The 144,179-nt window shown below is 41.8% G+C and overlaps 3 protein-coding genes and 1 long non-coding RNA gene across 10 annotated transcripts; 3 read left to right on the forward strand and 1 right to left on the reverse strand.

Annotated features, from left to right (window-relative positions):
• The first annotated feature begins 31,847 nt into the window (after positions 1-31,847).
• On the forward strand, positions 31,848-107,950 carry PHLDB2 (pleckstrin homology like domain family B member 2). Of its 7 annotated transcripts, XM_079974333.1 has the most exons (21): positions 31,848-31,930; positions 49,538-49,636; positions 53,597-54,933; positions 65,224-65,607; positions 68,281-68,424; positions 69,689-69,826; positions 81,367-81,495; positions 83,293-83,448; positions 84,141-84,251; positions 85,468-85,557; positions 87,075-87,209; positions 89,231-89,404; positions 91,656-91,790; positions 92,118-92,217; positions 96,928-96,963; positions 97,668-97,875; positions 98,591-98,681; positions 100,515-100,661; positions 101,681-101,900; positions 103,310-103,395; positions 104,664-107,950. In XM_079974333.1, the coding sequence occupies exons 2-21, from the start codon at positions 49,591-49,593 to the stop codon at positions 104,802-104,804; spliced, it is 4,008 nt and encodes a 1,335-aa protein (XP_079830459.1). In that variant the 5' UTR covers positions 31,848-31,930; positions 49,538-49,590; the 3' UTR covers positions 104,805-107,950. The 7 variants fall into 7 exon arrangements, with proteins under 7 accessions (XP_079830459.1, XP_079830460.1, XP_079830462.1 ...); XM_079974334.1 differs by lacking the exon at positions 96,928-96,963; XM_079974336.1 differs by lacking the exon at positions 89,231-89,404.
• A 2,287-nt stretch (positions 107,951-110,237) lies between these two features.
• On the forward strand, positions 110,238-117,460 carry ABHD10 (abhydrolase domain containing 10, depalmitoylase). Its single transcript, XM_079974444.1, has 5 exons — positions 110,238-110,475; positions 113,137-113,320; positions 113,540-113,651; positions 114,801-114,938; positions 116,149-117,460. Exons 1-5 carry the CDS (start codon positions 110,253-110,255, stop codon positions 116,482-116,484), a joined length of 993 nt encoding a protein of 330 aa, XP_079830570.1. The 5' UTR covers positions 110,238-110,252; the 3' UTR covers positions 116,485-117,460.
• A 5,958-nt stretch (positions 117,461-123,418) lies between these two features.
• LOC307215300 lies at positions 123,419-125,852 on the reverse strand. The gene is made up of 3 exons (XR_013838442.1): positions 125,707-125,852; positions 124,451-124,611; positions 123,419-123,582 (listed from the first exon to the last, which is right to left on the reverse strand). It is a non-coding gene; the product is annotated as an uncharacterized lncRNA (long non-coding RNA).
• Positions 125,853-126,328: 476 nt separating this feature from the next.
• Positions 126,329-137,128, forward strand: TAGLN3 (transgelin 3). The gene is made up of 5 exons (XM_079974456.1): positions 126,329-126,685; positions 127,025-127,206; positions 128,243-128,417; positions 134,673-134,775; positions 136,587-137,128. Exons 2-5 carry the CDS (start codon positions 127,027-127,029, stop codon positions 136,726-136,728), a joined length of 600 nt encoding a protein of 199 aa, XP_079830582.1. The 5' UTR covers positions 126,329-126,685; positions 127,025-127,026; the 3' UTR covers positions 136,729-137,128.
• The last annotated feature ends 7,051 nt before the right edge of the window (positions 137,129-144,179 follow it).

Consider the following 144,179-nt stretch of genomic DNA (forward strand, 5'->3'; position numbering starts at 1 on the left):
AGGTTAGATTAGACTAGTGTAGATGGAAGTGAGAGCTGAATCATAAAGAAGGCTGATCACCGAAGAATTGATGCTTTTGAATTATGGTGCTGGAGGAGACTCTTGAGAGTCCCATGGACTGCAAGAAGATCAAATCTCTCCATTCTTAAGGAAATCAGCCCTGAGTGCTCACTGGAAGGACAGATCCTGAAGCTGAGGCTCCAATACTTTGGCCACCTCATGAGAAGAGAAGACCCCCTGGAAAAGACCCTGATGTTGGGAAATATTGAGGGCACAAGGAGAAGGGGATGACAGAAGACGAGATGGTTGGACAGTGTTCTCGAAGCTACGAACATGAGTTTGACCAAACTGCGGAAGGCAGTGGAAGACAGGAGTGCCTGGCGTGCTCTGGTCTATGGGGTCACGAAGAGTCGGACACGACTAAACAACAAAGTGTAGATGGACCTTTCTTCAAATCAGTAATTCCTTCTGAGCTGGAGCACACAATTGTGCTGTGTGATCATTTGTCTGTGTGTTCCAAGAAATCAATATATGAAATACTGTAAGCAGGAAAGTCCTCTGTGCCCAAAACACCCACTGCTAGAGCTGTTTGCCAATCATATCTCCTAACAATAAACTGCTCAACCACACTTTTTTTTCCTGAGGTATCTCTACCTGAGGTGGGACTGCATAATCAGATCCCTACCGATTCAGAGAAGCAGCCGCATTGCCTGCCCTCAGAGGGAATTCCTAGTTGTACTCTGCATAAGTCACTGTGGTGACCTTGCTTCCTCCTACTCAGGATGCTTAGGCAGAGCAACGATTCCCACAGAATAATCCTTACTCTTGCACAATCTGACAGCAAATTTCTATGCTATCTTCTCAGAAGTAAATCCCAATGAGATTTGTGCACACTTGGCATTCCAACCTAAAAGTAAATATGGGTGGAATTCAATGTCTCACTATCGTGTACATCACATCAGCACAACCTCTACAGCTTGCCAGCAGAAATACCCCCCCCCCCACCATCCCCTGTGTGCTGTTCTGGGGGAATCTCCCAATACCCACAATTGGGTGGGGGGTGCAAGGAAAGGAGCTGGGGAAGCCCTGTTGTGCAAGCAGAAACCATCCCATAGGGCTTCCACAAATGGGACTAGTTAGATGAATCCTACCCCATGGATGGAAGCCAACACTAGTCCTACTCAGAGTAGACCCACAGAAATTAATGGACATGGTGAACTTTAGCCCATTAATTTCAATAGGTTGACTCTGAATAAAACTTAGTTGAATGCTAGTGTGTCCCCGTCCCCCACAACAAAACGTTGCAGGCTGAGGTGCTTCTGTTTATGGCATGGGTAGGCAAACAAAGGCCCGGGGGCCAGATCTGGCCCAATCACTTTCTAAATCCGGCCCAGGGACGGTCCTGGAATCAGCGTGTTTTTACATGAGTAGAATGTGTCCTTTTATTTAAAATGCATCTCTGGGTTATTTGTGGGGCCTGCCTGGTGTTTTTACATGAGTAGAATGTGTGCTTTGATTTAAAATGCATCTCTGGGTTATTTGAGGGGCATAGGAATTTGTTCATTATTTTTTTTCAAAATATAGTCCGGCCCCGCGCAAGGTCTGAGGGACAGTGGACCAGCCCCCTGCTGAAAAAAGTTTGCTGACTCCTGGTTTATGGTTCCGGCTACCCTAGCCCATTCCCCTTTAGCATTTGCAGTGCACCTTCCCTTCTGCAGCCGTTAGCACTGCATACCCAACAAGCATGGGCTGTTTCACAGGATGAAAGTGATGACCAGACACATTGAAATCTTGGATTTCCCCATTGATTTCTATGAGCTGCTCTCTCTTCCATCTCTGGGGACAAATCCTCATTTGCTCCATTCACTCCTCCACATCATTTTCCATAGCCACCCTCTTAGTCAACACTCCATGAGCACTGAGCATGCTCAGTCCCCACTGGGCCGTTGGATCTCCCCCACAAGGCTTCAAATCTTGGGGGCACCCCAGGTCTTCTGATACCTCCCATGTGCATGTGATGCCATTTTGACTGTCATATTTTCTTATCTCAATCCCCTCATTGCAGAACCAGGCAGAGAACAGTTGATTCCTCAGAGAGGCCAGGGTCAGAAGCAGACCTCTGCATGCTGCTGAGACAACTGCATGCTTTGGGTGACTTCCAGCCATCATCTGCCACAGTGATCTGTCCAGGGTCCTGACACACCCTGCCTTGCCTGTTGTGATCCCATGTATCGTATCTTGACTCTCCTGGACAGGACCCTGCCCTGCCAGTTAGTGCCAGTGCTGGAAATCAGTCTCTCCAGGGTCCCCCAGCTGATTTAGGGCAGGATGCAAAGTCTTGAACCTTTATTAGTATACAAAATAAAGAATGCAAAACACATTCATGTTATTAATTACACTGTAGACTTTTCAATCCAGGCATCTACTGCTTGAAAGGGCTTTCAAAAGAATTATAAGCATGCCATATGTTTATCTCCAAACACTGATATAAGTTAGTGAAACTTTTCTGGGGGCGGGGTCCCCCCATTTAGCATTTGGCCAAGGACAGTATAAATGGGCTAATTCTTTTTGAAAATTAAGGTAGCTGCAGCCAGCAAATCAGATATATCAATGAATAATGCACAGGTTTGGCACATAGCTGTTTATGAAGCTTTTGGGATTGTCAATGAATTACTCTTGATTATAGTGATCTATTCCTCACAAACAAACTGAAAAGAAGATTGAAACTGGCCTTGATGCTAATTTCAATAAAGCTTCAGATTTCAGAATTTCAGGGAACACTGTCTTTAAAAATCCCCTAGGAAGAGAAATCAGAAATGGTGGTGCTCCACATTTTAGGGACAAAGGAAGTTTCCTTATTTTATGCCAGACCATTGGTCCATCTAACTCGGTATTGTTTACACTGACTGGCAATGGCTCCAGGGTTTCAAGCAGGAGACGCTGCCAGTCCTATCTGGAGATGCCAGGGATCGAACCTGTGAACTTCTGCGAGGAAAGCAAATTGTCTGCCACTGAGCAATGGCCCTTCCCTGCATCCTTAAAATGGCAGAAACTGTCCAAGCTGTGATATTTGGCCTTCCTACACTGATCCAATGGTTTAGGCTGTGGTTCCTGTACTTAACAGACCTTCCGGAGCCATAAGAAATGCTCTGGAGTAGATTAGGAGAGTGGCTTAAACTTCGAGGGCCTGAGAAAGGGCATGTTATTCAGGGGAGCACACGCATTAGTCTCCTCTGTATAATCTTGTTTTACGTACCAAATGCTTGACTTGGAGCCAAGCTTCAGCCACCTAAATGCCTTCCATGTTTCACATGCAGTAGTTTTCTTTTAGCTGCACAGATCAATCCAAAGTAAAACTATTTTCCTCAAGGGAAAGTTAGATATGAATGGAAATAATTCTGAAGGCAGTAACATTGTCATTTATCACTGAAATAATTACTTTACTTTTTTTAAAAAAGGGCAAGAAGGAGTAGCTTAGTCAGTGAAAGTTTCTCACTGCATTGCTGGTAAAATTCCAGCAACAAAAGAAAATACATTGGCCTTAAATGTGCAGAATTTGGAATTTAAAAGAAAGAGCAAGTATAACTCATAGGAATGTACTATATTTAATTACAAGGATGTGCCATTTGTTAATCAGTATGTTCTGGGGATTTAAAAGTCAAGTTTAGCTTCTTTATTTTCTGCTTTCAAATCTAGGCTGTGAGTCAAGAAAAGCATACCTTATATAGGTCTCCTTTCCCCCTTTCCCCCCCTTGAAATGGAGCCTCTTGCATACCCACACGTTGCACATGGCTTTTGAAATGTGGCGGAATGATTTTCAAAGCAGCTTGCAATGCAGTGTGGAAGGGCAGCTTTCAGGGGGGAAATACGTCAGAAGCTGTAGCATGTGAACCCAAGTTTTTCCCTGCACACGAAGAGGCTCGCTGGAGTGGACACAAATCCTAAACTGCACCACTGCAGTTCCTCAGTTCACAGACAGGAAATAGGGAGAGGAAATAAAAAGAAAACAAAAGGGCAAAGTTCAAAATGTGGGAAATGGAGCACAAAATGCAACATGCCCAGTGCTTTTCAGCGTATCTTCTTTTTCAGGAGAAAATAGATTTTTCTTACACTTCTTTCATGCTCATTTTATTGTCTTCTAGTTCCAGTATTCAGCCTCATAGAAATTATATCTTAACTCCTTAGATACTTCAGCAGCCGAACTCCTCTCGTGTCTCCTGCCCCGCCTCTTCTCCAGTCTCTGATTCTGGACCGCTCTCTGTCATAGCCTCTTCCTGCTCACTAAACCCTGTTGCCTCTTCAGTTTCCAACACCTCCTACTCATTTTCTGCTCCCTCTTCTCCCTCTGACCATTTATCTGTCAGTTTGCATTTGTGCTGGTCCAGGGGGGAGGTTACCGTGGGGCGAGGTCCAGGACCTGAGTCGAGGGTCGGCAGACAGTCCTCCACGGGCGAAGCAGAGTCCACAGCGAGGAGCCGGGCAAGGACAGGAACTCTGGGGGAACCGGACTGGGTGCTGGCCGAAACAGCTCTTCAACGACGTTGCTCCCGCAACCTGGGACCGGGCTGACTGGCCTTTATCTTCTCTGAGGCCAGGGGCGGTCCCGGCCCCCAGGAGAACACTCCTCCTGGGAGAAACCAGTTCCCTTCGCCTCTCTGCCCTGAGCCTCTGCAGTTCAGGAGAGGGTGAAGGGTTACTGGGCCCAGGGGGAGACTTACCTGTAGGCACTGAGTCCTCAACCACCTCCGGAGCCAGAGTGGATTCACCTGCTGCCTGCTCCTGAGGATCCGGTGCAGGTGCAGGTGCTTCAGAATCAAGGCCCTGCCCCAGTTCAGCCGGCCCTGGAGGCGGGGACTCCTGTGCAGGCTGGGATTCCTCCGGTTCAGCCTCTGAATTGGATTCCCAGGCCATCACAGCATTTCTTAGTGCAAAAAGTATTGCTCTCATGTGTAGAGTTCCCCCCCTGTTCTGATTAGTTCAAGAAAGTGCTAGAAGCTTCTCTGTGTGAAAGAGACAAGCAAGAAGGTTCCTGATGTTTGGGTTATACCTTCTGGGAAGCTGTGTACAGCTGGTTTTAACTGGTTCTGTTATTATAGTCATGCTGACTATAATAGTGAGGCCAGAAGGAGCCTAGGTTTCACACACTTCGTTTCTGTTTCTCTTTTTGTTGTGGTGTGGTGTTCTGTACATGGTATGCTATAGTGTTAAAGTTTAGACTTATTATAATTAAGTGTAAGTTTGTTAAATCTGCTGCAACTGGATTTCTTATGGACAGTGCCAATCCTGATTGTATTGGATTTGTGACCATTATGCTCATTTGCCTTCAGTAGCAGTAAAGCTCTGCTGGATGAAATACAATTGCCTCTGGTCTATTTTGAGGGGAATCCTGCTAACTATACATTGGAATCTACTCTGGATCAATATTGAGTAGACTTCCAATGACATTATCATCGTCCCACCACCAATCCCCTGGCTCTGAGCCCTTTTCTCCTGGGGGTTCCTCAGCTGGTGCCACCCCTGCAGCCAGTCAGTTCATGACACCTGACTGGGGGAAAACTAGGGAATGCATCGTAATACCTCCTTCTATACCCGACTTTCGTTCAGCCCTAAGAATGATGATGATTGAGGAACTGTGAGATTTGTATTGCCACCCTTCAGTTTAGCATCTGTTGACATGTACTAGCTATCTGCATCATTGGCTGGGTGTACAGGGACTATAGTATTATATAACCCCTTGACACCTGAGTGGGGGAAAACTAGGGAATGCATCGTAATACCTCCTTCTATACCCGACTTTCGTTCAGCCCTAAGAATGATGATGAGTGCTCCTTTGCCAGTTCAAAACAGTCTATTTTATGAGTTGATCTGTGCAAATATTCAGTCTAACTTGACACCGACAACTCGAGAAGTTTCTGAGAAACAGGAAAACCCTTTCCAGTATTGGCAATGCAGAGAAGGCAAAGTAACTCCCTCTCTAACTTCTTGATCTGCTTATACCATGAAGTGTGAAATGTGATTACCATTCTCCAGGGCTGAAACTGAAAGGTTGATGTCAGCATTATAAGCTTGAGCTAAAATGTGAAGAGGAACAGACAGGAAAGAGACGTGACCACAGTGTGCCGTCTCACAAGGCGTGTTCACATCCTACATTCAACTGGTATACAATTGGCCTTCATTTTCTTCTAATGTTGATGAAGTACTAATCAGGCTTAAGCACTGAACCAAAGCCACAAGGAGACAACTAGACAACACTAGACAACAAGAAACTAAAAATAACCACCTTAAAATTTGCACGGAATTCTGGTTATAATTTATAAAAGTTTCCATTTTGAAGTCATTTATAGAAGTAACTGTATTCACTTTTGCCCTCTCATGGACATGGACATCCATTAAACCAGCTCTGGGAGCTCTGCAGCCTCAAATTCTTTCCTTTGAACCTTAATGTCCATATCACCGCTAGATCTGGGATAACAATACACCATAAAAGGCCAAACCATGCAAAATTGCACTTGCTACAGAAAGAAGAAAACAGACCCAGCTGCACTGCAGTTGGTTTTCTCTAGACTTTTAATTGGCAAAGTCAAACTGATGCTTTGTAATGGAGTCAGGCTTCAGTGCAGTTCACAGCCATCAGAGTTAATTGGTGGCTGCTTGAAGAACAAAATAATTGAGCCAAGCGAAATAAAAATAGCTAAACAGCAAAATAAATCCAGTGGAATCTACACGTTCTTCTTGGTTGCTCATATGGTGTGATGTGTTGATCATATTTGCCAAAATACAGCAACACATGCTCTTATCAGCATCTAAACACTATAGATAATACCAGAAATTTGGTCGTAAAGTGTGTGTTTTAGTTGCAGAAGGTTCTATATTTAATCCCTGGCATTTCCATTTTAAAAGGATCGGAAGAGCTCACCTGAGACCCTGAGGACAATACTAGCCTAACAAACAAACAAAAATATGACCTAATTAAAGGCAGCTTATGCAACTTTAAGACATCTGAAGGCAGCCCTTGAAATGGAGCCCTTGCAGCTTTTAATGTTCGATGCATTACTGTATTTTAATATTTTGTTGGAAGCTGCCCAGAGTGGCTGGGGAATAATAATAATAATAATAATAATAATAATAATTATTATTATTATTATTATTATTATTATTATTATTATTATATGCATTGTTCAAACATTCAGTGGGGAACTATCACCCTGCTGTAACTATTCCAGAACAAAAAATGAATGTCTGCATATCTTCTCAATCTTGCTCTTCTGCTTTCAGCAGACAAGCAATTGCCATTTCCCCCATAACTTCTCCCTGTACAACCTGTGACCATCCAAACCCGTGGCCTTCCAGGTTCTGTTGGACTCTAACTCCCATCAGCCTCAGTGAGCAGTGCCAATGGTCAGGGGTGATGGGAGATGGAGGATCACTGTTTCCCCATCTCTGTGCTAAACCAAGTGTAGGTCAACAGCCATGTGCTGTGACCTGCCATCTACTGTATGTGCACAGTAAGACTTCTGCTTGGCAATCCAGTGCAGGCACCTAAATCAGTATGGTTGGCAAGCACCAGGGAGGTTGTCCTGCATGGGTAGAGGGTTATATATTTGGTCAGGAGGGTTCCAAGATGCAGCACAGTACATTTTTAAGCATCATAAAATTGCAAGGTCTGGGTAGAAAATTGAAGCTCTGTGCAATTTCCTGGCCAGTGATGAGGTGTGCGGCTGAGTCTATCTGTTGTTGGTCATAAAGATGAATATACCATAGCTCTTATTTTCACCACTAAAATCACTTTGGTCATGGAAATATGGCCAACTCTTTTTGGTTGGTAGTTAGGAATGAGAATTTCAAATTGATTGCATTCGATAGGAATTCCTATGCCTTTAGAGAACAAACCAGCAATGAAAGGTTTGGCGTGTGTGGCTTCTGCCACTGTCTTGCTGGACAAAACTCTCCTAGCCAAATAGCGGTGAAAGTTGGATAAGCCCTCTTTGGGTCAAAGATTGACAAGATGGGTTAAAAACTCTCTAACACTGCATTCATGACCTTGGAACTGTTTCAGTAGCAAATCTTCTCTCTTTTAGGGCACCATCAAATTTGCTAAATGTTTGGCCCAAACGTCCCGGATGACAGCAGGCTTATTTATTTTATGGTTGTAAAAAAAATTGCTGTCTGTGTGACTTCAGATAATAAATCCCTTTGTAGGGGAAAAAATGTTCCTTTAGGGAAACTGGTTATTAACTTCAACCTTCCTAGAAGGTTTAATAATACACTGTGTACAACAGGACAGCTGTGGTTGGAACAGGAAGAGCCAATAGGAGAAATAGCATTCTGTGTTTGCATATTAACCAACATCCCCCAAAGAGCATATGAGGATGGTTTGAGCCCAGAGTTATTTGGCAAGCAAATGGGCCATGTAAATATGAGCTGCCTCTGGTAGGAACAAACATACAATATTCAATTGAATAAAGCTTGATTTTCATACGAATATCTACAAGTTTTTTGTAACAGAATATATAGGTAAAGGTAAAGGTACCCCTGCCCGTACGGGCCAGTCTTGACAGACTCTGGGGTTGTGCGCCCATCTCACTTAAGAGGCCAGGGGCCAGCGCTGTCCGGAGACACTTCCGGGTCACGTGGCCAGCGTGACATCGCTGCTCTGGCGAGCCAGAGCCGCACACGGAAACGCCGTTTACCTTCCCGCTGGTAAGCGGTCCCTATTTATCTACTTGCACCCGGAGGTGCTTTCGAACTGCTAGGTTGGCAGGCGCTGGGACCGAGCAGCGGGAGCGCACCCCGCCGCAGGGATTCGAACCGCCGACCTTTCGATCGGCAAGCCCTAGGCGCTGAGGCTTTAACCCACAGCGCCACCTGCGTCCCAACAGAATATATACATATACCTATAATATGTACCGTAACTGAGAGATTTGTCTCAGGACAGCCTCAAGGAATATCAGGGTGATATCAAATAGCCATATGTAGCATGGGAGATGCTTTAAAAGCTCCTTCATCAAGGCTCAAACACTGTATTCTTTCCTGAAATTCTTTAATATCAGATCGGTCCCCTCCATGCCTTCCAAAGGATGGAATCCGTATGTGTTAATGCATCTCTCCTTTTCAGCAAACACACACACACACACACACACACACACACAGAGAGAGAGAGAGAGAGAGAGAGAGAGAGAAGTAATTGTTTCCACTCTTAGACTGTGACAAATGACTCATGCTTTCCAGCAGAGCATGGGGGACATTTAAACATCCCTCCCAATGATGTTATGTGGGCTGAGTCCTAAACAGTTACAATTATAAAGCTTATCAGCTTGCAAGCTTATCAGCAAACATTTGTTTCTGAGCCTTGATAGCAGCAAGGGTGTGTAACCTGTGGTCCTCCAGATGGTGTTGGACTCTAATTCCCATCAGCCTCAGCCAGGATGGCCAGTGGTTCAGGTTGATGGAAACAGCAGTCCTCCAACAACTGGAAGGGAAATAAACAGAAAAACATGCACTATCAATTTTTAAGAGAAGTCATAAATAGTGGGTGATATCTCATGCAACCTACTCAGAGTGAACCTATTGAAGTGAATGGATGCAACTAACTTAGGTGCATTAATTTCTATTATTATTGAGTTTTATTCAGCTCCCAATCATCATCATCTTCTGCTGTTGTCAGTGTCCTCTCTTCTTATGTCTCACCAACTGTGGCTTCCCACAGATACATGGCAAAAACCATAATGTGTTTGTGCATGTATATATTTTGAAGATTTATACTATACCTTCCAATCAAATCATTCTCAATGTGACTTAGAAACAACAGGTTATTTTTACAACCTCCTCCCTGAAAAAAGGTCATACATATGCACTCCCAGCAGCTATCCCTGATGGATCGGGCCAGAACATCTTCTCTGTCTGTTTTGCAGGCTGAGGAAAATGGTTAGTTGGGAGCAGAGTGTCCTATCTGGCAGGGAGGGGGGAAGGAAGATCTCTGCAGCTGCTGCTTCTCTAACCAACACTTGGGCCAAGTTGATCTTCCCTTTGCCATGATGTTCTTCCTGGGAGGCAGGATGCACAGACTCCCAATGGTCCTTGGTCGCCTGACCAGTGGCAAACGTCAGTATCTCTACCCTGTGTCTCTTTGAATAACCTTACAATGCACACACATGTTTTATTTCAGTTTGACGCCATGCAGACTGAAACAGCTGGATTTCTCTAACATGCACTCCTCTTCCCAAGGGATGCTTACATTCAGTCAAGCAAACAATGGACCTTTTAGTTTTGATTTATATTTCCTTAATGGTTTGGCTTTGTTTTATTAAAAGCAGTGACTGAACATAGCCATTCTAAGTAGTGTGACTCTTATTTGGAAAGCACATTTAATATGTACATATCCCGAGTAGTGCACACTTAAGTAATGTAGCTGAATGTTTGAGGAACAACAGTGTAGTGTTTGTGGGAGAAGTGGGTGGAATCCCTAAGGAGAAGAGTCAAGCTTGTCTAACAGAGAAAGCCATTCTCCACCATGACATCCATCTCATTCAACCTGAAATGGAGAAATCAAACCATTATTGTAGCAAAATTCTCTGACTTAAATCCGCAGGCCCAGCAACCAGGGAGCAGTCAAACAAGAACCCAAATTGCTCGGAGCAAGGTTTCTGTGGCCTTAGGAGTGCAGGAAGCTGCCTCACACCAAATTAGACTATTGATCCATCTCAATATGGTTGACACAAACTAGCAGCTGCTCTCAGGGTGTCAGACAAGAGTGTTTCTTCCATGCTCTCTCTGGAGATGCCAGGTATTGGGTCCAGAACCTTTTGTATGAAAAGCACCAAACTGTGGGTAGAGCTGGTGTATTGGTGCAACAGACTCTTCACAACATAGAACCATGGAGGATGTTGACATTTTGAGCATTGTGTTTTGAAGTGTTTTTCCCCACAAACCAGCCTCTATCTACAACTTCTGTCCAGGTAATTTGTTCTATTTCTCCATGTGTCTGCCCTTTAAGGATGAGGTACAGGTGTGTGTGTGTGTGTGCGCGCGCGCAGTTTGGTAACATGACTTATTAGCTTTGAATTTACTCTAGTTCCTTTATTTCGAGCCAGTTGGGTTACAGAGGCAGAAAGCAAGACATGAGTATAGCCTGTGGCCAAACAACTTTAATAGGCTTAAGGTTTATGCCACAAATGAGAAAGCTGAGTTATTATTGTCTGGTGATTGGAATAAATTCAACCCGGAGTAGAAAAACAGTGAAAAGAAATAATGAGAAAAAGAGAGAGAGAGATTGGCAAGCAACAAGGTGTGTGTGCATGTAAGAAGCCCAAAGTTTTTTGTTTTGTTTTTAGTTAGGAATATTGTCTTAATCCAGTATTCAGGGAATATTAAACTTCTTAGATCAAAGACATATATCCTGCTAAATTGCAACATGATCAAAGTCTCTCCCTCTCCCTCTCTCCCCCTCCCCCACAGATATCTCGCCAGAAAAAACCTTTTAGAAATCCATGTTCTACATCCCTTCACTTTGTTCTGATAATTTTATAACTCTTGTGGTTACATCTGCAGAGTCTTGTGTGCCTCTTGTTAAGGAAAGACACATACGTCCATGAATAATCTATTTTTTAAAGTTACCCCCTCTAACTATGCAGCAAGAGGCCTTGAATTAACAGAGTAAAATAAGAAACATTTTGTGGCCCAGTGGGGCTCATTAACTCTGGAAGTAGTTATTTAAAACCGCAAGACATCTGTACACTTTATTGCTGTGTTTTGACCTTTTCTGCAAATGGTATCTGATACAAGAGAATGCTGGAAGTTGGAAGAGTGTTCCAATCTGATATGGATTAAGCATTCCTGTATAAAAGAGAAACTTGCTGTCTGGTTACTCTTACTCATATTATTCGTTCAGTTCTATACCGTTTTATATTTTAAAGGGAAAAATCTCAAAGCAGTTTACAACCTACATCAAATTAAAACCTCAAATAAAACAATCCAGTATGAAACATAAAACATAATCCAGTAGTCAAACATAAAAAGTATAACATTCAAAGAAACATTATGGTGTTCAAGCGATCTTAGGATCCAGGCCATTTAAAATGGTCTAATTGTTTCTTGTTTGCAACCCCCCCCCCCAAAAAAAAAGACCTCACCCACCCTCATTTGTGTGCATTTTGTAATGGTAGTAAATACAAAACGGCTGGAAGACTTCCTGTTTCTAGTATTGCATTTAGTAGTACATGTATAAAATGTACCTTATATGCTCATTGATTCCTTGCAGTGAAAGAGTGTTCTGATTGCCCTCTTGTACATTTGCTGTGGTTGCTGTTTAAACAGCAGTTATGATTGCAAATATAGATCTCAATGAAATTCTTTTTATTTTTTGCTTTCCTCACCTGTGTCTCGGAAATAGGTGACTGAGCACTCCGCAGGAAACAGAGCACCCAGTTTAAATAACCATGTGGATCAATATTCTTCCCATGTTAAAAATGTGTTTCCTGAAGGTGCTCCAAGCTTGCGGGTTTGTGAAATGTTAATTATAGAGGCACTGACCTCATGCCAGAAGTGAAGTTTCTCTTCACTGCGTGAACCGGATTTCCCTTCTCGATTTATAAACTTTATAAATAGCACCTTATTCCCCTGGGAAAGTACTGTCAATGAAACAGTTCAGTTCAGTCAGTTCAGATGTACTGTTTATGAGCAACCGTAAGCCATCACAATATAAAACAAATACTACTGAACTAAAAGTCCCAGTTTTTAAAAATCAAGCCAGATTTGGCAACCAGCTGCTTACTTTGCAACTCAGGATTTTTGCACACTTGGACTACGTGAGGCATAATCACAGATTAAGAGCCCTGCTGGATTGGACTATCTAGCCCAGCATCCTGTTTACTCAGAAGTAAGTTTCAAGACCTCATCACAGAGAAACGCATGCAGCTATACTCATTGTCTTCATGACCTCAGTTCAGGGCCTTATATATGTGACGCAGGTGGTGTTGTGGTCTAAACCACGGAGCCTCTTGGGCTTGCCGATCAGAAGGTTGGCAGTTCAAATCCGACCGACAGGGTGAGCTCCCGTTGCTCTGTCCCAGTTCCTGCCAACCTAGCAGTTTGAAAGCACACCAGTGCAAGTAGATAAATAGGTACCGCTGAGGTGGTAAGGTAAACAGTGTTTCTGTGTGCTCTGGTTTCTATCACGGTGTTCCGTTGCACCAGAAGCGGTTTAGTCCTGCTGGCCACATGACCCGGAAAGCTGTCTGTGGACAAACACCAGCTCCCTCGGCCTGAAAGCGAGATGAGCGCTGCAACCCCATAGTCACCTTTGACTGGATTTGACCGTCCAGGGGTCCTTCGCCTTTACCTTTTTACCTATATGTGACTATTTCATTTATTTGTCTCATAAAATACAATTGGGGAAATCAATAAAAATCCATATAAAACAACAAAAACAATATTCAAATAAGTATCCTTTTAAAGCTAAAAGAAAGCAGGCAAAAGCTATACACGACAGATAAAACTGAGCAGGGCGGAAAAAAGAAAATATTAGGAATTAGGAATCAGAGGCAGAGAGATATGTCTTTAAAAGGCTGTTTAAAGCTTATGACCAGGATGTGCCTGCCTCCCGTCTTCATTACAACTCTGGCTCTTAAGCATGCAGAACACTTTGAAGTTCTGATTGCACCACCTCTCCAGTTCAACAGTTCGTCCTTCGCTTTGTCACATTCCCAAGTCTTTTTGTGAGAGAGGGTGAAGCAGTCATTTCCTGGAAAGGATTTTCACCACCACTGAAGACATCTAATGATTCAAACGCCACCTTCCCCAAAGTGATGACTTCTTCAGAATCGCCTTCAGAAGTTTCTGCCATCAAGAGATGAGCTAAAAGTATTGATGCATATATGAATAACGACATTGGCTTTATTTCTACCTTCCTGTAAACTATTGGGCTACAATGCAGTCTGATGCCGTAACCCAAGAAAGTCACGTGTATCATATATCTCGGGGAAGGTCTTATTACTTGTTCCATGATTGCTATTTGAATCTCAGCTTGTTTTGAGCAGAGCCGAGTGTGACAACTGTAGAGGATAAAGAAAAAGCCCTAATGTGAGAGGCATTGATACAGAAAGTAGCAAATCAAACCAGAACTGATGAGAAAGCTGGCATCTTTCCCTTTGTGTACAAACAACACCTTAAATGGAGCTCACAAAAGAATTGGCACACCTCTGGGACATTTTTTGTGCGCAGTTTAAAAATCTGCTGACTCAAACAGCAAGGATGCTTCCAGACCACTGCTATTTGGGGGTGGGATTCAGTCATACATCTGCAAACTTAGGTTGTTCAGTTAAAGCTGCTTTGGTATTGTTGCACAACAAAGCCACACACACACACACAGTGCAACTTTCACCCCCTGCCTGAGCTTTTGAGATAATTCATATAATGGGAAATGCACAGAAAAGTGTATGATAACTTTTGCTGGAGGCAACATTGTCTAACCTCTCTACAAACAAATTGGACTGAATGGAAGTAAGATAGCTCAGTTGGTAGATCATGAGACTCTTAATCTCAGGGTTTGAGCCCCACATTGGGCAAAAGTTTCCTGCCTTGCAAGGGGTTGGACTAGATGAGCCTTGTGGTCTTTTCAAATTCTACAAGTTTATGATTCTATGAACTCAACATGGTTTTTATTATTGTTACACAGAGAAAAATAAGTGCACCCCACCTTTTCTAATGGATGTAATTTAGATGTACAGAATTTGGGGGCCTTAATGCCATAACTCACTGTTCTTTGCAAATTTGTTATTCACCATAGCATAAAATACTGGTCATATTTAAAAAAACCTCTCAACTGACATTCAGTATTAATACCCAAACCTGGCAGCTCAATCAGTGACTCCAGAAACCTTAAGGCATCATTTCACAGACTATTATTTAAAATCATAAAATTAAAAGTTGCAGCAAATTGCCTTATATCAGGTCTGACCACTGGTCCATTTAGCCAGTGCTCTTTATCTAGAAAAAGAGGTGCCGGAGCTCACCATGAACTTCTCCCTTGTTCTCTTAGAATGGCAATGGCACCCACCTGAGAAGTGCTGGGCTCTGGTAAACTCTGGCTGAAAAAAAGGCCTTGCATTCAGCTCAGGATTGTCAATTACAGTGGTACCTCAGGTTACATACGCTTCAGGTTACATACGCTTCAGGTTACAGACTCCGCTAACCCAGAAATATTACCTCGGGTTAAGAACTATGCTTCAGGATGAGAACAGAAATCATGCTCCGACGGCACAGTGGCAGCAGGAGGCCCCATTAGCTAAAGTGGTGCTTCAGGTTAAGAACAGTTTCAGGTTAAGAACAGACCTCCAGAATGAATTAAGTACTTAACCCAAGGTACCACTGTAATGGCATTGGCTCTCCAGGATTCCAGACACGGAATTTTCCCTTGTCGTACCTGGAGATGCCAAGAACTAATGCTAGAACTTTTTTTCATGCAAATTGTGTGCTGTGTCCCTGAGCTACAGACTTCTTTCCAAAAGTGAAAAAGACAGTATAACAAATCCCTATTAATGGGGCAAAACTCACAGGTTTTTTCAGTCACTGCAAACTGTAGAAGGCAATATCTTTTACTTTCATGTTTGTGTACGTGTGTAGATTTGAAATATGAGTTTCTCTGCTTAGAAACAGAAACTTTGGAAGCCGTACTTGCCTTGCAGCGTTCCAAGATCTGCCTTGGCCAATGTAGAATAAATTGCCTGGAGCTGTTGCTGATTCACTTTTGACTTGAGTCGAGTGCTGTCATCGTACCATAGGAAGGAATTGAGAAAATCTGCATGTGAACCTGTCAGTTTTTCTTTCGATGCTTTCGCCGAGGCCAAGTTTCCAGTTTATATATATTCAGCATGACTCCATTTTGTTTGGAATTCAGCACCAAGCATATGCCATTTCAATTTTGACCTTAAAAGTCTAATCAGGTTTTGGTACACATTTTTACCTAGATACACATTTTTACCTAGATAAAGTATGTCTTAAAGAAAGTAGTAGAAATGTTATGGGTATCATATGTTCATGCAGGTATATGGCTATCATATGCTCCTGCAGGCACACACACACAAAAAAAAAAATTTAGTAATTTGGAATTTTGTACTTGCATTACATACAAGTTAATACTCATTTGCAGGGGTGGGAAGAACCAGTGTAGTGCAAAAAACAACAACAACTTAAGTAAAGTTATTTTTCTGAAAGCATCTCCTTATAGTTTGTCCCTGAGAAACACAAACTAGTATTTCTATCTTGCTTTCCACACCAGTGAAGTCCCATAGATAACTGCCACCATATACAGTATGAAGTTTCTACTTTCTGTGTTTATATGTTCATAAAATCACTTTGAAAAAATTCAGCCTCACATTGTAGAGCATTGTTGAAGGCTCTATGAATCAATTAAGTTGTAGCACATAAGCCCTCCTCTTGTATTGTTTGTGTGGAGAGGTGTTGACAGAGATTTTGACACAGTGCATTTAGCTCCTCCCCCAAGGCTATGCTCCGCCTCCTGCCCCTGTGCTGTCATTATGTTCAGCATTACAGTGGTACCTTGGTTCTCAAACTTCATCCGTTCCAGAAGTCCATTCCAAAACCAAAGCGCTCCAAAATCAAGCTGCACTTTCCCATAAGAAAGTAATGCAAAATGGAGTAATTCGTTCCAGACTTTTAAAAACAAGCCCTAACACAGCAATTTAGCATGAATTTTACTATCTAACAAGACCACTGATCCATAAAATGAAAGCAATAATCAATGTACTGTAAATAAGTAAGATAGTATTGTAGATGTTAAAAAAAAAAAAATCTTACCTGCACTGATGATAATCATTGTTTGGATGGGGTTTTATTTATCCATTTCGACAGTCACACAATCAATCAATCAATCAATCAATCATTCAGTAGCTGAACTGGGTTCCACACAGTCACAAAAACAAATTAACTGAAAAAGCCTCAAAAAACAAAAATGCAAAATAGATAGCAATATCCGTTCCAGAAGTCCATTTGAAATGTTCGAAAACCAAGGCGCAGCTTCTGATTGGTGCAGGCGCCCCAGAAACAATAGCCAACAAGCGCATCAGACATTCGGCTTCCAAAAAATGTTCAAAAACCAGAACACTTACTTCCAGGTTTTCGGCTTTTGAGAACCAAGGTTTTTGAAAACCAAGGTACCACTGTACATCAGCAGTGGGAGGCCTTCACAGTGACTGGAGGCTCCCTCTGTGATTTTGAACCCTGGCCAATCAGGATCGGGCTTCCCACTGCAGACAAGCTAAACATTAGAGCAATGGTGGGGGCAGGTGGAGAAGCATTAATTCTGGATAAGCACACAGGCTCTACTTTGTGACCATGTGCATGGAAAATTTGCAGAACAAAGTAATTATAGAAGTACTGTAGCTGTGTCACCATGCATCCTACATGGTTAAATAATCTAATAGCTGCCTGAAGAGCAATGCTTGTGTGATAAAGAACTCTGACTTTTGGAGCAATCCAGTAAATGAATTCTCCCAGGTAAGTGGATATGAGATAGCAGCCTTAATACCTCTTCATGTAGAGGAATACTTTACTTAATGACATGGTAACTGCATTCTTCATGTTAAAAAATAAATTTAAAAAGCACTGGCAACTGTATCTAAACAAGTTTCTGTCTTTATTTTGAATGGAAAAACTCCAGAATTCCTGCCAAATGTGTGTTCCAAGTTTCAGAAACTCCAACAAGTTTGTCATGCCAACTGGGTCACTGAAAGGCTGCCTCCACTGTGGTCCAGGATTGTATCTGGCCTGTCCTTTTGGGTGTATTTTTTCTTGCAGAACTTTAGATAAATATAAAGATTGTTTGTTTATTTGTTTGTTACATTTTTGACAATACTCCATATGTTGAGAGAGAGAGAGACGAGACAGCACTCTTCAGCTTTAGGAAATGTTTGACAAAGCTGGGCTGGTGTTTGGGGGAATCGGTTTGAAATACATTCTTTTTTGTCATAAAGAAGTGACTTTTATTTTAAAAATCAACAGTATGGTTTTTGGAAAGGGGAGGAAATGTATACAATTATTTCCCATTTCTGTGGTCTCTCTATACAAAGAACAATGGACCAGTTCACATTATCGGACTAGCATTGGACATTGTTGTGTTCAGAGCATATTATGTGATAGAGAGATTAGCTCATTTCAGACCCTTATGCCGTTCCGCTTAAGCACACGTACAGTGTGGGATGTGACCCTAGTCCTGATATAGATCCTGATATAAATATGTTCCCATTTGCATGCATGTGCACACACCACAGAAATGTGAGAAACATGCATCCATTTCACTTTGCCACTGTTAGCCAGTTTGCTTGACTTGCTATTTAAATGCTAAGTATTATTGTTATGACAATTATATTATTATTATTATTATCTTGGAGACTGTGGTTTATTAAGTGTGCTGGGAATTGTAGCTCTGTAAAATGTAAACTACAGTTCTCAGATTCTTTGGGAGAAGCTAAGTGCTTTAAGGGACGCAGGTGGCGCTGTGGGTTAAAGCCTCAGCGCCTAGGGCTTGCCGATCGAAAGGTCGGCGGTTCGAATCCCTGCGGCGGGGTGCGCTCCCGCTGCTCGGTCCCAGCGCCTGCCAACCTAGCAGTTCGAAAGCACCTCCGGGTGCAAGTAGATAAATAGGGACCGCTTACCAGCGGGAAGGTAAACAGCGTTTCCGTGTGCGGCTCTGGCTCGCCAGAGCAGCGATGCCACGCTGGCCACGTGACCCGGAAGTGTCTCAGGACAGCGCTGGCCCCTGGCCTCTTAAGTGAGATGGGCGCAGAACCCCAGAGTCTGTCAAGACTGGCCCGTACGGGCAGGGGTACCTTTACCTTTACCTTTAAGTGCTTTAAATGTAGGGTGTGGGTGTGTTTGGCGGGGGAAGACACTTGGAATAGCTGTAATCTTTTGGTTTTTTGTGGTGGACAGTATATGATTGTGCTGAGGTTTGAAAAAGGAATCAGTGGTAGTGCTGTTCTGCTGTCACTTGCATGATGTTGTGTTTTAATTCCATCTCCTGCTGGCAAGTTTTCGTGTGGCCCTAGACCAGCAAGTCTGATGAGTTCTTATATATAAGCTCCTACCAGCATCTGCCCTGCAAGGCTGTTTTAAGATGGGTAATTACAAAACAACCACAAAGTCAAAGATTGAGTAATGGCATAAAGAACATATGGTAAGTAAATAACTGCAATTTGAGGGGGTTCTTTTAAAAAGAAGCCTCAAAGATGTCTTTCTCAGCAGCAAAAAGGCTGCAAAACTAGGGCCTCAGATGTTTCTTCACTTAGATGTGCTACCCAGTTTCCTCAGTCAGATCAGAAAGCATTCTGCCGACCTAAATAAACTTACCCAAGATGCCCTTTCTCTGCACATAGAGTCTTCTGTAGTTCCAGGACATCAATTGCAGTTTCGGAATCCCCAAAAGAGAATTGTTGAAAGAAAAATAATGTATCTATCCAATTTCTGGTTACTGTCAGGCCCAACTGTAATATTGCAATTGCATCGAGGACAAATTTAAAGCAGACATCCAAAGATTAAATCCAGACGTGGTAGTGATAGAGAATTTCTTCAAGAGATTTCAGATATTTATACCCTATCTGTACTCCAAATGGGTTTGAGTGAAGTTCATGTTCCATTGTGGTCAACAGCACCATTTTTAGATGTTGCTCACAACCTTTGTATCTGCTGCAGCAAATATTTAAATTATGTCTTTTTCATATCCAAAATCAGCTCATTTCCAAGTCAGTGGGAGGATGTGAACTGCGGGCTCCTGCATGTTTATTCAACATCCATTCTGATTTTCTGGCATAAAGCCTATGCAGTGATTAGACTATGTCTGATCTTCACTGAGTGTTCATTCTGATTTGTTTACAGGGAGGTTATATGAGAGTGCACCCTGCGTCTGTCCGGATTTGCTTGTGAGGCGTTTACACATCTTTCAATGAAATGTTCATTTGGCACAAACTTTTCAATGCATTTCCCCATCACTTTGCAAACTGCAAAAACCTCCAAAGAGCTGAAGACTAACATAAAACTTAAACTAAAGGATCACACAATGGTGAGACAGCAGGTAGCACACTACCCTAGCATATGCATTTTTGTACATAATACATGGCTGAGGAACTGCATTGCAAAATTCAGAGAAATACGAATTTCAACAGTGTTTGCATATTGGTTTTGAATGTGTGAATTGGTTACGTTCACCTTTTAAATGAATCCTAGCTGAATCTTACTTAATTGTTCCAGTCCTGAATAAAGAGACTCTGTTTTTCAATACATGCAAATCTCCCAGACTTTTAACTAGTTGCTAATCTAGAGGAAGACATGTGACATTTTCCTAGTTTTGGCATATTAACATTCTGGGAGCTGCTAACAAATATGTTATCATTTCCATTCACCCTGGATCTTGTTGACAGTGGTAGCCCAGTATTTACTGCTGCTGCTGTTGTTGTTGTTGTCGTCATCATCATCATCATCATCACCATCACCATTTCTGATATAACTAAATCCCAGATTACTTGAATATTAGTGTGTGCCATATAATATGAATTACATTAGCTCCTGGCATGTTGCATCTACAACAGTGGTCTGTATTGTTGCTCATCATCCCAATCTCCAAGCAGTGTGAGATTTCAGGGGTTCCAGGGAGGCTTACCTAATGTTCGTGTTTCCTTTGGAATGAGGGACAGCAGAGAATGTGGTCTTTAGGATATATGGTTTATTTACATACACACATATATATAACCGGAACTTGTGATGGAGAGCTTCTTGGTTGTTCCAGGAATTGAATCTGTGCTGGATTCAAGAATTAGAAGGGGGCTCAGGCCCCCTCCAAACTCACAATAGTATATTCTTGGTATATATTTTTCAATCCAACTGGATTAGTAACTTGTAAAATTTTCCTTAACTTTCATACGTATAAACGTGAAACATTATTTTTAAATATTCTGTTGGGTGTAAGTTTTACTTCCTTTTGTAAACCCTACTTTCATCCATGGGATTCTTTTAAAAATTGAGTGCCGTAATAGCTAAGAACTATGATTAAATATATACAAACAATATCAACATCAAAGCTAAGTGTTCAAATAGCCATAGAAATAATGATGCTGCCTAGAGGGGAGTGCAAGATGGCAAACATCCCATTTCATCCTCAGAACTCTATGATGTATTTATCCTGAAAGATCATGATTGGTGCACATTTAACCAGTGAGCTTCATGGGCAAGAACTGAAGTCTTCCTTGTTCATGCCCTTATACTACCTCACATACTGGCTCTTTGTGGGCTTCAAAAATGCTTCACAGCAGAAGCGCAGCAAGAAAGATGTGAGGAGTCTGCACAATAAATGAGAAACAAATGTGCACTTAATATGCTATAAACCTGATTATGTGAAAAGGCCCTTAATCTTGAACTGATAAATTGAAAAACAGCAATGTACATTAATGTTCTACTTATGTAAAACTAAATGTAATTTAAAGCATATGTGCTATTTTCTCTTTCTGTGCGTCAGCATATAAGAATCTTGGCTATAGGATAACATGACATGATTGAAACCATATGTTCTCTCACAAACAGGTGGGGGAAAGCTGATTAAAAATGTGTGAGAAAAAGGATGGAATTGTTATTTCTTCCAAAAAGGTGAAGAACCATGGGCCGGTGCTGTATTCCAATTAATTCTTTTAAATTATTTAATTTAAAGAATGGTTTACTTACCACTTAAAAGAGCAAAAAGCTGGACAGGAGGTTTATTATTCTGCTGCATTTTTGGACCCTACTGGTTGGTCCTTCTTCAGGGCAATAGCATGAAAAGAAGAGAGACAGACAGCACACCTAAATGTTTAAGCTTCAATTTTCTGAATTTCCCTGAAGAAGGACTAGCACTGTGTTGACATATAGGAACACTGAAAACAAAGAAGGTACTCCAGATGGATGGAAAGGGCAGGCAATCTCATTTTGCTCCTCAAATATTGGCTGGAATCAGAACTGTCCAACCCAGAGCCATCGCCAAAGCATGATAGAGATGAAGCCTAAGGCTTATGTCTTAGGCACGCTCATTTGTGAAGAAGCCCATTTAATTCAGTACACAGTATAGTTGATGTATCATGTTTTCCTGGGATTGTGACCCAGCAAAAAGTCTAATGGTCACAGCCTGTGTGCACATTATTGTTCTGGGATTAGGGCTTTGCGCAGATGCTAGAGCTGACGTTTGAGGCAGTAGCCAGCTGTTGCTGAGTTTAATTGTCACCTGTTGTTGGTGACAGCGTGACTGCCTAAGTTCCTGCTCACCCGCTTTTCATCACCATTGCATTACCCATTGCACCATCATTTTAAATCTCATATGTATGCATAGACATGTGCATACCTAAAAGGTAGACAAATGCAGAAGTGCTCCTGTGTCCTAGGAAGTGATAGTAAAGGAATGATATACCCTATCCTTGCATGTTGATATGCCACATAGCTTTTTACTGGGCCCACATGAGGTCTCTGGCATAGGATTTATGTCATGTGGCGGATCTGAAGGAAATTTCTGGAGCCATTTTTTTCAAAACCACACCCCTATAGGAGAAAGTGAAGAGAGAGAAAAGATTTGTTTTGCTTCCTGTTGAGTGTGTTCCATTTGTAAATTGAGTCCCCCCACTGCTATGGGAAAGCACGCCTTGGTTTAAGACCGCTTTGTTTTAAGAACCGACTTCCGGAACGGATTAAGTTCGTAAACCAAGGTACCACTGTAATGAGTGTTAGCACATCAAAGGAGGGACATTCCCCTGAGTTATAAAAGAGACCAGAATTTAGGGTAGGGGAGAGGAATGGGGTTAGAGTTGGGACTGATGTGACCAGGAAGCAAAGAGAGGAGCTGCTATGCTGCTTTGCTTCTGCTATAGAGTAAGCGAGCACTTTTTGGGGTGCTGCTGCCATGAGCCCCTCCACTAAAAGCTCCAGTAATAGACCATATATCATAAAGACACTAGCCTGTGCTGAGCCTCATTCCCAAAGAAAACACTAACCCTGGGTAAACGCTCACCCCAAGTGTACCACTCGGCGATAGATTGGGGTGGTGTGTAACAATATATTGCAAGCACCATGAAATGGCTGTGGCAGTGACTCCTAGCGGTGGCCTGTCATGTTTCGCCATCTGAGGTAAACAGGAGGTGCCGCTTCCTCTCTGCTACTGCCCCACTGCTGAACCCTCAGTTGTGTGGCAGTGGCAGCATCCGGATTCTGGCGAGATCTTGTGAGAGAAGCTGATGCCACTTCTGCCCTGGTGGGGTGGCTGCCTCAGTCTATCTCTTGAATAACCCAGTCCTGGTGATTCCTATTAGCTGCGGTAACATGTAGAAGTAAACCACCAATAGGAACTTAATCTGGAGATAACCTGAAATCAGAAAGGACTATAGCTTATTGCAATAATTTCTCCCCTTCTGTACAGTTCATGTTATATTTTGCTTAGGTTTCCAAAGTCATACAGTATTTTAATGTGCAGATGGAGGAAGTGGGTGGGTGCTATCCTATTATTTCCCCCCTTGTTTTATGATACTGCCTATGGAGGATACAGTTGCTAAATAATCTTGAATATTCTTGAGTAAAACAAAGTTTGAAACAGCAATGAAAACAAAAGCCCACAGATAATCATTAGACAAAACTAACATACTGTTACAGTAAGTGTGGCCTTTTATTTTTTATTTTTTACCATTAGATGTTGGTTTTGTAATTTTGCTTAGTAAATGAAGTCCATGATCCATTTCCAGAAGTTAGTTCTACTTGGTGATTCTGCAGGACTGAATATGCCTTTTGTCTGACAGAGAAGAACTTGTCTTACAGTCTTGATGCTCTCAACAATTCTGGTAGGCATGTAATCAGTTTGTGTGTTTGTGATGGGAGTAAAATAACAAATATCCGTAGCTGGTAACATTTGCAGTTGCAGACTTGCGTGTAAGGCTGCATACACCACCAATTTTGTTTTTTGTTTTTAATACTTTCTGAAATGTAAATTGGTGTTAAATATATCCAGATATTTTTCAAGCATTGTACATGAATAACTCCTGCTAAATATTTTGTAGAGGTAAGTTGTGGATTCAACAACACATGGGAGTGTTTTTGCATTCAAGGCTGGTTCCGTGTAAGGCAGTTGCTGTGAAATGGTCATGCTTTGTTCATTCATTTTATTAAGGGTGTGGAGAATTAAGTGGCCTTAAAATATTCACATGAACTAGCAGAAAATAGAGCAGACAGAGGGAAGGAAAGCAAATAAAATAACCCACTGTTCTTCTCAACGTCGGAGCTTATCCCACATTGAACAATGCCCTTTTCAATACACGACCCCAACATAAAAATGGTATTGCAGTCACAAAATGTGTGCTGGGTTCACTTTACTACAAATAAACTTCTCCAAATAATTTGATAGTATTTATATTCATTTGTCAACAAGGGTTCTCTGCTTAAAATATTTATTTAAGGTTTTGTGGAGGAAGGAAGGGGGAATCTAAATCTAAATATTACAACGTGGAGCACCAATTATGTTGACTCTCTCTTGGGCAATGCAGATTTTTGAGGGAATATGTCCTGAGATCTTTTGTGGGAACTGTTGGAGGTCCTGACAGGAACACCATTGGCTGTAGATGCCATATTAGTGATACCTTACCTCTGAGCCACGATGGGACGCAGGTGGCGCTGTGGGTTAAAGCCTCAGCGCCTAGGGCTTGCCGATCGAAAGGTCGGCGGTTCGAATCCCTGCGGCGGGGTGCGCTCCCGCTGCTCGGTCCCAGCGCCTGCCAACCTAGCAGTTCGAAAGCACCTCCGGGTGCAAGTAGATAAATAGGGACCGCTTACCAGCGGGAAGGTAAACGGCGTTTCTGTGTGCGGCTCTGGCTCTGGCTCTGGCTCTGGCCAGAGCAGCGATGTCACGCTGGCCACGTGACCCGGAAGTGTCTCCGGACAGCGCTGGCCCCTGGCCTCTTAAGTGAGATGGGCGCACAACCCCAGAGTCTGTCAAGACTGGCCCGTACGGGCAGGGGTACCTTTACCTTTACCTTTTTACCTCTGAGCCACACAGCAGCGGCAAACATGAAAGACACATGTTGTGGAACATTTGTCTTGCCACCCAGCCGCTAGACTCAGCCATAGATGCCATGTCAAGGGAAGCAGAAGAAGAAGAAGTGTTTGGATTTGATATCCCGCTTTATCACTACCCTAAGGAGTCTCAAAGCGGCTAACATTCTCCTTTCCCTTCTTCCCCCACAACAAACACTCTGTGAGGTGAGTGGGGCTGAGAGACTTCAGAGAAGTGTGACTAGCCCAAGGTCACCCAGCAGCTGCATATGGAGGAGCGGAGACGCGAACCCAGTTCCCCAGATTACGAGTCTACCACTCTTAACCACCACACCACACTGGCTCTCAGTGTGTCTTAACTGCCTATTTGTCACTTCCAGGGAGAGGTTAGAAGTTCAAAGCAATGCTTCTGAATACCAAGAGCTGGAAACAACAGGAGATGAGAGTGCTCTTGTGCTTGAATCCTGCTTGCAGGTCTCACACAGGCATCTGGTTGGCCACAGTGAGAACAGGATGCTGGACTAGATGGGCCATTGGCCTGATCCAGCAGGGTCTTTTATGTTCTTAATGCTAGAAGAACAGTGGCTTCAGGAGGAGTTCTAGCTGCCTGGAATTGTTCTGCCCGTGTATCTTTTGTGCTGGTCTCATATTGTAAATTCCCCTGGCAAGGTGTGGCTTCTACCAAATCCTTTAGTCCTTCAGCCAGCACACTCTAAATAGAGGTTGACGTGTGACTTGATGAATCACCTTTTTCAGTCTAATATGACTGTGTGGGCTAGTTTGTGTATATCTTTAGGACGTTTTTGCCCAGCTTGTGTAAAGCACCTTCACTTACCTAGAATAGTTTAAATATTTGGTTTAGGAGACAGGAAAAAATATTTTTATTTCTGTGGAACAGCCTCTGTCCACTTATATATTAAAGAAACCACACCAAAAACTTGTCAACATTGGCAAAGGTTCCCTCTTGTTTGGGTTGTCTCAAATTTATGTTTTGATGAAGAAGAAAAAAGGTACCTCAAGGTCAGAAATGAAGGTTTGGAAGCTACCAGGCTAATATGTTTTACAACCACATTATTTATATATTCAATATTTATCCATAACAAATATTATAATGCTCTTTAATATTGTAAACTGCTCGGTGATATTTGAATGAAGGGTAGTATATAAAATGAATGAATGATGATAAGATAAGCATTGTCTCAAATTGAGCCGTAACCATATCTGGTAAGTGGTTGGTGATGGAATACTAGCTATTTGGGGAGCATTGTACATATTAAATGTGCATCTGTAAGAATAGTTTTATTGTTTTTAGAGTTTGTGTTTTATTTCATTTTTATTGGCCTTTTGTTTTATAGGCCTTTGGTCTGATCCTCTTACACTTTAAGGCTTCTCTTTAAGGCATTTTGCACATGCTCAATGGTCTGCTTTTTCCCTGGTTACTTCACATGAACCAAGCCGAAGGCTTCTGGAGCAAAGTCTGGGTAAGCCTTGGCCCCAAATAATCCTTGATTTTACAGTTGCAGACCAGGCTGACATAAGGAATTCAGAACAGATCTGAATCAGCTGCACCCCTAGAATGGAATGTTATGCTAGGAAAGTATTTTATAAATGTCAAGGACCCCATACTCCACCCCTTCTCAACTGTAAGTGGCTATGTCCAATAGAAGCAACTTGTAAAACACAAGCATCAGAAATTCAATGCAAAAAGCTTTCTCTTACTAGTTAGGCAAGGACAACCACTGGTGTCTGATACAATGTAGAATGGCCTTTCAGTGCTCGGTGCTAATGAACAACACCTACTATTCTAAATAGTTTTTTAAAAAAAAAAACATCCTAAGTCAGTGACATATTTTTCTTCTGAGTCAACATGTTTAGCACCAGGTAGTTGGTCATTTACATTAATCAGGAGTCTGATTAAGGGAATGTTATGACTATTTTCAGGAAGCTCTTAACGGCTTAAGTGAATGGAAAACACATACGATTGCTGTAGCAACAAAGACAACAATTTTGTTGTGGCTGCAGACTGGCTTATGCACTAGCCTACTTAAGCAGTTTCAAGTTATCAGTTACTATGTTCCTTGTCTCACACAACCCCCTCTTTTTCATCCCTTCTCTTTAGACACACACACACACACACACACACAGTCATTGTTGATCACTATCATTTTAATATTTTATGTATTTGTTTGCTTGGCACATTTATGGCCCTTCCCTTATTGGAGATCCCTGGGCAGGTTACAACACACAGGGTACTTATTAACTAAGTTTTACTCTGAGGAAACTCATTGGCATAAATTAACATTGCAAAGTTAGGTCACTTTATTAATTTCAGTGGGTCTTTGCTGAGTAAAACTTAGTTGAGTATCATCCACAGTTACAAGCTAAAAATAGCATCACTCAGTGATATTGGGCTAGTAACTACCTTTCACCCTAACACATAAAGGTAAAGGTAAAGGGACCCCTGACCATTAGGTCCAGTCGTGGCCAACTCTGGGGTTGCGGCACTCATCTCGCTTTATTGGCCGAGGGAGCCGGCATACAGCTTCCGGGTCATGTGGCCAGCATGACTAAGCCACTTCTGGCAAACCAGAGCAGCGCAAGGAAACACCGTTTACCTTCCTGCCGGAGCGGTACCTAGTTATCTACTTGCACTTTGACGTGCTTTCGAATTGCTAGGTTGGCAGGAGCAGGGACCGAGCAACGGGAGCTCACCCATTGCGGGGATTCGAACCGCCGACCTTCCACCCGTGTCCACCCTAACACATACCACAGGATAAAATGAGGAAGGAAATTCCTACCTTGAGATTTGTAGAGGGAAAGTGAGATGCAAATGTTTTTCTTATGCTGTTTTAAACAGTTATGGCTTCCCCCAAAGAATCCTGGTGTAAACAGTCTTCACGAAGGCTTCACTCAGCTTTATTGATGTTGGTTAAATCACAGTGCTTGCCTTGCCAGGTCGTAACCATCACACCATGAAAGTATATGTGAAGCATATTGAACTCTCTCAAATACTACAAGCTAGTAGCACATTCGTAATTTGAACGTGGATCCTTACATAAAGAAAATGGCACGATCTAGGAATTAAGAGGAAGTCTCAGCTGGCTTGAGGGAGCCCCAAAACTGACAGAAGTCCACTATCTCTTGAGAGGAAAATACTAAAGGGGAAACCCAACACAGCTCAGTGAAGATTAAACGTGTTAAGTAAGCAAGGAATGATAACACTGTGTTGATGGGGGGATCAAATGGAATGGACACTGGCAGGCTTGGCTTCAGCACAATTGTCCTGTCATCTTCGCTACCATGCTGATGAAATGCCAGCTGGCTAATAGATCTGCCATTTAAAAAATAGTTCTGGGGGGCGGGGAACACACACACAGTTTTCAAAGAGTATTAACATCAGAATCCTATACATGTGAACTCAGAAGTAAGACGCATTGTGTTCAATGGGACGTACTCTGAGCTGCAGCCCAAGTGAAGTTATACATGCCTTTGTAAATGTGGCATCTATACAGAATAAAGTTTGGAGTGTGCATAATCTGGCATATTTCATCCTAGTTTTCTTCGCTGGGGTTCTAAGAGCTGGCAAGACTACTGGTGCTTCAGGATTTGCATCATAGCCAAAACCTATTCCCTTCTGAGTATCACTTTTATTTTATTTTAAAAAGATGAAACAAAGCAGTAGAGAAGGGCATGACAAAGTATTTCCTTTTGTTCAGCAATGTAACAACAGTACTTTTAAATATACTAGAGGTGTTGTTGTTTTTTTAAAAAAAGAATAAATGCTTGTTTTGTTCTTATGGATATTAAATAGGTATGCCTCTGTGGAATTGCTATAAAAGAACAAGATATGTGGGCTTTTGCCAGTTAGCATTCCATGTCAGGGATCTTTTATAATCTTATTTATATAATTTACAGTAAATATTATGATAACTGTGGTTCTTTTGACTTTTGTCTAGACATTAGGAATTTTATGACTAGTTTTAAACTGCCATGCTATGCCATGTTATTTTATAGCCACATGAGATATCATCTTGAATTAACAAGTCACTAACTAACAACTAGACACGATTTACAAGACACTTACCAGAAAATGAAACCTAATTTCCCAGCAGTTACTGGACCTCTTTGCTGGATTCTGCATTTTGCACGCAGCACTCAATGGCTTCTGATAAACAGTAATCAGAGTATTGCTTGCATGGCAGATGTTGGTGTGTGGACTAGAATGGGAAATGGGGAGAGAGGAAGGGAAGAGAGTGTATTTGTTGTCCTTGACAAAGCAGGCATTTCAAGCTGATGCTGTTGCTGTGTTCAAAACGCCAGATGGCCACCATGTGGAGCAAGAGGCACAATAACGGTGGGCATAAGACCACTTTCTGGGTGAGAGCCAGGATGGGATGTCTATAGTGCCCTAGTTGAAAGTTGGGGTGGAATCTATGGATGTTTGAAGATGGAGTCTTGGATCCAAACTACAGATACATCATCTGGACCATGGTGGTGCCTTTGTGCAACAATTCTACTTTCATATTGGCATGATTTTCTCCTCTGTTTAAAATATATATTGATTTTATATTTATTGATAAGATTGTTTATAATTGTTTCTATTTTTTAAAGCTATTGTTCATTTTATATGTTGTGAGTGAGTCACTTTGGGCACAATTTGTGGGAGGAAAGCTGCATCTACAGTGATGGTACTTTTCTGAAAACAAAGGGATTTTGTCAAAGCCAAAGGTTGCAGAATGCACCCAAAGCAATAAAACAGCAGCCTGGAGCAGAAGCAAGAGCTACAGGCAACCTCTTGCCTTAGTAATGGAGGAAACTCTGGCCAATGTAGGCACAGACTTAAAAGGATTATGTTGAACTCAACATTGTCTGGGCCAACTAAATGAATAATGACAAAACAGAAAAGGCCCTCAGCGTTTCCTGTGTAAGGTCACACATGACCAAAACAAACCCTCTTTTTTTGTGTGGGGTTGCTATAACCGTTTTGCAAGCAATTCGAAATGGCTCTCCGGAGCTCCTTTAGAGAGCAAGAGTTTCAAGGAGGCGAACTTATCCCAATCTTTTTTCTAAGGAAGTGATATTGAAGGGTTGCTACTTAAGCAGTCCAAAGGGTGGGTGCTAAGCAGTCCCCCTCTGAAATGTCCTCAAGTCTCTGTGCAAGAGGGGAGAATAAACACAGCTGGATTCCTGAGAGAGTCCGGCTGCAGACACCCTTTTCCTGCGAGTCTGACTCCAGTCCAATCTCTGGACAGGAGGAGGAGAAGGAGAAGGGGGAATCTTCTGAGACTAGACTCCTTTCCCTTCCCTCCCCTCTTTCTGGCTCTCCTCCTATTTTTCTTGCTGATGTCACAGATAGGAAGCTGACTCATGATGAATAACTATTTGTTGTTCCCCGGCAGCCTGCCCTTTTGCAGAAAATCTGTGCAAAGTTTTACAAGAGATTTCTCAACCAGCTCCCCTAAAGCGCTCCAGGCACATTGCTCCTAGCATGATGTCACGGGGAGTAGTCCTGGAAAGGGGAATTGTATTGCCGCAATCCAGGACTTTAGCCTGCAAAGGCTCTATCTGCAATGTGCTCTCCAGCAGCAGTGAGAAACTTGCACCCTACAAGTCAGCCAAGGGAGAGAGTAGGAAGTGTGGCACTCCAGAGCCAATGCTTTTATGTGGCCTTCCTCTTTAGATTGTAATAGGTCAGATTCAGATTTACACTGCAAGCCTAACCATGCCAACGGGCATTCTTACTCCCAGGTAATTGGGGTTAGAATTGCAGCCTCGTTCAGGTTGTGTGCTTAGGACAGCAGACACACTTTCTTGGAAGTAAACCCCACTAATTTAAGCTCCACTGATTTTAATTGGGCTACTCCAAGTATGAATAGGTCTGGATCCAACCCTTATTTTTTTAAAAAGCGACAATCCAGCCCTGCTGCTTTTGGGTGCCTTCCTGCTCATCTTGCTTTCATTGAATTGTAGAGCTGGAAGGGACCCAAGGGTCATCTAGTCTAACCCCCTGCAATGCTGAGTGGCGCCTTGGTTTTCTGCCCCCATCCTGTCCTAAAGTGGGTGTCACTGCAGCATTGGCAGCCACTGAAATCTACTTCCCAAGAGCCTCAAGGGAGGATTTCACCTTGTTCCCCAAATACAAGCTTTCTTCTCCAGAACTGGATTCTAGAAGGCCAACCTGAATTTCTTCTCCAAACCGAGTCTTGTAAAGACATAGCGGATTTACAACCGCAGCCAATAAATGTCCACTCAGAAGAAAATCCCACTGACTTCAACGGCCTCCTTCCTAAGTAAGTGTGACCAGCACTGCAGTTTATTACTCGTATTGCATCTTTATTCCAACTTTTCTCCAAGAAGCCAATATAGTGCAGGTGGTTGTTCCCTCTCCGCTTTATCCTCCCAACAACCCTCCCAGGTAGGATAGGCTGAGAGATAGCCAAAGTGCAATCAGATGCACAGAAAGGTATTTGGAAGTATCCCCCTCCCCACTCCTTTTCCCCTTTCTCCCAGCTCGTTAGCAGTGCTCGGAAAACTCCTCTTTCTTCCTGACTCTGCGCGCGTCTCTCGCACCCCTCCTCTTTCGATCCTTCCCTCTCCCTGTTATCCCGGAGGGAACGAACCATTGTAGCCGGGAGGGGGGGGGTGAGTTTGTGTGGCGGCGCTCTTTGGCTGGAGCTTGGATACCCTAATGGGCGGGACTGGCTTCGGCTGCGCGGGGAGGAATAGGAGCAGGAGGAGGAGGAGGAGGAGGATCCTGTCGAGCTGAGGAAGGAGGCGGGAGGGGGGGTGTCTCTTTTCGTAAGGCGCCCGCGATGGGAGTCTCCGGAGTGGCTGGGGAAAGCGAAGGATGCACAAAAGGCAGCAGCGCCAGGAGGTGAGTGAGGCGCTGCCTGGAGCAACTGCTTTTGTCCCGCGCGCGTTTGGGTATCTGCGCGCCTGAGCGCGCAACGTGCGGGGAGAGGGAGCGCAGAAAGCGCGCAGCAGGCAGCTTGTGTGCCGGGCAGGGAGCGCTGCTTGAAAAAGGCAAGTCCGTCTCTCCGTCCGGAAGCTAAACAAAACCCAGGAGAGGATTGTAAACTTTGCCCTGAAGTTTTGTTTTTGGAGGGAATGAATTTTGGAGGGCATCTCCTGAAAAGGCACCTACTTAACAACCCAAAACCTGTCTCTGTTGCCCACCAGGACTCCCTGCTCTTTTATGCTCCGTGGCAGACAGATTTGTTTTGTCTTTCATGGGGGAAGATTTACTGGTCGCTTTGCATGCATTTTAATCTTGCTGGGCTTTTTGCTTTTGCAAACTGTGGCGCGTTTGTTTTTCAACTTCTACAAATTTCTGCTAATGGGCTTGCTTAGATCAGGCTAAAAGCCTCTGCTGAGAAGAAACGGGGACAGCACAGCATTTGTTTTGTTTTTTTGAAAGTCCAGGGCACTGTTGACTTAATGTAAACTGTTCCCTTCCGCTGAGAATCATTCAGCAGAGCTTTGGTTAGGAACCCGCTGTAGCTGAAGAATTAGTGCTTGCCTTGAAATAGACTTTGTACAAACACAGCTAGGCAGTTTCCTCTCACCCACTTGCTGTTTCCTCCTGTAGGGTTTCCCTCTTTTGTATGTTATCCCAGATGATTGTTGCCCTTTAAAAATGTCTCTTAAAGGAAGCTTTTTGTGTTCTGTTCTCTTTCTCTTGATAAGCCCAAAGACTTCATCCGTGCATTCACAAATAGGATCTGTTTGGTGATGCTCTCCTGAGTTTTTCTAAGCGTAGAGTTTTTCTAAGCAAATGAAGATGTGATTTTACTGCTCTTATTCAAGCAAAGTTCATTGGTTGTTGTCAGGAGAGCACAGGACAGAAGTTGAAACATGTGCTTCAGATCACATAATCCAGAACTTGAGCCTGGAAAATGATAGCTGTGTTTGTCTGTTACAGCAAACACGCACACACAAAGAGAGAGAGAGAGAGAGACGTCTTGTGGTGTCTTAAAGACTAACAGATTTATTGTGGCATAAGCTTTTGCGGACTCGTCAGACACACAAAGTGCTAGTCATGGTAGACTGTTTACGTATTTTAAATCTGTAGGATAATTTACCCAGAAATGCTTATGAAATGCTGAATCAAGTTTTCTCTAAGATGTCACTAGACTCCGTCATTTTTGTGATCAAAGTGTAACATGCTGAACTCACAATCAGGGTGGTCAAGAGATGGATAGCCCCTTCACCGCAGTTTGGTCCAGTACATAGACTGAATGGTAGCCAACATAAGGTCTTTCCAATGTTACTGGATTCTATCTCTCGTCAGCCCCAGCCAGTATGGGGTGAATGGCCAGGAATGATGGGAGCTGAAGTTCAACACCTGGAGAACAACGTGTTGGCTCTGCCTGGCATAGGTTGCTGAACTGTGATCTTCTGAACTGGAGTTTAAGTCTCAGTTGTGTCAAAAACACAGAATGTCTTTGGATAATACAATCAGTGCTACCCTTATGTCAGGCATGGGGAATCTCTGGCCCACTGGATGTTGTTAGACTCCAGGTAGCATAGCCAGTGTTCTGGGAGGGGGCGAGCTGTGTCCCCATCTCTGCCTTAAGTGAGTGCACAGGTTCCTTGCATTGGCATTTTTGCTCTTCCACAGAAACTTGTGCAAAACCGGAGGTCACTCATACAGCTTGCACATCTCTGTGCAAGTACTGCAGAGAGAATGTGAGCACAAAGAGTTCATTCACTTGCTAGTTAGCACTTCTGGTATCATCCAAAGTTGCCACAGTGTGTGGTAAATCTCTGATCATCTTTTAAACAGAAATAATGGAAACCCACTTCAAAGCTATTGTGAAGACAAGAAAGACTGCTAAATTCTTTACAGAACATAAAGGCTATGTGCATAGGTTGTATAGATGTAAGCAGTAACTTTCCTTAAGTTATACTCTAGTAGCTGTCTTCTGCAGGTGTGGGATTCGGTGAAGTGTGTCACCTTCAATGAGTAGACCTTGGAATTCAAACATTATCATTGACTGACATGAGAGAACTGGTTGGGACTGGTTGACTATTATGGGAAGCAAGTTACAGTGTAGCGCCACCATCTAGATTCTGGTTCTTATGGTGATTAGCTATATGGGAGGTTAAGACTGTGCCTGCACCTCGGAATATTCTAAAGCTCATAATATAGCAGTTGCTTCTTCATAAAATTAGGGAACTGAATAAATGTTTTCAAGTTAGGAAAAACGTCAAGGTATGAATAGCTTTTCCAATTGGAGGGGTAGAATGCTGACTATATTATAGACAATTTCAGAGGCTGAGCAGAAGGAAAGGAGGCTGTGTGAATCTGAATTTATATTCCAGGACGAGCAGGGATAAAATAATGGGTGGCAGACTGATTGGTTTAGCATAGGATCCCCTATTCCTTTAAGCCTCAACAGTCTACAGAAACAAAGACATTTGCAGGCTTTCAACCTGTGAAATCGACTTAATGTTTGCATGCTTTCAACTTGCTTTGCTGTACTTCTTCCTTCTTGATAATTATGAGACATAATTAATTCTAATTAGTTTGCACTGATGCATCTTCTATTTGATAAGGGATCTTGTTTGCCCTTCTGGTACAGGCTCTTATATAGTTTAGTTTGACTGGTCTTGCTGTGGTTCCCTGAACCACAAAACCACTGTGGAATGAAACCTCTTGGTGGTGATTGGCCTCTGTACAGTGCAGCCTAATGCATTTATGACAATGTCACTCAAAAATCAAGGGGGAAATAAAGCATATTCAGCTTGCATTGCTTTTAAAATTGATTTAACTTTAGAAAAAGGCAAAGGGATCACTGACCTTACAAAGAAGGGCAATGTCTGCTGTTGGCAAAGGTCTTTTCACAGCTCAGTGTGAGGTTTGGGAGATTCCAGGAAATCTAATGAGAATGAAAAATGCACTTGGTGAGAACACTTAGGAACTTATGATATTCTCACTGGAAATTCTAACCTGGGAACAGGTTGCCTGAAATTGAAAAAGATAATATGGAAGGTAATATAGAACCCATAAAGATTCAGATGTTGCAGCTCTAAACCTCTATTGAAATGATGTACAGTCGTATCTTGGTTTTCGAACAGCTTAGTTCTCAAACGTTTTGACTCCTGAACGTCGCAAACCCAGAAGTGACTGTTCCGGTTTGCAAACTATTTTTGGAAGCTGAACGTCTGATGGGGCTTCCACGGCTTCTGATTGGCTGCAGGAGCTTCTTGCAGCCAGTCAGAAGCCACACTTTGGTTTCCAAACATTTTGGAAGTCGAATGGAGTTCCAGAATGGATTCCATTCGACAAGGTACTAGGTTTCCAGAACTCTCTTAAGGTTTTCTCCTCCCACAGGGGTGGAAGATATGTTGACTTGTATTATCTCTGAAGCAAGGGAGCTATGGACTCTTAACTCCTTCTCCCGCTGAAGCAGCAGTGGATCTTCCTATGGTAAATGGAAGCCCTGAAGTACAAAATAAATGTCAAAAGCTAAGGTTGCAGAAGACTTCTACCCAATTTGGCATAAAGTTCTTTAGAAGGACCATGTGATGACAGTGTAACGATCTTCATCACCACCATTGCATAGTATCATCCTTCAGTCATTGGCTGTAATAAAGACATTGATAATATTACTTTGGCATATACTGCGTGGACTTCTTCCCACCTGGGTGTCAAATTATCTGTCGTTTCTGCAATGGATTTGGAAGGCACTTTACAGATAAAATTCGCTAATCTCCATTCTGACTTTGATAACATATTTGAACCAAAGTCCTGGGATTATTTTCAGTTTGTTTCCCCTTTGACAGATTGCTTGGTAAGAGGGAGTATCCATACTAAATTCTTGCCCTTCCTGGGTGGTTAAAATACATGGGAAAGGCTGGACCTCTTATAACAAGAGTGATTTTTAGTACATGAAGAGAATGGAAGTTTGCAACTGCTGAACACAGGGTTCATTTGGCTATTGTGTTAGAAATATTTACTTTATGTCAAAAAGCTCATTTTCATTCTGCCTCCTCCTTTGTGGGAAAATTGGGGAAATTGTTACAGCATGTAGTTGGCGTACAGTTCTAGGCATCTAGGCATTCTGCCTTGTCCTTTTTTCAATCCTGCTTCTAGCTTTGGGACACAGTTTGCTTCAATTGTTTCGAGATTAAGTTAGGAAGTTTCTGACCACTCTGGACCATCTCACACAATTGATGTCCAGATATTGATAAACCAAAATCTTTATTTTGTGAGCATACAGGGGTTATCCTTGAATACCTGTGTGAGTTTCCTGGTTGATAACCTGTGGGATTCTTTAGTGATCATATCTGCACTTGTTGTTACCAGCTCTGTTTGTTGAAAGACAGCAAGCAGCCAAAGGTTCGGAGTAGAGCATGGTGATACCACTCATCTCATTCTCCACTGTTCTAGGGGCAGAAACCTCTCTTCTGAATCACTGTCTGGGGTCAAGGTCAAATTATGACCTTGGAACTGAAGCCATACAATACAGAGGTGGTGGCACTGGGGATTTTAAATACTCATTTAACGTATGGCAAAGATGTGACCTAACACAGCTATCCTTCTAGATGGATGGGACATGGGTGGCGCTGTGGTCTAAACCACTGAACCTCTTGGGCTTGCAGATCAGAAGGTTGGTGGTTCGAATACCCGCAATGGAGTGAGCTCCTATTGCTCTGTCCCAGCTCCTGCCAACCTAGCAGTTTGAAAGCATGCCAGTGCAAGTAGATAAATAGGTCCCACTGTGGCGGGAAAGGTAAACGGCGTTTCCATGCACTCTAGTTTCTGTCACGGTGTTCTGTTGCACCAGAAGTTGTTTAGTCATGCTAGCCACATGACCCAGAAAGCTGTTTGTGGACAAACGCTTGCTCCCTCAACCTGAAAGTGAGATGAGCGCCGCAACCCTATAGTCACCTTTGACTGGACTTAACCATCCAGGAGTCCTTTACCTTACCTTCTAGATACTGTAAGCACTGTAGGAGGACCTTATTATTTGGGTTGGCTTATATCACTGGAACTATTTGTAGTGGTGGAATTTACCTTAAAGCTTTATATGCTTGGTAGATAATACCTGTGTGCTGGTTTTAGATGTGCTCTAAGCCTCTGAGATAGGACGGAATACAAGTCATAATTAATAAGAATACATGTTCTTCAGTTTTAGAAAATGGGTGTGAGTTTGAAAACTGAAGGGAAACTATTTTATAGAAATATATGGCTACTGCCTACTAAGAGCAGTTTGTTCTGGGATTGTCTTATTAACATTCTGTAGCACTCAGACATTCTTGAATAAGTACCTTGATAATTACAGTATGTTATGTTAACTGCTGCTTGCCACTTCCATCGCTGATGAGGTTTACTTCACATTTGGCAACACTGATGCTGTAGTTCTTGCTCTTATTAAAATGCTTTGACCATATGGAGCTATGAAGTAGTCAAACACGTTCTAGTTGTTACCTCGAATACATTGTCAGCATATGAGGGAGCATATTAGGGAGAGAAAAAAGAAGAGGAGGTGGTAGTTGGATCCAAGTATAGATAACTATTATGAGTTAAAAACAAGATAGAATAAGGCTGCAGTCATAGGCACACTTGCATGGATGAACTTAGTAGGGTTTTCTGGGGAAATGTGTAGGATCAGGCTGCATGTTTTGAACAGGTTCTTCAGAGAAAACCAATTACTGAATGTTTTGTGTAGGGAAAGAATAAATTGATAATCATACTAGCATTCGAAACAGGATTGTTTTTAAAACAAGGTGGCAAAAGTAAAAAAGAGGAGATGAGGACGAAGATGTAATAGTTACAAGGACTAAAAGAGCAAGAGCAACTAGAAGCCCCAAATGCATTTTATTATGCTCTTATTCTTCCTGTATGTTTTATTTCCATTGTTGTGCCAGTGAAGTAAATACAGAACTGCATGTGAGTGCCGGTTGTCTCTTTTCTGAGGATCCTGCAGTGACAGGAATGGTGATATATACTACTCTCTGGTACTTCATGTGTTCTTTCAGGGATCAAGAATCTTAAGCCTGCTTCCGGACAGCTTTAATACAGTTCTGTCTGCTTCCTAACATCCAGAGTTAGTTTGCCTTAAGCCAAAAACAACACTTTTATAATGTTCATTGCATGGGGACGGGTTTGAGGTTTCTTGGACTGAAAGTTGATTGTTCTAAATTTCACTCGAAATGAAATGATTTCCTTGCCATATGGTCAGAGCGTATGGTTTTTAAGCTTCCCCTCCTCCGAGATTATTAACCTTTTAAATGAGGTCCCAGCACTGTGGCTCAGTGGTAGTGCATTGGCTTTGCTTGCAGAAGATGCCAGGTTCTTCAGAATATCCTGGTAAGGCTGGGAAGGATTCCATCTGAAAACCAGGAGAAAAAGAACAAAATGAGAATATAAAAGCTAGGTTGATTGGCTTATACAATCTTGAATTCATTTGTTTTGTTTTTGTTGGAAGCTCCCATTCATCCTCATGCACCCATGAGATCTACAGCTTTGCCTACAAAACCAGCAAAGTGAAAGACTAGCACATTTGCTTTGCGACACACTCATATGTATAAAGTATTGTCCTTAGTTAGCATAAACATATATGCATAGATTTAGACATGATAGTCAGTGGGTGAAGGATGTTATGCAAACGGTAGGTGTGTCCTGTTGCAATTGACAGTCAAATGCAAACAAGGTGATGCGAAAAGGGGAAATGACAAATGAGTAGGAAGCCCTCTCGACTTGTAAGGAACCTTCAAAACAAGATGAGTCATTGACATAAACACTGGATAAGGAAGAATTCCTTTCTGGAGGGAGCTATCTGCTCTCAGGCTCTGTTCACTCCCTGTTTGATAGGTGTTAGGTCTGCAAATGAATTCCAGCTCAGCAGTGGCTGGTAGGTGGAAGCCCACTAACACAGAGGTGGAGAGCCTCAGGGCCACCAAGCCTCTCTTATCTGGCCCTTGGAATCCTTCCCAGGCCACATCCCCTATTGGTCCTGCTTTGTGTCCTGGTTTTGCCTGGTTGGAATGTGTTCTTGAATTCTGATAAAAACACTGTGATTCCCTAAACCTTTGTCTCCTGTACAAAGGTAAAATCTGCAACAGTTGCTCAGCTGCATTTGTCACCTGCTGCTGGCATTTGGCCCTAGAAGGGAATGTGGCCGCCAAGCTGAAGAAGGTTGTATCCCTCAGTTTCTCTGTTGAAAATAAAATAAAAATCAGTTCATCTCATCACACCCATACCCTTCAATAAAGTGTTGGATATAGGCTGCAATTTTAAACACTCATCCAAGTGAGATACATGTTATTGGAGCTGGGATTATATATTACTCTTGTATAAACTGCCCTGGGATTGAAAATGTCCTATAACTACCTTAATTAAAATCAAATCAAATCTTTCCATTAAATAGAGGGAGGCTTACGTCCACAAATGATATGCATGAAATGCAGCACAACTTATTTGCAAGTAAGCATAACAATGATAAATCAGACTGTATGGACTTTGCATTTCAGGTGTATGAGCTTCTTGAAAAGGAGAATGTGAGCACTAACCTCAGCTGTGGAACTTCTGATTTTTCTCCCAAGAATACTAATAGTAGATTTCTAAACAGACTTAACATCAGAGCTATCTGATGATGACTGTAAACCAAACCAAACAACGATACCCTTCCTTTCAATGTAGAATTGGTTGGGTTTTGTTTCAAGCCAGCAAAACTTCTCATCTGTACGTGTGTATCATCCTACCTATGTACATCCTGAAGACAGCCTTAAAAAATATTTTTTCAATAGATGTAGTCACCAGAAGTGTAGATTATTTAGCAAACTACTGTAATACTACCCGTTTGTTAAAAGATACTGCTCTTGCAATGTTCCACATGATTTCCTCTGAGGAAAAGAAAAAAGTCATAAGAGCTTCCTCTGCCAGTCTTTCCCCACATTTGTAGTGTTACAAGGGCAGTATTTTCCAGTGGTAAATTGTGGTTTATATGTCAGGTTCTTTCTATAACTCTTCTGTGACACTAACCCCTACCAGAAAGTTTAACATGCAACAGTCTGACAGACACCAATATCATCTTACTTCATTAATACATATACCCCAGATGTTACCGAAATACAACCTCAATGAATATTCAGGTTCATTGGATGATACCAATTTCTAGTCTAGTGAGAGAAGAAGAGAAATGTCTTTCTAGCCACCTTCTCTACACCATGCCTGATTATATATAGCTGTACATGTCCCCCCCCTTACTTGCCTTTTCTCTAAACTGAAAAGCTCCAGGTTTTTTAATGTCACCTCACCTCACTGCTTGAGTTGCTGCAGGCCATTGTTCATTGTTGAATATTACTTCATTTGATATAAGTTGCTTATTTTAAAGTTATGTTTTATTATCACATTTCTCTATTGGATTAGATTGTTATAAGGTGTACATTCTTTGTTTCTTCAGCTTGTAAACTGCCTTAGGTATTGTAAAAATAGAAAGACGGTATTCAAATTAAAAGTGATGGTGCTGATGATGATTTTGGATGCCCTTTCCTGCCCCTTTTCCATCTCTACAATACCCTCTTTGAGGTGCAGTATTCCAAGTGTTCTCACAGCATATATTTGTATAATGGCATTATGGCAATGGCAGTTTTATTTATTTTCAATTCCTTTCCTAATGATCCATGACATGGAAATCTCCATTTTCATAGCAGCTTCCCAGTGGGTCAACACTTTAATCAAACTATCCATCGTTGGCCCTAAAATCTCATTTGTGGTCAGCCACTGCCAGTTCAGGCCCAAAGAACATATATAGCCATACCTCGGGTTACATTTGCTTCACATTGCGGCTTTTCAGGTTACGAACATGGCAAACCCAGAAGTGTTTACTTCTGGGTTCGCCGCACGCATAGAAGTGATCTGCACGCTTTGCTCATGCACAGAAGCACTCTATCGCGCTTCGCGCATGCGCAATATCAGCACTCTACTTATAGACTTTTTGGGGTGTGAATGGCACCCCGAAACAGATCACGTTCGTAAGTAGAGGTACCACTGTATGTGAAATTAGAAATTTTTACCCCAATGTGTATTACTTGACACTTCTTTCATTGAGTTTGCCATTTTCATACACCTTAATGCAGTTTGGATACACCCTTCGGAAACTCCCCATGACCCAACCCTCCTTTAACCACCTCAAATAATGTGGTATAATCAGCAAACTTGGCCAGCTTACTTCTGACTCCAGGTCATTTTATGAACAAGTTAAAAAGCACAGATCCCAGTCCTGATTCTGGGGGGACTCTGGTTTTTTGTTTTTTGTTAATATTTCCTTTGTGAAAACAGTTCATTTCTTCTTCTGCCTCCTTATATCATGACTGCTCTAGCAGTCTTTGGTGTCGTACTGTACCAAAAGCTTTTTGAAAGTCCAGATAACTTCATCCACATGCTTACTGAAAAAGCTAACTCCAAGAGGTTAGTTAGAAATGACAAATTTTTGGAGGCCATGCTGGCTCTTCATCAATATTTCTTCTTCTATGTGCTTTCCTACCAGTGTTCCTAGAACATACATTAAGTTAAGATAATTTCCCATATCCTCCCTGAATCCCTTATTTAAAATTGGTGTTATGTTGAACACTTCCTGGTGCTCGGATAAAGAAACCACTCTTAGGGACCAGTTACAGGGGGTCGGGAATTATTTTTGTTTCTTTTTTAAAAAGAGCAGCAATCACATATTTAAGTTCTTTAAGAGCTGTTGGGTGGATGCCATCTGGACCCTGCAATTTGTTCATTTTAAATCTGTGATGTGGCTGCTGTTTGCCTCAGTTCCTCAAACTCCCTCAGAAAGTCCCTTCAGCCACAGGATCTGCCCTCCATCTTCCAAAGTAGAATAAGACCTTAAATGGTAATAGTAGCTTTCAGATGTTTGTGTGTCTCAAACAACTTTATTTTCACCTGGAATGGTTTTGAAAAGAATAACGGTATTGGGACAATTAAGAAAAAAATGCAGTGTTTTAATAATAAATTGTTTGGCCATGAGAGAAATGCATAAAACAGGATCCACACAGATTTGATGCATTGCTTTGACTTTTTAAATGGCTCTGACAATGTTGTAAGTGTACTTCTCTGGGGGAAGGGTTAATCTGAAACATCTGGATCACCAAGGTTTTTCTTCTTCCTTTTTTTTTTTTTTTTTGCTGAAATACATATTGCTGGATGTGTCCTTAAACTCTCTCACTGCCAAATTCTCTCTTAGTTCAGGATTTCAGAACTTAGTAGCTGTCGAATGTGTCAAAACACAGCCTCTTAGTAAGTGATCTGTAGAACAGATGCCACAAATCAGTAGTCCTGAATCAGATTACAGATTTTGTAGTTGCAAATTTGGGACTCTCACCTTTCCCCCGCAACTTTAGAAAAGGGACCTTTGTTCTGCGTTATCATTCTGATCGCATGATTTGATTTTGATGGTAAATATGTGAAAACCTTGCGTGACGTTTCTGTGATCATTAAATTCATTTTGGGAGGCAGAAATCCATATTGTAATTAGACTTGTGAAATGTTCAGATGTGTGCCATATGGGGAATTTTTGGCCTTTCTGTCATCGTCAGCTCTTTCTGGCATCACAGTTGCATTTATTATGTTCTTTGCTTCTAAGGTATAAAACTTGGCTTTCTGCTGTTCGGATGTGAATATGCCGCATTTTGCTTATTAAGTGAAGATAAGGTTCCTTAGGGACGCGGGTGGCGTTGTGGGTAAAACCTCAGCGCCTAGGACTTGCTGATTGCATGGTCGGCGGTTCGAATCCCCGCGGCAGGGTGCGCTCCTGTCGTTTGGTCCCAGCGTCTGCCAACCTAGCAGTTCGAAAGCACCTCCGGGTGTAAGTAGATAAATAGGGACCGCTTACCAGCGGGAAGGTAAACGGCGTTCCGTGTGCTGTGCTGGCTCGCCAGATGCAGCTTGTCACGCTGGCCACATGACCCGGAAGTGTCTGCGGACAGCGCTGGCTCCCGGCCTATAGAGTGAGATGAGTGCACAACCCTAGAGTCTGGCAAGACTGGCCCGAACGGGCAGGGGTACCTTTACCTTTAAGGTTCCTAAGAAAAAGAAGTTTAATGAACTAAAAGTTTTGCAGAATACGGTATCAAATACACCATGATTCAAGGAGGGGCAGTAAATAGACCTGCATTGACACAACTGTTATTTTCACAGAGAAGTTCATTTCCCTTAAGTTCTGTTTTATAAAGCAGGGAGGGAAAACTTTCAGCCCTGCAGAAGTTGTTGGACTCTAAATCCCATCAGCCCCAGCCAGCATGGCCAACAGTCAGAGATGGGAGGAGCTGTTCAACAACATCAGGAGGGTCATACTTTACCATCCCTGTCATGAAATGTTTAGTTTCTCATTGAGGAAGGGTTTTTTTGTGTTGTGATTTTTGAGTCCGAGATCTAAAAGAAAAAGCAAAGAAGGCCCTTCAACATGATTTGTTGCTGCTTGCTTCCTCCAACCAAATTGTTGTCCATTCCCTCTTGACTGCATCTCCTACTCTTGAAAGAAAATAACTTCACAGCTACATATCACTTTCAGTACATATATATGAATTAAGAGTACAACTTAATGGCTTGGATCCTGAATTCCTTTCCATGGACCTAACAGGGCTGTGTTAACAGACTCTACGCATTTCTCTGTGTACCCTGAAAACATGAAACAGGGTTGGGGGAATCTTCTGAACAGAATGACATTATGTTATGGGGGTGCTTCAACAGAAATAGGTAATGGGGAGCATTCTCCTTTCACAAACAGAACTAATTCCACTTGCTCAACACTGAACGTCTGATCAGTGGCGTAGCGTGGGGGGTGCAGGGGGTGCCGGCCGCACCGGGCGCAACATCTGGGGGTTAGGGTTAGGGATAGGGTTAGGGGGCGCAAATCCAGGGTTAGGGGGCGCAAATTACTTGCCTTGCCCCGGGTGCTGACAACCCACGCTACGCCACTGCGTCTGATCCTATGATGCTAGTAATAATGTGAATTTTAAAGTTTTAATTTTGATTAATCGATGTTATCTTTCTCTCATTCTGCGAAGTATTTGTAACGAAACCCTTTCTTTCCCAACAATTCCTTTCCTTTCAGAGCACGAAGGAAATGGGTTGAGTTATGTTAGTTTTGTTCTCAGAGTGTTATTACTGTACTCACAGGTGTGAAGAGTGGGGAAGCTGAGGAGAGAAAATATGGATTTAACTTGTTTAAAATATCTTAAGCGTAGCTAAACCTTTAATTTAGCATAGCTAAACCTTGAATTATGGTGCTGGAGGAGACTCTTGAGAGTCCCATGGACTGCAAGAAGATCAAACCTATTCATTCTTAAGGAAATCAGCCCTAAGTGCTCATTGGAAGGACAGATCCTGAAGTTGAGGCTCCAGTACTTTAGCCTCCTCATGAGAAGACTCCCTGGGAAAAGACCCTGATGTTGGGAAAGATGGAGGGCACAAGGAGAAGGGGACGACAGAGGACGAGATGGTTGGACAGTGTTCTCGAAGCTACCAGCATGAGTCTGACCAAACTGCGGGAGGCAGTGGAAGACAGGAGTGCCCGGCGTGCTCTGGTTCATGGGGTCACGAAGAGTCGGACACGACTAAACAACTAAACAACTAAACAACAACAACAAACATTTAATGAGATTTTAAATCAAGGTTAAAAGCCAGTGTTGATCTGATACTGCAATCCAGACCCAGCTTTACACTCCTGTTGGCGTCTGCCTGCGACTCTGTTTGTGCGGAGCTCCCTATTCTGCATTGCTGCGGCAGGTAGAAGTTTCGTGGGTGGCATCTCACAGATGTGGTGAAATGTGGTCCTGAACAGACAGGTAGTGTCTTATACGGCACGGCGTGGGAAGTCAAACTAGGACTGAAGCACACGTAAGGTCTGCATTAATGCGTTTTGCTAGGGCTGCTGTATAATCAGTTTTGCAAAAAAAGGAGTTAACAATCCAGGGCAGTCCTTGGCATTCATGAAACAGCTGCTGCTGGTGGCCCTGACAGAGGGCATTCCCAGGCGCAGAGAGGCTGTGTTGGCCCAGGATCACATGACTGCATAGGCCTGGGTTCAGTTCCAGAGCCTGCTCTGGAATGGTGCATCAGTTTGCCTGCCCCTGACCTGTGTGAGTTGATGGGCTGCTAAGTCCTGCTGCCACTTGTCCAGAGTTCAAAATGTGCCCAAAGCAGCTGCTTTTTCTTTCAGACAAATTCTTAGTGAGGCTAAACTACTTCACATATTTTCTACATTGTACATTTACCTTCTGATTTTTAGTCAGGACAGATTAAGTCTTTTTTTTTTTTTTTTTTGCATCTCATGCACAGTTAATTTATTATGTGATTGGAATGATTTTGGTTTACTCAGCATGCTAGCATACTTGTCCAAATATAATGATGATTGTCCTTTTCCCTCTCAGATGAAAATGTTAGGGTTGAAAGCTGTCAAATGCTGTGAGGTAAACTGGTGCAGAAGCGATTTTTTAAAATATATATTTTTTAAAAGAGTATTTTGTGGAGAGGACCTTGTCAGTCAGAGGAAACATTGATACAAAATGGCAAGAGAGTACAAATAATAAAACCGTTGTATGGAGTTTTCTGCTTTTGATTTTTAGAGGGCTCCATTTGGAGAAATATCTAACAATAAATGCTATACAAAATAAGATCCTGCATTTTTAACAGAGGGATGAGTAACATTTGATATCTTGCCTGTTTTTAGCAATATTTCTTTATTTTTTTCATAATATAATGTTTCAAGAGTAACACATGAAATGATTTAAACAGAAAATGTTACCAGCAGGAGCTAAAACAAAACAAAAAAAAGGATAATAAAATGTTCCACAAATCTATTGACAAGCTGGAATGTGTTCAGAAGAGGATGACCAAGATGATCAAGGGATTGGAAGCTAAGCCTTATGAGGAACGGTTGAGACAGTTGGGTATGTTTAGTGGGCTAAGAGAAGACTGAGAGGACATATTATAGTTGTCTTTGGATACTTGAAGACCACAGGAGTGATGGGGGGACATTTCTGCCTAAGAGCAATAACACATTATCAAGTCCTGTCACTCTGGGGAAGTGGAAGTGTAGAAGGCGGAAGGAACTCCCCAAGTTGGCCATTGTGTGGTATTCAGTATTATTCGGTGTAGACGCAATGAAATTAATGAACATGACTAAGTTAGATACATTGATTTCAGTGAGTCAACTCTTAAGAAAAATCTTAGCTGAAGGTATTTTGAAATACCTTTTCAAAAAGGTAGAGAGAGAGGGGGGCACCACTGCAGCCCTTTGGCCACCTTATGTATATTTATTTTATTTTTAAAAAACAAATTTTGCTTTTGTGTTTCCCTATGTATTTTAAGCATATGCCATTAGAAATCTGCACAGAAGCAGGAAGAGGCACACTGGACTTTAATGGGTCCATTCATTTCTAGTGCTCAGTGATCACCCCCCGCTTTTTTTAGCGGGTGGAGAACGTTCCACTGAAGCTTTCATACTGGAAACAGTTCCATTGGGCCTCATTGGCTTACTTGTCTGACCCTAAACTCCCTATTTTTGCATGCCACATTTTGAGATTCCTAAATAAGAACACAAGAACTTGATATTACCTTATAGAGAGCTAGGCCTTCAGTCCATGCAGCTCAATCCATTGTCTACCCTGACTTGTAGCAGCTATTCAGGGTTTCAGACAAGGAAACTGATGAATCTGGGATCTTGAGTTATGGCACTTCCCTATACAGTAGTACCTCAGGTTAAGAACTTAATTTGTTCTGGAGGCCTGTTCTTAACCTGAAACTGTTCTTAACCTGAAGCACCACTTTAACTAATGGGGCCTCCTGCTGCTGCCGTGCCGCCGGAGCACAATTTCTGTTCTCACCCTGAAGCAAAGTTCTTAACCTGAAGCACTATTTCTGGGTTAGCTGAGTCTGTAAGCTGAAGCGTCTGTAAGCTGAAGTGTATGTAACCCAAGATATCACCGTATTAACCTTCTACCAGATTTTTCTCACCTATCATCTCTCTATAGCAAGCATAATACAGTCGTACCTTGGAAGTCAAACGGAATCAGTTCCAGAAGTCCGTTCGACTTCCAAAACGTTCAGAAACCAAAGCGCCACTTCTGATTGGCTGCATCCAATCGGAAGCTGCGGAAGCCCCATCAGACATTCGGCTTCCAAAATAACATTTACAAACTGAACAATCATTTCCGAGTTTGTGGCATTCAGGAGCCAAAATGTCCGAGTTCCAGAGCATTCGGGATCCAAGGTATATATTTGAAAAGCAAAAACAAATGTTAAACCTTCAGGGTTTATCCAGAAAGTTACTTGCTGTTTACCAGCTTTATTTTAGCTTGTTTCTAAACCCTTTACTGCTTGCTTGTGGGTTAAAATATTTTATTTATTTATTTTTGCTCATAGAAGGCAATAGAAACTGTAAGCCTGGATTAAAAAAAAAATCTTTATTTTATTTTCTTTTGGTATTATTTCCTTAGACGCTTCAAAAGTGAATCATTCTCCCACTGTGTTTTCGACAACTTGGCTCATGGCTTCATTTTGATGGAAGATTGTTTGTGAAGGCAGAGCCGTTGGAATTAAAGTTTGTTCCCATTTTCTTATACCAATAATATTTGTGCGGCACCTTTGATCTTTCTTGAATGTTCTTCAAACATCCATGTCTTAAGAACCTGCATACAAGGCTGCTTGCCGAGATCAAAATATTTTTTATGCATGTCCTCAAATAGCTTGCCTGTGTGTGGTATGCCAGCGAAACGCAGTGAAGAAAATAAACGAGCTCTTCCTCATTATGATCCTTTCTGATTTTATTAAATATTTTCTTCCCACTCTTCTGCTTAATGATGAAGTACAAATTACCTTATTTGTGTCAGTTTTAAAGAAGTTATCTCCTGTGTGCCTTTTGGATGGGGCAGACTAAACGTGAATAAATATATGTTAAAAAAGAGATCTCTTAATGGTCTCTGGTGGAAAACGTGCTTAGGCAGTAGCTACATGAGTTGTGTCTGAGAACCACATTCCCTTTTGGAGCCAGTGTGGTGTAGTGGTTAAGAGCGGTGGACTCGTAATCTGGTGAACCGGGTTCGCTTCCCTGCACCTCCACATGCAGCTGCTGGGTAACCTTGGGCTAGTCACACTTCTCTGAAGTCTCTCAGCCCCACTCACCTCACAGAGTGTTTGTTGTGGTGGAGGAAGGGAAAGGAGAATGTTAGCCACTTTGAGACTCCGTAGGGTAGTGATAAAGTGGGATATCAAATCCAAACTCTTCTTCAGTCACCCGAGGTCCACATGCCAAGGGTAGGAGGGCCAGAGGAAAAAGGGAGCAGAGCAGTGCAAACAACTTTTACCTTTCTACAGTTGCCTAGTTTCTGCAAAACATAGGGTCATATAATCTTAGAGTTGGAAGAGATCCAAAAGTCATCTAGTCCAGGAATCTCAACTAAAGCATCCATGACAGTTGACCATCCAACCTCTGCTTAAAAATCTCCAAGGAAGTTTGTTTGTTTGTTTTTTTTTTTTAAAAAAGAGGTTGCACACCCCTCTCTAGCCTCCATCCAGGCAAGTATTATCATAGTTCAAGGACACATTTCTACCAGACAAAAACAATTCAGTGGAAAACATAGGTAGTTCTGGTCTGGAGGTAGGAATGTGGCCTGAGAAGAATTTCATGGGTGTGTGAGAGAGAAGGACCTTGGAGGGCTGCTTTTGGCCCCTCAGCCTGAGGTTCCCCACCCCTGGTATAACTGAGTAGAAAGCATTGTTGGCATCCATCTCTCTCTAGAGACAATGGAGGGTGCTTCTGGGGGTGAAGTCAAACTGCTGTGTTAGCAGCACCGAAGTGACCTCCCTGGATGCACAGACCTGTGTATGGAAGTCCTGGGCTGCCCTAATGACAGGACCCCCTCCTCTCGGACTCACTGATGTGGTCCAAAGGAAAGCACAGCAGTTGGTTTGGCACCAGCTTGGGTGTGGCCACTGTCACATGCTGACAGCTTCTAAGAGCCCCAGGTCAGAGCCCCTCCATTTATGTCACTGAAGGGGACCAAACAGCATATGCAAGAGGAATGACTATGTGGATCGACTCTTTCTGTCACCATGAATGTGACTGGTGACACATACGTGTCCTCCGAATGCAGAATGGAGAGAATGGGGTACTTTGGAGGACATTGTTTGAATGTTAAAATCTTTGACACATATCAGTGAAATGTCTATTCAGGGCGTGTGTTTATCCTTTGACCCCACAGAGCTAATCTTTTTCTTTATTTGGCTGTTGCTTTGGGGTCTCTTCCTTTCTGTTCTGTCCCCAGCCCACTCCCTCCTTCTGTTTCTGTCTTATTCAGATTTTTTATGTGTAACTTGTTTTTGGATTTTACGCTTATCAGTTGTGCTGCAGATCTGCTTAGTTTCAAATGGCAGGTATAATGCTTCAACAAGTAAATCAGTTTATGTTTTCAAAGCATTACGATGATCGGTTTATTAAAGTAACACTCTTTGTTTTATTTACAGGTGTCAATATTTACGTGGCTCAGCCTGACCGCCTGCTCCTTCTGGCAAATGATATGATGTCAGATAGAAATAATCTCACTTACCAGAATCTTGGGACAGGTATGAGTTGTGTCATTTATATTTAGAAGGATGTTTACTTAACACAGGGGAGGAAGTGCTGCAGTGAATGGATTCTTTTTTGGCAGTGTGTGTACCCATGTTTTTTGAATGTGAGAGTCAGAGAGAAAGAGAGAGAATGGGAGGATGAGTGAGATGTGCTTTTGTGTGAGTGGAAATGAATTGATGTACACTTCAGGTTCTAGCCAAGCTCAGTTTTGGCTTCAGATCCACCTGCCACTGGCATATGCTTCTGTGAGGAAAATGTTCCCCACCTTGTCGTAACATTTAATGGTTCTGGTACTGTTTAAATGTTGATGCCCAACTCTGCTGTACAATTCTGTCTCCACCCCCATAATTCAGCCTAGACACTGAGGTCCAGCTCCGAGAGCCTTCTGGTGGTTCCCTCCCTGCGAGAATTGAGGTTGCAGGGAACCAGGCAGAAGGCCTTCTCCATGGTGGCACCCACCCTGTGGAACACCCTCCCATCTGATGTCAGGGAAATAAACAACTATCTGATTTTTAGAAGACATCTAAAGGCAGCCCTGTTTAAGGAAGTTTTTAATGTTTGATGTTTTTATATTCTCTTGCAAGCCACCCAGAGTGGCTGGGGAAAACTAGCCAGATGGGCGGGGTAGAAATAATAAATTCTTTTTCTTCAGGTTACTTCAGTAATTCACAAAATAAACCTTCACATGCTTTTTCAAAAGCGAGTCTTGTATGCTCTGTGGGGCTTATTCCTCAGTAGATGTGTTTAGTATTGCAACCTCACATATGCAACTGTGGTCTGCTACAGGCAAACAAGTTTCATTTCGTTAGTCTTTCTGATCAGTAATGCTGAGTCTCCCAATTAGCTACCTATTTTAAGAAACCGGACAAGTAGGAAAAAGACAATGTATCCATATACCTTTAACTAGCAAATCCAGCCTATACAGATGAGACAGGCACTCTGTAATGAAAGCTAATCAATTTCAACTCTGGCTGACCTTCAGCTGGAAAAGGTTCTTCTTGCACCTATGAAAACAAACTGTTTTATCTGTGCTACGTTGGGAGTGCCAATAAAACCATCTCAGAAGTCATACTTCAGCAGGGAACTCCATATCAGAAACAGCTTAAATGGAGTCTAAATTTAAAAATAAATGTAGATATGTGATCAGTGTGGTAAGGAGAAATGTGCACGTATTAACAGGAAATATTGCATTAACTTTCTGTGTTCCTAAATCGTCTTGAAAAATACATAGCGTTTAGCTGGAACCAAATCTCAGTCCCACAAACCTGTTTTGGCTACCTTAGTTCAGCTCTGGAACAAATGATGTGCTTTTCTGAACATATATTTTACCATCTACCACATTTGAGGTTAAGGGGGAGAGTTTTCCATTTCAGGGCAATTTTCCAGATCTTTATGGGTTTGCTGGCATGTTTGTCAAAGTTAAGTCTGCGGTTGGTCAAGAAGGGAAGTAGCAGAAACTTTCTTAGGCAATGGGCATCTGGTTGTGGATTGCTGGGATATTAAACATCCAGGTTCCAGTCCTTAGGTGGCTGGTATGTGAAGCTGCACATAATAACTCTAGCAGTTGAATCCAATTGTTCTTGTGCGTGTTGGGTGGAGTAATGGAAGATACTTGCCAATGAATAAATTTTTCCATGTGCTTTGACTCCCTTTCACAGATGGATAGTGTTTTGTATCACCACTGATAAATTTAAACTGTGTTTGACAAAAACTTTCAGGGGTTCAGGGGAAAGTGCTGTGTGTTTTGTTAACTTGAAAACCTGGGTCCTTCCATCTAAGATTACAGGCCATGCTTAGGCAAAACAAATAGGTTCCTTCATAGCTGGAAAACAGAAATAAAGAGAAACAAAGCAATTTTATACAAACCGAACTGGAGATTAGTTTTAGGTGGTTTATTAGGTTAAAAAAAAGTAATAAGCTTCAGCTCTGTTTATACAGAAACTTCTTATACCAAGGAACCTGTCTGCTTTTGCTATTGATGGAGACCGAGACCTGGGGAATAGGAATTTTAAAATATATTTTCAAAATATGTAAAAACGTATACAGTGGTACCTTGGTTCTCAAACTTTAACCGTTCCAAAACCAAAGCGTTTCAAAAACAAAGTGTTCCAAAACCAATTTAACATGAATTTTACTATCTAACGAGACCATTGATTCATAAAATGGAAACAATAAACAATGTACTGCAGTTTCACAATCAATCGATCAGTAGCTGAACTGGGTTCCACACAGTCACACACAAAAAAGAGCCGCAAAAAACCCCCGCAAAATAAATAGCAAAAACAGACAGACCTCAGCGTAACACTCAAAATAGAAGTGTGGCACTCGAAATGGAGCATGTTTGGCTTCCGAAAAAAGTTCACAAACCGGAACACTTACTTCCGGGTTTGCAGTGTTTGGGTTCCAAGTTGTTTGCGTACCAAGGCGTTTGAGAACCAAGGTACCACTGTATGCATCTTTGTCCCTGCAATACTATGAGGCAGTCCTAGATGCATCTGAAATGTGCATAGCACCTAATCTAAGCCTGTTGCCCCCTCACACAGCACATTTAAAACCAAGATGTGTTCCCATCAAATCTGCTGTGGGTTTTTCCACACATACATCCAAGCAGATTTGGGGGTGGTGTGAAGGGGGAAGAGAGGGAGGGGAATTCAATCCCTGTGTTGATTTAGTTGGAAAGAGCCCTATATTTTGAAATTAATCTCATGGCTTCCATCAGGATTCTAGACATGAGACTCCTGCCCAGGTAAATGTACTTAGGATCTTAGTCTTAGCCTAATGTGTCTCCTAGAATTGTCTGGGATTCTAACCCTTCTCAGGCATAACTAATTCTGTGTTTTTCGAGAACTAGCTGCTGCCCATGCCTGATAAAGGCAGGATTGCACTACGTAGTTCCTGTTGTACCGTTTATTAGAAATGACATCCCATTAGGTATGAGAAACTTTGAGACTTCAGGTTGGATTTTGCTTCTTGGCAGGCAGGTGCAAAATAAAATACTTCTCCATGATAGTATTTTGATTGGAACTGTATTCATATTATAAAACATGAGTTTTTGTTCGAAGTCAGTTTGCCAGCTTACTAAAACTGCCAGCTGAATCCAGAGAGTTTTGGAAAAGGAACAGCATAAATTGTGAATCATGCTACTATGACCTTTGCCAATAATCCCATATAATTGCACTATCTCGGCAAGATGAGAGACCTCATTAGGGGAGGGTATAAAGTGATTAGAGTGTTGGATTAAAACCTGGAAGACAAGGGTTCAAATCCCACCTCGGCCAGGAAGCTTGCTGGACCAGTCACTTTTTCTCAATCTAACCTACATTTCAGGGTTGTTGTGAGGAAAAAATTGAAGCTGGGAGAACCCATGTACACTCCCTTTTGCTTTTTGGAGGAAAAGTGGAATATGAATGTAATAAATTTAATACTGTGGTCTGATCACCAAAGAAACTCTGGGTAATCTGGAAGATTTAGACAGGCCAATGGTACCTGTGACCCAGCAAAGCCTAATGAAACTTACCACCCATATACAGTAGCCAGTGAGAGCTTTAACCACCCAGCCCTTGTGCCCCATTTTGGCAGGCAGCTAAAACAGGTTATTGTGTCCCTGGTGGGTCATTGTACATTGCTGATTTGGTAGAAACACATGCTGGGCAAGTCTGGTGTAGTTATTGCTTCCACTACATTAAGATAACCCTCTTCTCCACCTTGATTTTTCTTACAAGATGGTTATTTGAAACCTCCCCGGATTTTTATAAAGTATTTTGGAACACATTCCCTGAAAGTAACAATCATTATTGGATTATATGACCATATTTACTAGAAAGACATTATGGATTTCATGTGATGTGAGTTTCTGCACATGAATTGTAATCTGATTACAGGTTTAATGCCAAATAATTTACTTGCTGAAACTTTTTTCTTTTCATTCTCTTCCTCCCTCTGCCTTCTTTCAGATGCCAGTAAAATGATGGAAGAGTATGGTCACGTGCAAAACCAGGTGGAATTACAAAACCCCAATTTAGGGAAGGAGGGAGTGATGAATTCCCTTGAAAATGATCTCCAGGATATAATGGACAGGCTTAACCAGAAAAAAAATTCGCCGAGTCTGAGGTTCAAGGCAAACGGTGATTGTGCCGGTTCTTACTTAACACTCTCACAGCCGCTGCCACCCAAATCCAGCCCTGCGTCTAGCGTTAAGAGTATGCCGTCTGCTTCCAAGCTCCAAGGAAGCAAGCCATTGGCTTGTGAGAGCTCTTATCTTTCAGAAAAGAACATCTCTGGGAAACATCTGGGCTCCATTTCAGGCACGTCTCCATCCTTAAGTGGGTATAGCCTAGGGAAGAGAGACTTTGATATTTATGTTCCCAGAGAAAATGAGAAACAGTTTGGACATCTGGATAAGTTTCCCTACTCAAAGTATAGTCAGAAGAATAAATCTTACGATAGCGTCTACTTCCCAGGAGTGCTGGATGGGCGGAAAAATGCTGCGTCTCTTCTTGCCATGTGGAATGGAAGCTCAGGGAATGAGATAATTCTTTCGCCACTCGGATGCTCAGGAGCCGCTAGTATGCCTTCCAGCCCAAAGCAAGGCAGGAGGATGAATATTCAAGATCTCCTTTCACTTCAGACCAGACCAGCTAAACAGAAGGACCCAACCGTTGACATGTTGGGGTCTAGAACCAGGAAGTATTCTGGAGGCTCCCTGAGCCATATGGGAGTTTATAGCCGTTCTTTACCCAGGCTTTACAAATCATCAGAAAGCCAGCTGGTGCCGCTAAGTTTACCCCCAAGGAGCTCCCTTGGGAACACCAAAAGAAAAAAGATTGTGGAAAAAGATCTTCTACCTCAGAGTATACTGGATGCTGACAATTACCTTAACTTTTCTTCCTACACCTCAGGGGTTTTGCCGCATACGAACTTTGCATCTGAAACCAATTCCTATGTGAATTCAACTCTCAGTGTTCCTGCCAGCCCCCGCATAGCTCGGAAAATGCTCCTGGCTTCTTCTTCCCCATACGCGCCCGACGACTTTGACAGACTTGGACTCTCAGGGACCAGCCCAATCAATTCTTTCACCCCTGTGGATCCCGAGAGAGCGTTCCCTATCAGAAGGAAAGTTTCCAGCAGTTCCATGGAGTTCGAGGAAATGGAGCTGGAAAGCCTCAGGCAGACCCCTTCCGTCCGGGAGCGAAAGAATAGCATTAGTTCTGTTTCCGGAAGGGATGACCTCATGGATTACCACCGAAGGCAGAGGGAAGAAAGGCTGAAAGAACAGGAGATGGAACGACTGGTAATGATACTTTCTGGTTAATTTTTAACAAGACGTTCTGCTTCCAAGCCTTTGCCCACGTTAAAATTATTAAGTTGTGTCTGTGTGTGTGTGTGTGTATGTGTGTGCACGCGCACGCACACACACACTGCTGTTGTGTTTTCAGATTTGGGTGTTTGACCTTGTACATGGGTGAGACAGTGTTTACTCTGTCAACCTCTGAAGTCAATTGGCCATGTAGTGTCCTGCCTTGAAATCTGGGCGGTCTAATGAAATCATATGTAGGAAATTGATAGGAATTTCAGCCATTCATCCTGCGTGTTCTGCCAAAATGACCATATACTTAAAACCCACAAATTATAGGCTGCAAAGATACAGCACTTAAAGAAAAAAAGTTGATGTCATTGTTTTGTGGTGGCTGGGTAAGTAACTCATGTCTCCAGCCTAAGCTGTTTGGAGGCATTCTTGTATGCATTTTGTTGAAGGGAGCAAACTGGAAAATTTTGTGACAGCATGCAGACCAGAGTATGGTCTGAAGGCATGTGATGGCACCACCTTGTGGGTGGCACTGTGGTCCAAACCACTGAGCCTCTTGGGCTTGTTGATCAGAAGGTCAACAGTTCAAATCCCCACGATGGGGTGAGCTCGTGTTGCTCTGTCCCAGCTCCTGCTAACCTAGCAGTTCAAAAACACACCAGTGCAAGTAGATAAATAGGTACCACTGCGGTGGAAAGGTAAATGGCATTTCCTTGTGTTCTGGCTTCTGTCACAGTGTTCTGTTGCGCCAGAAGTGGTTTAGTCCTACTGGCCACATGACCTGGAAAGCTGTCTGCCTGAAAGCGAGATGAGCGCCGCAACCCCATAGTCGCCTTTGACTGGGCTTAAACGTCCGGGGGTCCTTTACCTTTTACCTGCTGAAGCTAAACAGGTCTGGGTGGGTGGCCACCTGGGAACCAAATGTACGCTGCCTCAGATTCTATATCAGAAGAAAGGCTAAATGTAAATGCAAGGAAATAAATAAATAGATTGTTCAGTCGTAGCATATTTCCATTTGGGGGTATCATAGCTTGTGCCAGGCAGCTTTAAAAAATGGTGAGATAGCACAGGACTAACCTTCAAAGCACTTTTCCCCCAGGGAGAGTTCACACATGCATGTTCATCACTGCATGACTTGCAGTAAGTATCAAGTGGTGACTTGAATGTGTGAACGACCCATTCCATAGAAAACAGAGTACCTCAAATAAGAGTGGGCTTCATATATGCAGCTGCAAGTCATCAAGCCCATAAGTGATGAGAAATCTAACAATGTGTGTGCATTCTGCACTGGCTCTAAGCCTCTTGTCATTGGTTTGCAACAGTCAGCAAGTATTCTGGTGGTTCCTGTTCCTAGTGCGTTCTGCTTGAAGGATGGAATGTGCAGAGAAACATGTTTCAGAGGCATAGTGGGACATTAGAGAGTCATACTAGGTGCCCTGTGGCCCCACATGATAGAGGATACTTCAGTGCTGATGTGGGTATACAGAGCTAAAAAGAGAAATATCTTAATGAGAGATTTGGAGGAAACAGTAATTATACCCTTGTGAAAGCTTGAGGAATAGTACTTATCATAAAGATAAAATGACAAAATATTTGTTTCTGATTCTGTTTGGCTGTTGTTTCCCTTGCAGCAGCACTTTCTTCTCCCTTTTAACAGCTTTCATCCTGTAATAGGATGTAGGCCTGCTGGTTTGTGACATGTGGAAAGAGCCTCGGTGTTTACATATGAAGGAATTTCCTCCCACTTAATTTAGTTTTCCATTTTTAGCTTTCTAGAAGGGTAATTGTCTTTCAAGTTGGCCACTCAGAGGGTTGGGATTGGGGACTTTGTGTTCAAACCTTTGAAGGACGTTAAGAACCAACAATAACAGCTCTGGAAGGAAGCGTGTATTTGTCCGGCAGGTCCCTTCCATCCTTGGCTTAATGCTTTTTTCAAAAGGTCGGCTGTTCTGCAGCTGTAATTGTACTATCCTTCAAAGGAGCCTCTTGGTGTTGTGCTTAGTTACAGGGCAAGCTGTGATGCCAGACTCGATCTGCGTTTCTGCCCTGTGTGTGGAGAATCAAGCAAAGAACAATCTAGATCCATTTCCAGTGGATAAATAAGAAGCTAGTTTTAGCATCTTCTTCTCCTTACTTTTTTTTTTAAAAAAGTGTTCAGCATTAATTATTCTCAGACCACAATAATTTATTCTGTTTTCCTGAGAACTCATTCAAATGCACTAGTAGGGATGTTACATTTCCAGGAACCTTGTAACTATGCCATGGAGGATTCCCTGCCTCTTCAGAAAAACCAATGAAATAATATGCAATATTAGTGTCTCACTTTGAGGCTACAATCTTAGGTCCAATTTATGTGGGAGTAAGTCCCACTGAAGCAAATGGGAAATACTTCTGAGTTGGTATGTATAGGATTTCTCTGCAAGAACATAAAAAGTCCAACGTCTGGATATAATTCAGGGCTGCTTATTTGATAGTGACAGTGTGGGGTTGCTGGCTTTTTGGGTGGCGCTGTGGTCTAAACCACAGAGCCTAGGGCTTGCCAGTCAGAAAGTTGGCGGTTCAAATCCCCGCGATGGGGTGAGCTCCTGTTGTTCGGTCCCTGCTCCTGCCCACCTAGCAGTTCGAAAGCACGTAAAAGTGCAAGTAGATAAATAGGTACTGCTCCTGCGGGAAGGTAAACGGCATTTCCGTGCGCTGCTCTGGTTCACCAGAAGCGGCTTAGTCCTGCTGGCCACATGACCAGGAAGCTGTACGCCGGCTCCCTTGGCCTATAGAGCGAGATGAGCGCGCAACCCCAGAGTCATCCACGACTAGACCTAACGGTCAGGGGTACCTTTACCTTTACTTTTACAGCACCAGAGGAGGAATTGTTTGACTCTTTCTCCTGCTCTATATTCCTGATCCAACTTACCCCCAATGCAGTACTAGGCCCCTGTGAGTTCCACTTCCAATGAGGCAGATAAATGACTAGCAAGCAGAGAAAATTCCAGCTTCTGGAATTGTGCATAGATCCTTTGTTTACCAAGCATAGATAAAACATAGATTTAACTCATAAAACCCGAAGTTCTTTCCATTTTCATAGCATGACTAGTTCCTTTCGAGAGCCAGTGTGGTGTAGTGGTTAAGAGCGGTGGACTCGTAATCTGGTGAACCGGGTTCGTGTCTCCGCTCCTCCACATGCAGCTGCTGGGTGACCTTGGGCCAGTCACACTTCTCTGAAGTCTCTCAGCCTCACTCACCTCACAGAGTGTTTGCTGTGGGGGAGGAAGGGAAAGGAGATTGTGAGCTGCTTTGAGACTCCTCAGGGTAGTGATAAAGCGGGATATCAAACCCAAACTCTTCTTCTTCTTCTTCCTTGTTGGCACATCAATTCAGGAACAGTAGTCAATATCAGAACTTGATGCTTGATCATGATACTGATCCCTTTAGCAAGTTAGCATATTTTTAGTAACATGGTTCTTCTGCGTGTCTGACAAGAGGCAGTGCTGAATCTTCTGGGATCTTTCAGCGACACGAGGCCAAATGATTTGGCCCAGTTGGTTAGCCTTTGCTTCTCTGTGTTCAAGCATTGGACTGTGGGATAGCTCAGCTGGTAAAGCAAGAGACTCTGAAAATCAGGGTCATGGGTTTGAACCCCACGTCAGGCAAAAAGATTCCCGCATTGCAGGGAAGTTAGACTGGAGGACCCTTGTGGTGCCTTTCAACTCTACAATTGTCTGGTTCTATTATTCTGTCTTGCTTTCATGCCTCAGGCTGCTGAGATGTTGAAGTTAGGGAATGGACTGCTGTAGAGAAATGGACAGCTCTGCCTCTGGTGTCCAAATTGAGTAAAACCAGTCTGCAGTTTAAGGACGTGCACAGTTTTGCCTCTAGATGGTGCTACTTAATTAAAAATTCTGTAATAGATACGCAAAAGCACACATAGGGTTGGTTTCAGTTGTTTCGCATCCCATCTCAGTGATTAAAATAGCAAAAAAGGTTATTTATGTATGCCACTACTGCAGCCCATGTTTTGTTAGCCCCCAAATGGAAAACAAGCGAGGTCCCAACCAAAGAAGAATGGCAACTTAAGTTGACAGAATATGCGTGGCTTGCAGACTTAAAGGTAAAGGTAAAGGTAAAGGTACCCCTGCCCGTACGGGCCAGTCTTGACAGACTCTGGGGTTGTGCGCCCATCTCACTTAAGAGGCCAGGGGCCAGCGCTGTCCGGAGACACTTCCGGGTCACGTGGCCAGCGTGACATCGCTGCTAGGTTGGCAGGCGCTGGGACCGAGCAGCGGGAGCGCACCCCGCCGCAGGGATTCGAACATACTCCTTATATAAAATGAATAAATTAATATTAACACTATATCTTCCAACTCTATGATTCTGTGATAGGGCGATGAACCTTTTTCAGCCCAAAGGTCACACTGACGGCCACACGTCTCTCTGTGGGCCACATGAACTAGCACATGTACACACACAGCACACTCACCAAACATGCAGGAACACAGCACCCCTTCATTCACACATGCAGATGCATAAACACATAATCAGCATTTCCAACCCTTTCCACTCTAATGCTTGGGGAGCGTGCCTTTTACTCTGCACAGAAAGCTACGTGCAACATGAAATGAACATGTCCACACATCCTCCACTCTAGCCTGAGGTACAGATGAAATACTGACTCTCTTAAGGAGCAGGCAGAGGGCTTTATCTCTCCTCTCAGTGCTGCAGTGCTGAGCACTGAGATCCTTCTGGCTGCTCTTTAGTTAGAAGATTTATGTCCAGGCATAGGCAACTCTGACCCTCCAGATGTTTTAGAACTACAATTCCCATCATCCTTAGCTAACAGGACCAGTGGTCAGGGATGATGGGAATTGTAGTCTCAAAACATCTGGAGGGCTGGAGTTTGCCTATGCCTGATTTATGTTCTGATCTTAGTGCTGCAGTGGATTTCATCTCCAGATCTCCAGGATCTGGATTGTTCTCTAAACATCAGAGAACTTCATATTCTGATCACTTGGACTGGAATGTATATATTAAATTTTTATTAAATTTTCTGTTTTACAATTTGGAATACTCATTTAAACATCCTTAAAATATCAATGACTTCCCTTCTTCTTTTTCCATGGTTCATTTTGCATACCATAAACCCCTGCATATTTAACATAAACTAAACCATTCCGTATTCCATTGTTACATCTATCAAAACTTATTTACACTGTTGAATTTATCTTAATGCTGCCAATGTTTTCAAGTGTACACCATTTCCCCCCATATATTCAATAAACATTTCCCAATCTTCTCTAAACATATGTTCTTATTCTCTTATTCTATATGTTAAGTCTGCAAGGGGGACGCAGGTGGCGCTGTGGGTTAAAGCCTCAGCGCCTAGGACTTGCCGATCGAAAGGTCGGCGGTTCGAATCCCTGCAGCGGGGTGCGCTCCCGCTGCTCGGTCCCAGCGCCTGCCAACCTAGCAGTTCGAAAGCACCTCCGGGTGCAAGTAGATAAATAGGGACCGCTTACTAGCGGGAAGGTAAACGGTGTTTCCGTGTGCGGCTCTGGCTCACCAGAGCAGCGATGTCACGCTGGCCACGTGACCCGGAAGTGTCTTCGGACAGCGCTGGCCCCCGGCCTCTTGAGTGAGATGGGTGCACAACCCCAGAGTCTGTCAAGACTGGCCCGTACGGGCAGGGGTACCTTTACCTTTACCTTTATGTTCTGATCTGTGCTACATCTTGATTAGACCCTTGAAGCAAAGCAAAGAGAATAGTAAGGTTTGCTCATCTCCTTGTATCACAAAGTTCTCAGGGCTACTTGCAACAATACAAAAAAGGGGGAAATATAGGAATTTGCACACACCAGGATGTAAGTGGTCACACACAAACAGGTAAAAAGCCCCATTCCCCAAAAACATCAGAAGGATCACTGTTAAAGCAACCATCACCAAGCAGCCAGAGAAAAAATTAAAATCCAATCCCTGGGAGTAGAGAAAAGTCTTGGCTGCTGGAGAGGCTGTTTCTGCATGCAAAATGGGGTTCTTATTTTGCTCTTTCTAGTGCAGTTTATCACTTTTCCTGCTTGCAAAAGGTCCAATAAGAAAAGTGACAGAAAATTGCACCGGAAAGTGCAGGATAACAGCTGTTGTCTCCCAGTGCCTCCCATATACCTTTGCACGAATGTTATCGGGATGAATGCTCAGTAACCTTTGTATGAACGCGTTAACATGAATGCTCAGTTGAAAAGCTGGTTAGGATTCTCCCTAGTCCTGGCACTAAAAAAGGAAGTAATGCTGCCACCTGGTGGTTTTTTCTGGGGAGAGCACTCCATAGTCAGGGACCTACAATTGAAAAGGTTCTCTTGTTCCCACCTTACTGCCAGAGAGGGTACTCAGAAGAGGGCCTCTGCTGATGACCTGAGGGTCATATGGGAAGAGAGTTTCCTTAGGGCGCTGAGCCACTGAAGTCTTCATAGATCAAAGCCAGTGCTTCTCAAGGAGACACTGATCACATTACTCTTATTATTGTGCTATTCAGGATGGTCTCAGAGGCCATTGGTTGTGCTGCTAGTGTGTGTATAATAATAATAATAATAATAATAATAATAATAATAATAATTTATAAATTAAAATCTTATTGTCATTTCACATAGCAGATGTGGGATTTGCTACCTTTGGGGTGATAGTGGTGAAATATAATAGGCAAAACAATGACACATTACCTAAACGGCCTTGGCCCAGTCTACCTGAAGGAGTGTCTTCACCCCCATCGTTCTGCCCAGTCACTGAGGTCCAGCTCCGAGGGCCTTCTGGCAGTTCCCTCACTGCGAGAAGCAAAGCTACAGGGAATCAGGCAGAGGGCCCTCTCGCTAGTGGCGCCCGCCCTGTGGAACACCCTCCCATCAGATGTCGAGGAAATAAACAGCTATCAGACTTTTAGAAGACAGTCCTGAAGGCAACCCCGTTTAGGGAAGTTTTTAATGACTGATGTTTTATTTTTATTATTTTTATTATTCATATTCTGTTGGAAGCTGCCCAGAGTGGCTGGGGAAACCCAGCTTGATGGGCAGGGTATAAATTATTATTATTGTTGTTATGATTATGATTATTCCTCTTAAATTAAATCCATATATTGAAATGCTGAATTATGAATGTGCCAAAAGCCTGGTTGATCTTAATATCCCCATAATCCCTATTGCGGGTTGTGGTTGAGAAGTAGTGACACCTTAAAGACAGCAAGTGAGTTCATGCCTGAGGTGAGATTTGACACAAAGATTCCTAGTTCACAGCTCTTACCTGTAGACTAGAAAACTCAGGAGGTAGGGAAGCTCCAATTTACATTTGCAATAACATATTGAATCTATGTAACACCCTAGAACGTAAGAGACAGCAGTACAAATGAAACAGGTGGAACTTGTAAGGGCTGGAGATATTCACGTCTGCTTTGCACTCTGTTCCACCTTAGCAGAACCATAGATTTCACCACAGATTTCTTTTGCGTGAAAAGGTGGTTGTGACCCTATTGTTGAACTATGAGGCAGAGGAGTTGCTAGAACCAAGGACACAGAACATCTTCTGTGGCCAGCCATGGACTAATAGTGTCAAAGCATAGGACCAGAACCCCTTTCCTCACCTGAAGGTAGCTCAATCACAGAAAATAGTGTGCGTTTTTCACAGTCTAATGGGAAGTACTTGGAACCTACTGAGATACTTTAACATCTTAGGTGGTATTCAACTGCATTTTACTCAGCTTAGATCTGTTGAAATTAATGAACCTCATTTAGTCATGTTCATTCATTTTAATGGGCCTACACTGAGTTATGCTTAGTTGAATACCACCCTCTCTAATAATCTCATTGTGTTTTTTCTGCTCTACCTAATTTCATGGTGGATTGTGCCCTTTGAATCTCCATAGAATAGGCAGTTGTCTTATAATGCGATGAGTGTCATATTTTGTGAAATATGCTGTGGTAATTAAAAAGAAACTGCGTGTGCACTGTTAATGCCTGTGAGTCTCCTGGTTGCCTCTCTGTTTTCCTGAGTTGCAAAAAGAAATTAAATTTATGGCATGAACAGAATGCAGGTGCAATGAAACCACGACTAGCTGGCAGCCAATAGGATGATGTGAACAGACAGCACAGAATAGCAGCCGACAGAACTTCCTGTGCATAAGCTTTCTCATACCACGTTGTGCAAGTCAAAATAGAAATGAAGCAATGCAACATAGTCTCCTATTACCTCTGTAGCGAAAGGAAGCTATGCTTGTTATTTAGGCATAGAGGCGTTCTTTCTTGCAAATATAGGCATTTAGGGGCTTGTAGTTTCTCGCTGAACCTACCTGTTTTCAGCTTTTCCAGATTTAAAATCCACATCTTGAGTTGTATGTTTGAAGTACCAGCAGTTGCATTCAGAAAGAAGATTTTCTCTGCATTCTCAGTGGTTGAGAATCAGTTCTTAAAATTGTGATATCCTCCATATTTTTTTCTGCATTTTGTAAATATAAAAAACACCCGTTCACCCTAAAGTTTGGTGCATTCTAGACTGTCTTGTCAGTTCTGGGTTGAGAGCAAAACTCAGCCCGTTGCATTTGAGAAAGGCTAAGGTGAACGGCAGCCACGCAGGCTTCCATTTGATATGTCCTGTCTTCCAAAGAGTGGGTGAGGAGAGACGCCAGTACAGACACATCCTGTTGCTCTGTGTGGGGGTGGAGTTTTGTTTATCCCAACCGTTGCCGTGAAGGTGTAGCAAAAGTGCCAGCACAGTAGCCTGTTGCAGCATCAAGGGATGGATAAATGTTCCTGGCCAGCAGTTAGACGATGCTTTCAGAAATGGGTTGGCTACTCAAAGAATACGGGTTTAAGAGGAAGAGAGAATATACGGGCTAAGCAAATGAAGAGGGAGCTGGAGGCTTGTGGAGAAAATGCATGGAGGGAACAAAGGAGTTTTGAGGTGCAAGGATTTTGTTGTCATTTTGTCTTTTCAGTTTACTGTCTTGAGAGAGGAGAAGAGGGGAAGTCAGGTTACAAGATAATTCAAGAATGCATTTGACTAGCTATGCTAGCTCAACTATACTGATATTTTCTCCATGACTAGAAGGTAGAATTCAGAAGCAAGTACAGAATTTTCTCATAATCTTATCTTTTTCGGGATAGCATTGGGCTCTTTTTTCATATACTTGCATGTTTTTCATGGATATGCAGAAAATCTTGATTTCACAAACTCTACTTGCCTTTCCCCTAAGATTTAAAAAAAGGGGGAGGAGGAATGAGTCCTTTCTATAACATTGTTAAGCATTCTTATTTATTTTTAAAACTATCTGTATACAACCCACTTGCAAATCACCTAGGGGGTACAGACACACTTATCCTGGAATAAATTCTATGAGACTTGTTCCTATATAGACATGCATCAGATTGTGCTGTAACATTGCAATCCTGTGCACATTTACTTGGGAGTAAGCTCTTTTGGACTCAGCAGGCCTTACAATCATAGGCTTGGACTGGATCTTATTTTTTGTGTCTATTCTTATGTTCAGTTTGCAGACAGATTGAAGTTGAGTACTCGGAATAAGGTTAAGGTTAAAGGAGCACTTCTGAATGCTGAAAATTAGGTAGCTGGCAGCTGAGACTCTAGTTGCCCTAGTTGTCATGTACAGTGCTTTTGCATGCAAGGTTAAGGCTACTGTAACATGTTTAACTTGCATCCTGAAGAACCATCCTTTAAAACTGACTTTATACTGTACCTGGAGGTATGTAAAGCTATGTGTTGGTGACAGCTTTCTCAAGCCTTTAGTGGTGTAATTCGGCCAAACCCTCAGCCTTGCAGTCACATGAACTGCACAAGTACAGAGTACTCATATGTTGAAATGCAAGCATGAAGTGTGGTTTGCAGCGTTTCTCAAGAGGAGATTCAGCAATCACTGATGTTGATGTAGTCGTAATCCTTCATAGTCTGCTTAGATCCTAACGTTTGCATTACCACAAATGTTTATTTAGAAGATTTGCCCTTCTGAAGTCCATTGTTTTCTGTGAGTGATCATAATTTACTAAAAGTTTATGCCTTGCATGACCTTTGCATGTTGCTTGCTTAAATTTATAAAGTATGTACGAATTGCTTGCTAATTAGAAGAATGTTAGATTGAAATCCATGATGCCTACATTCCAGGATATAGGATTCAGGATCAATGTGCCAGTTTTTAAGTACCTTTTTCATTCAGTTTGATGCTAATATTAATTTCTGCATGTATCCTAGCCCTCACCTTTAATGGTTTTCATTGCTTCTTTCAAATATTAGGAGCGTCAGCGGCTGGAGACCATTCTTAACCTGTGTGCAGAATATTCCAAGCCAGACAGTGATCCTGCCACTGTCACAACTGTAGCTGATGTTCAGAAAATCAATAAAGAACTTGAAAAGCTTCAGGTATCTGAAGAAGATTCTGTCTTTGACGATTCTCAGATGACTCCCGAAACGAAATTCAGAAATCATTTGCAGATGCCAACTGGAGATTCCGACTTCTCTGAGTTCAGTGATCTAGGTCAAAATGCTGTGGGATTCTTTACCCCCCGAGGGATGAGAACAAATAAACATTTAGGTGACAACAGGACAACATCACCCTTACCTTCTTCTTCCTTCTTGAAGAGTGCCAATGAATCGTCCTACCTGAGCATCATGTCCAAGGTAATGGCAAATACTTTATAAGACAAACTGGCTGGGGATCCCGTTCTGTGTTAGATCAGTTACCATGAGAAATAGTTAAAATCCACAAGTTTCAATCACAAACCTGCGTTTATATATATGTTTAGCTCAGAAATGCCAGTTTTGAGGCCACAATCCAGATAAGTGCATACTAACACCTTGTAACTTCTTTTCTGAACAGCACCAACCTCCTCTTCACGGATAGGTCCCAATGCTGTTTGATAGTGACTGACTGCCACTGCCGGGGAGGGGGGGGTGTCTACTTGATTTTCAGCTGCCATCACTGTTGGACAACCAGAGAAAGAGAGCCCAGTTCATATGTGCAGGCTACATTCAAGGCTGCCACACTGTGGTGGCATCCAGGAAGTGCACAGTCCCCTTGGCACCAATCAGAGCAACGGATGGGAAGTGAAGCCATTGCAAAATCCGCAACCAGATCAGTATTCAAAAATAAAAGCTGGTGACTTCTTTTCTTTTCAATGCTGACATATGGTCCAAATGAAACAACAAGTAGCTGTCAGTTAGACCTTTCTTATGCCTCTGGACGTTACATTTTTCTAGAGAGAGAGAAAATAAAAAGGGGGGCAATAAGTAATAATAATAATAATAATAATAATAATAATAATAATAATAATAATTTATTATTTATACCCCGCCCATCTGGCTGGGCCTCCCCAGCCACTCTGGGCGGCTTCCATAAAAACCAAAAATACAGTAAAATATCACACGTTAAAAACTCTTGTTAAAGTACTCTTGTCTCTCTCAAAGTGGTCTTCGTTTAACTGTTTGTCCATGAGTGTGGTGTGATGCTATTCAAAAGGGAGGATTCATGATGTCCGGGTGTGCTCAGTTGCCTCCAGGAAACACAGAATGTTGAATGTCAGCCGGTAAAGGAAAACTAGGATGAGAAAAGTGAATTCGCATCCTCGAGCCCTTTAGACCTTAAAGTATCCTGTACTAGAGAATGGCATGGTGCCTGGAACTGTCAACACAAGCACTGCACATCCAACTGAGCTATGATTAGCAGACTGCGAATGGTTTTGGGAGGGCAGAAAGAGAGGGGAATCCAGGCTGCAGTTTTTTCGACACCCCGAAGAGATCGGAATTGACTTTTTAGAAAAATTGAACCCTGAATCTTCAGGTCTTAGTAGAAGTGTTGTGCTATCATGGGATCAGCATACTAATTTTTCAGAAGTTAAAGCACTCTTCACAGAGCTCCCAGGAGGCAGGTGCTGCTGTGTATTGTTGGTGAAAAGGGAATCGTATAAGAAAAATTGCATTATTGTTGCAGCAGTGACCAACTGGGTTAGGCTGAGGATGAGGAACAGTCCTGTTAGTTTCTCCCTTTTGGTACATTCTTCATATCATAAGGAGAGAGAAATGTATGGAATTGTTCCATACCACCTTTATACTTCTTTCCCTCTCAAAACACATAGTGCTGTTCCTGGGGTGATGGGCTATACTGCTCACTATACTGCTATATGAACTGACCCACACCCTGCAGTAATCATCTAGTCCCTTCTTCATGTGCCTCCTCTGCTTGATTATAATGTGCCCCCCTTTATCTTTACAGGATTGTGGTCTTGCATCTCTTCCTTGCCTCCTATAAGTGAGGAGCCCTGTTGTTAATTCTCCGCTAGGAAGGTGAAACCCAAGCTGCAGTGTTAGAAATAGCTGAGCAGGGATTCTTGTGAAAAGGGGGCTTTCCTGTTAGGATTACTAGTGCTAGTAAGGAGTACAGTTCATTAAAAAAGAAATCTGTTATATTATGTTAATAGCAATAGCAGTGATCACTTGAATGCAATTCATTATTTGTTCTAAAATGCCAGAGTTGCAGCTCCAAAACTGTATTGCTTAATAGATGTCTGAGAGAAGGACATATGGTTTAGTAATATAAGGCAAAGGACGGAGAATAGGAACTGAGTCCTGGGTGTAGTTCTGATACTGAGAAATACTCTTGTGACCTTATGCAACTAATTTGCCCTCTGAAGACTAACCAGCCCCCCTTGGAACACAAAAGCCATAGTCAGGACACCAGGGATGCAGTCCTAAGCACAGGCAATGTGTGAATAAACCTGAAGAGATTGTTGTGCTATCAGTCTCTGCCTGTGCTAGGGTTTAAAGCAGTTTGATGCAGGCAGTGCTTTTCTTTCTATTAAAAAAAATATGTTTAGGGGTACTCTCATTTTGACTCAAGAAAATCACCATTTTATAGTTCAAATCGGGGAAAATAAATACAGTAAGTGGACAAAAGTACAAAGATTCACAAACTGTTTAGGAGTATGTGTACCCCTGCATCTCCCCCAGGAAAAAAAGCACAGGATGCAGAAGATAGTTGCTCAGAAAATAGCCTTGACACTAGTTTTTGTATCTTCCCGTATTGTCCAATAGGTAAACGGGTAGGAGTTTTGAAACAGCACCTTTGAGGAATATGAGAAAACAGTATTAACAAAGGAGGGGAAAAATCTGATTTATAAAGTGTAATTTTGCTGCTGCTGTTCTTAAAAATCTGCTGGCATAAGCAATGTTTGGGGCCTGGTATTTTTAGACAATACTAAGAGCAGTTGTTGGGGTGGGGGTAGAGCAATGAGAAAATGTACATTTTGGGAACTTGTATTTTAAAAAAGTAACAACACTTCCTTGTTGTTCTTTCAGACACCAGAGTGCATAAGTGATGAACAAAGATCACTGGAGCTTAATCAGATGGAAGAACAGCGCATTATAATACTGAATAACTTGGAAGAACTTGAACAGAAGGTCAAAGATTTAAATGATCAGATGGATGAGTCCTCTAGGGAGGTATAAAAAGTATTTTCTTTTTTTTTATCTGATTAGATTTGAGCCTCTATCTTGCTGCAAGAAGCTGCAGGTGTACATAAAACACATTCATCTGATTACTGAAATGTTGATTGATATGAAACAAAACTGGAGAGCCGCTAGCCCATGGATCAAACCTGGTCTTCTGGTGGGTCCAAATTGCCCCCCCCATCCCCCCCCCAAGTCATGCTCACCTGCCTAATCGCTGATGATTGACAGGTGTCTCTGCCCGCCTGTCAAAGTTGGCCTATGGCTTGCTGGGGAGATAACGATCTGTTCAGCTGGGCCAAAAGGGTACCCTGCCCGTGGTACAATGGTCATCATGCCACCACATGTATTTTGTGAACACATGAAGGCACCATAGCTGTCAACTTTCCTCCTTTTTTAAGGGAAATTCCCTTATTCCGAATAGGATTCCTAGCAAGAAAAGAGAAAAGTTGACAGCTATGGAAGGCACAGCAAGAATGTGCCTTTTACAGTAGCTGTACTCATGATGCTGATAAACCGACTGGCCACACTCCTTAGCACCAGCACATTGGGTGTTAGCATTTATTTTTAGTCCCATGCAAATGACAGCCCAATAGCACATCCAAGCAAAGGGTGCTATAGCAGCTTGGGGTGGGGGTTATGTGATCCTCATTGGGACAACAGTTTGGATCTTGGTGCCTGATTTATAAACAGCGCTATATTCAAGGGGGCTTACCCTCTAGTAAGTGTGTTTAGGATTGCAGAGTCATGTAAGTAATGAATGCTACAAAATTTGCAAATATGAACTGCAAAGTATTACTTGGGAGTACTGCAGAGGTATCTGCCATAGCCAAAGCATAAGGAAATGAATGGCACCATTAAATTATAAATCCCTTCTGAATTCTGCTTTACTTGGGATCTCACATTGCCAAAAACAACCTGCAAATCACTCAGTTCCTAGTGTATAACCTTAGTAAAGGGGGAGCAGCTGTTGCAAAAGGGATCAACATAACAACGTGTCATGAGGAAGTGAAAATGCTACAAGCAGACAGAAGCAGAAGCACTAGAAAGTTCTTGAAAAATTGCCAACTTTGGATTCCGTTTTCAATAGCATGCTGTTTTTGTACATGTCTTAAACTATCTCAAGAGAAGTTAATGTGGCTTTGCATCACAGTGTGTTTTAAAATATGCAGCATGCATGAATAGGCCTTCAAAAAGTGTGTGTCAGTATTTCTTTGTGAGCTGGATTGAGGCTGAGAAATTTTTTTTGTGTTCTTAGATGGATATGGAATGTGCCCTATTGGATGGGGAGCAGAAATCTGAAACAGCTGAACTTCTCAAGGAGAAGGAAATACTGGATCATTTAAACAGGAAGATAGCCGAGCTGGAGAGAAATGCCATTGGTGAAAAGACCAAGGTAAATAAAGTTATGGTATCCCTGTTTTAATTATATTTTTGTGCAGAATTGGAATTTCAGTAACTGGTATTTTCAAAAGAAAATAGTGTGTCATGGTGCATTGTTGTAAGATGAAATAAAAAATCATGTGAAATAATTTAGAAGCCGCTTGCTGGCTGCTGTCTAGAGTTGTGGAAATTAAAAAAGAAAGATAACTTGAACTTGGTATGGGTTTTGTTGGGCATTGATGCTATAATTAGTTACTTATTGAAGAAACACACAGTTATTAAGAAAACACACAACGTGTTGAATTATGAAGAATGAGAACTAAGGCTGCAATCATTTGCAGTTTCCTGGGAGCAAGTGAAATTAAATTCAGTGAGATTTTCTTCTGAGTAGACACGAATAAGGCGTAACAGGGGGGAATCTGTAATGTGGTGTCCACAGTCTTTTTCTTACTGTGAATGTTCAGCAATTTTAATAATGTCATCTGCAATGGGTTTCCTTCATAGTAGTGAAAATCTTGAGAATTTTATTTACCTCTCATGGCTACATATTTTTAGCTTAAGTACATTAAATTTTGCACGCCTGTAATTTGCTCTCCTAAACATAATGTTTTGATAACCTGCTACAGAATACTGAGGGGACAAAAGGAAACAAAAATTTAAAATGCAAAAGAGCATTGAACATTACATTAAATCATTTTATGTGTAACGTGGAAGCCAACGTACAAATACTGTAACATTTTAATGAAATGTTGTCACATTCCAGAAATTCAAGATTATGTAAAAATGAGAATCCACATAATCACTAAATTAGGTCCAAAGTTGTGTGCCAGTAAAAAAAAATACCCCATGGCCATAGCTTTTAGGAATGTGAGAAGTGATGTGCATATGTGTATATAAATGCTTTACCCTTTCAGCAGTCCTCCTACATTGGTCCTCCCATTGGGAACTCTTGTATGGAACTTGCCTCAATGGAGCATGCATTTGGCATCAAATTTAAAAGCTGCTGAATGCAAGCTCTGCTTGCAGAGAAACAATCTGGAGCGCATTGCGAGGCTCCTGCTTGTTCATTTGCAGCTGCAGCTTTAGCCGTCCCACATCTGCCCTGATGTTCTATGAGATTCAGTGTGAATGGCTGTGGAAAGACAGTTTCATGGGCCAAATTAGGATGCCTGTAACTAAAATTCACCCAACAGAGAGAAGATTTACACTGCCTTCACAACCATTGGCAGTTATAAAAATAATAATATAATTTTATTATATATACATTATTGTATATATTATTGTATTATATTATAGTATATATTTAGAGTTTGACCAGTGGAAGACAGGAGTGCCTGGCGTGCTCTGGTCCATGGGATCACGAAGAGTCGGACACAACTAAACGACTAAACAACGACAACAACAACATATTTAGATTGCAGCTTAATGTATGTAGGAGATGCACTAGTTAGGATTGCTCTGTGAGTTCTGTTTTTTAACACGCTGTTCCTGAAAGAACCATGGGAATAAATGGTTTTGTAGCTTCTAGTTTCTAGTGGTTTACAAATGGTTTGATGATACCGTATTGACGTGCATCTCATGCTCCATCAAATCTAATGCGCACCTAAGTTTTCAAAACCTATGAACCCCCAAAGTATTTGCTGCATCAATGGTGCTTTTCAAGCTTGCGATTGAATCTAATGTGCCATGAAACCTAATGCACACCCTAATTTTCATGACATAATTTCGCCAAAAAAGGTGCGCCTTACACTCGAGTAAATACGGTAGTTGTAAGGAGCAGCTGTAGTTCACACCTGCATCCTTCCCATGTATCATTTTCTTCAGTATCTTCCTTCAGCCTTAAAGCCCATGTGGTATCATTTCCCCACTCGTATTCCGTTTTCTGGTATTGCTGTTCACTTCTGAACAGCTGTTCTGATCTCTTCCACCAGTGAATGGAGATTTGTGAATAGTGAAATGATATCTGTGTACAACTTGTGAAAGACAAAACCATTTCATTCATAAAAATATATAGCACAAATGATGGCAGGTCTGTTTTGCGGTGGTGATAGCTTGATGTTTATGGAAAGAGTTAAGACTGGAATTAATTGCTGATCTAGGCACCTGTTTGACAGGAAGTCTTATGCAAAGTCATCTGACCGTTTAAGGACACCTGCTTCAGAAGCTTGTGAAATTCTTAAGAGATATCATGAATGAAAACATAATCAGCTTTCCATCTGCTTGCTTAAAATAGACTAAAGGGAGAATTTTCATATTACTTGTAATCTTATTCATCTACTTCAAAGACCATAGACACCACCCAACACGCTTCAGAATATTGAACCACTTATGCTTTCACAGTAATTTACTGCAAAGCAAATCCCATTGTTCTGCAGCAATTGAAAAGGAAACTGCACATTCACAACCACCTGAGTAGGTTATATTAAGTTAAAATGTTTTGAATAAAATTGAACCTAGTTTACTTGATTTATTAATTTGCAGGAAGACTAAATTCAATGCCAGCAAAAAAATGCCAGCATTATGAGACTACCGCTGAATTTAGGCTGTGTACTATTTGCTAATGTTGAATAAAAGATGAAGGATCAGTGGAACTTGGATAAATGTTCGTAGGACAGACAATTAGTACAAAAGAAGAGCTTCACTGCATTAAGCCAAAGGTCCATAGAGCCAACACAATGCCTCTGGGATGCTTCTGGCAAGCCCACATCCAAGGCATGGAAGCAACATACATTCCCTGAACATGGAGGTGCCTCACAGCCATATAGACAGGCATATCCTCTTCCATGATTTTCTCTAAACTAGTAGCCATCATCACATACTGTGGCAATGAGTTCCATAAGTTATGTTGGGTGGTGAGGCTATATGCACTTTGCTCTATCTGCCTAGAATCTCTTTCTTTGGATGCCCCTGAGTGTTTAAATCTTCACATTATGGATGATTTTTTAATATTTTATCCTAGGTGTGGGGAACCTTTTCCAGGCTGTGGACTGTATTCCCTCATGGGGCAGAGTTCCCACATGCTAGTGGTGGGAAGGGGCCAGAGCAATAGATGCGAATCTTACTTTTGCACGTTCTAGCCATGCAAAAGTTGGAAGTTTCTACACAGAGAGATGCGTCTCTGCATCCTGACAAACAAGATGCAGTATCAAGATCAAGATGCAGTATCAGATCAAGAACACATTCTAGCTAGGCTGAAGCACTCTAGGAAGGGTGCCGAGCAGTGTTTGTGAAAGGTGTGGCCTGGGAGGAATCTTGAAGGCCAGATGGAGGATCTTGGAGGACTTCACATGGGGCCTAAGCTAAGCTTATTCTTCTGGTTTGTTATCCTTAATTAAGGTCAGTTTCCCATTTCAAATGCACAGGGAACTCTGGCCTAATGTAAGCCAGTACAGTGGTACCTCTAGTTATGAACTTAATTTGTTCTGGAGGTCCATTCTTAACCTGAAACTGTTCTTAACTAGAGGTGTGCTTTCGCTAATGGGGCACACGATTTCCATTCTCATCCTGGGGCAAAGTTCTCAACTCGAGGTAACTCTTCCAGATTAGCGGATTTTGTAACCTGAAACGCCTGTAACCCGAGGCATTTGTAACTCGAGGTACCACTGTATCTTGATGTTGAAAGGAGGGGTGAGGGGGGAGCATATGTCTATGGTGCTCATCCTGGCTTTATAAACCATGGTTTATAAACCAGTTTATAAGCCATAGTTTATAAAGTCTTGGCCAACCATCTGACAATGCCAATGGGTAGTAAGCTTATTGAGTGCTTCTGTTATAAATTTAATATCAGTTTATAGAATCATATTGCTAATGGGAATGTAAAACATTAGACCTGAACTTCACGTGGTCCAGCCCTAAGGCAGGAGACAAAATGTATTACTTAGCCCAGCCATCTCAGTTATAGCTTATTTGGGGTGACATTTTTTTTGCAGTTCAGAACTGACTTTCATATTTCCAGAACTTTCTTAAAATTATACTTAGGCTCTATGCAATTATACAGGTTGTATTTCTTAGACATGTATAAAATGCCCTTTTCCCATAGTGTAGCATATATGGAATTATCTTCCCAGTGGAAAATGGCTTTGATATAAGATGAGACTGGTGAAAACAGGTGTACTCAGTGGAATTTCCTCTGTAGGAAAGAAGTTCCTTGCCTTGTTTGTGCATGTGTAGGGAACAGATAGGATTCACCGCTTCCAGCTACAGCTGGGAATCCAAGCAGTGACTCTTGACGGTGATATTTGACACAGTCACAGCTGCCAGAGAGGAAGGGAAGGGTAACCAGGATGGGCTGTGGCTCTTAACTTCCCCCTGCCGCTGGACCTCTGCCGCTTCCATTTCTCTATTGCTGCTTATCTCCTGGTCAGGATCTCCCAGCTCTTCCTAATAGCAAAGATCTAGTGGAAAGGAAAACAGTGAGCTGCAATCTCTATCATGCATGTTCACCTGGGTGGAAAAAGACCTCTCGTGACTAGGGGAAGGAAATGGAGGATGGTGGCGGCAGCACTAAGAAACAGGAGTTTGATCTGGGCCAGTTCCCAGCTGGATTCTTGGCTAAGCTTGTGGGTTCCTTTCCGGCATCAAAGGGTATGTAGTCAGTATGGGATTGGCTGCTCCACGAGATCCTCTAAACTGCGCATGTGCATGCATTCTAGGACATCCTAAGTGCCAGAGAAAAATTCTGATTCTTTACTAGCATCACAAACTGCTGTTCAGTGTTTGTAACTGTCTCATTTACAACTTCCCGTGTTACTTGTTTATAGCTGCCTGGTGTGTCCCATTAAATCTGAGTCTTTTCCTGCTAGTAACAAAATGCCTAAGTTGTGCAAAGGACTGCAGATGTAGTTGTCAGTAAAAAACAAAACAAAACCCTGCATAACATAAAGAGAAGATAAAGGAAATTATTGTTCTCTGGTTGAATGCTGGACAAATGTATTCAAGAGGTGTGGAGATTCACCCCTGCTTTAAACAAAAATATTGCAAAAGTGCTAGCATCCTGTCGAGATCTAATTTGACAGGTTGGGGGATATGAATCATTTTGTTGCTTGTTCCATGTGATAATCATGAAACTGGACGTCAGCCCAGATCATAGCTTACCATGCAGAAGCGGTATGCTAGTCTGCCTCATTGCATCAGTTTTGCACCTTAGCTTGCATGATCAGGAGCAACAAGCCAAGAATACAGACACTCAGGAAGCCAAGAACAAACCTTGGCTTCGTGATCATGGTTTACTAGGAAAAAAGAAAGCATAATTCTGAGTTTGTGCATAGTGATAAGCCAAGCTTAATGGCTTGCTCTTCATCCCAGAAGAGGAGCAAAGTGGCAGCAATTTGGATAGTGTGCACTAGTATACTACTTGCTCGTGGTAAGCCACAAACCACAGTTTACTGTGATGTGCAAAGTTGGAACATTATATATTTCTCTGCCTGCAAATTGTGAAAGGTTTTGGAGGTAAAGGATAGAGCCTTCTGCTGATTATTCATGTCTTCCGCTTGCCCTTTTTTGTTCTATAAAACATAGTTCTTGCACATATCCATCATTCATAGCTGAATAGCACAAAACACATTCAATAGAAATGTTTGCGCTAGTGAATATTTATTTTAATAGAGAGGATTCAAATTATTTTGTGCTTGGTTTTGTTTTTTTTAAGAGTCCATAGGAGATGCTGCTTTGGCTTTAAGAAAAAGAATTCCTCTCTTTATTGAGACACAGTATCCTAAAAAGAAAAAGGAAATGGCTCTTCCACTTAGTCTCAGGTTTCCTTCTCCATCCGTAGCATGCAGCTGTTAGCCTCCCAAATTAACTGCTTCCCTTGTAAGATGAGCTCAATAACAGCCTTGTATTTAGCACCACTGTGCAATAAACTATGCTAGCTTTTCTCTGTAGCTCCCCTGTTACCCCAGCAAAGAAGAGTGTTTGAAGCAGAATAAGACAGAATAGATAGTAGCTGTTCAGAGAGTGGTATTTAGCTCTGCCATTGCCTATGGTACATGTGTTCATCTTTCCTGCCCCATCGCAGGAAATGTTCAAACCATTTTCCAGGTATTTTAAGCCATAACATATAAAGAACTACCTTCTATCTTCAGAACTGGCAGTGCTCTCTAATATATATGAGCACCTATTGGACAGTGCCTACTGTGACATCTCTGGTGACATAACCCTTATCCCAGATTTCATTGCAAAGGCATAAAATCTTGTATTTTCTTTCCCAGCACATTGAAGAATCTTTATTATATTTCCTGGTTTCCTTTGGGACTACAACTGTCTAGATCAGGAGCTGCAAAAAATCCAATCCAATCACTTTTATCATTCCATTGATCTGCATAATGTAATGGAAATAGCTGCATATAGTAAACAGAAAAGTTTGCCTACACTTGGCTTTCCCTTATTGTATATGCACAGCTGTCAACCTGCTACTGATAGACCAGAGTTGGAAAGTCACTCCTATTGCTACATTGGCTCCCAGTACGTTTCCGAGCACAATTCAAAGTGTTGGTGCTGACCTTTAAAGCCCTAAATGGCCTCGGTCCAGTATATCTGAAGGAGCGTCTCCTCCCCCATCGTTCTGCCCGGACACTGAGGTCCAGCTCCGAGGGCCTTCTGGCGGTTCCCTCACTGCGAGAGGCCAAGTTACAGGGAACCAGGCAGAGGGCCTTCTCGATAGTGGCGCCCACCCTGTGGAATGCCCTCCCATCAGATGTCAAAGCGATAAACTACTACCTGACATTCAGAAGACATCTGAAGGCAGCCCTGTTCAGGGAAGTTTTTAATATGTGACATTTTAGTGTATTTTTCATCTTTGTTGGAAGCCGCCCAGAGTGGCTGGGGAAACCCAGCCAGATGGGTGGGGTACAAATAATAAATTGTTGTTGTTGTTGTTATTATTATTATTATTATTATTATTATTATTATTATTATTATTACTATAAACTACTGCTAATATTTAACATCAGCTGGCATTAGAGGAATGCTAGGTAGAAGTGTTTTTATCATGAATGGTGCTCAGTCCTTTTAATGGAATAGCAAAGCTTAGGTTTGAGAAGCTGTTGACTTGCAAGACTTGTTGCACCAATCTAGTAAATATAGGTGCCTTCACTGTACTGTTTTTGATGCCTGCTAAAAAAATTTTTGTTCAGACAAGCCTAGTCAGACATGTAATTTGATTATGTATGTATGTTTTTAAAACTGATAACTTTAGCTACATTTTGATAATTCCTTTATGTGTTTTATGTGTTTACTTTATTGGGATTTTCTTGTGAATATGTTATATAAACTGCTTAGAGATTTTTATTTATTTAAGCAGTATATAAATATAGTTAAATAAATTGGAGAACCCATTTTGCACTGAAAAGTTTGTTGACAAAAGTGGCTATACATTACATAAAAATAGATCAATTGCATTGATCGCTAAATCAGATTTGCGTTTGTAATGTATGGCTGCCTTTGAAAACTTGCTCCAGAATTGCATTTTTCTTGTGGGTAAGTATGCTGTTGCAATTTAAGGATAGGACCCAGAAGAGTCCCCACTGACAGTTTAGACAATTCAGCTGCTCAGCAGTTTAGTTTTTGTGCTTCTGTGGGATTGCAGTAATCCAGTTTATAAGGTTATTGGTCTTGTAAATATAAGCCATGCTTCCACGGATCTTTATGATCTCAGATACAAGCTTACTGGAGATAAAAAATAATGCAACTATCTTGCGTAATTGTTGTCCTAGGCACCAAACCAACATGTAGCAAATAGCACTGGTCAAGGTCACTTGACTGTTTGCAGAATGTTTGTCAGCAATAAATGCTTAATATATCAATTCCTGCTGTGGTTAAAAGAGTACTGGTTGTCTTAGATAGCCTCAGTTCCCATGCAGTGAATAGCAAACTGTGGACATCTTGTCACTTTGAGTGATAAATAGGTTGCTTCTTTCTTGAAATAAGCCATATTCTCTCTGTTGTCTTTTTCAGTGGGGCAGTTTTGCACTGTGATTGCTGAAGGAGTATCCTCATACTCTCCCTGGCTCCTTTTTAAAATTATCAAATATGCTAAGCTATTTGCTAGGCTGAAAATATCCTTAGAAACCCATTGGCAACCTCAATAAGGATGCTGCAATAAAAGTCTGAAATAGTTCTTCCTTGCTTTGGATTTTTCATCTCAGCCAGGAATTATACTGCACAGGACATCTGATATAAATCAGTATGGGCAACAGTGTGTGCTTATTTATTAGCCATGTTCAAATGCCACTCAGTAAGGAAAGTTCTCCAGTTAGCTTACAAAAACAGTATAGATGTGGACGTGAAACTTTCAGAACGTAAGAGCCTGTACTCACTGTGGCTGCCAGCCAGATGCCTATGAGAAGCCCAGCAGCGTGACTTCAAAACACAACAGCCCTTTTCCCACTTGTGACTCCCAGCAAGTGGCTCCTGATTGTGGAGATGTAACATAGTTGTTGTGGCTGGTACCATTGCTAGCCTCTTCACTGACAGCCTGGACATTAAAACCTTATGCGGAATTTCAACATGAGCATAGGGAGAATGGTGCTTGTGTCTCCCTTGGTGCATGGGGAACATCGTGTAAAAATGTAGCATACCAAGTATGTGGTTCCCATCTATGTGTGGAAGTCCCTGTATGGAATGCCTAGACTTTGAGGGTTGTGAGGCGGGCTGGAACTGGCATGATCCAACCCCCAACCCCCCACCCTGACCCTGTATAGGGCTGGCTTCAGTGCCAGGAATAGCACATTCATGGGAAGAAGCAGAATGTGAAGAGGCGTCGAGCTACTGGTATTTACTTTCTTTCTTTTTTGGTCATACACTACTTATCTATTTTTTTTTCTTTGCTGAAGCTGTTGTTTGCCCTATAGGACAAACATATAGGTTCCTATATAATGCCTGCATGTTTCCTCCTTTGGGACAAAAAACACCCAGGTGGGATTTAGTCAGAGTGGGGCAAATGCAGGAGGAATGCACAGAGCATCTTTGTCAATGTTGGGTATAACAAGTAAAGAAAAAAGGGTATCAAGGTTAAAGCAGCCCAGTGTTAGGACAATTAAGATGACAGCTTTTAATTGTGAAGTGCCTTCCGTGCTTGTTATGGCAGAATGCTAGACTACTAATCTGAAAAATAAAGGAGTAAATACAGATACGTAATACCTAGAATTCTTTAAATTATAGAAATCTTGGTGCAAAAAAAAAGAAAAAGAGAGAGAGAGAGATGTCTAGTGGAGAGTGATTCCTGCATATAGAACTACTGAAGTGTGTGTCTTTCCTTCATCTTGTTATGAATCTTTATATGCACCCATATGCTAGTGGGAGCTGGGGCTGAATAACCTAGAATGGTCTGTGGGGAAGAGATGGGACCTAAACCCAAAACAATTTTATGTGCACTGGAAAATCTTAACTGTTCTTACTAGTCCAAGAAATACTTTCCCCGCATGAAACTGCAGTTGTTTGCCGCCGAAAGTACGTGTGACAAAGTATCCTATTGTTGGTCCCTGCTTCCAATGCCTATAAAGTTTCCAGGACATCTGTAGTTTAACAGGATGGATATACCCCTTAATATACAAACACAGTAAGTGAATGAAAAGAGTGGAATCCAGCTGGATGTGCTACGAAGATTGATGTTGCAGCTGTATGAAGCCCAGCAGTTGTTGCAGCAAAACAATGAACAATTAGGTTAATTTTGAACTAATGTAAAAGATTACTGTGCACATTGTATTGTCCACCACAAGTGGAACAGTGTGCCTTTTGCTGTTTCAGAGGAGGCACTCAGGATAAGAACATGTCCTTCTATATATGTGTATATCAATTTTGAACCAGTCATCGTTTAGGCACTGCATGAGGCAATCTGGGCTAGTGGTGCAGCAATAAAACCGCTAGCATATTTACAAGGGGTTGGACGAGATGATCCTCACCGTCCCTTTCCGTCTCTGCAATTCTATGATTCCATGAACCATAAGTATAGGAATTAAACAGATGGCAGAGCACATGTAAGCTGATACAGCTTGCTTATTGGCAACTTGAGTCATATCTGCAATTCTTTCATTAGTGTGTTTAAAAGCCTTGAAAAATTGCAGAACTTTGGTGACTGTACTATTTTTCCAACAAAATGCTGTGGTCTGAAGTATGTTGTTCTTCTGCAGTAAAGGTTCCGTTTTAAAAACTGAAACTGTAACACTTACATGAGTTGTTTACTGAAAATATGGTTTCAGATATAGGACAGGATCTAGTCCTATAACTAGAAGGAATGATTGATGTTTTTCTAGATCTGTGTGTCTAAAAGGTTTTGTTCTGGCTAAGTCCAAAAGTCTTATGACATGCTTATCAGAAACAAAGAAAGATACAAATTTAACATATTTTAATCTGCATTAAAAGAAAGTGCATACTATGGAATTCCTTTCATCTTCAAAATAGGGACTGGATGTCTTGAGAGCCAAATTTATATTGGAGGTCATTATAGCATTCCCTCTAGGGTGAATTGAACCAGTCCTGTTCATTCAGCATGTTTGATTTCTGAAACAGAATTTCCTGTTCCAAACCAATACGCTGTGCCTCAGTTCATCCTTTCACTGCTTATAAACTATTAAAAACCATCATTCTTGTCCCCTCTGCCTGTTACGTCTGTGTCATTCTGGATCGTATTCTATTTAGTTCGCTTTGTAAAATCTCACCCTTTTCTGTCCTTCTCTCATTTGGAGACTAACATACTACTGATTCCATTTCTAAATAGCTAGTGTCCCATTGATCTTGAAAGTACTAAAGGATGCCATTTCTTGTATATATAAAAAAAGCATTGCGACACTGACTATTGCAGTCAAATCACAAACCCACCTCTTAAGTAGATTAGTTTCTACTAATCAATGTCCTAGATCCAGTAACATGTTCTGAAAAATCTAAATTTAATTAATGGAATTTACTGTGCAGTGGGGATGAGTATACCCACAAATTATATATGTGTAGCACCTGATCTTTCCAAGGTCCAAATTTAATGGAGGCAAAATTCCAGCCTTAATGGAGCTGAACTTTATGGATGGTAGAGAGAAGTATGAAATAATTCGGACCAAGCAAACCTTTATATTTTATTTCAGTTTCCAAGGTTTGAGGGTGGATGGAAATTGCCACAAGCAAAGTGGTCGTTGCTTAACAGTTTGCCATGTGGCATCTGTATCCTTCAACCATACAGTTTTTAGCCTAGCATTACCATCCCTCTGCACTTTTAAGGAAGCTTTGAAGTGACTCTTATCCAGTCTTCTGAATCCATCTTCGGAGTCTCCGTTTCGCAATGGAGAACCCACCTTTGTGCACCTGAGACATAATCAATAAATGTTAATGTATGTCAACTAACCATTCTTTAGCATCTGCTAGGTTTATTAATATGATACCTAGATTATGCTGTGGCACATGAAAATTAGCCACAGCCTTCCAGCATGTTTAAGCATCCCTGCTACAACCTTTAGGACCGATCCTATCCCTGCCACCCAACCCTGCTCCATGTGCCATCAGAATCACTAACAACTGCTTTGGGTTTGAAGGTAATTCTGTTCTTTATTTTTCTGGTTCAAACTCCAGGAAAAAATAAAGCTTGATGCTCAGAGGGAAAAACTAGAAAAGCTTCAGGAGCTTTATACCGAGCAGAAGACACAGCTTGATAATTGCCCTGAGTCCATGCGGGAACAATTGCAACAGCAGCTAAACAGGGTCAGTAGCATGGATTCCTCTTTTCTTTTTTGTGGAAGCACAAGTGTTGAAAGACGACTTGCTGACTGCCTCTCATCTCAAGGGTTTACTGGTTTTCTGCACTGCTAACAGGATTGTTGCATGGCGATGAATAAACAGAATGTGAAGGGCTGGATTAAAAATTGGTTTGTGATACATACTTTAGAAGTTGTCAACCAGTTAATGTTTAGCACCCTTTGGCTGTTGGCAAATCAGAGTTGTGTGTGCCTGTGTTTGTGTACTTGTGATGTTTAGTTGAGCTTTAGGGTAATTTGCTGTAAGCATGCTGGATAAATTCTTGAGTCTAATAACTGCACTTAGCTATCTAATTTTAGCCCTCATTATGTTTGCAGTTGGTTTTAAGTTTCCCTTTGCCACCACTATGAAATTGTTTCTTACCCGTTGAACTAAATCTGTTTTATTTTTTAAATTCTTTATTAAATTTCAAGGAAAAAAGAGGGAAAAAATCACTGTTGGCATAGATGCTGTTTCAAAATTATAGCTAGGCAAGTTCTATGCAAGTTCACCCACCCACATTCAGTGGGCTTTCTTTTGTTTTGTTTTGTTTTGGGGAAATTCACCCCCCACAATACTGAGACATGGAAGCGTTCTTGGGACAGTGAGAAGGAATAAGCTAGAATACAGTGCCAGAAGAAATTCCAGTTCAGACGCATTCTTAGTGTAAAACATTACACTTTCACCCCAATGTTGAATAAAACAATTCTAAATGGAAATTAGCTACATATTCAAGGCATGCTGCTTGGCATATTAAGTGTTTCTTTATGGAGTTCTGCTAAAACCATAGATTAGAGGTGAAGACATGTGGTCCTTCAGATGTTGTTGGACTCCAACATCTACCCCCAGTCAACATGACCAATACTCACAGAAGATGTGAATTGTGGTCCCCCTACAGCCTCCCCATCCCTGCCATAGACAGAGAATTCTGTCCTTCAACAGCTTTGCTTGCCATATTGTTGCAAAAGAACACTCATCTATTTATCCAGGATTTGGCTCACCATTATGAGACACTTGGGTGATGACCATTCATAGACCGAAACAAGATTTCTTTCCCAATCTTCCATTTAGATTCTGTTCCCCTTTTTATTATGGAACCTGCTTTCTTGAACTAAGGGAGACCAGAGTTTTAAACAGCATCTCCTGAATTTCCCGGTTCATACTTAAGACACGAATTCCACATTAGGTGGAATTCTGTATAAATTTCACTTCACTTTTTAATGCTAATGTAGCTTTTGGAGGTTACAGTGGTGGAAGGGTGTGTGGGGGAGAGCTGCATACTATCTTTCCATTCATCTGCTTTTCATCCATCTTAAACATGGTCATCAAGAGGCACAGAACTAGCATCCCTGGAGAATGAGGTAAGAGGGAAGTGAGGTCAAGCCTGTTGAGTGTCCCTTTCCTTGCTTCTTAACTTTTTATCCTTACATCTGCATAGTGCTAGATCATCTTTTGGTTGAGCTGAACTGTGACCAAAAGATCATTACACGGGTGGGACACTCAGATTGATCTGCTATTCAATATCGCGAATTTGAGGGTGTACATGATCCTTTTTAACATCCAGGCAACAGTTCAAAAAACAATGTAAATGTCATAAATAGCTGTTTTTTGTCTTCTTTTTTAAAGGTCTTAGAGTGTGATCTTCTGCACAATAACTTGAACTTCCTGAGCCTTATTTTTGTTTGGGATGGTGCTGCATGCCTACTTTTGCTAATGATATACAACTTTTAAAAAATATATATACACTGACTTTTGTTGTTAAAGGATGCTGACCTGCTGGAGGTAGAAAGCAAACACTTTGAAGATCTGGAGTTTCAGCAGCTTGAAAATGAGAGCAGGTTAGATGAGGAGAAGGAGAACTTAACGCAGCAGCTCCTGCGTGAGGTGGCTGAATATCAACGCAACATTGTCAGTAGAAAGGTAAAATTGCTTTAAAAATAAAGTAGGTAATATCATTGCTTTTTTGTGGCTTGGTTCCATTTCGTGAGATGTTGTTCTGGCCAATTACTGGCCAATTCAGTAATTCAGTAATGGATTTATGTTCCAATTCATGTTGAAAAATGTAAATACTATTCATAGGACAGTGAAGATTCACAAAATGTGGCTGAACAAGTTCATGTTTACAGAGCAATCCTAAACACATTTACGGAGGCTTACATTCTTGTGAAACTGCTTCCTTTAAGGCCTGAATACTGGGAAATTCATGCAGTCTTTACTTTTTGAAATATGGCAACCCTACCACAAGGTGATCTGATTTGCTTTGGGTTGTTCCAGTTCAGGAAAAAGTAAAGGTTTCCACTAGTTTTCAGCTCAGATTAATTTAGATTCTGCAATTAAAGCTGGCATCCATCCTCAAGTGCTTTCATTTGTGTTTCTTGATTGAGTACATCTGCACCAGCTAATGTTGTAATCTACACTGCAAGTTAACATTTCTATATATTGTTTGTGAAAATGGTTGTTGTATGAAATATACGCAACAACAAGAACTACAGCCAAGAGTTACTGGTGCAGAAAAGTTTCCTTCCTGGGAGTGTCTTCCTGATCAGTAGTGCATACGCACATTATACTCCCAAGCTCATATTGACTATGTTTTGGTGCTATCTTTGCCATAGGAAAAAATTTCTGCCCTCAAAAAACAAGCCAATCATATTGTCCAGCAGGCGCAAAGAGAACAAGATCATTTTGTGAAAGAGAAGAATAACCTCCTAATGATGTTGCAGAGGGTAAGCACTTTTCCTTGATTCAAAGACAGCAACATTATTGAAAGAGAAGTTGCTGAATTACAACTTACTACTAAACTGAAAACTATGGCGAGACCTGGTCTGAATAGAAATATTGGATTCTTGTCTCATTACACACGCTAAAGCTATTGTTGGTCATCTGCATACTATCCCTTGCTTTTTCCTGTAGGACTAATTGCAGTCGTTAATATTCATCAACAGGTTTACCATACCCACTGAGTCAATCACCCATCTCCTACTACCCTTCTGAGAAAAACCCTACCCCACCCTCCCACTATATATAAGGGACTGGTGACTTCTGTTTCAGTGTATCTTGAAGAAGTGTGCATGCACATGAAAGCTTATACCCAGAATTAACTTAGTTGTCTCTAAGGTGCTACTGGACTGTTTTTTAATTTTTTATTTCGACTGTGTCAGACCAACACGGCTACCTACCTGAATCTAGCAACATCATTGTACAGCTACAATTATCGGAAGATTTTCTTGACAATTGCTATAAACTGTGCTGTCATTTTGCAGAATGTTTACTAAACGGAATTGATGCCATTCTGTTGTGGGTGTCATCCCTGTTTGTACAGGTGATTTCACAAGCCCTTGGACATGGCCCACTCAGGATTCCAGGCGCATAAACACAACACACATGTGCATGTTATCCATCCATATTTTATGTGCTTGCCATACGAAATACTGGTCAACACATGCCAAAAACCAAGATGCTTGTCAAGCTACCCTAAACACATGGCAAGATAATTGTATACTGGGATATGATTTGATGATTGGGGGGGGGGGGGTTTGAAAGGAATGAACAGAGATACAATGCAATTTACTTGTGAACAATTCCAAACAGAGGCTGATATTCAATGTGAGTATACTCAAGAGTAGACCCATTGAAATGAACGGCTTCAGTTATTTAAGACATTGGGTTGCAGTCAAAGCTAATCCTATTCTGAGTAATCCTATTAAAAGTAATGAAGTTGACAAAATTGGGTCCATTAATTTCACTGGGTCTCTCCATGACCTACTTGAGTATCACCCAGAAACATTTGTTCATCACTTCATTAATTTTTTTAGTCTAGTTTTTTTTATTTCTGAAGTGTACAAACAAAGCCTGAGACTGTTTGTGATCCTCTGTGTGTGTTCTGTCATAGAAGTGACTGCCAACATTTGTATCTGAAATATAACTTATGTCTGCTAACAGGAGAAGGAGAACCTTTGTAATCTAGAAAAGAAATACTCTTCACTATCGGGAGGAAAAGGCTTCCCCCTAAGTCCCAGCAGTCTAAAAGAGGTAAAAATGTGAAACTTGGGAGAAGGAGAGAGAAAGCAGTTGCTGTTCTCTGTATTAGATGGTGATTTAGAGCTGCACATTTTATAATATTCAGTGTGAAATGACGTGTGGTCCAGTCTCCTTTGTGTGTAAATGGTTTGCATATATGTTTTTAAAGATAGCTTAGCCGTGCAGGATTTATATAAAATTTGACATAATTGTATCCCTTTTTGTCAGGTTTGGGGTTTTTTTGTGTATGTCTGTAAATATGCATCTATTGTGCTTTTCCCAGCTTCCATACAAGCACATGTACTTGTGTCTACCTTATGGTGGCGTGGTATTCCTGTGTTGAAGATAATTACCAAAATGACTCCTTCCAGTGTGCACATGCAAACATGGTGGTCTCACCCTTCATACAAAATTTTAAAAAATGAAAACTAAGTCCTACAGATGTATTAAGTGTTTTTCTGAAGCCATTCTAATACCTTCCAAAATATAGTTCCTCAAAACCAGAGTTAAAATGTCCAGATATTTCCATCTGTTCCAGAGTATTTCGCCCCAAATCAATCATTCATTTCTAGACTATAGGAACAATTATGGCAGTGTTCTTGCAAGAGTACTTTTCAGGGACTACATTCAGTTAGGATTTTTAGAAAGCACATTCTCTTCCAGTATATCCTCCTGCAGCTTGCTTTTGCCTAAAACCCTTCTGCTGCTTTTGCTACTGCTGCTGTTAATGAAATCCTAGACTTATTTATACTTTTAACAGAGAATTGCAGCTCTCTGATGACCTTAACAAAACCCTAGCTGATGAATGTGTCCCTAAATTATTAAATTGTCGGTAATCTATTTTGATATTAACCAAAAAAAGTGAAATTTGCAAGGAGGGTGTTGCTTAGGACCAACAAAAACCTGCATCTAATTGCAGTATAGTAACTCACTGAAATGCACTGGAATAAAGGCAGCCTCCCTTTGCCAGAGATTCATGCTCTTAAATGATTTCTACCATTCCTTTGGAATTTTTCTTTTTCTCTCTCTTCCCCCCCCCCCCCCGGCCAATCCTCCGGCACACCGATAGTTTGTAAACTGTGCTGGGAGCCAATTTTTCAAAAACATTTTCTGTTGAAGAACTGCCCTCCCATGGTTGTAGATCATAAAGCTACCACATTGTAATCTGTGGTACATGAAATAGCCACATGAGGGGCAATAGTGGGAGCTACCTTGGAAATCTAGCAGTATTTTTACATTTAAACGTATTGAACCAAACGTATTAAGTTATAATGGTTCTACCTCATTATGAAAACCACTTCAGATATAATAACAATTTTGTTTACAGTAAGTTAAAGCATTCAGATTTTCAGTGCTTGTAATTTCGATGGTTTTAAAAAAATATTTTAATGAAACTTTTTTGTAATACCACAGAAATTGGCTGGATCACTCTAAACTAACTTTCACAGCACACTGGGAACCTTAATACTCTTGCATGCCGTTTAGCTTGTGCTTCTTCTTATGTTTAACTTCTGAATTCCTCCCTTTAGGGTTATGTGAGTGTAAATGACATTAGTGAGCCGTATGGCAATTCCACGAATATATCCCCTTCCACTCAAGCCCCCACGGCTGCTGAGGCTGTTCCTTCCACAGCTGGCCTGATGAGCCAGACACAAAATAAAGAGGTTTGTTCTGAGAGACATTTCCCGTTTGTATGCATTTTGCTTGCAACGTTCTGTTCCCTTGGTTTTTGCAGGTTCATGGTAAAACTGCATACATCTAATTTAAAAGAGAGCTAAATTTACTTTTATACCTAGAGTCTGTTTTAGGGAGAAAACTCAGGTTTAAGACTTGGGGCCATCTAAACATCTCCACACCTTGGGAAGAATACTGCAACTGAACCAGGAGCTCTATACAGTCGTACCTTGGAAGTTAAACGGAATCTGTTCCGGAAGTCTGTTTGATTTCCAAAACATTCGGAAACCAAAGTGCGGCTTCTTATTGGCTGCAGGAAGCACCTGCAGCCAATCAGAAGCTGCGGAATCCCCATCGGACGTTTGGCTTCCAAAAATAGTTCGCAAACCAGAACAGTCACTTCTGGGTTTGTGGCGTTCAGGAGCCAAAACGTTCGAGAACTATCTTATTTTTTGCTCTATAAGACTCACTTTTTCCCTCCTAAAAAGTAAGGGGAAATGTGTGTGTGTCTTATGGAGCGAATACAGGCTGTGCAGCTATCCCAGAAGCCAGAGCAGCAAGAGGGATCGCTGCTTTTGCTGCGCAGCAATCCCTCTTACTGTACTGGCTTCTGAGATTCAGAATATTTTTTTTCTTGCTTTCCTCCTTCAAAAACTAGGTGCGTCTTATGGTCTGGTGCGTCTTATATAGCAAAAAATACGGTAAACTGTTCGAAAACCAAGGTACAACTGTACAGTGTTCATTTGCAGATGGCCTTCCATTAACCACACAATACAGTGAAAACACACACACAAACCTTTGTTTCCAGGGATAACAGCAACGTCAGAAAGTTTCAGATTCACATTCACATTCAGACAAGGCCCAGTTAACTAATTACTTTCTCTTCAGTAAGGGGAAAGGATGTTTTAGAGGTATATCAGGCTGAAATAAGGGACAAACCTTTGAAAAGAAGGTATATTAATTATGGATCCCCAAAATTTGGGTTCTCCTCCAAACCTGTTCCAATGTTTTGTAACAAACCCCACCTGTTTTCTTCAGCACTGCCCAAACTGAGTACCTGATACATCAAACCCTGAAAAGGTACACTGACATTGTAGAGTCAGCCTTTTAGAAAGCTTAAAATCATATGGCATTCGGACAACAGACCAAGTACTTGGGTATGACTTCTGTGGAATGAGGTTTAAACCACATAAATTTAGTTTTACTAAACTGTGGAGTTCAGTCAAGCATCACTTGGTGGAATTTAACATTGTGAGTGTAGAATGTTTTATGCTCTTTATGTCCCATTAATTTATACAAATTTAAGTATATCCCAAGATGCTATTTTCTTCACACTGTTCCCTGGTTGTTTTCCCAGCTGTTTCCTGTGACTGTTTGAGGGGTGGGGGAGAAGCACCTTTTTAGCTATGAAAAGAAGTAATTCCATATCCAGAAATATTTTAACTGCTGCCATAAATAATACATACATAATGTACATTAGCTGCAGGAATTGAGCCAGGTATATCTAATTTTAATCTAAACACTTCAGCCACAAAAGCAGTTAAATCTGTAAAAACATGTGTTTTTCATTTCACCATCAGCATTCATACATTTTATTGCTTTGGTTTGGATAGCCCCAGATCTGCTTTCACCCAGTAGAATGCTGCAAGCCCTTAAGTAAACTCCTTCGACAGAAAATGCTGCTTGCCTGCTTTCTCTGCACCTGCCTGTTATCACCTGTGGGTTGCACCTCATGCTTCTCATCACGTAGGCTGATGAAGCAAGTCCAGATGTTGTTGAAGCAAGCCCAGATTCCCCAGATGTTGTTGAACTACATCCAACATCATACCCAGGCAGCATGGCTAGTGGTCAAGGATGTTGAGAGTTGTAGTCCAGCAACATCTGGGGACACAGGGTTGGAACAGGCTGCTTTGTACTACCATAAAATGCTTCTCTCTGTGTGTATTGCTGTCAGCTTGTGTGTCATCCTGTTTAGAAGCCTCTGAATGTAATTTCTTTCTTTCCTATAAAGCTAAGATCGCCTCTCTGTTCTGGATTTGTGTTTCCTCACTCCCTTTCTCCTCGCCCTCTTGCACAACTTTCACCAGCCCAATGGTCTGAGGTCAGGGCTGCAAATGTAGAGCCTTTTCCTTTGCCCGACACACCACCACCTCTTCCAGCTAAGAAACACCGAAGGCAGTCACAGGTAACCTGCCTGAAGGCTGACTGCCTTGATAACCATGTAATTATTTTTGCATGGACTTTTCTGCTTCAGTCTGAGGGCGTGCATGCAAAACAGGCAGTCATAAAATCCTGCCAACCAATCAGGTGTTGGAAGGGAGTGAGGAGGGTGCACCGGGGGGGGGGGGGCTGAATTCAACACCACATTCCCTTTCCATTACAGTTGATTGGTGGAATTCTAACATTTTCTAAAGGACTTTGCATGCACAGCGCCCCCCGCAGCCTTTTTTTACACGCACATAGTGCCCTGAGCTCTATCACGGTGTTCATCTCACAGTTTCTAGGTCAAACTAGCAGAGTTCAGTACCTAAGGGGGGAGAGACCCACTTACAATCTGTTCTTGCTTCTGTGGACATTAGTCGTTATTTGAATATCTGTATAAGGTTTTTTAAAAGTTATCTGCATCTTCCTGATGTTTGCCAGCTGATATTTTCTGTTAATGAGAGGCGCACAGAAAAATATATTAACAGTGAAATGTTTTATTCAACAACTTGGTCTTGTATTTATGGCATGTAGAAATACTACAGCTGTTGCTTCAGAAATCTCAACTAAGAGAGGCATTTGCAATCAATAGTTTACAACAGTCGGAATACCAGTGATAGATCAAGTTTAAAACATTTATTTTAATAGAACAGGAGTTGCTTATTTTCTTTCAGTACCATGTATGGCTTAAGCTTCTAAAAAGTAGTAGTAGGTAGTTTGAGATCATACTAAACTGAAACTGCAGGACAATTAGTTGGATCCAAACCTAGCACTCTGCTCATGGAAGAATTCTGTGGACGCAGAGAGCCTTTCCACAAGTGGAACCTTCCTTCATGAATGGAGCATTGTTCGGATGAAACACATAATATAGGAGATGGAAACCTGTAACATCGAAGTTTTCTTATTTATGAAATTTATATACCATCCTTGATCCATAGATCTCTGGGCAGTCCACAGCATAAAAATACAATATAGAAACACAAAATACATAATAAAAACAGTAACAACAACAACAAAACAATCACTACATCCCCCCTCACTTTCCCGCAAACATATTTAAAAGGATATAGGATATAGTCAGCCAAAGGCCTGGTTGAAGAGGAGTGTTTTCACCTGGCACCTAAAGGTGTATAAGGCTGCAGGCAGACCGCCGTTTGTGGGATTAAATCAGATTTGTTTTAAGGAAGCCTGTTGGCCTGTATAAAGCTGTGTATTTTTTTTTTAAAAAAACCCTACTATGAATCAACTCACAATGCCACAATTAGACCAAATAACTTTGTCCTTTTGTTCAAACAGTAGTTGGCATTATGTATCATTTCTGTAGCATTGTTTCATGTCCAATGTGCTTAATCTTTTTACTTTAGTGAAAATGTCACAGTAACTTTTGGTGATTTTTAACCATCCTAAAATGGGACAGCTGATTCACGATCAGTAAGATTTGTATCCAGTGTCCTATTCAGAACACAAGAGGGCACAAACTCTGCATAAGAACATAAAAAGAGGCTGCAGGATCAGGTCAATGGCCTATCTAGTCCAGCATCCTGTTCCCACAGTGGCCAACTTGGGGTGGCCATGAGAATGAGGCTGTACATGCTTGTCCTGTCTGTAACACTCTACTGTTCCATCATGAGCAGGAATATCTGATGGACTGTTCTAAGTGCCTTCATCTGAACATAGAATCCTATACACAGCTGGGAGCCTTGATTGTGCAGGGCTCCCAATCACAGGGAAGAGTCTAAGCACTCAGTCAAACACACTTAGAATCCCCCTACAGAGTTTTCATCTCAATGCATGAAGGTTGATATTAGGGCAGGAGTAGTGCACATGGCCCCTTCCTACTCCTTAGTTTCTGCCCTCGCATGTTCTCTTGGATGCCTGAATACTATCCCAAATGATTCAAAATCTCCTTAAGTTTCATTGAAACTTGTCCAGGGAATCTTCCTTGTAATTTAATTATATTAAATCACCCTTGAATTTTGTTTAAGGCACTCTTAGTTTAAATCTGTGAAACTGTATAACATTTCTCTTTTTGGTTTGTGTGTGTGTGCTGTAATTCCTATGCACTTAAGAATTTTTAAACAGAGAAACTCTCCCCTACTGGCTTTTCCTTGTCCTGTTTTGGGCTGTGTTTTCAAACAGCATTTAGGTTTGTTTGTGAAATGCACCTTGTTTAACGCCAACATTTACAGCCGGCAGGCTCCCATATGATCACACTGCAATTTCATATTTTTAAGCACTTCCGAAATCTGGAAGAGAGGAAGAAGCAGCATAAAGAAGGCCCATACATGAGTGATACTTTGCCACGCAAGAAACCAGCTCCCTCCGTGTCTCCCCATTTCAGCAGTTCTACTCTTGGAAGGAGTGTTAAGGTGATTATAGATTATAATATCTAGGAACACAAGTATTTAGTTCATCAAAGACAAGCAGGAATGTAATTTCTCAATTTGCTTTAATTTTTGCATCCCGTTGTGTAGTCTGTGATTCCTTTTACTTTATTCCTGTTTTACTTCTTTGTTATTTCTCCTATTAATCTCTTTGTCTTAAATTGAGCAGCCCAGATTCTTTTGATTGTACTGCAGTGTGACTTGGTGTGCTGACTGAAATGAGCAGAAACAGTTTTCAGCTAAGGCAAAGCCACCATTGGACAGCATGGATGGCTGATATTTGTGAATACTAATCACTATTGTTTTATGCAGGGTCATCCTCCACTTGGACAAAGCAACAGCTGTGGCAGCGTACTTCCTCATTCTTTGGGAACTATGACCAAAGAGTCTGAACCAAGGAGGATGCATAAAGGTAAGGCTGTTCAAAAATTATCCTCATACACTGCAACACAATGCCATTGAAAAGGAAATCCCATTTCACACTAATCAGATTTTCTTTTTAATTTGATAAGTGGAAAATGCATTCATTCAGCTGCAATGCTTTTTTGAGTCTTAGATTAATTAAGTTTTCTTGATTGCACACCAAAATGGGAAATGGCATGATTCTATTTGAATTATTTTATACACAAACCACTCTGCTCTTGCATAAGTGTGTGCATAATACTCTCAACAAGTGGGCAATATCTTTCCCAGTGCAACCTTATTTGTGTCTGCTCAGAAGGAAGCCTCCTTGAATATGCTTAGGATTGAGCTGTGCATAGAATTATAGCTTTAGACTGATTAAAAGCCGGGCACCCTGTTTAGAAAACGGATAATCCCGTGAAACTTCATGGTTCTTGATCCTGAATGTTATTCTGACTGTTCCTTGAGCGTACCAGCCTTCCAGAGCCTGATGCTCTTACCTAAGATGTGTTTGTTCAGTCTATTGTGTGGGAAGATTTGTGCATATCCATTCCCTGTGCACTACAATGTGCACATTATATAATGCATTTATATTGCATAATATAAAGCAATTTAAAGTGACAGCTTGGACCTTAAATACCTTTTCCTTCATTACGACTGGTCCATTAGATGCCCCAAAATGCCTGTACAGTCGTACCTTGGAAGTCGAATGGAATCCGTTCCAGAAGTCCATTCGACTTCCAAAACGTTCGGAAACCAAAGCGTGGCTTCTGATTGCAGCGTTTGGGAGCCAAAACGTTTGAGAACTAAGCTGTTTGAAAACCAAGGTACGACAGTAGTAACTTCTTCTTTCTTAATGCTTAAGATAACTACTGCAATACTTGTATTGAGTCTTAATGAGTCTTCATTTGACATTAATTACCTACTACAGAAACTATTGGCTAAGCAAAGTTTTATGAGTTGGTGATTGATTAATATTTGGACTAACCCAGATGCTGTCAGACTCCAACTCCCATCAGCCTCAGCTGGCACAACCAATGGTCAGGGACGATGGCAGCTGTATTCCAATAGCAACTGGAGCTACTGTTCCCCCATCCCGGAACTAAACTATTAATGGAGAAAACCTGTTTCTTAGCTGTGAATCTTCTGCAACCATTCAGATGATTGCAGCATTACTCCTATGCTAATGCACATTAAAGGGACCTAAAGAGAACTACATAAAGGCAAACCTTAGAAGACTTTATTTCTGCAGCTGCCTTTTTGTCTGTGGACTAAGGCAAGGTGAATTGGGCTCTTCACATATGCAGCAGTAATCAAGAAGTGTAATCCTAAACATGGAATTTATTCCTGGTAAAGGCCTGTAGGATTGCAACCAAAAAACTGATGCTTAAAATTCTTAAAAGTAATTCAGACTTTTAGATTGTGATGTGTTCTCCCAAGAGAGCTAGGTAACTTTAAAATTATTTCTTATAACTGAAGCACATGTGCATTTATTCGAAATTAAGTTCAAATAGGACTGTAGCCCAGAATAAACTGTACTAAATAAAATTGTGCCCCAATACATAGATTAGCCAGCTTATCTTTGCCATGTCTGCATTCTGTGCTTGTAGCTCTTTTTAGCCTATCTAATTATTTTATCCTGCTTTTAAATGTCTATAGCATAACACTTTTTTTATTTTTTTATGTCTTATTTAAATCAGGAAAAAGCAGAAAAGGTATGAGGAACGTTCTTTGTGTGGCTGTATATGTTTGCTTTTGTGGTTGTCACAGAAAAAAGGGACACCATCAAGTCATTCAGAACCAGCAAATGTGGAAATTCTAAAGTTCCTTTAATTTTTTTTCTGGTGGTTGTGGTGATTTTTGTAGCTCCCTTCAAGCTACATTCATGTGCAAGCAGCCTGGCTTCTACCATTTTGTCTGCCTATCTATGTGATGGGGAAATGTCTGCAATGGAGAAGTCTGCTGCATGTGTGAAGACTTGCATGATCTAGAACCCTGTGGAGTCAGGGTTCCACATCACGGAGAGAGCTTAACTGCATTTTCAGCAAGCTTCCCCATTGCAGTCAATCCCCCAACATGTGAATGGCAGGGGATGAGACAATGGAGACAGCATAGCTCCACGATCCCCATTATAAGATACAATCTCATGTTGGAAAACACCTGAAGAGGGCTTTAAAGAATGAATGTTTGAAGATAAACTTTGCCCACTGCTGCTGCTGCCAGCTTGGATTTGCAAATGAAACTTGAAATGAAACACAATACTGTAAAGGTTAACCACCTGATTCCTTCTGTATTGTCTAGTCTCAAATATTTATTTTCATGCAATTCCTCTGCTGCTGACTATAAACCTGATGTTTCTTCAGAGTCAATCTGGTTCATATGTCAGCAAAGAGGAGTCACATGAAAATAAATAAGAGAATTCACAGATTCAAGATTCTGTTCACACACTTGGCAGTACAGCCACGCCAACCAGTTTTAGAAAACGTGCTAACCCACAAAATTGTGTAGCATCCTGCTTTCCTGTAACACATGAGTCTTTACTGCTCTTCTGTGCTGAAGGATGCAAAAAGATTATCGGGCATAATAAAGAAGCAGCAATAGAACAAAACATTGACAATAAAGTTGGACATCTCCATGTTTTCTGGGTTGGCGACTTCAGAAAGATGTGACAAATTATTTGTGTTTGCAGCACATAGGAGAAGTAGACTGGTCTGTATAACACTGATCCAAAATAATAAAAAGGGGGTATTTTGAAGAATTTATGTTTACTTGACTGTGTTCCTTATTAAAAAACAAAACCTTTGAAATGAATAATTGTGATTGCAACATAGATTGCATTCAAAAAAGTTATTATAATATCATTTAAATAACTGGCATTGCTTTTTAAAATTTATTTTTGTTTCTTTTCTGTGTACTTCTAGTAATCTTTTTTCCCCCTGTTTATCTCTAAAAACCTTTAACCCAGTTTGCTTTTCTATCAGATGTAGTCTTGCATGTCTTCCTGGATTAAAGCTAAACTAAACTGAATGCTGTAGTTTTCCTCTGGATTAATAACTTCAGATTTAGTAGTGTATCTTTGGTGCTTAAGTGTCTGCAGCACTCCTAAACAGCTAAATGCTGTTGGAGGCGGAACAAACCTCCAAAATAATTCCTCCCATCCCAAAAATGCCCACCCCTGACCAAACACGTGCCGCAGTGCTGCGATGCTACATGTTATGAATAACTCTTCCCTCCTGCGCTCAAGACTTCCAATGTTTGCTGAGACAAACAGAAAAGCCAGTTCAGCTGATTGCACCAAATAGTGTTACACATATATATTACTTTTTCACCAATGCAAAATTAATATATTGAATTTGCTATCACCAAGTATGTAATGGTCACTACATCTCATAGCTTTTTTAAATGGATTAGCTGAATTCAAAGGGAATAGCAAAATAGGGCAAAGATGTATATCTTTAAACGCTAGATGCTACAGACAAACAAGATAATGGCCTCACTTCCTCGCAAGTTCCAGATGCATTTTCCCCTCCAAAATTTATTTTCCCCAGATCCACTTCATTACATTATCTCTCCTACTACTCAACATTTCTATCTGCTTTTTTTTGTTGTTTAGTCCCTGTAGCACAACCCTCATTTTTTCTCCTTCAGTTCTTAATGGGCTGCCAGGAGGGCCTTTCCCTGCACAACATTCAACATGAGTCTATAGGACAGGGGTCAGCAAACTTTTTCAGCAAGGGGCCAGTCCACTGTCCCTCAGACCTTGTGGGGGGCCGGACTATATTTCAAAGAGAGAGAAAAAAGAATGAATTCCTATGCCCCACAAAAAACCCAGAGGTGTATTTTAAATAAAAGGACACATTCTACTCATGTAAAAACATGCTGATTCCTGGACCGTCTGCAGGCCGGATTTAGAAAGTGAGTGGGCCGGATCCGGCCCCCAGGCCTTAGTTTGCCTACCCATGCTATAGGAGCAGGTGGGATACACTATTTCCACCGGCATACTGATGTCAGCACCAGACCACAGCCCAGAGCCTCTAAAACATGAAAGTTATGGCTATGGACATGCATGTGCAATAGTTTTTAAAGGATGTGTGTGTGTGTGTGTGTGTGTGTGTGCGCGCGCGCGCGCCTTTTTCCAAAATGGTGGTTAGTGTTGGCATGCTGCAACAACAGTGAGCCTCAATGCTCACCGACTCAGGACTCACAATTCCTTCTGATGTCTTCCCTTTCCACTGAACCCAGAGTTTAATTCAGTTATTTAGGAATGTAGGCACTGAGGAGGAAAAAATTAAGTTGAATGTATCCTTCTGTAAGGGAAGAAAAAAGAATGTAGAGTTCTATGGTTTGCCAATAAGAATCTGTAACTCATCTGTAACTCCAGTACCTAAATAACGATGGTGCGTGGTCTTAAGAGTTGCATTTGTTCTTCGGCAATAATTAAGGAAGGAATAATTTTACCTTATTTTTTCATAGTGAGAACAAAGCATATGCTTTAGTTTGTGTTTTGAAAGTGTCCAGAGCTGTCATATGGCAAACTAATTTAAATTGATACTCAGAGGAATTAAAGTAAGAATGCAACTGATTTGCTAGCTAAAAGCAGTCAGTACTTTTAAATGCTCTCATCGGGATTTTTTAACCCAAATTCCCCAAATGGCAAAATGATAGTAATTTCTCTTTTCTTCTCTTTTCTTCTCTCTCTCTCTCTTACAAAAAAATTAAGGAGCAATTAATCATTCCAAAAGTGCAAGTATTAAAGGTAATTTTTATCCATTGTTGCAAGTTGTATCCTCCTAATTTTCTCCAGTGTTCTAACAATGAAAGCTTCATGTGCATTAATGCTTCCCTTTAAGTTACATGTCATACTGGTATTGGCTTTATATCAAATTATGTGTGTTACAAACTATTCCAATATGATTTATTTATTTCTTACAAAATATTTCTAGGTCACCTTTCCAGACCTATCCAAGGCTGCTTACAACGATAAAAAACATACAAAAAGAGGAACTCAGCAATACAAAAGCTAAAATTATCAGATCCCATCAGAATAAGGACCAATAAGATATACATATGAAGCCAACCAATAAATCATTTTTCAGCCAGTAACTTACACATAGTATTCGTCTGCTTGCACACCTTTATTTAGCAAACAGTGTTGCAGATATGTTGTCCAGATGGACAACCCTGTAATCTGAAATCTCATTTTACAAAAAGAGACAAAGACTGACAAAAGACATATACTAGAATACAGATCAGAAATATGTCAGATTAATAATCCAATTAGCTGCTGTTTTACTAAGAAAGATGGTAGTAATAAACATTTGCAGTGCTTCGATCCCGGTTAGAATACAGCAGTGTTCAAAACGCTTCTCTCTCTCTCTCTCTTTTTTTTTTTTTTAAAATATTTTTAAAAATACAAAAGGTAGGGAAAATTAACTCATATTTTTCTGCTTCTCATTCTAGGTTATAACAACCAACATATTTGTGAAGATCAAATCCAGAAATCTCCCCAGTTCTACAGCAGAACTGCTTCTGAATCGAATGTGTATCTGAATGCCTTCCATTATCCTGATCATAATTTCAAGGACCATGCCTTTGATACTCTAAGCTTAGACAGTTCTGACAGTATGGAGACCAGCATTTCTGCCTGCTCCCCAGATAATATCTCCAGGTAAATAATTTTTTTCCAGTAAATTTGACACTTTAAAAATATTGTTTTTTTAAAAAAATATGCAGTTTATGTTGCGAAGTTCCTCGCGGCGCTTTCAGCAGAAACGCTAAGAGTCCCAGGTTTTTCCCAGTGCAGTCTTTTAATGTGAGGTATATACAGGTATTTACAAAAGAGACAGTCCATACAGAGTACTTACAAACGAATACTCTCCACCACAGCACCACCACACTACAGCACAACCACCACAGCAACCACACCCACTGTTAAACAGGCTTTTCTTTTTAAAACAGGTGATAGCCAATCACATTAATCACACTCCTGCTGAGTCACTCTGACTCAGCACTTCACAGAGTATTGCATCATCCTGTTGAAGCCTGCAGACTTATTCAGTATCCTGCAAAGGCACCCTTAGTCCCCATTTAGTGGATTGCAGAGGGTCATACAAAACAGTATTTTTCAGGCATGTACATGCATAGATAGTTTCACTGATAGAGCAGAAGTTGCACTTATCACCTGTAGTTTTGCTACAGGTAATTTCATAGTCTTACATATATTGTTTGCACTGAGTTTGTGTCTAGTTCTCTGCACATGTTAAGGTAACCAGAGTATACACAGATCTTGTATCCAAACTTATCAACAAAAAGACTGGAATTACATCTCTAATACGGAACTGTTTTCTGAAAGTCAGACTCTCTTTTTCTCTCTCCTTTACTAGTGCCAGTACTTCAAATGTTGCAAGAATAGAAGAAATGGAAAGACTTTTGAAACAAGCTCATGCTGAAAAGACTCGATTACTTGAATCCAGGGTAATCTAACATTAGCAAACATTGTTATAGTACAAATTGACTTTGTATCCCCAGCAGGGGTTTGAAAGGGTTCCGTTTTTGCAGTTTGTTTTGAGTTATTTCTTTGCTCCTGCTTCAGTCCCTTTTAAAATTACAATTTTATCCACTCACCACAAATATAAAAATACAGTGGTGCCCCGCAAGATGAATGCCTCGCAAGACGAAAAACTCGCTAGACGAAAGAGTTTTCCGTCTTTTGAGGTGCTTCGCAAGACGAATTTCCCTATGGGCTTGCTTTGCAAGACGAAACGTCTTGCGAGTTCTTGCGAGTTTTTCCCCTCCCCCCCTTTTTCTAAGCCGCTAATAGCCGCTAATCCGCTAAGCCGTGCTTCGCAAGATGAAAAAACTCGCGGAACGGATTAATTTCGTCTTGCGAGGCACCACTGTATTTGGTGGTTCTGCCTAAGAAATACGCAGTATAGTACAGAGATTCTGTGCTCTAAATTCAGGGTTATCCCAGAGCAGGCTTCCTTACCCTCAGCCCTCCAGATGTTTTTTGCCTACAACTCCCATGATTCCTAGCTAGCAGGACCAGTGGTCAGGGATGATGGGAATTGTAGTCTTAAAACATCTGGAGGTCCAAGGTTGAGGAAGCCTGGCCTAGAGGAACAAACAAAACAGGTATTAGGGCCAGTAATAAAGGAGGACATTGTCTAAGATATGCACCCCAAGAAGTCCTTGCAGCACAAAATAGGACATTGCGACCAGGGAATATCAAAATGTATTGAGCTGCCTCTGACTCAATTGCACCCTTGCTTGTTCTAAGAGGAACTGGAAGTAGGATTAAAAAATAAGGGGTTAGACAAAAAAGAGATTATTGGATCCTACTGGTCCTTCTTCAAGGAAATTCAAAGAAATACAGATTCAACATTTAGATGTGTTACCTCATCACATCTAAACATTGAATCTTTATATGAAATCCCCTGAAGTACATAGGTTCATATGTACCTCCAGTTCTTTTGTAGGATTTCCGCCTATATTTGGAGTTCTGAAAATGATTAACCTTGCAGCTTAGCTTAAATAGACACCAGCTTTGCCCTTTGACTGTAGATGTGTTGTTTTCGGAGCAATGTTATACAGTCGGTTCATGTCTCTCTTTTCAGCATTGGGAACAGGGCTCTGACAGATTTTTGTGTAGAGCCTGAAGCAGAAGGCTTTCATGGATGAAATGCTTTTACTGAGTTTTTAACTAAGTACCATAATATGTAAGCTCTATGACTGAACCATGAACCCACTTTTCAATAAGGTTGACCTTGCACATGAGCAAAAGAAAAACTCTATCCTTAGCATAATGAATGTAGCCACTGTGGGTGGTAGATGTTTTCATCAGCCTCTGTTTATTATAGATGAGTGATTGAGAATATGCCACATGTTGTCATTTGTAAACCTCTATACACAGGTGTTAACTGAAATAATTAAAAAGTAAAAACCTTGACACTGAGGCAAAAAATATTTACTTTTCATTTTGTGACAAGGCCACATCATTTATATTTATGTTCGGTTCCGGCATTATTTCATAGTCTCATTTTTACGGGCATATCTTAGACTCAGACACAAGGTGGGTGGGTATTAATAATATATATGTGTGAAGGCCATGTTTGTGTCATTAGAACAAGAGTTTAGTTACGATTTGCCATCAGGCAGTACAATACTGTAGAACTGGCACACCGATGAATGAATTGGTAGGAAATGTGTTTGAGCTTAATGTGTATTTAATAGGGTTGGGGGTTTTTTTTGTTTTGTTTTTTTACAACAACACATTTATAATACAATGTTGTACGGGGCGGCTTTTAGGAACGAGAAATGGAAGCTAAAAAAAGAGCGCTGGAAGAAGAAAAGCGTCGCAGGGAGCAGCTAGAAAAAAGACTGCAAGAAGAAACTAGCCAGCGACAAAAACTAATTGAAAAAGAAGTTAAGATACGTGAAAAGCAAAGGTCACAGGTAAGAAAATGCAGGCACTGAATGGGAAGACAAATATTAAGAGATGGGAGGGAAGCCCAATTGCAAGCAAGACGCTATGGATTCTCACTTGTGACAGGCCTTGTGTCCCAAGGTATAAAGCAGGGGCTGTGCCAACTTTTTTTAGGTCTGTGAAAGCAATTGGGTTATGAGTGACTTCTGTGAGGGTCACCCACTCTGGTCGTGTCTTTCCCTCTCCCCTGGATCAGCCACCTCAAGAGCAGGAAAGAGGGTGTAAGCACACAGACTTTGCAATGATATTAAGCAGGCATAGGCAAACTCAGCCCTCCAGATGTTTTGGGACTACAACTCCCATCATCCCTGACCACTGGCCCTGTTAGCTAGGGAGTTGTAGTCCCAAAACATCTGGAGGGCCGAGTTTGCCTATGCCTGATATTAAGCCTTCAAAGGCTTTCTAGAATGAGACAGATGCAGTCAACTTAAAACTAGGCTGCTGGTAGTATATAGCCAGCAGAGGTCACTGTGCTACCTGTCATTCCTTTATCCCTCAGGGTAAATACTGAAGACCAAACTAGACAAAGATCTGTGGTCAGATGTTTCCTTACTCTTTTGTAAAAAGCAGCCACTCTCCTCCCTTCTAGTTCTCTTCAGTACGATGGCACTCAGTGGTGGGGTTTATAATTCTTTTACACTTCCACCTAAAGGTTGAGAAAGCATACATTTATCCATTTCAACTTCACATATTTACATGTGCACTTAAAATATGTGAGGGGTATGTATGCCTTCAAAATTTAATGTGTGAAGTTGATGCCTTTGTCAGATAATTAAGACTGAGATTATATATCATGAGGGCTGTTGACATTTGGTTTCTAAGGTTGTGATTAAGCACTCTTGATTGTGTGTAAGCGTGCAATAAAAAGCGTAAGTTTCAGGCTGATTACTTTATTTCAGGTGTTGAATGCACATGAATATATTTTATCTATAAGCGGAGAAAGGAAAAATACCGATTTTTAAAATTTATTTTTTGCTGTTCCCATTAGTCTCGTCCTTTGACTCGTTATTTACCTGTCAGAAAGGAAGATTTTGATCTACGCAGCCACATAGAGACAGCAGGACACAATATAGAGACCTGTTACCATGTCTCACTCACAGAGAAGACCTGCCGAGGTTTTCTTATTAAGATGGGAGGGAAAATTAAAACCTGGAAGAAGCGATGGTTTGTGTTTGATAGGAACAAGAGAACATTTTCTTATTATGCAGGCAAGTTGTATGAATCCTTCCTATGGTTTGTCTATTAAGTTACATCAGTGCTGCTACTTGTAATTTAAGTTACTTGTTGCTTGCCTAATCTTACCCATTTACATTTTATCTTGTAATAACTCATGGAGCTTCCTAATGCTCTGATGCTTCTAGTCACATGACTCAGATAAAGACATGCAGGTAAATCTCTTCTTAGCAAATTGAGTCATCTTATTTGTTTGGAACTTTCCCCAAGTCCAGTAGGACTTACCTCTTGGTAATACAGTTGTACCTCAGAAATCAAACAGAATCTATTCCGGAGGTTTGTTTCGACTTCCAAAACGTTCGGAAACCAAGGATTGGCTGCAGGAACAATTGGAACCCGCTGAACCAGCATTGGATGTTTGGGTTCCAAAAAACGTTCGCAAACCAGAACACTCACTTCTGAGTTTGTGGCGTTTGGGAACCAAAACGTTTGAGTCGCAAGGCGTTCAACTTCCAAGGTACAACTGTAATGATTTGGGTTGCTGTCTCCACCACATATAGACTACAATCCTTGTTAGTAATTTCATTCTCTCATTGCTATTGGATCTCGCAATCCACTGTTTACATTCCACAGTGATAGGAGTGTGGGAATGGAACTCAAACAATGTATTTCCGTTCTATCTGCTTTTGTACTTTCTCTCTTTGTTCTCTGCTTTCGGATAGAGAAGATGTGTGTGAAGCTGCTGCTCACACTCAGCCATATTTATTGTTTTGATCTGCTGTAAATAAAGCTTTCACAATGCCAAATACAGTACAGTGCAATCGCTTCTTGCTGATACTCTGCTGATGCTAATAGCGTGCCCACACCTCCACTGGATGTGAGTCACTGGACACCTGTGTACAAGGAAGGAATGTATGCAGAATCCTAACCTGTGGCTAGGCTTTATGGAGTGGCACAGCTAGCACCACAGCCACAGCCCCACTATTTATGCCAACCAGGGCAGAAGATGAGACAGCAGGAAGAAATGCTCCATCACTGCACCAGCTACCAGGTTGGCACAGCAGAGGCAGATTATGCCCCTTGCTGTCACCTGCTGGTTGCATGGCTTTATCAGGATGCAGCTGACCCTGTGCTGGCCCTGTCTGTGCCTGGCTCCATGGATACAGTTTTGTGTGCAGATAAATGCCTGCATATGCTTTGTTCTCCTTTACAAAGCACTCAATAAGTTCTGTACCTATATTTCCCTTTCATGTACGTATATACACTCTGAATTAGTGTAATAAAGGTAATCTAAGTGAAGAAAGAAGTAGAGGTTTTCCTGGAATAGTTACTAAATAAACTTTTTTAAAAACTTCTATTGTTGTTGGCAAAACATGTTGTATAGGTTGATCCTTCAATCCCTATGGTGGGGTGTTAGTTTCAACTTTTCTTTTCCTTATTGTAGACAAACACGAAACCAAGTTAAAAGGAGTAATTTATTTTCAAGCCATTGAAGAAGTCTATTATGATCACCTAAAAAATGCTAATAAGGTAAAAAAAATGTTTTCCTATAAATATATACTTATTTACTCTTTGAAAGTATCATAGTGCCTAAAGTGGGTTAGAACCTAGTTTTAGTAAAACACTTACAGTGGTACCTCAGGTTACATGCGCTTCAGGTTACATACGCTTCAGGTTACAGACTCCACTAACCCAGAAATAGTACCTCGGGTTAAGAACTTTGCTTCAGGATGAGAACAGAAATTGTGCTCCAGCGGCACGGTAGCAGCGGGAGGCCCCATTAGCTAAAGTGGTGCTTCAGGTTAAGAACAGTTTCAGGTTAAGAACGCACCTCCGGAACAAATTAAGTACTTAACCTGAGGTACCATTGTATTTGCTGCCAAGATTTTTTGATGTAGAACACCACTTTAAATTTTTCAAGTATGTACAGTAATACAACGGTCAGAAAAAGTGAGACACATGATTTTGATGCTAGAAATCCCACTACTACTCATTATCATGTCTGTGATAAATCAAGTCAAGCGGAGTTGTCATTTCAGTAAGTATACTGTCAGTATACTGTTTCAGTGCTCCTTCAAAAATTCACAAAGTGTTTTTACAGTTTTTAAAGTGCCTTTTAAGGAGGAGCAGTGAAAACTTGCAGGCCGTGGCATGGAAAACTTGAAGATATGTCTAGTTCCCATTGCAAAGAACACCTGATGCAAAGAACAGAATTCACAGAACTTTCATAGTTGGGCAGAAGAGAAAATTTTGACAGGTGAAGTCTGTCAGGTGGGAGAAAAGCTGTGCCTGTGGAAATTCCCTTGCCTACAACATTTAAGATTCAAAAATCCTGCACTCCTGTCCTACTGTCATCTAGGGAAGGCAGAGAATCAGAATTGGTAACACTTACCAACTTAGTAAATTGATATACAAACATGTCTTTTCAGCCCCTTTGCACATGCGGGCGCAGCAACCAAGATGTCTTCTATAACCTATAGCTTCCCAGTTTGACCAAACCAGGTAAATGCGGCTATTAAATGAGTGGCTAAGCTGTGGGTATCCATATTTTTGGATTCCGGCTTCCATCAGCATGGCCAGTGGTTAGGGATGATGGCAGTTGTACTCCCTGGACTAATGGAAAACCTACTGGTCTGTATCCTAGCTTGCACGAAAGGTCTCTGTGGACGGCCAAGGGCTCGTTCATATTTCAACTTACTAAGTTAAGATCTGAACTTCTGATGCATGTAAATTTACTCTGCAGCACACAGGTTGTATTATGCTATTGACTTTATGTATTCTTTTTTCTTTCCTTCCAGAGTCCTAATCCATTGCTTACTTTCAGCGTTAAGACACATGACAGAATATATTACATGGTGGCCCCCACACCAGAAGCTATGCGGATATGGATGGATGTAATAGTTACAGGGGCAGAAGGCTATACCCACTTCATGTTATAGTAAAATGGGGCAAAGTTTCTTTGGCAGGGCATAATGCAATAAACAGCCTCACATTTGGGGAAGGTGGGGAGAAGCCATATTTAATCACGTTGGACAAGTCACACACAAAAAGAAGAAGCCACAGGTCAGAAATGGAACACATGCTGTGTACGGGAACATTAATTCTTAGATTTGTTAATCACTGACATAGCAGAAGAAAAGAAAAGCTGCTTAAAAGATTGTAGTGCTCCAAAATGGATAATCAGATCGCCATAAGCCTGGCACAGAGATTCTATGGCAATTTCCTACAAAATTTCCTAATAAAAAGAAACTTCATAGCATAAAAGTGTTAATATACTCATCAGTATTTCACTATTAAGAAATGAAAGGGAAAGGTATGATGTCTGTATTTAATGCACAAAAATTATGTATAATTTTAATTTCCTTATAGGTTTTATAACAAATTTTTAAAACTACAGTGTGTGATGTTTTTGTCTTAGTTTACTGCAGAACCAAAGATTCACACTGTATAATGAGATTTAGCTTTCATGTGATGGAAAAGCATTAAAACACTTCATAAATATTATTGGGGCGTTTCAAAATATTACCATTACCTTGTTCTTTTGAAAATACTGAGCAGAAATACTGTACATGAATTGAGTAACTTCCAAACATCACTCATTTCACTAAAAGGGAAGTATCAGCTGAAAATCTGTATGTAGAGAGGTTCATGTCCTTCATTTCTTCAGTATCAATGGCTATTATTTAAGTTCTTGCAACATTACGACATTCTGCCTGCTAAAACTGAAGAAAGAATTTTGTGGGTAAAGAATATTGATAGAGCTAAGAACTGCAGCTAAAAAGCCAAGACTATAAAATTATGTGTTCGTGGTTTTAGCATCCCCCAAAGGCAGAAATTTTTCCCAAATGCAAGATTTTGTTGTATATAGCTACAGAGAAATCTTTGTTCAGAATACCCAGGACCTCACATAGGGGATATACAATCAGCCCACAGATGGGTTAGGGAATGCCCTGTATTCGCATTGGAAAAGTTCACAGATTTAAACCCTTTCGCATAAAGACTGTGACAGATTTCAGCGTAACTGAATACCCTCTGAGGGTCAGTTGACAGAAACAAGAAGCTGGGGCAATTTTCTTGGGCACACATGAGACCAGTCATCAACCAGACTCCTTCAATCTGACCAGAATTTTATATGTACTGGTGGTGAAGAAGGATAGGAGTATTTCTATCGCATTTCACCAGGACCAGCAGCTATGTTTCAGTGCCTGAGTAGAAGCCATGTAAGCTTACTCTGCATGATAAACAACGCAGCTGCTGCTAGTTCCACTGCCCATTTGTCTTACTGCTACGTTCCCAATTCAACCCTCCAGGGTGCCATCACAGCCTTATGTCATCAGTTACCACATGCATTTGTACTCAAACTTTCATTTTACCTGTATTTTGATCATATTGTGTACCTATTAATTCTCCCAGGTCCGAGGGCTTTTCTCGCCATTCCGCAGTTTCCATTTCAAAAATTGGATTTTGCCCGCTGAATCGGACCTTACCAGTTGCGTGAAAAAGCTGAGGAGAGATTTTGCTCACCAAGCTTCTGATTCAGTGGGTAAGATCAGATTTTCCCAAGGCACAGCCATGAAACAATAAAAGTTCTTGGACCTGGATGAATCCATCGGTATATAGTTTGATCGAAATATGGGACAAGTGAAAGAGTGAATTAGCCCCAAGACAAGTATTTTATTTTGTGAACCGCCCTGAGATCTGCAGATGAAGGACAATATGCAAATGTAACAAATTATTATTCCCCCCCCCATACTTGAAACTTTCTTACAAACTAAATATACAAGAAATATAAAAAATATAATACATTTCCCTTTAGCCCAAATACAGTGAATACAGTATTTTCTGTGCCCTGTGATCTCTAAGCAACTGATATGGGAGATTGTAGATCAGTGGTAGAAAAGATGTTTCGAGTGCCAAAAGCCCCAGTTTCAATCCATGTCCTCTCCAACTAAAAAGGTTCAGGCAGGTGATGTAAAAAGGCTTCTACCTGAGGCCCTAAGGAGCTGCTGTCAGTCAGATTGATAGACAGTACTGGACTAGGTGGTCAAATGGTCTTAATTTTCTATAAGACAGCTTCCTATGGTGATATGGAAAACTGTTTTAGACTCAGTGGATCAGTTAAAGTTCAATAGTCTGAAGGTGGCTGCTACACAGCATTCGCCCAAGAAAGTCTGAAGTTTTTGTGTAATTGAAGGGATTACTATATCTCTTCTCATAAAAATTATATATTCCTTGAAGATCTTTTCCATTAAAAGACACATTTTAATCCTTGAATATTGTGTTCAGATGAATGATTGAATTTTTAAGTTGAAGTCTGTGTTTGATATTCTCTTTTAATAATCTGAATTTGTAAGTGCCATATGCTTTTTAATGTAGGAAATGAAAATCATTGTTTCTGTTCAAGAAAAATATAGATAATAAATCACACTCGCAAAAGTGGTTTAAGTTTAAATATATCCTGCATGAAAAGAGCTGTTTGTTTGTTTTTGTTTAAAAAAATCACACAATATGGTATAGCCAATAATGTGGTTACAATAGTTCACAAATGCCGCAGTCCTGAAAAATTACATCTAAGTGTGCTTGCAGTAGGGTTAGAGAACCTTTCTCAAGATGAGGGCCCTATTCCATTGCTCCCCAGCCTACTGGGGACGACATGACAATGGTGGGTGGGGCAGAGGCAAAGTGGGCGGAGCACTGAATGAGACTGAACATTTTTCAGTAGGCTACATTACAGCCCTGCAAGAGGTTTCTACAGAAGCAGCCCACACAGCTCACCATCCAGGCAAACAAGAGGCATTAATAGAGGCAAGAACACTCCAGGAGGGTGTGGCACAGGAGTGGTGAGGGGTGTGGCCTGTGGAGGGGGCGTGGCCTGCATAGTCCCTCCAAGGGCTTCCTGGCCTGAATTCCCCCACCTCTGACTTGCAGCCTGACAAGCATGGTTTAAGGCTACATTTGCTTAAGTTTGATTAAAGTTTCAATCTCCTGTGATGTAAGTGATTTTTCAGGAATGCAGTATAAATGATATTCATTGTGAATAGAAAGAAAGGGTCTCTTATCACAAAGCCTAATTAAAATCCTCTTTTTTTAAAAAAAGACTTGATAAACAGCTTAGATGGTTTTTTAAAAAATAAAAATTAAGCAGTATAGAAATTCCCATAAATAAAAACAAATGATGTTTGCAATGTTTGAGGATAAATTCCAGAAATGAGTGGCATTGGGTTATATAATTTTTGTCATGTATTTTGATTTTACTTCTATATCGTTTTACAGGTTTTGTAATCTTTTTGTATCTTCCATGTTGTAATAACATTCAAATAAATGTTTGAAAATACCCGATCTTTTATTTTCAAATAATATGTCTGGTTTCTTACAGCAGGAAGCTTTAATCAGTGTGCAGCCCTGAAGGTCTTTAGCTCAGTGCTAGGACTTCTGTTTGCATGCACCAGGCATGGTGAGCTCCCCAGCCCTTAGCAGACTAGCAAGATTTGCTGCGGGATACATAACTTTTCTGGCCATGTTTACAAGGCTGATCACACCCTATATGCTCATGCTGCTCAGCTCATGCAATCCTAACCACATTTCCTACAACAAGAGCGGAGAACATTTCTTCAGCCTGGGGGCTGTATTCCCTTAGGGGTACACCTTCTGGGGAGCCGCAGTTGGGTGGGACCAGAAGCAAAACTTGGTGGAGTACTAAAAACATATTTTACTTTTCTACAGAGGGCTAGTTTCTACACATCCCACTCTATCTGTCATCCATTAACAGAGTTCAAGGACACACATTCTGACCAGCAAAAAACCCCCACAAAAAATAAACGACAGGGCCAGCCAGATAGTGTGGGTAAGGAGAACCTGTAACTTGAGGACTAGACAGGAGAGCTGCATTAAACTCCCAGGTTCTCCACTCCTGTTCTAGGCCACAAGCCCTCTTGAACAGAGTAGGACGTAAGGTACATGTCTGGGTAGAATCAGGCTGAAAACCTTGAATCTATTTTAAATCCCCATTCATTGATTGTGGGTATGGGAACATGGAAAGACTAAGACCGTTCAAGACACAATCTTCAGTCACCTAATTCAGTGGTTTTCAACCTGGGGTGCCTTGAGGGATGGTCAGGGGTGCCTTGAGCAACACTGACCTCTGTCCCTCTTTCCTTCTCTCCTTCTTCTGATGTCCTCTCGTCTCTGCCTCCCAAAGACTTGCATGGCTTTTTGTTGCAGCAGCCCCAGCTACAAGCTCCCCAGCTGAATGGTGCCTCTGGGGCTGGCCAGGGGGTGCTGGGAGCTAAGGCAGCCTCAGAGTAAGCAAGCAAGCAAGCAGACGACAGGGCCAACCAACTAATCCACCAGCCCTTGCTGTTGGGAATGGACAGACAAGTGGGATACCATGCAGGCAGGTGCTGCACTGGCCTTGTGCTTGCTGTGTGCAAGGCCTGCCTGGGAGCTGAGAGCCGGGTGCTGAAAGGGAACCTTTCCGCCATGCAGGCCCAGCAGCACCCATTGCTGCCACTGCAGCCTCCCTAGGTAAGGTGCTAGCTTCACGTTCACCTCTGGCCAGTCTCCGTTGGGCCACTAAGGCTGGGGGCATCCTCTTCCCAGCCCCTTGTGGGGCAGGGCAGGAGGCACCTCTCTTTGGTGCAGTGCGGGCGGGGGGGGGGGGGAGTTCAGAGAACAGGGACAGCGGCTGCCCCGGTTATTGTGTTGTTATTTGGGACAATCTAATACACCGCAGGTGGCGCTGTGGGTTAAAGCCTCAGCGCCTAGGGCTTGCCGATCGAAAGGTCGGCGGTTCGAATCCCTGCGGCGGGGTGCGCTCCCGCTGCTCGGTCCCAGCGCCTGCCAACCTAGCAGTTCGAAAGCACCTCCGGGTGCAAGTAGATAAATAGGGACCGCTTACCAGCGGGAAGGTAAACGGCGTTTCCGTGTGCGGCTCTGGCTCGCCAGAGCAGCGATGTCACGCTGGCCACGTGACCCGGAAGTGTCTCCGGACAGCGCTGGCCCCCAGCCTCTTGAGTGAGATGGGCGCACAACCCCAGAGTCTGTCAAGACTGGCCCGTACGGGCAGGGGTACCTTTACCTTTACCTTAATACACCGTAACTAGTGTCACCGGGGTTTGACAGCGAGGAAGCAGCAACGGGCAGTTTCCATAGAACTGGTTTTCAAAAGGGTTCCCCAAAGGTCATCCAGCCCAACCCCAAACTTCCCTCCCATTCCTTCTCAAGTGTTCATTTTTACCCCGCCCGTAAGGTTCTCACTGCGAGCAGTCATGAAGACGGACAGCAAAATCCTGCCCGCTTCCAAGCCCAGCTTCCACTTCACAGCGGCTCTCCTCACCTTAGTGCGCCTTTCCCGCGCTTCCCACAGAACCCCCGCGGGCTTTCCGAGCATGCGTAGTCTAAAACCGACAGGCTCCACCCACCACCAGCTGGCCAGGCGCATGCGCACTCGCTTCCTCGCCGAGCGGCCCGAAGGGAAAGGGCGCTCGCTCGCGTGTCTGAGGGCGATGGCGGGGGCGGCGAGAGTCCTGTGGCGGGAGAGCCGCCGCCGCCGCTGCTGGGGCCCAGAGGCCGCTCGAGCAACGGCGCTGGTGGGCTTCCCTCAGCTGCCGGGTAAGTGCGAGGGGGCGTGGCTCCGCCGGACGGTAGCGCGATGGAAGCGCCATTCCTCCGTCGCCACCGCCTCTTTTTCTTCTTCCCGTGGGTTCCTGCCGAGGCTTCACGCGGGCGAGGCTCCTGCGTGGCTCCAGGTGTTGTCAGACTCCATCTCCCCTCAGCCCCGTGGCGAAGGATCATGGGAGTTGTAGTCCGGCAACTGGCGGGCCGCCAGCCCCCCCCCCCCATCCGCGTCCTTGCTGGGTCAGGCCAATGGCCCGCCTAGTCGGGCATCCTCTCTCACGGTGGCCACCCAGGTGCCCCGGAGGGAAGCCAGCGAGCAGGATTCAGAAGCGCCTCTGGCTCCAAACAGTAGCCATCGTTTTTTGTTCCCCCCCCCAAAAAAAAAATTATTAAATTTTCCACAAATATAACATAAAAAAGGAAAAGAAAACACACAAAAGAAAACACAATACAATATTAAAAAAGAAAAAAAAGAAATCTTAAACACATATCCCTTGAAAACCTAATTTATCTTACATTGTTAATTGACTTCCTCAAATCCCTCCCTTCTGAATTTCATTATATCTGCATGTAACAGCTCTCTAATATCATTCTTAAACTAAAATCATTTCCAGCAATTAACTATTTTATTCTCTTTTCTTACTGTTCTAAATCCAATTTACAATTAAATCCTAATTTAATCCTAGGCCTATTTGGTGCTTTCAAGTGACTTCTATTTATTTATATTACAATATTTATTCAAATAGTCCTTAAATTTCTTGCAATCTTCTTGGTATTCCTATTCTTTCTGGTCGCGGATTCTTCCAGTCCCTAACCCTAACTCTGATAAACAGTAGCCATTGTGGCCGCCAGTGGTCATCTCTGCCATGAATTCGGCCTTTTTTTAAAGCCACCCGAATTGCTAGCCATCACTGCCTCGTGCCTGCCCAGCCAGAGGCTGCCTTTGTGGTGAGAAAAAGGTAGGAAGAGAAAGAGAAGAGGGTAGCTGTGGGGCTTTAAAGAAAGGCCATGGGGTTCTTCTGTCACTCTGGATTGAGCACTGTTGTGTCATTTCTTTGTGGCCACTCGTGTTGCGCATGGTGTGGACAGGTGGCCACACCCACTTCCCACCGCACTGTTTTGTTTTCGCAGGGACATGCGAGTCCCTGGAAAGAGCAGACTAAGCCTCCCTTCCTCCCACCCAAGAAATCACACTCTACTATAAAGTTGACGCAAGCTTGTTTGAAGTCACAAGGTTCTTCTCAAGTAGTCTCATTTCGAAGCACAGGCCAGAAGACCAGGACCTGCTTAGCTTCAGAAGATGGCTATAATAATTATAATTTATCATTTGTACCCGGCCCATCTGGCTGGGTTTCCCCAGCCACTCTGGGCTGCTGCCAACAGATTAAAAACTGAATAAAACATCACACATTAAAAACTTCCCTAAACAGGGCTGCCTTCAGATGTCTTCTAAAAGTCAGATAGTTGTTTATTTCCTTGACATCTGATGGGAGGGCATTCCACAGGGTGGGCGCCACTACCGAGAAGGCCCTCTGCCTGGTTTCCTGTAACCTCACTTCTCGCAGTAGGGGAACCGCCAGAAGGCCCTTGGAGCTGGACCTCAGTGTCCCAGCTGAACGAAGGGGGTGGAGACACTCCTTCAGGTATACTGGACGGAGGCCATTTAGGGCTTTAAAGGTCTGCATGAATACATATGCTATAATTTTATTGTTTTATTTAAATAAATTGTTTAAATTGTTATTAGGGAAATGATTATTTTTCTCCTTCCAATAAAGTACAGCAGAAAAGTTGTCCAAATATAAACAGTTAACTTATTAAACCTCACCATAATTTCATAATTATATGTCTATGTATTTCTAATAGTATAACAAAATCAATAACTTTTGATATAACTGTAAAAACTACAATGAAAAATTATTATTCCAAAAATGAAACGTTCTTCTGGTTGTGAATATTAAGATTACAGTCATACCTCGGGTTGAAGTTGCTTCAGGTTGAGCGTTTTCAGGTTACGCTCCACAGCGACCCGAAGTAACGGAACGTGTTACTTCCAGGTTTTGCCGCATGCGCAGACGCTCAAAATGACGTCATGCATGGAAGCAGCAAATCGCGACACACAGACGCGGGTTGTGTTTGCTTCAGGATGCGAACGGGGCTCCGGAACGAATGCCATTCGTATCCAGAGGTACCACTGTATACCAGTAAAAATGAGTCTTTCTGTTAAAAAAAGAAGATTTAAATCGTCTTACTGACTAGTGATTTAAATCAATTTGATTTAAATCAAATCCACCCTGATGTTGATGGATGTGTGGAAGGTAAATTTAAAAAATAATGGTTTGTTTATTTTCTGTATATACGTTAATTCATTGTATAGTGTTTGTCAAATCAATGCATATAATTTTAAAACATTCATATGATTCTTATTTCTATGAATATCTACCTCAATAGATGACAATGTTTGCATATGATATGTGTGTTGCACATTCTGGTCTCTGGATTTGTTTTTGTTTTTTACTTTGAAAACAATGATAGTGAAAAGTTGCAGATAGGACTGTTCGCCAGCTGACGTCAGACCACTGCTAGCTTTTCCAAATGATATGTATCAATACTGTCATTAGGCAAAACATACACGGCTTAGAAATGTCTTCTGTTTAGGTTGCAGACAAAAATCCTCACACAGTTTTCTTAGCCGTCCTGATAATCCAAACCTAGCCTATCACAAGCTAAAAGGCAAGAATCCTGGAGTTGTCTTCCTCTCAGGTTTTCTTTCAAATATGAATGGTAACAAGGCACTTGCGCTCGAAGACTACTGCAAATCAGTGGGCCACGCTTTTGTAAGGTATGTCTTAGAAGTATATGCCAATTAAATGCAAACACCGTTCAATAAATTACATTGATAAATTATTATTATTCTGAACCTTCTGTAAATGTTAATGAAATGTATTCCAGCTCTTTGTATTGTTAATGTTTTCCAGACTTTTCATTTTGTGGCCCTGTTAAGTGTCGTTTGCGCAAAGCTATGCTTTTATTGAGATCCCTCTCTTGCCTAATTTCACAGGTTTGACTATAGAGGCTGTGGAAGTTCAGAAGGCGATGTTAAAGAATGTACATTGGGAAAGTGGCGGAAGGATGTACTTGCTGTATTGGATGAACTCACACAAGGACCACAGGTTGACAATGTCTTTATTTTTAAACCTAGCATAAAAATTTCTCTCAGGTTCAAGTACAGGGGTTGCTAGTGTGGTGTTCTGCTTCCTGAAATTAAGCTCTCCCCCCCCCTTTTAAAAAAAGGTTTCTGCTGTAGCCCATAGAATTGGTTGTGCAGGGTTTGTGGTGCCTAAATATCCCCACAGTTCCAGGAAGGTTGGCAGCCCCTGTGAATGTAGTCCAAGCCCTCTTTCGTGAATAAAAGTTGTTGAATATGTTGCCATTTTCAGCCTGTGTAACTTTCAAAGAAGCAAACATATGCAACTAAACAGTTCCACTAGCGCAAGGAGTTTCCCCTCTCCCTGCATGCCTTATAAATATGCCCCAGGGAGATGAGAGCACCCCTACAACAGATTTAGGGAGCACCCAAGGAGAAAGCGGGAAGTTGCATGGCACAGCTAAAACTCCTTGCACTGGAGGAGTCTAACTCAGGGGTCAGCAAACTTTGTCAGCAGGGTCCTTCAGACCTTGTGGGGGGTCAGACTATATTTTGGGGAAAAAATAAATGAACAAATTCCTATGCCCCACAAATAACCCAGAGATGCATTTTAAATAAAAGGACACATTCTACTCATGTAAAAACACGCTGATTCCCAGACCATCTGCAGGCCGAATTTAGAAGGCAGTTGGGCCAGATCCAGCCCCCAGGCCTTAGTTTCCCTACCCATAGTCTAACTGGATATCACTCACGTTCCCAGATTTGCACAATGCTGCTGTGAATCTGGCTTCTGGTTGACAACATTTGCTGGGTAATTGTTGTTCATGAGACAATTGAGTAATACTGCTTTTTTAAAAAGTTCATTTGAGAGCATATTTAAGCATGTGTGTTACACAGCTCTAAAATAAAATTTTAAAATATGTTTAGAGCAATAGAGCCAACATATTTAAACCACCCAAGAACTATGCTAAGTAATAACAGCCTCCCGAGGTACTGATAAAGTGCAGAAGGTACAAGACTGCAAATGTGCTTGCCATGTCAACTGGTGTTCATATTCCCTTGGACAGTCCTCATAGCACTTAAAGTGGCTTTATCTCCTGACCCTTTTTGTTTATGGTGGCGCAGTTGATTAATGAGCTCGCAATAAACTAACTAATACTGGTCTCACATTAAGATTTTAGTTGGTTCCAGTTTGGGCGGATGGTTGATGCTTCATGCTGCAATTGCTCGTCCAGAGAAGGTGGCTGCACTAGTTGGAGTAGCTGCAGCGGCAGACTATCTAGTATCAACTTATCAACAGCTTCCTGTAGAGGTAAGGAGGAATAATAAGACTTTCCTGATCGAAATAGGCACTTTTTTCATGTAGAAGTAGTGTTCTGTCTTAAGAGTACACAGTGTATGTCAGACAGAAAAAGCACCACAGAAAACAATTCTTCCAACTTTTGCAAGCCTCTTGAGGATTGTCAAATAAACACTTAACATTTTTAGGATGCCTTCGCTAATTTTTTAAGTAGCCCTCTTTTTTGTGCGTTTTACTTCACTACTTAAAAGGCTTTTGTTATTATAGGCAGCATCTGTGTAGAGAAATGTCACTTACATGACTGGACAACAACTGATTGGCCCTGTGGCATTGACAGTACGGGGTCCTACAGGGTTCCATCGTGTCCCCCAGGCTCTTAAATGAGTGCTCTTTGGGGCAGAGCTTCAGCAGTAGCCTCCCTGGCAGGCGCATCACTGGCATTTTCTGTGACGGTGGATTTGACAGTGAGGTTGGGGTTCACAGGTATGTCAGCAGCAACGTTAGATTGGCTCTGCCGGTTTGTTTGTGTTGCCACAACTTTAGCATCAGCAATGCTGTTTCTGGGAGGTCTATTGCTGTGGCTCCACCCACTGAGCAAGGCTCTCCTAAGCTATTTAACACCTCTATAAAGCTGATGAATAACGTTATCTAAACCCTGTCTAAAAATCTGGGTTTGTTCACTTTCCAACTGTTGCAGATTGTAACTTGTTAACTTTCCCAACTAGATCACAGTGGGAATTATTAAGAATAGATCTGGTCCTTTGCACCTTCACTTGAATATTCTGCTTTGAGTTTTATTTCTTCTGCTGGTGCTTGGTGTGACAAGACCTGAAAATGGTTTTTGGATGTATTGATAACTATGAAGAATCTTCATAGTGCATTGACAGCAGAATCAAGCTTTGTCCTTCCTAGTTTTTTGTAGCCCTTTTTCTTAACCAGTACACAACAACAGGTTGAGCTTGTAACAATTATTTACTTGATAAAATCACTACTTTACATGTGGCCTTTCCCAGCTGTGAAAAATATTTGTTTTGAAATTCCTCTCCTACTCTTGGTGTTCCTTTGATGATGCAAGTCCATAATTATGTGATGGCGAGGTGCTGATATCAGTTAACACTTGGAGAAACTCACCTTAGGATGGAGAGTGACTTTCAGGCCCCGCCTTGTGAGTTTAGTTTGTAATAGATATACATATAGATAGATATATGTTTTTACTTCCTAGTTAAAAAAGGAAATTGAAGAAAAAGGTGAATGGAAGGTGCCAACCAAGCACAACGAAGAAGGGGTTTATTCTGTGCCATATGGACTCATCCAGGAAGCAGAAAATCACTGTGTGTTAACTAGCCCTCTTCCCATAAAATGTCCTGTGAGGCTTATCCATGGCATAAAAGATGAGGATGTTCCGTGGGAGACTTCTATGAAGATTGCAGAACGCGTTGTTAGCACAGATGTGGATATTATTCTCCGCAAAGCTGGTCACCATCGGATGAAAGAGAAGGAAGATATCAAACTTATCATATACACAGTGGAAGACTTAATTGAGGAACTCAGCACTTAGCATGAATTCCCTACTGAGAGAAGCAGAGGAAGTTTACATGGGCTCTGTTGCTCAGTCGGGGCAGCAGGACATTTCAGAGGGTAACTGGTCAGCTAGATGCACTTGGAGCCCTACCATGGTTTCCTTGCTTAGTTTTCTTCTCTTTCTTGTAAATATTCTTAACGATGCATTTGCACAAATAATAATGTGAAGAAAATGCTGCTGTTTAAACCTTTCTGCTCAATGCAAATCACCACTGACCCTTTTATGCAACATACATTTCCTATATTTTTGTACCCAGGTATTTTTGTGCCAATGATTACTACTTGCAGTACGGTGTGACTTTTTCACCCTTTTGTACACCTTAAAAATAAATATGCATTGTAAAGTTTTCCCACTAGAGTTGTGAAATATAACTTGACAAGTCAAACTTTCTAGAAATGTACCTGAAATATATGTGCAATGTTTGTTATTTCTAGCATGAATGAATGCACCTGGTTTTCATAGTGTAGAGAGAATGTAAGGAGAAAGCATGCTTAATATTGAATTATTTAAAATGGGTTTCAATTATTGATGTACTTCCTATAAAGGATTTACATGCCACTGGAACTGTTCCTTATAATTTTTTAACTCAGTCACCAAAGGAAAAGCAAAAACAATTATCTTTCCACCAAAGAAGGAACATGTGTTGGGGGAATTTCACGTTCAGAAGCCTAAACACAATCGGAAATTACTGTGAATGGGTCTTGATTCCAGCTGTGTGTAGGGCCTAGTATTTAAGTGTGCTTTACATGTAAACAAGTCAAAGAGTGCCGTTCCTTTTTGATAAACTTCCGTGGGTAGTCTGCCAAAGAAGATCAGATTTGTAATGTGGACTTTTGTGTAATTTCACAAGCCTGATCTTGTGGTTGTCAATGCTTCCATTTGCCAGTGGTGAGGATCATCAGGCTTTCCAAAACAGAAGACCTGGTTTGCAAATAAAATTCTGTTATAGGAATTGCTCTGTGTTAGTTATAAGATTGTTACTAGATAATACTGTTAGACATGTAGTCTTGAGGAAGCCATTCACCATTGAATCCTAAGGTTAACATTTCTCACAGTTCTTGGTTTTTGACTACACAACATATCCTTTCTTAGGTGAGGGGAAGCAGGTCTTTTATCATTCATTCCTAATAAAAAAACATTTTATATAAAGTTCATTATAATATTAAAAGATTTATACTTGAAGCCACATTTCTGCAGCAGAAAGGCCGTATTACTAGATCATGCAACTAAAGTTTCAAATGTGGGATGTTGTAATTCTTGGTTATAATAGAAAACCTTAACGGTTGGTTCATGTTGCTAGTTATTGCAGGTAGAATTGCCCTGACCATATGGCATTTATTCAAAGGATATGCTCCCTGTGCACACGGAGGGCCGCTTCATTGGATTCTAACCAGTGTGTGAAATGCAGAAAAGTAAAACTTACTGAATAATAGATGGAAAAAATAAGTTCTAAATTATGGTGTGGTTTTTTTGCAGCATTTAACCAGATCTTACATTAAGTTCTTACATGTGGAAACCCTGCCATCTCAGAAGGTGCTATTCCCACTGAGACTCTTCAGCAATTGGAGTTCAGTGGTACACCTTAAGGATTCGCAGCACAGCATTTCACATCTCTAGGGAGGAGGATGCCTTTAATTGCAAGGTTGCAAACGTAGTTTTTCAACTTGAGAATGTGATGCTACATGTCAACACAAGCTTGGGTGACCTGAGTTTGAACCTGTCGAATAACATAAGCATAAGTTTGTAGTGCACCTGTAGTTTTCTGGTTGACATTGTACCTTCCTGTAATCAAGAATATTGCATAAGTACATCTGAGGACATTTATTATTATTTCTGAGTACTTGATATGAGAACTGTCGCTGATAATCTCTATATTTGACTACAGCCAGTTAATACTTCTGAGGTACAAGAAAAAGCCTTTTATCATAGCCCTTTATGCAATTGAAGAGTTGCCTTTTTCAGTTTGGGTAGATTTAGTATCAGCTCTTGATCTCTTCTATCTTGCTGTTGTGTATCTCCACAGCTACTTGTGCTGGTGAGAGGTTGGAGCATAGAAAACGGTCCCATACTATAGAAAGTCAGTGATAAAACAGTTATCTTAAATTTGTACTAAAAGAAATGCCATATATATGGAAGTGCATGTGTAGTAGAAACTTGTTTTAGGTGCTAGAAATTAATCCACCGAATGGGCTTTGAAAGGAATTAAATGACACTGCCTAAACTATAACCTGAATTGAACTGTAGTGACAAAAAGTAGCTCTTTGTTAACATTCTTATGCAATTCAATACGTTTAATAATAAAAAAGAGATGCTGTTCTGAAGTGTGTTTTTATACAATATATGACACTATCCAACAAGACAATTGAATGGCTTATCTATAAAGAGTTTTGAGTGGGATGTTTTACTCCTTAAGCAGCTAAACCACTGCAGGACTTTGTCCTCTGAATTTCTTTCCTCCATGACTTACAACATGCTTACATTTTTCATAGTACTTTTTCTGGATTAGTCGAATAGCCGTGCTAAAATTTACTCTGGTGCAGACTGTAAAGGAGTGGAATGTCCTTCGTAGTGTATATGCAGTGCTCATGACTGGACCACTGAACCAATAGTAAGAAAAAGGTCAGCTGATCACTTAGTACGGGCCTGGAGTATGGCTGTGCTTTTCATACTTATCTTGGAAGCAAGTTCAGTGGCAAACTGAGGCAGCACTGGTTGCTTATTCCACTAAAAAATGTTACTGAGTAACCAAATCACCATGTTCCAAAGGTGTAGATCTAATCTTATCCTCCTGATAGTCTGTTGATTTTTGCTTGCCTATATATCAGTTCCTTCAGAAAATTCAGATCCTAAAGTGGTTTAGATTCTATATGCAGATTATCGGCAATAGTTTTTCCCTGCAGCTTTATAATCCGAATGACTATGGCAGGGAAAGGGGAGAGGACAGGGAAGCAAAATTGGACAATAATTTTTCATAAAGCTACATAAATGTTTGTTGAAAAGGTGCAAGAGATAATTCTAGGAGTGAAGAAACCAGCTGGCATTTCATTCCAGCGAAGATGAGAGTGGACATGGTCAAAGCTTACTGCAGTCAATAACTGCTGAATATATTCTTTTCTTCATTAGAAATAAAGCTTGAAATTCAAAATGCATTTTGAATTAACATGACTTTTAAGAATCCTTGTGTAGTGATCACAGTGTTGTGCAGTAGCTAAAAATGTGATACTTAACATCTATGAGTCAGTCTTTGGAGGAAGCTGCTACCTCACAATCATATCCTTATCTAAATTAGTGGCATAATACTAGCTTGCTTTACTTTGTATTAGTGAGAGAGGAATGTGAGATCCCTGTTGGACTTCATCAAAGGCCCATTGAATTCAGCATCCTTTTCTCTACTGTGGCCAACCAGTTGCCTGAGAAATACACATAAACAGGAAATGAGGGCAATGTATATGGAGCATGTAAAAGCTGTTGGTTAAACCCAATTATTACAGTCTTTTGACCCAGGATCAGACATGCTGTGAAACAGTAGTTTCAAGAAGCAGAAGCAAAAAGGAGTGTGATGCCTTCTTTTCAGTCATTAAAACAGCTGGAATGAAACTGATGCTGTTTTGACCTCATCTCAGATGTCATCATGTCCAAAGCTATAGTTCCTTCTGCTGTGCGATTTGAAAAGTTGGCCATTACTGTCTTGTTTTAGGACATCTTTACTTAAAATAGAAATGAATTATCTGTTTGAATTTTTTTTTCTACATCTGAGCAAAGGAAGATGACTTTAAGGGCAGACATTTCTCTTCTCACAACTGCAGTGTTAAATTTCTTTTAACATTCATGGTCAATAAAGACAATCCTGTTCTAATTGCCAGGTTTCAATTAATTTGAAATGCCTCTTGCTGTGGCAGGTTTGATTAGGTTTGTAGTGCTAAAACTCTTCATTATTGTTCCCGCCTACAGATTTGTCTGGGAAATAAAACAGCCCCAGCTGTCATGAATGAAATAAGCTGGGAACGTGTATGGGGAAATGGGTGGAATTTGATTTGAACAGTTAGAAGGCTGATTGAGATGCAATGGATATTTCATAGATGCTCAGCTCAGTTTCTATATTCTGCCACAACTAGCCATGTTCTCATTGTACTGCTTTTATTGTTTTAAAATTTGGAATTTAATAGTTCTTATTTTAAACATAGTATTCTCATATTGATGACACCAAACTCAGCGGAGTAGCCACTGCCGCTGGAGACAGAAACAGCATTCAGGTTGACCCAAACAGATTGGAGAACTGGGCCAAAACTAACAAAATGAATTTCAGTAGTGACAAATGAAAGGTTTTACACTTAGGTTATCTCCCGCTTGGACTACTGCAATGCACTCTATGTGGGGCTACCTTTGAAGGTGACCCGGAAACTACAACTAATCCAGAACGCAGCAGCCAGACTGGTGACAGGGAGCGGCCGCCAAGACCATATAACACCGGTCTTGAAAGACCTACATTGGCTCCCAGTACGTTTCCGAGCACAATTCAAAGTGTTGGTGCTGACCTTTAAAGCCCTAAACGGCCTCGGTCCAGTATACCTGAAGGAGCGTCTCCACCCCCATCGTTCTACCCGGACACTGAGGTCCAGCACCGAGGGCCTTCTGGCAGTTCCCTCACTGCGAGAAGCCAAGTTACAGGGAACCAGACAGAGGGCCTTCTCGGTAGTGGCGCCCTCCCTGTGGAATGCCCTCCCACCAGATGTCAAAGAGAACAACAACTACCAGACTTTTAGAAGACATCTGAAGGCAGCCCTGTTTAGGGATGCTTTTAATGTTTGATGTATCATAGTATTTTAATATTCTTTTGGAAGCCGCCCAGAGTGGCTGGGGAGGCCCAGCCAGATGGGCGGGGTATAAATAATAAATTATTATTATTATTATTATTATTTATTATTCCAGTAGTACATTTGAAAAGGATCTAGTGATCTTAGTAGATCACAAACTAATGATGCAGCAGCAAAAAAAGAAGCCAATGCTATTCTAGGCTGCATCAGCCTAGTTTCCCAATCAAGGGATGTAATTTTGATGGACTGAGCTGATTTTGTTCTGCTGTTAAAATGCTGCCAAAGCTTCCAGTGACACTTATGGGGCATTTGTTTTTTGTTTTGTTTTTTTTTATTTTTTTGTGTGTGTGGTGTTTGAGAATTTTAGTATTTAATATTAATTTCATTGGTATAATATACATACACTTATGCTTTTATATGTAAATTGCTTGTAGACCATGGAAGGTAACAAGCAACTAATAAATCTAAGAAATAAATCTAGGTGCCTGATGAAATCAGTCATGCAGATATTCATAGCTTTGTCTGGTAGCTGAGAGTTCTGCACACGTGAGGGGCATCTGGGCTCCGTCTTTGTTGTTCAACGGCTGTCTGCTGTACCATATGGCAACCCCTTTCTGAAACTGAGGAGACTTGCAAAAGCAGCTCATGATTGGGCATGGATCTGCCTGCTGTTCAAAGAAACAATGGCAGTCAGAAAGCCTTAAAACCATGCCCAGGCCACAGGGTGTATTTAATGGGGCTCTTTGAAGCAAAACCCATATTTTGAATTTACTGTGTTGATTTTAGCAGAGTGTGAAGCAGTAACATTTTTCATTTCCCTTGATTTACACATCCAAGTCCCCACTGGGTTTTTCTCTTTAAGATACTAGATCACTGTAATGCCTGCTCAGTTTCCAAGGGAAGAAGGAGGAATCACCAGCTGGACCACATGACCTCTTACCATGTCCTTTGGAAGACTGGGGAGAAGGCTGGTTGCTGACTCATGGTACCACAATCAATATGGGGAAATAGGTGGTGGTCTTTGTTTTTCAGGCATCAGCTTGCAACTGTCTCGTTTTCTTGTCTATGCAGCTTTATGCTGTAGCAGCTTATATAATCAGGTGGCCCTTGTGAATTTGAGACCAATGCATTCAGGGTTCAAGTGTGCCAGTTTACTTCTGTGTATATTGGCCATGTGTATTTATCGGTGTCATTTTCCACCATATTTTCTCCTACATTTTAAGATGCTCCCCCCCCCCCAAAAAAAAAATAGGAGTAAAATATTTATCATTTCAAAAGCCTGGTTTTTTTGTTTTGTTTTGTTTTGTTTTAACTCACTCTAACCTTAGGAATTGTACAACTGCTATTCATAGCACCTCCGGGGGGTGGGGGGGTGGGTTCCCAGATCTTGACCTGCTTCCTGCCCTGTAATTTCTATGCTAATTCTGCCTACATAATTTCCTGTGACCTGGTGACATTCACTATTCCATCCTGCCTTTGTATTAAAGAAGACACAGTTCTTGAAAGCGCATGTGATGTGATATCATCAATGGGTTTCAAAGATGCATATTTGACTGTGGGCACTAAGATGTCTGAACAATCCTTCTGGTCTTACTGAAAAACTCTTGACATGAACGGCTTGTCTGAAGCCCAGTTTTTCAATAAAACTATATTGGACTATATTGCATCTGTTGTTTGCGCTGTCTCCATCTGTCTACTAAGCAGAAAATAGTGCCCATTGTGTACCCATGGAAACAGTTTTCAATGGCTGATTTTGATTATGCACTGCATGAGGAAAGAGTGACTATGAAATAAGCACATGCTAACTGTAAAACATACCGTGCTTATCTACATTAGAGTACAATTTTTTGTGTGCATTGCCAGAATCGTTTAATTTTTATTCAAGTAGAATAAAAATAAAAATAGAGAAAGCCAGTGTGGTGTAGTGGTTCAGAGCGGTAGTCTCGTAATCTGGGGAACCGGGTTTGCGTCTCCGCTCCTTCACATGCAGCTGCTGGGTGACCTTGGGCCAGTCACACTTCTTTGAAGTCTCTCAGCCCCACTCACTTCACAGAGTGTTTGTTGTGGGGGAAGAAGGGAAAGGAGAATGTTGGCCGCTTTGAGACTCCTTCGGGTAGTGATAAAGCGGGATATCAAATCCAAGTATGCCAGAATTCAGAATTCTTCTTTTCTGCCCCTGTCACCAATATACAGCCACATATATAAAAGTCACGTTCCGTTTCCTTCTTCTTTTTTAAAGTACATATTCAGTATGTCTGGCCTTGGGAGGAAAAGAAAGTAGCATTTCAGCTTGGAACATTGATTTGCAGAGGCGCCACACTCCACTTAGCATTGGCACTGGTTAAAGAACTACAAATCTCATCATCCCTGGCTATTGGCCCTGCTTCCTGCAGCTGCCTGGAGTTAATAATTCAGAACTTTTGGAGGGCCAAAGGTCCTCCACACCTGCTATAGAGCCCTCCCCACCAAGAGAGAGAGTGCTCTTTCCTTGAACATAGGAAACTGCCTTACACTGAGTCTGACCACTGGTCCATCTAGCCCAGTATTGTCTACACAGAGAGCACGTGGCTCTCTAGTGTTTTAGGCCCTACCTGGACATGGCAAGGATTGAACTTATTGCATGCAAGGAACTCTACCACTGAGGTGTGGCCCTTCCAAATGCATATAGTAAGTATTTTTATTTTTCTATTAAATTTGTATACCACCCTTCACCCAAAGATCACAGGGCAGTTCACAACATAAAAGATAAGGTGACGGCTATTCATTTGTTGACTACAATCCTTACAGTGTGACTCATCCTGTTGGAAGTGGATCTGAAGTGACAAAGGACAAATAACCTTCCACTGCCATGTTCTAGAGTTGTATGAATTAATTCAAAGGAAATGCAGTGCATTAAAATCCCTTTTGTATTACAGGGATACTAGAATAATAGACCCTCTTCATAGCTTTCTTTTCCAGAACAAAAAAAATGATTTTTATCAGTATATGCAACCTAGCTGTTTGTACACGATTGAGGCCTCATTTCTTTATCACGAACAGCATGCTGTGTGTGCAGTAGGGTGAGCTCTAAGAGAGCTGAGTTACATAAGAAAATTTTTCAGGCGACTTATTTAAAAATAAATACATACCAGTACACAATATGAAAATCTTGCAGGGAAATGAGGTCACCCACTGAATTTTTCATGTATTCAAGTCAAGCCAGGAGAGTCTGAGAATTATATAAGCCAGAGAGCTCACGTCTTGAGTATCTGAACAGTCGGGAATGTATGGAACAGGCTTGGCTGCAAATCTGAAAAGATGAAACATAGAATGACTATATATGAAATACATGACAGCAGTTCTCTCAAGCGGCATGAAAAGGGAGAAGGAAACATGATCAGCATACTCATGTGACGAACCTTTTGCTGGACTCAGGACCAGCCCTACCATTAGGCAGAGTGAGACAGCTGAGTCATCTCAATGGCAAATAACTGTGTTTGTGTAGAAGTGGAAACCCCCAACCATTTCTCCTGAAGATGCTGACGTTTTCCTTCTGTTGAAGGACAGAGTTTCAGTTGCCAAGTTGGTGGGCTTCTGTAATTGAAAAGGAGGTGCTGTCTTGTCCTTCGCTTCAGGACTGGATATCTGAATGCTTTCCCCATATGCAAGGGAGGAAAACACACTCACATACCTACAAAATGGATGTTGTGGGGAAGAATTCTCCCTTTGCTAATTTTGCATGGCGGGAGCTTTCAAAACATATAGAGGAGCCTTCAAAGCATCATTCCCCAAGCTTTCGTCTGAACCAGTACAAGCAAACATTTTGGTGTGAAGTTGGTGTGATGCCTGCAATGCAAGCAATAGAATGAGATCCTCTGGTCTAAGTTAAGCAGGCACAACCCATGGTGGTGTCAAAGGCCATTGAATAATCAGCTGGTACTATAGATAAGCTAAAAGGGATGCGGGTGGCACTGTGGGTTAAACCACAGAGCCTAGGACTTGCTGATCAGAAGGTCGGCGGTTCGAATCCCCGCAACGGGGTGAGCTCCCGTTGCTTGGTCCCTGCTCCTGCCAACCTAGCAGTTCGAAAGCACGTCAAAGTGCAAGTAGATAAATAGGTACCGCTCCAGCGGGAAGGTAAACGACGTTTCCGTGCGTTGCTCTGTTTAATCAGAAGTGGCTTAGTCATGCTGGCCACATGACCCGGAAGCTGTATGCCGGCTCCCTCAGCCTATAGAGCGAGATGAGCGCCGCAACCCCAGAGTCGGTCATGACTGGACCTAATGGTCAGGGGTCTCTTTACTTTTACCTTTACTATAGATAAGCAGGACTGAGGTGGTCACCTCAGGTTAGGTATAATGAAAGGCGAAGAAATTGCTAGCTATTTAATTTACTATTATCATACCATTACATTTGCAGACAGAGATGCTGGTGGGCTTTTCTTCCTCAGCTGCCAAGACACTTGTCCATTTGATGTCCTGGCCTTCAGTGCAGTGCATCTTGCCTTCAGGGTTGGAGTGCCATTTGCTGTCTCAGCTCAGGCAGCAAAGCATCTTGGGCTGGTCCTGAACAGCTGCTGTTGCAACCCACCATGCACCTTTGCTTGCTACCCACAGCTCTGCATATGACAAAGCTTGCTTAGTCAGAACTGGAAAAGTTCTAGACTTTTGAAGAATGTGGAATATTCTGTCCGGCACTGCATTGCAGGGAATTGGGGTGGAGGATGGGGAACTCTGTCCTCCTCTGAGATGGCATTTAGCAGCTTAGCTTTCTTATTTCCATTCAAGCAGATTAAAATAGTCACTTTCTTTGAATTTACACTGGTGATTTTTGCTGTTTATTGACAATACGTCTTTGCTGCTGTTTTACGGGCTCTGTTCCATGCATTTTCTGCAGGTTTGTCTTGGGTTTAAAGAAGCCAGCACCGAACGGATGTAATCGGGAGAGTATTTTTAATAGCAATCTTCCTGGGCACCATGACAACGGCTGCAGCATAAGAACGTAGAAGTGAGTACCAAAGCCTAGAATACAAGGAGTGACAGCAGCAGAAGTGTGTGCAGAGGAGCAGGCTGCAGAGGATTGAGATGAATAGGGATCCTTTACTGGCCATGACAGAATAGGAGGGCCTCTTTAATAGCTCTTAGCAACGCCCCTGCTTTGACCCTCCTCATCTGTGAGGAAAATCAAATCAATACAGCCTTCTTCAGATCACGATGCTCCCACAGCAGCAGTTCCAGGAGCAGCAGAGCATCGCAGCAGCCTTTGACTCTTCATAAATTTTACCAACATTTCTTGCTTCGATGGTCTCCGCATTTCTGGACCCAGATCACTGCTGAAAATCACCAGATCACCTGCGTCACTGAAAGTCTATTCCAAGTTGTCCTGTAATAGACCTTTTTTTTTTTTGGCCTTCTTTTTGCTTTTAATTCCTTTGGATTTGCTGGCAATTGCAATGTTAATATGAAATGCTTACATCTCTTCCTAGCAACGACAGAAATTTCACTTGCAGCCGAAATGTCAGCTTTGATGATTTCATGCAAGCACACACAAACCCTTTACTGGCATCACAATTTATGAGGCTTTTGATTTTGATTTTTTTTTGTAATGCATTTGGGATTGTGTAGTAATCCCTTTCCAGGATGTTCAGAATAGATGCTGGGTAATAGATGCTCAGCGCTTTGCACCTCTTGCAAATTAAATAAAGTGGTTTTTCTTCTTCCTAGAGATGGCCAACAGAGGACCCAGCTATGGTTTAAGCCGAGAAGTCCAGGAAAAGATCGAACAGAAATATGACACAGAACTGGAGAGTCGGCTGGTGGACTGGATTATCATACAGTGTGGTGAAAACACAGAGCATCCCCCTCCAGGAAGGCAACATTTCCAGAAATGGTTAATGGATGGAACAGTAAGTAATAGTCTGATGTTGCATCAATAATAATAATGTGTGCTTTAAGATTTGCTCCGTAACTTTTGCCCTCTGCAGCTCCTTTGGAGAAAGCTAATCAATTACCTTGGACAGTGTTTCCCCACCCCCCCACCCCCGGCAACAACCCTACTTCCATATAAACCCTATAGAACAAAGTAATATTTAGGGATTGGAATTTAACTTTACATTTTACCAAGAGTATCCATTTCATTTCTAGACTGTCTTTCTCTTTTAGGACAATTAAAATATTTAAAACAATTGCTTATTATGATCAGGAGGTTTTAGAAACAATAGCCAGTATATGTGCATAGAGACAGATGGGCAGATTATATAATTCGGTAACTATTTCTCTGACAATTAGAAGAAGAAGAACAGATTTGCTTTTATTTTTTTAGCTGAGCTTTTAATACCAGGTTTATCTTCTTTAGAAACCAGTCAGTGTTGGTTTTTAAGAAGAAAAGAAAAAGTAAAATGTGCTTATGCTACATTCCTGATCTGTTTTTGTAAACATCCTGAAGACTTTAAATGACATGTTGGATTAAAAAAACAAAAACAAAAACCAAATAAGCACAAAGATGCTGTCCTTTGCCCTGGAGATATAAGACATGGGAAATTATTGAGCCTCTGTCATTGTGTTTTTAACAGTATACCAAATGGAAGCACTTACAGTTGGACTCCAGCTACCGTTTTGCTCTCCCACACAACTGTCAATTGTTATGTAACCTTTAGCGAATGATTTGATTTTGTCCGCCTGAGTACATCCATGCATGTTTGGTCCAGCTGCAGGAATGGAAGCTTTGGCTTGCATTTTTTTTAAAAAAACTTACTTGCTTCTAACACATTCAGAATTATTCTCAGTTGTTATTTGATTTGATTTTTGAGAAGATTTCCTTCTGTGAGTGACACCAGAGCACCCACACCATAAACTCAATAGCGTGTACATGTTGTCTTTAGTCAGCTGGAACTAATTGATTTTTCCCCCTCTTCATTTCTGCTTCTATCTTTAATCTCCCAGCTGCTGTGCAAGTTAATAAACAGTTTACATCCCAAGGGGAAAGAACCCATTCCAAAGATCACAGAATCAAAGATGGCTTTCAAGCAAATGGAGCAAATTTCCCAATTCTTGAAAGCGGCAGAAATCTATGGAATACGAACAACAGATATTTTCCAGACAGTGGATTTATGGGAAGGTACCAATATCCATTTATATGAGCTTTTATTGAAGGGACAATTGCCTTCTTTATATTACACTACTTAGACTGATGCTAATCATGCACGTCTCTAGGGTGGAAATTCCCTGATGTCATTATCTTTCTCTTCTGTTTCTGTTGTGTTACAACCATGTTTTTCCCAGCTTGTTATCTTCTCTGAGAGATTTTAAATTTTTTCCAGGAGTTTATGACATCTTTTGTACCAATCCATAACGGAAAAATATATCACTTTGATGGAAACCTATCAAATCTAAGAGAAAGGGTAGTTTCTATAGAAGGTTCAGCAGAAACTGTGGTAATATCCAATTTTCACTGTGAATAGTATTCCCACAACAGTGTCCATTTTCATGCTTGAGTGAGGCAGAGGAGGCTATCTAAAATAACCTAGTCAGGGCAAACTGTTGGATTGGGCCGGGCCTGGACCTGGACCTGGACCTGGACCTGGACCTGGACCTGGACCGGAACCCCAAATCTACATGGTCTTACTCCATCGCTGGAAGATGGGCCAATTCACAGCTAGCATTTAGGCCAAAGATAGGGAGACTATGACCCTCCATTGTTGAATTCCAATTCCCATCAGCCCCAGTCAGCATGGTCCACAATAAGGTTTCTGAAATAAGGAACACTGTCTATTTCTATGCTGCTGTTATGCTCTGGAATTAAAGCATGCTCCTAAATGTTAGAGGCCATCTAGTAACATTGAATAGAAACCTGAATGTTCATACTCATACTAGAAATATCCACTAGCAAAGTACAGGACTTCTTTTAACAACTTATTGATCAACCACTAGTTCTCTTCTTGCCAATAGCAAGCCCAAACTGTTAATCATGTTGTCCATTACTTTCTGGAAGGCCCATAAGTCTGTTGTAGGGCAACTGCTTTGCCTGTAGAAAGTTCTGAGTTCAATCCTCAGCATCTTCAGATATGAGCTGGGAAAGACTTCTTGTCTGAAACCCTGGAGAGCTGCAGCCAGTCAGTGCAGCCAATATTAAGCAAGATGGGTCAATGGATCTGACTCAATAGAAGACAGCATCATGTGTTCCTACCATGAACAACATGTGTGCATTTTGAAGATGTTTGTCCAACTGTCTGATCATATTATAACTCAGAAACTCAAAGGAAGAGAGGTGTACAAGTCATGTACAGCATACAGAGAATTCTTGAACTAAATTTTGCTAACACTTCAAGCTTTGGTCAGAATTTTGGGTTAGGAGATAGGATTGAGAGACATTTGCGATTTAGGCTGCAATCCAAACCTCGCTTCCCTTTGCCGGTGGGGTTGTATGGAGCAGCGAAACCACCACCACATCTGTAGTCCTGCAATGCACAGTGGGTGGGGAGCAGGCAGATCACTGAAGCAGTCTGGGAGCTGGTGCAGTGATCAGGTCCTAAGCCATTGCATGACAGCAGTGGAATCAGCTCAGGGTCCAATCCATCCAGGGTCCACACTGGCTCAGTCTCTCTCAGTCACCCGTGGAATGCCTTCTTTTAAGGCTTTCCACTGGCACCCACCAGCAGGAATTTTGCCAGCGGCCTACCCACCAGCTGACACATCCAGCAGGTAGTAGGAGGCTGGCTTAGCTGGGCAGAGGGATATCTCTGTTCATTTCAACCCCAGTCAGTGGGACGCAAGGAGGGGATGCAGTGCTTTGGCCACTAGTGTTTTGCTTGTTTTCTGAGCTCAAGATTGCAACATCTTTCATTTTCACCATCTGATTCAACAGTTTCCCTCCATCTTTGATTTGTTTTCCCTTCCTAAAACTCACTCTCTTTGGAGGACTAGAGTTAGCGTCAACCCATGTGATGATTTGAATCCACTTTACACAATGAGTTGTTACCCAGAACCTCTACTTGGTGTCTACGTATGTACACCTTCCAGAAAAGTAGCCATGTTAAAATCTTTTCACGCATGACATTTTTCTCACATGGAGCTAATCCCTGTGTAAGAAAAAGCATGCATGCAGCAGCTGTCTAATCTGTGTACATGATTCAAGACAAAAACACAAATCAGTTTTCACAACCAACTCATTCTTCCATTTTCTTTGGTTTTGATTATTTTCTATTTCTTAGTCCTATGTAGCAATCAACAAACCATCCACTTCCCCTCCTTTCTGTTCATTCTGTGTTTTAAATTAGATTATGAGCCTGCAGGCTTGTCTAACCCATTTATTGTGACTTTTGCATCCATGGTCCTTTTATAGATATGTAATGACGATAATGGCCAGGAAGGCTTGAGACAGCGTCAGCTGAAAGCCCTAAAGAGTGTGGCTACTAGTTCTCGGGGGAGAAGGCTGAAGCATGCTCTTCTTCCTGTGGCTGAAGTCCTTTCTTGGGCTTACTTACACATTGCCCCCCCCCAAGAAAAAGGCAAATTGCATGTGCTAATTTTTATGTATTTGCAAATAATGACTATAATTTACACAGAAATACAATACTAAAAGGGGCGTGGCTGGCGCTGTGGGTTAAACCACAGAGCCTAGGACTTGCTGATCAGAAGGTCGGCGGTTCAAATCCCCGCAACGGGGTGAGCTCCTGTTGCTCGATCCCTGCTCCTGCCAACCTAGCAGTTCAAAAGCACCTCAAAGTGCAAATAGAAAAATAGGTACCACTCTGGCGGGAAGGTAAGCGGTGTTTCCGTGCGCTGCTCTGTTTTGCCAGAAGCGGCTTAGTCATGCTGGCCACATGACCCGGAAGCTGTACGCCGGCTCCCTCGGCCAATAAAGCGAGATGAGCGCCACAACCCCAGAGTCTGCCAAGACTGGACCTAATGGTCAGGGGTCCCTTTACCTCTACAATACTAAAATAGGGTAGATAGGTGACCCGTTTGCTTGCTTGGTCCAGGTGCTAAATCTTGATGTGAAACTTCAAGGACGCTGCTCTCCTCCCTTCGTGTAGGATCTTTATCTGTAAGCTGAACTTGGACCAAACTTGGACCTCCTCAAAGAGAGGATTATGTTCTGTAAAGTAAGACATATGGCCCACCCTCTCATTTCCCTTTTGCTTCCATGGGGCAAGTTAGGGAATAATCCTACTGGAAGCTGGTGAAAAACATGCAGGTGTAAAACAAGCTCACATAAAGTAGCACCATACCCAAACTGCATTCAGCAATGGAGCTGCTGCTGCTACTCTGCCAAACCCTGGCAGAGGGGAGCCATTAAACCTGTGTTCTCTGCCAGGTTGCCTGATTATATGACTGAGTGGAACAGGCTTAGGATCCAGCCTAAGTCTGCTCTCTCTGGTGCTTCCTCTACCATGACCTTGGAGTGTCCCTTTTTGGGGACTTACACTGGCCTCAGATCAGTGAGTTTCACCTCATTTGGGACGGGCAAGTTATGCCAGCATATCTTTGACTGAGCCAAGGTTGGAAACTTCATGTCAGCTGAGCCTGGCTGAGCAAATGGACACAGAATATAGAGAGCTGAATTTAAGATTCAGAAAATGGGTAAATGGGAGAGCTAAAATTTATGGATTTGCCTTTCCCCAATTATAATTATTATAAGGGACACGGGTGGCACTGTGGTATAAACCACTGAGCCTTGGGCTTGCCAATCAGAAGGTCGCGGTTCAAATCCCTGCAACGGGGTGAGCTCCCGTTGCTCGGTCCCAGCTCCTGCCCACCTAGCAGTTTGAAAGCACGTCAAAGTGCAAGTAAATAAATAGGTACCGCTCCGGTGGGAAGGTAAACGGCATTTCCGTGCGCTGCTCTGGTTCACCAGAAGCGGCTTAGTCATGCTGGCTGCATGACCTGGAAGCTGCAAGCTGGCTCCTTCGGCCTATAGAGCGAGACAAGCGCCGCAACCCCAGAGTTGTCCTCGACTGGACCTAACGGTCAGGGGTCCCTTTACCTTTACCTAATTATAGAACAGGGGTAGGGAACCTGTAACCCACCATATAGTGGTGGGCACCAACTCCCATAAGCCCCAGTCAGCATGGCCAAGCATCAGCAGATGATGATAGCTGCAGTCCTGCCATGTCTGGAGAGTCACAGGTCCCCCAGGCCTGCAAGAAAAGCTTAGAACAGAACTTGAAGATCCTGGGTGTATTTATTCATCATTTGTTGATCTGGAGTTCTGAGTTCCTGAACTGTACTGAGATCAACTACTTGGGACAGCCATTTTCAAGCCATGATTTGCAGTGTGCTATAACAGAATGTAGGGCTGGAAAAGGCTTCTGCTTGGGCCCTTTGCAGGAGTTTAATATATGTGCATGTTTGTGGAACATTGTGGGTACAGGCTCCACTCTGTGTGTTCATTAAAGCATCTGTGCTCCTGTTCATTCAACAATACGGTATGTGTTGGATGGAATGAGGAGCTTGTTGCTATGATGCTCTCCCCTCCATATTTCTGGTACATGTTTTGTGTTTGTGTTTTATGTTTATTACATTTATACACCACACTTTCTTCCAAGGAGCTCAAAGTGGTCTACATGGGTCTCCTCCTCCCCATTTCATCCCTACAACAACCCTGTGAGGTAGGTTAGGCTGAGAGACGGTGACCGGCCCAAGCTCACCCAACGAGCTTCATGGCTGAGTGCAGATTCAGTTTGGGGCTGAAATTAAGAAATCACTTAGGAATTTATGGTTGGGGTGAGATTTGATCTAAGACACCTTCCCAGTTTAAAGCTCAGACTCCTGGCTCCCACACCAGCCTAATTGAACAATTGATTGTATTTCTATGCTGTTTCCGATTCAAACAAATCCTCAGACTGCTTGCAAACAATAAATAACAATAACAGAACAGAACCTCACAAGTACAGCATAAATCAAATAATATAATTAACAAATTATTGGTAAAATGACTTCCGCTCTGGCGATCGTCAGCAGGGTTGCACCAGAACGTCCTTGTGCCAGAGCGCTGGACCAAAAAACGAGACATTCCAGGATCCAAACTGAAGCCAGGATTGGCTTCTGTGATCCAGGATAGCCTGCTTAAAATGAGACACAGGTATTTGGAAGCATTGTGTGGCTGCAGAATATAGCCATCAATGGCCCTCGCCTCCTACTTTAATGCTACCTCTTTCTGCTGCCCCAGACTATCGCCCTGCCTTTGTTAAATGAAGATAGCAAAAGCTGATTTACTTTGGGACTGCTGTGAAGATTAATGAGTTGAATGATGTTTCTAACAAGGATTGGTATGAAATCAGTGGCAGCCTATTTCCACAATAAACACAGTCACTTTCCTCTGCAATAGCTCCAGCAGTGATTTCTCTTTCCACATGCTGCGCTCCATGGTTTTCAATATTGTTGTGCCACTTTAGATTTGAGGTTAAGTGGGGTCATGCATCAGTCTCTCTGCAATTAGGTCAGTTTAAGGCCCCATCTGCACTATACAGAGTTCCTTGGGAAGAGGGTTTGACTGTTAAACCTCTTCGGGAATCTTAGCTCTGTGAAGGGAACAGGGGTCTCCTAACAACTCTCAGCTCCTTTAACAAAAGACAGGATCCAAGATTCTTTGGGAGAAGCAGGATTGTTTAAAGAGGTGTGATACAGCTTGAGATGTATGGTGGAGATGCAGACTAAGACCAAGCTTTGCAAAGGGAAGCATTTTTATGTGGAAGGATTGGCTTGCTAAAATGGGGAGACTGAGGGATCAGTGTAGGGTCTGGTCTTGACACAAGGAAGGGATCTGACTGGTAGTGGAAGGGCAATGAGTTCACTGGACATGGAGCAAAGTGTGAGGCATAAGCAGAGAAGGCATATGACCGGTCCTAAGCTAAGTGTGCTGTAAACAGAGATATACACAGAATGGGCAGGCCCAGACTTCAGTATTCATAGCTTTAGGAATTAGGGATGAAGGAGAAATTTCATTCAATTCACCTTTAGGGGCAAACTTATCTAATTCCAAAAACAATTCATCCTCCAAAATTCACACTTCTCCAAATTTTACAATGTCAAGTAGCATGCATAGAAATGTGCACAGTAGTGTAAAGTGTTGGGGGGGGGGAATGTATATATTGGTGAAAATAACACCCCAAATTGCACTGTATTGGGGGGGATTTGCAGAACTACCCCAGTGTCAACTGCAAACCATGCCACAGTTTGCAAGGTGAAAGAAGCAGCAGTTCTGGGTGAGGGAAACCCTGTTGGTGCCCATGAGACCCGAAGATAAACAGAAAACATAATGGGATAACAAAGCCTTGGGGATTTCTGGGATTGTGGTGTCTATACAGTACTGCCAAAACTACAACCGAACTACGTAGCAGTAAAGAATCTCTCTCTTCCTCTGCCTTTCTAGGGAAGGACATGGCTGCTGTACAAAGAACTTTAATGGCTTTGGGCAGTGAAGCCGTCACAAGGGATGATGGATGCTATAGAGGGGATCCAGCCTGGTTTCACAGGTAAGGATCTATAGCTCTTCCCTGGAGCCCCTGGGGCCATGTTTTGGGTGTAGACTAAATGTGTCAATCAGCACCAAATTCACCGTTTTCTGAATTCATATTGTCAATCTTTGAGCAGGGTGGTTCCCAAACCTCCATCCCCCACCCACCCCAATGGGTCACATGGAAATTGCTGAGAGTTTTGGTGGACCTCTTAATTATTTTTCTGTTGTTGTAGGAATTCTAATGCACTGGGAGGTATGGCCTGAAATTGTATTTTTACTAGGGCTGCTATATGTCCAGAATTTGCTGGACCCTCTTTTTTTTTTTTTTTTGAGATTTTGCTAAAAAAAAAAGGTTCCACAACTTTGGCCAATTTTTTTGAAATATGGCAACCCTAGTTAATGGGTTAACCAGAAAGTTGGTGGTTCAAGCCTATCCAGGGGCTGCTGTGGGCAGGATTATGTTTTAGCAAAATCTCAAAAAAGAGAAGTTTTTGAGGTATTTTTTAGGGAAATTCACCAAAATCTACATTTCCAACATGGGTTGCAAAACATCTGGATTTTTCTGGACATTTAAGTGATTTCTGCCTGGGCGCTGTTACAGTCTGCTGAATCTCGGCTACGTCTGGGAAATTCCGAACATATGGCAACCCCACATTAACTGACCCATTGCATCACATAATATAGTCATCTAATTGTCTACAGATGATTCTAAACTTCTAAATAAATTTCTAAATAATTTCCCACTGTATTCATATGTGAAACCAGCAGGAGGAAGCAATACTCCAGAGGCTGACTGAATATTGGAGGTGGGATGAAGAAAGAGTGCTATGAAAGATTGTCATAAAAAGGCTGCTAGAATTACGGCACACAAGGCCCTTTTTCAAATTCTGATAAGCAGTTTCATCCCCCTAAGATAATTCCAAAGACATCTGTATTCATAATCAAATAAATGTATTGCATGCTGTGTGCTTTTAAAAATGGAGCCTCTCCTCAAAGTTTTGTTGTTGAACTCTGTTATCTGATTTGTGCAAATTAATCGGCAGCTGTGACTAAATCATCCAGAACCTGCAATGAAACCTTTTTTAAAAAATATAAAAAGCAAATATACACCAGTGTAAGAGAGCCAACTTTTCTGGACAACTCATTGCAGAGTTGGCATTTTATGCATTTTGTAACACCAGCTCCTGGGACAATGGTGCTCAGTCTTCAACATTCTTGCCTTAATCTAGCAGATCATTTGGGCATCCACTTAAGTGTTTTGCTGGATGGTGGCCAGATTACTTAAGACCTCAGCCATTGGGAAAGCGTTATATTGATTTGGCCATGCTAAAAGATTTTTTCCCCTCTATTTTGTGGGCATAGCTAATGCATCAACAGCAGCAAACCCAGGAGATCTAGTTTTCTGGTCTTTAGGGTGGATGAGAACCTTTCTAAGAAGGATCAGAAGCTGTCTAAATTCTAGAACAGCCTTCCCCAGTCTGCTGCCTTCTAGATACGTTGGGACTCAGCAGTGGCACAATAGTCAGGGACGATAGGAGTTGTAGTCCAATTGAAAACATCTGGAGGACACCAGGCAGGAGGAAGGCTGCTCTAGTAGGAGTCTTTCTCTGATCATGCCCCACTTGCTTTGCCCTTTTCTGTCCTCTGGATGAGAGCAACAGCACTTACTGTACCTGTGTTCCTTTTTAAGGAAAATGAATGCGAGGAATTAAAGCCCAGAACATGTACCACTTTAGATCTGCTTCACTAATCCACCTAAGTGCTCAAAGCGATGTGCAAATGAGAACTAATTTCAGGCTTGTCACATTTACAAATTCTTCTTCACAGGAAAGCACAAAAGAACCGGCGAGGGTTTTCGGAAGAGCAACTTCGTCAAGGACAGAACGTCATTGGTCTCCAAATGGGGAGCAACAAGGGAGCATCTCAGTCTGGGATGACGGGATACGGCATGCCAAGACAGATCATATAGGTCACATTCTCCACCTTTAAACACACACTCACACAATCTACAGCATGGCCTGACAGGGGGGAAAAATATAGCTGGTTAATGTTCATGCTAAAAAGAAAAAAAATCTGCTTCTAAGTTTTCCCTTCTAAGATTTTTGGATTTCTTTTTCCAACTGCAACCTTTCAACCTGAAATGTGGACCTGTGTGCTTGATGTGTACCACTTCGCACAGCACATTGATGCCCTGTGATGTTCGTTTCTGAACTATGCAAAGACTGTTTTTCTGTATTTATTTGCAGTTTGTTACCTTCTGTACTTGTGGCTTATTGAACTTGCTCTCTTGCACCTCGGCAATCTTCTTCTCCACTCTACTGGTGAAATAATTTGCTCTTCTAAAAATAAAAATAAATCAGGGGAAAAAACAATCTGGAAAAAGACTTGCTCTGTAAAGAGAGAAACACAAGGCTTTCTGTAGAGCAAAGCCAGGGTCTGATTTAATTGTTCCAAGAGGCAAGGAGGGAGAATATGTTTTGCAGTGTTTGATACCAATGAGAAGAATGTGCCTAACTTTGAGCTCTAACGGGCTGTGATGCTGATGAGGATGATCCCAGTAAGGGGGGGGGGGCACCAAACCTGCAGCTTCAACCAGGTGCTATATGTCCAGATCTGCTATACCAGGGATGGCCAACAGGTAGATTGCAACCTACTGGTAGATTGTGGGGTGCCTGTGGTAGATCACAGTAGATTGGACTGCTTCCACTCCCCCCCCAAAAAAACAACAACTTTGAGCTCCCCCCAAAAGCTCAACAACTTTGACTTTCTAAGAAATGCCCAACAACTTTGGTCAATCCAGTGGGTAGATCACCACCAGCTTTTTTTTATAGTGGGAGTAGATCGCAGTCTCTTGGAAGTTGGACAAGCCTGTGCTATACCTAGAAGAAATGAATGGGCTGACCTAACACAGGAAAGGTTGAATGAGCCAAACAATCCTATATTTATTTTAGGCTTGGTATGAATGTTTGTTGTTGCTAAACTGGCTTAATGGGTGCTTCATCCAATATATTCTTAGCCCTGGAAAGGAAGGAGAAACACAGAAGAAATCTTTATTTAAAGAATCCCAGGCCAGCCACACACCCAGCAGGCACATCACAAGCAGGCCCACCACACACCCAGTTTTTAATTTTGTTTTTTGGAAATACACCAACAGCATCCTTGAGAACCTTGCTGGGTATGGTGGATCCATGGAATCCAAGGACATGATGGAAGTGATGCCTTCATGGCCAGAGGCAGTAATGCTTCTGATGCCAGTTGCTGGGTGCCCCATGAGGGTGGGGATGCTGTTGTCTTGCTTGTGGGTTTCCTGAAAGCATCTGGTTGGCCACTGTGAGAACAGGATGCTGGAACAGGATCCTGCTCTAGAGGGTAGGACTCGAACCAATGGCTTCAAGTTACAAGAAAGGAGATTCCGACTAAACATACAGGAAAACTTTCTCACAGTAAGAGCTGTTTGACAGTGGAAAAGTCTCCCTCGGGAGGTGGTGGGCTCTCCTTCTTTGGAGGTATTTAAGCAAAGGCTTGGTGGCCATCGGTCATGGATGCTTTAGCTGGGATTCCTGCATTGCAGGGGGTTGGACTAGATAGGTTCCCTTCCAATTCTACAATTCTGTGATTCTATGATTCTGTGACTGGATAGGCCATAATGTTCTTTTCATTGAATTGTAGAGTTGGAAGGGACCCTGAGAATTATCTGGTCCAACCCCCTGTAATGCAGGAATCACAACTAAAGCATCCATGACAGATGACCATCCAACCTCTGCTTAAAAAGCTCCAGGGGAGGAGAACCCACCACCTTTCATGGGAGTCTGTTCCACTCTTGAACAGCTCTTACTGTGAGAAAGCTCTTCTTGATGTTCAGTCAGAATCTCTTTTCTTGTAACTTGAAGCTGTTGGTTCGGATCCTACCCTCCACAGCTGGAGAAAACAAGCTCTTCTCCATGTGACAGCCCTTTAGATATTTGAAGGTGGCTACCATATCTCCTCTCAGTCTCATCTTAGGCTAAACATATGAAGCTCCTTCAACCATTCTTCATAAGGCTTGGTCTCCAGACCCTTGATCATCTTGGTTGTTGTCCTCTGCACATGTTCCAGGCTGTAAATATCCTTCTTAAATTGTAATGCCCAGAACTGGACACAGTACTCTGGGTGTGGTCTGATAGAGCAGGAATATGTCTCCACATTGCCCAGAAACAGAGGGCTTCTTGCTGGCCAGCCTGATGATATGGTCAGACAACATGCAGTGACACATGCAGCACTTACTATGAAACCAACTCTATTGGTTTATGACTTACCTTCCTAATTCATTCTCTCCTCCTCCCTTCCCATTACATCAGAAAGTAGGCAGGAGTGGGAGTCCTACAAGGCTTAGAGGGAGCATTTAAACATTTCTCTACACCCAATGGTCTCAAGGAAAATTGTCCCCCAATGTCTGGGGTTGGAAGGAGAATAGCTATTCAATTTCTAAAAGCATGCTTGTAAATTGTCTACATCTGGAAGTGCCCTTCTCCCAAATAATATAGAGAGTAAACACACAGCTCCTGTGTGATTTCCAACAGGCCTGCAGGAAGGCATCTGAGACCCAAATACTGCACTGTGCGCACACAAGCATCCCTGGCCTTAGCATTAATCAGTCTAAATTTGGCACCATTCAGCCTGTTCCATTTTTAGAGAAATGTGATGCCATCTTCTTCCTCTATATACTGATTCTATGATGAATTATGGTTCAATAAAACCAGGCACAACTAAGATAATAAAGACTGCAAAGGACAATAGGATCCTAAAACAGCATCCGTCATACCCATATCCTGCTATATTTCAAAGAACACTTTTTGAAATGGCAAACGCTGAAAAGGTTTCTTAACTATTATAGGGTAAGACACATCATAAGCTATTCCGGACCTGCATTGTTCAGGGGTTTGTGCACTAGCAAAAGAACCTTGAACCTGGCACATGCAGCATTGCTGCCTGAGGCAGTCACCTCACTCTGCCTAATGGTAGGAATGGCCGCAGTGATAATCCGTAAAGCTGCATGCTTTGCCTGCTAGATGATGGCACATGCTAAACAGAAGCTGCTCAAAGTCACATGATCATAGCAGTCCTCCGGTTTAGTTTTGGTCAGACAATGGCCTCCCACAAAAGCAAGAACCAGTATGCTTCTCTCTTCCTACATCCAGCCTGGTCTGCTCTGCTCTGAATGCGTCAGCCCAAGCAAAGCTTATTACAACAGGCAGGAAACACAATAAATCCTAGGATATCCAGTTAGCCAGTTCAATCAAATCAAGGCTTGGGAACATTACAGTAATACAATACAAGTAAGCTTTAATTGACAAAGGAGGGGGAAAGATGGAAGGAAGGATTCCGCCACCGCCCCCACCGCTGCCGCCACACACACACTGTGGGAGTTTGCTCATTAGCAAATGTGGCTGGTTTATTGTGAAACATTTCAGTTGTTCCTGTCACCCACTGTTCCTAAGTAAGCGAGAGAAATGGTGTTGAAATGATCTCCTACAGGCCTTTCCACACACCCCTTCCATTTACTGCTCATCTGCTCCCTCTTCTGCAAATCCCCATCTTTCAAGCCGGGTTGTAGCCATGGGAGGTTTTTGGGGACCTGGCCATTGAAGTGATTCAAGCTTCCTCCCTTAAATGCCCAGCTTTCACGAAAAGTAAAAGTTCCTATGGAGATATAAAGATATATCCCCATATAAGTCTGGCACTGTGTTACTTTAATCTTTTTTTTTTAAATCATCCAGCAAAAGAGAAAGATAATCTTTGTGCTGATGATATTTTAGTATCCTATTGTTGGCTGCAGTTTTTATTATCTTAAAAGATGACTGGTTTTATTGTGCTTTATTTATCAATTTTATTTATTCATCATGGGTCCAATATATATTGAAAAAACAAAGTATTTTTTGTCTGAATTTAGCACCTTTTTTAAAAAAGGAAAAGGCTTATGTGTTCAGGTACCACTAGATTCATGCCTATATCCTCAAGCTCATCCAAGCAATAGCAGCTAGCTGGGAATCATTGATGGCTATACTATATTCAGAGTGACATCTCAGTCAGAACAGATGTGAAGGATGTTATCTTAGAAGCGATTAGTAAACATTCTCAGTGTACAGTTTTCTGAGAGAATCTGCATCAGGGATGGGAAACCTGTGGCCCTTCAGACAGGGCCAGTCCTATCATTAGGCAATGTGAGACAGCTGCCTCAGGCAGTCTATAATCAGTTCTGTATGCACAATGGGAAAAGGAGCACCATCCAGTCCTTAATCTCAGGCAGTGAAATGTTTTGAGCCAGCCCTGCCTTCAGATGCTGGGGAACTCCTAACACCCAGCAGTGCCAGCCAGCCAACATGGACAGAGATATTGGGAACTGGCATGCAGCAATATCTGCAGGGTCATGGATTAGCCCTGCTAATCTACCTCAAGTAGAGTCTCCATGAGTCAGCTCTGTGTCTGTAAGGGAGCTCTTTCAGAACCTGTAAGAACAGCCATTCCACTGGCCAGTTTTGAATGGAAAAGTGACCCTCCCATCCTTCCAGGTGACTGGAAAATTCACATTTCCAGCTTTGTGTGTATTTCACCCACACCCAGACGATAGTTGTTCAGGGCTGCAACCTCAGGTCTCTGTCAATGCATCATCTGTGACCTTAAATAATGTTATAAAATAGAGACTTACTGCTGTGTTGGAGCAGCAGGAATAAATATGGCTAGAGTTGTGATGAATTTAGTACTGCATACTGTGCTGTGACCTTTAGTTCTAATGAGATTTCTCTGAAATGGCCCCCATGATAGAAATTCTCTCTTGCTGCCCTGATAATGGATCAATCCTAGCAGAAAATGATTAGTGGCAGGAGATAGACAATGCTTTGGAGCTGAGGCCTGTAACTGTATAGTCTGGAGCACAGGCAGATCTTCTGCTCAGAAGAAGAATCAACAAAATAGAATCCTTTAATTGTCTAGTGTCTTAATATTTGCTGATATGGTCAACAACCAAAGGGAGGTCAGGAAAAAGAAAGGAAAATATATACATTATTTGCTTTGGGACATCTTCATTCTCTTCTGTTTTGTCTTATTTAGTAAACAATAACAGGTATACATAAATAACCCATTTAAAATGTGTATCATTCAAAATCTCAGATACAACATAATCTGTGGACCTATTGCAGCCAACCTTTTAATAGCTGTGCATGCAATGAATTCTTATACTTTGGCAATCCTGGTTTGTATAAACAAGCACTGCTGAATCAGGATAGGCTGAATGAGAGCTTGCTCATACAAATCAACCTTTAGTGATTTATGATTTAGTTGATTATATAAATGACTCTGAGATTTTCCCAGATATTTGCCTTGTTGCTGCGTGTGCAGTTGAGACAGCTAGACAAATACAATTTTTGCTATTGATAATGTTTATTCAATAAATCATGCATATCAAAGGAGGATTGGATTGTAAGTAGGGGGAAATATACAAGTCACACGGCTTCACACATGATAGGGATATGGCAATATATAATCTTTGGGGCTTATTATGTCTATGGAACTGTAAGCTATTAACTGGTTAACATTTCCCATTTGGAGGACAGTTTCTAAAAGCCACATGTCCATGTCCCTAAGCTATCTCTTGCTAAAGTGCTTGTTCAATAATGTGTGAAATGCAATGAAGTGTGATGGGTTTGCACATGACTGCTTGGTTTCTGTTGATGGGTAAAGGAAATTATAAAGGTGCAAACAGAGGCCTGAAATGCTAATTTAGTTTGGTTATCAGTCCGGTGTTTTTAGAAGTGACTAAACTATTGTTTTAGGTAGAATTCTTATAATTCCTAAGATACACTATAGGTCTTGGCTAGTGAGCAATCCACTGGGATTTCACTTTTTGAAGATCATTTCTCAGTCTTGAGCAGCAGCAAACTGAAGGCACCAACCTGAATCTTAGTAGTTTCTGGGTGCACCAATCTATTCAATATTATTATTGCCTGGCGGTATGAAGGATGGGATGTGCTGTGGAGAGAGGAGATTCCTTCCCATTTATTCTTCCTCCCATTGCTGCAGTCCTGTTCCTTCACCATCCAACTTGTCTTGTCTCCTGCCAGGGATGCCACGTAATCTCCCTGTGCTTTGGTTCCTTCCCTTTCAGTTTCTTAGGTTGTATAGTGTGGTTTGTTGTCTGCTGCAGTACTGACACTGGTGTGTAGGTCAGCCAAAGATTAGAAGGAAAGAGATGTTAGTCAACACAGTTCAGGTGACCTAAACTGTCCATCACAGCATCATCTCCACAACAGGGGCACTCTGGTCTGTGGTGGCTACTGTTTTTTATGCAAGGGCCACATTTGCCCTTAATGAACCTTCTGGGGGCCACTCCACACAAGAGTGTGCACATATCTTGCAAGCAGTGATGGCTGGTGTCCACTGAGACTGGTAGGGTGAAAGTTTGGGAGACTGACAGATGGAGTCAGAACCAATGACAGGAGGAGACAACAAATTCTAATTTTGCCCCCATCCTCCTCCCTGCTGGCTTCTACGTGAGCAACAATGCAGGACTAAGGAGGAGGAAGCCATGTGACTCCTGCAGTGTGGGTCTGGCTGAAGCTGGTGGGGCAGAGCCCCATTTGCTCCTATGAAACACTGCTTGTCATAATAAATATAGTTTAGTATGAAAGGATTAGCATAATGTGTAAACTGATGGCATCCCATTCCTTGCAGATGCGAGAATTATAAGGTATGGGTTAAACAACAAAGGGGCAAAAATGCAGTTTTGTCTGCTGCTGCGGCTAATTGTGATAACGGTGATGGTTTTAAGAATTAGAGTGAAAGAGTAAAATGTTGTGAGGTTCCAGATGGTTTGTGAAAAGGCTGAATAATTGCTAGTATAATCACTCATTCATGTAAGTGGGATTCTCAAAAGATGGCAAGAATCTGGAGTGGCTGCCATAATAGTTGGAACAGAAGTCGCTTTCTAAACTGCAACATTCAACCAGAATGCTTTTTGAGCTATAGCGGGAAGACTGCCCTAAATGTTTGATGGACAGTGAATCTGATCCCTGTGAAATGCTGAGCTGTCCAATTTCTCACAAGGAATGGGTCGAGAATTCGGTTAAGCATCTGCATGCCTGGAAAAGAATCAGCTGCTCAATTTCTGCTCGTCATGCAGCTGTTGAAAGGCACAGGAGCCTTGCCAGAATAAAAAGGGTGGAAATGTTCCCTAACTCTATAGAGCAAGAGAACAGCATCCCAGCAAAAGAAGAAAATTCCAGTGTGAAGATTACATATCTTAAGTTAGAGCCTTTAAATATCACACAAGGCAGTTACCAGTGGAGGTTTAGAATCAGAGTTTTCCTTCTGTTAGATGGACTACCTTCCCAGGTTCATGAGCCCCATCTGCCCCTGACTTCCCTCTGCAGCACATGCAGAAACTGG

Source organism: Podarcis cretensis (genome assembly GCF_951804945.1).
Source record: "Podarcis cretensis genome assembly, chromosome: 4".
Lineage (NCBI taxonomy): Eukaryota > Metazoa > Chordata > Lepidosauria > Squamata > Lacertidae > Podarcis > Podarcis cretensis.

Coding starts and splice junctions, on each gene's coding strand:
- ABHD10 (XM_079974444.1), top strand. CDS start 110,253: ATGCGTAGTCTAAAACCGACAGGCTCCACCCACCACCAGCTGGCCAGG. Junction 110,476..113,136: donor GGGCTTCCCTCAGCTGCCGG/GTAAGTGCGAGG, acceptor TCTTCTGTTTAG/GTTGCAGACAAAAATCCTCA. Junction 113,321..113,539: donor GTGGGCCACGCTTTTGTAAG/GTATGTCTTAGA, acceptor CTAATTTCACAG/GTTTGACTATAGAGGCTGTG.
- TAGLN3 (XM_079974456.1), top strand. CDS start 127,027: ATGGCCAACAGAGGACCCAGCTATGGTTTAAGCCGAGAAGTCCAGGAA. Junction 127,207..128,242: donor AATGGTTAATGGATGGAACA/GTAAGTAATAGT, acceptor TTAATCTCCCAG/CTGCTGTGCAAGTTAATAAA. Junction 134,776..136,586: donor GATCCAGCCTGGTTTCACAG/GTAAGGATCTAT, acceptor TCTTCTTCACAG/GAAAGCACAAAAGAACCGGC.
- PHLDB2 (XM_079974333.1), top strand. CDS start 49,591: ATGATGTCAGATAGAAATAATCTCACTTACCAGAATCTTGGGACAG. Junction 89,405..91,655: donor AACACCGAAGGCAGTCACAG/GTAACCTGCCTG, acceptor CATATTTTTAAG/CACTTCCGAAATCTGGAAGA. Junction 97,876..98,590: donor TCCCCAGATAATATCTCCAG/GTAAATAATTTT, acceptor CTCCTTTACTAG/TGCCAGTACTTCAAATGTTG.